At 37.8% G+C, this 144,179-nt stretch overlaps 6 protein-coding genes across 10 annotated transcripts in view; 2 read left to right on the forward strand and 4 right to left on the reverse strand.

The window, feature by feature from the left end:
* Positions 1-1,734: 1,734 nt before the first annotated feature.
* Positions 1,735-11,592, reverse strand: htra3a (HtrA serine peptidase 3a). Of its 2 annotated transcripts, XM_082164891.1 has the most exons (10): positions 10,448-11,589; positions 7,952-8,051; positions 7,437-7,659; positions 4,808-5,002; positions 4,671-4,703; positions 4,460-4,574; positions 4,138-4,197; positions 3,160-3,217; positions 2,885-2,980; positions 1,735-2,571 (listed from the first exon to the last, which is right to left on the reverse strand). In XM_082164891.1, exons 1-10 carry the CDS (start codon positions 10,863-10,865, stop codon positions 2,403-2,405), a joined length of 1,467 nt encoding a protein of 488 aa, XP_082021017.1. In that variant the 5' UTR covers positions 10,866-11,589; the 3' UTR covers positions 1,735-2,402. The 2 variants fall into 2 exon arrangements, with proteins under 2 accessions (XP_082021017.1, XP_082021018.1); XM_082164892.1 differs by lacking the exon at positions 4,138-4,197 and having other exon boundaries at positions 10,448-11,592.
* A 2,143-nt stretch (positions 11,593-13,735) lies between these two features.
* On the reverse strand, positions 13,736-16,622 carry rab33bb (RAB33B, member RAS oncogene family b). The gene is made up of 2 exons (XM_082164926.1): positions 15,704-16,622; positions 13,736-14,650 (listed from the first exon to the last, which is right to left on the reverse strand). The coding sequence occupies exons 1-2, from the start codon at positions 15,914-15,916 to the stop codon at positions 14,180-14,182; spliced, it is 684 nt and encodes a 227-aa protein (XP_082021052.1). The 5' UTR covers positions 15,917-16,622; the 3' UTR covers positions 13,736-14,179.
* Positions 16,623-16,763: 141 nt separating this feature from the next.
* On the reverse strand, positions 16,764-42,335 carry naa15b (N-alpha-acetyltransferase 15, NatA auxiliary subunit b). The gene is made up of 20 exons (XM_082164841.1): positions 42,103-42,335; positions 34,312-34,396; positions 33,897-34,001; positions 32,847-33,004; positions 31,215-31,349; positions 28,212-28,365; positions 27,889-28,008; positions 27,700-27,795; positions 27,509-27,615; positions 27,353-27,425; positions 25,374-25,543; positions 25,006-25,158; positions 24,789-24,917; positions 24,462-24,675; positions 21,240-21,433; positions 20,998-21,106; positions 20,501-20,599; positions 20,216-20,359; positions 20,027-20,124; positions 16,764-17,411 (listed from the first exon to the last, which is right to left on the reverse strand). The coding sequence occupies exons 1-20, from the start codon at positions 42,154-42,156 to the stop codon at positions 17,211-17,213; spliced, it is 2,598 nt and encodes an 865-aa protein (XP_082020967.1). The 5' UTR covers positions 42,157-42,335; the 3' UTR covers positions 16,764-17,210.
* A 1,104-nt stretch (positions 42,336-43,439) lies between these two features.
* Positions 43,440-63,790, forward strand: clgn (calmegin). The gene is made up of 15 exons (XM_082162721.1): positions 43,440-43,607; positions 44,116-44,289; positions 44,462-44,535; positions 44,879-44,937; positions 45,087-45,228; positions 45,334-45,415; positions 46,161-46,353; positions 46,667-46,856; positions 47,170-47,283; positions 57,876-58,032; positions 58,294-58,509; positions 58,604-58,720; positions 60,200-60,350; positions 60,442-60,551; positions 62,775-63,790. Exons 2-15 carry the CDS (start codon positions 44,116-44,118, stop codon positions 62,853-62,855), a joined length of 1,860 nt encoding a protein of 619 aa, XP_082018847.1. The 5' UTR covers positions 43,440-43,607; the 3' UTR covers positions 62,856-63,790.
* Positions 63,791-63,836: 46 nt separating this feature from the next.
* On the reverse strand, positions 63,837-67,778 carry scoca (short coiled-coil protein a). 4 transcript variants are annotated; one of them, XM_082162724.1, is made up of 5 exons: positions 67,725-67,778; positions 67,517-67,604; positions 65,602-65,673; positions 65,410-65,490; positions 63,837-65,206 (listed from the first exon to the last, which is right to left on the reverse strand). In XM_082162724.1, the coding sequence occupies exons 2-5, from the start codon at positions 67,578-67,580 to the stop codon at positions 65,064-65,066; spliced, it is 360 nt and encodes a 119-aa protein (XP_082018850.1). In that variant the 5' UTR covers positions 67,581-67,604; positions 67,725-67,778; the 3' UTR covers positions 63,837-65,063. The 4 variants fall into 4 exon arrangements, with proteins under 4 accessions (XP_082018850.1, XP_082018849.1, XP_082018851.1 ...); XM_082162723.1 differs by lacking the exon at positions 67,725-67,778 and having other exon boundaries at positions 67,517-67,718; XM_082162725.1 differs by lacking the exons at positions 67,517-67,604; positions 67,725-67,778 and adding an exon at positions 66,258-66,398.
* Positions 67,779-97,565: 29,787 nt separating this feature from the next.
* The window catches only part of maml3 (mastermind-like transcriptional coactivator 3), a 110,892-nt gene continuing 64,278 nt past the window's right edge, over positions 97,566-144,179 (forward strand). Inside the window, exon 1 of the mRNA XM_082164822.1 lies at positions 97,566-98,600. Within this exon, the coding sequence (XP_082020948.1) occupies positions 98,217-98,600 (384 nt within the window). The 5' untranslated portion in view covers positions 97,566-98,216. The remainder of the gene's footprint in view (positions 98,601-144,179) is intronic.

Consider the following 144,179-nt stretch of genomic DNA (forward strand, 5'->3'; position numbering starts at 1 on the left):
CTGTGATGTCGAAGTCATTAGTAAACATTGCAAGATGGCTATGGATGAACACCAGTTGTTTGAAACGGCTTTGGCCGCTACAATGAATGAGTTAGACTTGGCTTTTTATCTAAAACAGGAACAGAAGACGGCACTCTAAAATCGTTCCTTTGCAAGAAGGGTGTTTTTGCTGTTTTGCCGACCGGATACAGCAAGCAAGAGTCTAATCCATAGATATCATATAAAGGCTAGATGTCTCGTCCGCGCTGCTGGCCAATGGAGCTCGACATCCGCACACGGCGGCCATCTTAAGACAGGGAGCTCGCTCACTCATAACATGGTGCATGTACTTTTAAATAACGATAACTTGCTCAATTTTCTACCGATTTTCAAACGGTTTGGTTTGTTATAAACGTCAGAGATGTAGCTATTATACTGCATACATATGAATAATTATGTTCAAAATGTTTAAGCATTCAGAATTATAGCCACGTTAATAACGTTTGTAAGAAACCAAACCGTTTGTAAATCCGTCCAGATTTCAGCAAGATAAGAGGATTTGTGTGCGTGCTGCTCACTCACCTTAATTCACAGAGCCCTGTCCTAAGATGGCCGCCGGTGATGCCGGAAGTGACTCCGCCTTAAGACATCTAGCCTTTATATGATATCTATGGTCTAATCTACCAGTTAGCTCCGCTGGTAGTTAAGCGTATGGGGCTTGTTGTGATTGGTCGTAGTGTTATCCAATTGCGTGCAGTGAGATTTTCAAACTCATGCTTTGTGCCGCCCCTCGAGCTGGCCGATTTTCAGTAGTCGATCGATGCCAGACCATTTTCAGTAGTCGATCGATGCCAGACCATTAATCTTTCAGATTTAGGTCTGGATTTACAGGCTAATCTTCTAGCCTAATTCACACAAAACGCTTATTTGTGTAAAAACACACAAATTGAGAATTTAAATGAAAAAGTCTCGACTCTCGAATTTTGACCTTTTCAATTCTGTAGCGTTTTTAGAACGTAATGTCATACGCGAGATTCAAGAGCAATGGTCAACGTTCGTCTGACGCATGTTTACAGCAAAACAATGACAAATAAAATGAAAAAGGAACGCAGTGGAATGCAAAAATGAGTTCTTCTAAGGCCCCACATGGAGCTCTTCTGTGTTTGGCTTTTAATACAACAGTTCAATAAACAAGTTAAAATCGAGTAACTTACGTTTTAGATAATATTATGGCCAGTCTATTTTTGCTAACCGTTGTGACACACTGACCAAACAGTGGTCTTTTGTTCCTTCCTTCATGATTCAGTGTTTTTGAACACATTGAGTAAATGATTCAATGAAGAGACTGTTTTTAACGAATGTGATTAAAATTAGTCAGACTTTCACTTGTCGGTTAACTACTGACGAAACGATCTGTATAAGAGTCAATCCCCACCAGAATAACAATCGTCTTCAACGCGCCAACACAAACAATATACAATAAAAAATATAATAAGTAAATATAAAAACATACATTTATCTCTTTTTTTATTCCTCTATGTGAGTAGATATTAGATGGTAGGGGGGTGCCCATTCATATATAAATATTTGATATATTATTAATATATACTGTAAATTACAGTACATATTGTCAGACTCTAACATCAACTCATCCATCTTTTTGTTTACTACTAGCTACTCTCACAAAGTTAATTCTGCCTTTCCAGCTACAGGAGACCTGGATACACAGTGTGTGATACAAATGATTGAGTAAAATGACTGATATAATTCAATTTATTAGATGACATTCCAAAAGTCATTGTAAATGTTAAAACAGTGCTAGACACTTTACATCAGCTTTGAAAAATAATAGTTATTTAAAAGTATTCAACAGTCATTTATCAAAATACATATTCATTGTGCAAATATTTTGCATTTAAAAACTAATAAACAACATCAGCATTTGCCTTTACAAAAGCTGTGTGCAAAGACTACTCTGACTGGTGTTTTTCCTGCAAGCAATGATATCAAATCAAATGAAAATGATACACTTCATCAGGTGCCAAAAGCATTCAGTAGCGTAAATATAAAGTGTATAATTGGCAAAATGCCTTCTTTTTTTCTTTTCTAAATGATAATTGATATTTATTGTGAAGACCAAGAAAATCCATACAGAAAGACACTGTATTACTTTGGAGTTAGAATGACATTAATAAAAAATTATTTATTTATAAAAAATTATGAAAATGGTCTGAAGATCCAGTGCGCGTACAATTGTTTTTACTGCATTTGTCCTTTGAAGCCCAGATGCAATGTTAATTGTGCTTTACTTTCTTCACATTTTCATCCAGCTGTAGAAACTCAAGAACACTCCAGTCTCAACCAATCTGTTCCACTTGTCTTGTCCTTCAAATCACTCCTCTGGTTCCACATCTCTGGCATTGTCACTGCATAAGGATATGAGGTTCAATGTTAAATAGTAGATCATCATTACCACGCCGAACTTCCAGAAGGAGGGGCATGTCTCCCTGAATCGCCTCCTGTAGTTCTCCAGTGTTGACCAATGGATGGCCGTTTAGCTTCACTATAATATCACCTGTTTCAAGCCCACCCCTGTGAAGAGGAACCAATGAAAGGAGAACGTCACGTGATTAGTTTGGGATAAATAAAAATGCAGTTGATTGATGTTGCAACAACATATACTGTATGTAAGTTGTAACAGCATGCTTAATATATGATATGCTCAAAAGTATTTAGAAAAGAATCTGGGGTGAAAATAAATATATAGTTTGGCTTCAGGCCAATTTCCACTGCACCAACAGACGCAGATCAACGGCGACAGTCAACGGATTACAACACATCACAAAAACCGACGAAGTGTCTGTTGCCGTCTGTTGGTGTTGTGTGAATTGGCCTTTAGACATACTTCTGAGCTGGGGAATCCGGGACAACTTCATGGACAAGAATTCCATTGCCGATATCTGGAAAGTCTGGATTGTGCCATTTTAACTCCTGGACAATGCTGAGGAAAAAAAGAGAAATACAAGAAAATAGATGAGATCTGAGGGAAAAGGGATGCAGAAAGACATTTCTCCTTTCAGAAAGCTTACTGATTATACCCGACACTAATAAATGTGAAGGATTCAGTTTTTTTGTTTGTTTGTTTGTTTTTAAGCAATGTTGTTGATTGACATAACATACTTTTCTGTTAAAGTGACCATTTTGATTCCAATAAACCTTTTCTTGGGGCCTTTTATATCTGAAAGAGAAATTATTAGTTTTAGATATTTGTACAATTTCAATGTGAATTCAAGTCATGCCTGAAAGATTGTTTTTACGAGTTAAAAGCACATGAATTGCTCCACAAAGTAAATATGATTGGGAAATTCAGGATTTTCTTAGAGCCCTGAGTTTCTGAGTTGGGGGCATGTCAGTGAGAAAATAGGGTGAATGCCAGGGATGCAGAGTCTGGTATTGACAGTAAATTTGTGGAAATTATTGAAATAATTTTTTTACATTTACAATAAAACTATAATTGCATAATAACATAATTACAAAATATGACATTGTACTATACAATACAATATATAATGATACAGTTTACAGCACCTTCAATAATTCAATTGAAAGCAAAAAAATGTAAACCTGATGCGCATGTTCATCTTCTTTGTTCATCAAAATCTTGTAGGATTTTTCCGTAGAATTGGTACATTGGTACACATTCCCAACTCGTATATACAAACTTCCAAGGAGGACTTGAAATCACCATCAGATAACTATAGTACCCCGAGTGTTATTCACAACCATGAGTTTAGCACTGCACAAAACCGAACTGAACAAAATAATTACTGCCTTTTTGTTTGGTAGCGATTTCCGTTAAACACTGAAGCAAAGAGTTATATTGACTTGCAGTTAGCTAGTAGCAGGTTACTGGGACAAATTCATGCATTCAAGTTTTACGGTATAACAGGATAAACAGTTAACAACCTAATTCAGCATTGTGGCCTAAACATCAATGTTGCACCTTTACTTTGCCTCCTCTCACAAAGTAATTTAATGGTATGATGGACCAGTAAAATTTCAGTGGATTCTGCTATAGCTTGCATGTTTGATGTCATCAGGCCAGCAAGATGACTAGCAGATAGCTAGCAAAGTGACATTTGCTAGCAATTACCTCACCTGAGGCAGTCTTCACAACTTGAGACTGCGTGAAGTTTGTCCTGCCTACCATTTGTTTGGCTGAAATCAAAGTAAATGACACCAAGGATGTAATGGACAGGCTGTTTCATGCATAGTGTATTCATGTTTTGTAGCCATTTTGTCACAGTTGGCAGAACATAATTTAATAGGTGGGACACACAAACACCTAATTAATCCATAGAATTGAATGAAAATAAACATCCATTTGTAAATTCAGATTTCTGTGAGCTAAAATTTCTGTTGATGAATTCATTTTTGGAATTACCAAATTAATTGCATTACCTCTGTGCATGATGCTTACCTTTCTGCTGTTTATCATTGGATTCATCAAGGAACTTAATGATTCGGTCGGATGGAATGGCAAAAGAAATCCCTGCGGTAACTTTTAGTGTGTTTATTCCGATCACCTCACCATCCTAACATGACAGAAATATTATGTAAAAAGCTAGCAATATTAAATGTATCTACCCAGTGTCCTCTTAATCTAGATGTAAAACTCCATTCCCACTCACCAGATTGACAAGTGGACCTCCTGAGTTTCCATACTTCCCATTGATGATGAAAGAGAGAGTAATAGACAATCAAATTCAGGTAAAATATCTATCAAACAGTTGTTGCAGCCTGAAAACACCATTCTTGCTTGTCTTACATTGATGATAGCATCGGTCTGGATGTAGTCCATGTCAGAGTCTTGGATGCCGAGCTCTTTTCCATCTCTCTGTGTTGTGCTGACGATGCCTGTTGTGACTGTGTTCTGAAGAGCGAATGGACTGCCAATGGCAACAACAAACTCCCCAGGCCTCAGATCAGCAGACTGACCCAGTGATAACACTGGTAATTTTTTCTGGAGATAAACAAAACATTTCATGCAAATTAAATCAACTGAAATGTGATTCAGTCCATATGTTTTCAATCATCCTGTTAGTCTAAAAAGCAGCACGGCTGTGATAAAGTGCAGCCTCGTGCCTATGGCCGAATCACGGCTATCCCGGCCAGCGTGTGACACATTCAATGTTGAAATAAATGTTATTTCCTCAAGTTTTTTTACACACTTATTTTACACACTCAGAACATCGGCTGGGATGGTGATATGAACAACAACACTAATGCTCATGTAATATTGCTTAATTGCTAACACTACCTGAACAAACTGGTCTGATTTCAATCCTTGCAAAAACATTTGAACAGTCTTAAGGCCAAATGTAAAAAACAAATCAGAAATTGGGCGCAGAGTGGAGAAAGTCTAAGGCTGCAGAGCAAGAGATGGGGAAATGACATCAACTACTATAAACAGAAACAAAATATCTGCAAGCATTCCAGACTCTGGCATGGGAACATTCTTCATTTTTTGTTTCCAAAGCCATGTCTACCCTGAATAGTTTCTCTTTGATAGTCTAATTCAGAAATGGGCTACAGAAATATTGCGCTAGACGGTTTACACATCTCCATAATCAGATCCATATGCATCGGGAAACAAAACACCTCCTACAACACCTCCTAAATTCCCACACACAAATGTAGGTCAGCATGTGCTTAAAATAAGGCTACAGTTAACATGTCCCAGTGTGTCTAGATGAGGCGGAATGTGTGATATAAACCATCTGCCTTTAGAGTCATAAACATGGGATTTAAGAGTCAAAGGTGTTGCCATTTTTGGATTTGTGCTGAGTTTTTATACTTTGAATGTTTATGAAAGATGAACTCTGGACTACTGGCTAATAGGCTTTGTGTCTGGAAACTCCACTGTAAAGAAAAATGTGGTGACACTGACAGCAAGAAAGGTTGAGGATTCAACTTTTTCAGCCTCAAGGCCTTGTTCCACATTTACAACAGGAAATAATGGAGACAAGGGAAACATACTATAAAATATTAAAAATGAGGGGAAAACACTAGACATAATGGTCCTATTATTCTATTGTCCCTTAAATGCCACCCCCCTTTTTGAGCATATGTGAGAATGCACTATCCAAACTTAAATAGTTGTAATTCGTGAATGTGTTACCTACATAAGTACATAACTAAGGTTGGTCTCTTTTTTAAAGAAGACACTCAGCAGGTTATTGCTGAAGTACTGTAAAACAAATGTACTAAACTTTTTTTAAATAAAATTTTATTAAATTGCAACAACAACAAAAAGTCAAGGCCATATGTACCAAGTTGTGTTCCAAATTTGAAGTTGATATCACAAAAATTGGTTAAGCACTGTACCAAAAATAGCCACCTGGTGACACCCACATTCCATTGAATTTTTTTAATGTTTTCTCCTGTAACAAATTACAAAATTTCTGTCACAATAAAACTTATATCACAAAACAGTCACCAAATTTGGTAGGTAAAGAGTTAGTGTAAAGTATAATGTAGTTAAAGGGTTAGTTCAGCCAAAAATAAAAAATTCTGTCCCACCCTTATGTAGTTCCACACCCGTAAGACTTTCATTCATCTTCTGAACACAAATAAAGATATTTTTGATGAAATCCAAGAGATTTCAGTCCCTCCATTGGGAGCAATGCAATTTACACATTCAAGAACCAAAACGATAGGAAAGATATCAATAAAGTAACAAGTGCTTTGTTTGCGCAAAAATAATAATAATAATAAAAACATAATTTACTTCTGTATTTACAAAATAATATTATCCAAAAGCGCATTCACAGAAGAACTTCCGGTCTTGAGTCAACACAACATGCATGCGTCGTGGTGCTCCCCCTAATATATCAATATTTTCGTAAATAAAGTGGTAAATTATGGGGGGGGGGGTTGTGCAAACAAAGTACTAATTGAGGTTAAACCACTGGATTCACATGGACTACTTTAATGATGTATTTCCTATCGTTCTGGACCTTGAATATGTAAATTGCGTTGCTCCCAATGCAAGACTGAAAGCTCTCGGATTTAATAAAAAATATCTTCATTTGTGTTCCGAAGATGAACGAAGGTCTTACGGGTTTGGAACCCCATGAGGGTGAGTGATTAATGACGGAATTTTCATTTTTGGGTGAACTAACCCTTTAAAATACATTTTGTTAATGAAACATGACACCTCCCAATAGGGAGAGGATTTCCAAAGGATTTCCTTTTTCCAAAGGATTTCAAAGTACCATTTCCATGGTGATTCACTGTCCGATTTCAACGTTTTCACAGTATGATTTTTTAGTTTTTAAGCTTTCGAATGATAATGAATGATTATTACTAAAATGTGTGATAGGAAAACAAGGCAATAAAAAAACAGCGGTAAACTGACAGTTATGGGTCATTGATGCTTGTGAAATGATTCCCACCTTTGGATTAATTTTGATAGTGGCAATGTCAGACTTCTTGTCGATGTCTCTGATGGAGGCGTCATACGTCTGGCCATCGTGTAGCTGCACTCGTAGATGCTGGCGGCCCGATACTGTTGCACTACTAGCTACCACATGAGCATTGGTCACAATCAGACCTGCCTGAGTCATTATGAATCCAGAACCGCTTGACAAAGGTACATGGCGGCCAAAGAGCGGATGGCTGGACACAAACATTCAAAACAGTGGTTATCGCATGACTGAAAGGGTGAAAATATTACAATTATATTCTAGTATTGCATGAAAATAAAAGTTAATATAACAATACAACTTGCTAAATGCATAATAGTTTAATTTAAACTTGGATTAATTTAGATTACTACAGTATTGAATTATATAAAAACTCCTTCTCTTGAGAGTCTTCAATCGAGTGCAAACATGACAAATAAATATAGCTATCACCAGCTAAAACATCATCTTTTACAGTTATAGGTATAAAGAAGAGTAGAATTTACTTGAGGAAGAGCTCGACGTGTACCACAGCAGGGGCAATCTTCTCCACAACATCAGCGATGAAGTTAAACTTATACCTTGGGCTGTTCAGATGTGCAGGACCTATACTAGCAGGAAGAATCATTCACGTCAATGACATGATATGCCAGATATGAAGACTAATGACTAATATAAGCAATACTTAACAGTTTGTTTTTTGGTAAATAGCATAGGTCAGGGATAGGCATGTTTGGTCCTATAGAGCCGCTGTCCTGCAGAGTTTAGCTCCAACCATAATCAAACACACCTGAATAAGCTAATCAATGTCTTCAGGATCACTAAGGCTTCAGGTAACACTTGTAGGCAACCCTTACCTTGCCTACAGGTAAGGGTTTTTTTCAGGGTTAGAGCTACTCTGCAGGACAGCGGAGTACTAGGACTAGGACCGAACTGCCCCGTATACAAGTGTAAATGTGCACTAAATTAATATTTAAGGAAATCTTTCTCACATCATTTACATTGTATTAGCAGAATAAGTGGCAACCAAATTTTAGGGTGTAATACACTACCGATCAAAAGTATGTTTTTTAAAGAAGTCTCGTATGCTCACCAAGTGTGCATTTATTTGATCAAAAATACAATAAAAACAGTAATATTGTGAAATATTAATGCATTTTAAATAACTGTTTTCTATATTGTAAAATGTTATTTGTTCCGGTGATGGTAAAGCTGAATGTTCAAATTCACTGATTTGGTGCTCAATTCAGTTATTATTGGTTCTCAATTATTAATAATGGTTCTTCTTATTATCCATGTTGAAAAGAGTTTTTGATTCTTAATATTTTTGTGGAAACTGAAAATGTGATAATTGTTTTAATAAGTTAAAAAAGAACAGCATTTCATTGAAATGTAAATGTCTTTACTGTCATTTATGATTAATTTAATGCATCCTTGCTGAATAAAAGTATTTATTTAATTTTTACCCCAAACTTTTGAATAGTAGTGTATCACAGTTTCCACAAATTATAAGGGCATAACTGTTTTACTAATGAAAATTAATAATAATTATTATAAAGATTTTTTACTGTATTTTAATAATACTGTTTACTTATAATACTGTTTTACTCTATTTTTAATAGAGTAAATAATATAACTTATTAATAATATATTTAATAATATTACTTAATTATTCCAAACTTTTGACCGGTAGTGTGATTTTAAGTGAGAAATCACTGACAGGGGAATTTCCTCTGAATATATGCCAAGATCTATGAAATTCAAACATATTTAGGCTTCATTAATTTAATCTCCCAATATCAGCAGCCTCCGATGTGCTGCTTAGAACTAAATCTTAACTAAACCAAGTACAACTTGTTCCTGGATCAACATTCCAAACAACTATTCAGATTTGAGGGAAAATTGTATGTCAAGTTTAGACTTACAACCAATAGGTGCTTCTACATTGTAATTCACCTATTATTTCCCTCTGGTTAAAGGAATAGGTTATGGGTAAGGTTAGGTTTAGGGGTAAGGATAGGATTAGGATACATTTTTTAGACAGAATTATGTTGATCCAGGAACATGTCTTGGCAAAATCACAGTGACCAAATGTTCTATTAGATAGATGTCCCATAGAGCACATAACAGAATAGATATAGGACATCCATTGTAATAATTTGGATCACTGCTCATCTGTGACTAGGTGTGTCGCATTTAACTTCCCTCACATTCCGTGGGCTGGACCCAGATGGTTTTCGGCCTAGATTGTGTCCTCTTTTCCAAAGCTTTAGAATACAAATAGTTGCATGTTTTGATTCGCGCTTCAGTATAAAAGGGTTAAAAGCTGCTTTTAGATTTATGTTCACTGGCTCTTAGTGAAATAACTACAGACCACACTGGAATAGTAAGAGGAAGGAACTAAGAGCTGTTGACACTACATCTCACTAAACATCCAAAATCACACTGATGTTACTTAGTAGGCATTCCAAGACGTCTCAATCAGACAAATTCAGACATCACACATGAAGCCAAAATTAGAGAAGATATAGCAACAGTCCTACAAGCTGACTGAGTATTAGCCTATGCTTCACACACACACAAACACTTGCACTGTCATTTTTTTTCTCCCCCCAGTCAATAAAACAGTGGTCTAATTCACATGGATAAAGCAGCAGTCAAAATTTGAGACTGTACATTAAACATATTTGCCAAACCTTTGGAAACTATTGCAACTGCAAGACAGGAAATACTGTCAAATGCAATGCATTTATGAAATTCAAGCTGCCGTAACTGACAGTTTCATTCAAATAGACTTAGGCCTATTTAATAGACAAATAGCATGCTTAAGTGTCATGCGCAAAAGGCAATAGCGCTGATAGGCAACAAAATAGTAGTAAACATAATTACTAGTTAATATTCCAGACACACGGAACAGAACCAATTTTGATAGGAGGCTATACCTGAACAGAAACAGAAAAATCAAGAAGAAAAATAAGTAGTTGAACTTATCAGTGACTGACCTGAGCTTGATGATGCGCATGAACCCTTGTGCGTTTGGGTAATCACGGAGAGCCCTCGCTGTTGCGCTTTACGCGCGGCTGCTCTCATCTTGCACACATTACCGTAGGTCTTTCCGTCGCTGCCACACACTCTGTGAGTTGTCTTACACTGGCAAACGCCTTTGGAAAGTCGCTTACCGGCTGGAAATTTACATTCAAGCCCGTCGCCACACGGAGCATCATCCTTCCGACCGCACGATGTGCCCTCGCCCAGGCTGCACACAAGACAGCAGTTGCAGTGGTCGGGCACATACCCGCTCGGACAGCTCGGGCTCGGACATTTACTCACATCACACCTGGATGAACATTTTGTCCTCGGCTCGGCCACGGCGAGGTCCTGCGCAAAGAGCATTGTTGCTGCAAACAGAATGACCAGCATTCCCTTTTCAGTTTTCAGGTAGCCTACACTTGGAGAGAAATTCAGTCAGTGTATTCAGTCTGTTCAGTTAGCTATCTCAATTATTTGTGATATTCATTCGTGGCCTATGATGTCCAAAATACAGCAAAAAGCTCCTCTGACTTTTCCGAGAACGTCACACGATGATTGTAGCGGCGTTTAACATGAAATGTACAGTTTCATTCCCTAGATTCAAAGTTCAGTCTCGTTCTAATGCTCGTTCTTATGTTCCTTGTGCGCTATGCCGTTAAAAAATAACAGTGCTGGATAAATCTCTCAGATTTCCCGGACATGTGGCCACACACACTCCCTCCACTTCACTGCTTTTGTATATCCTACACACTCAGTGTGAGGTATGATGAAATAGGTAGGACAGTGTCATTACTAAACAATGCATTAAAGAGCGAATTTTATTAGCACATTCTGTGGAAATATCTACATTTCAAGAAGTGGATGTAAAATGCTTTCAAGCTTATATTATTAAAAAGGATCAGGCTAGAAAATATCATGATATAAACAATAAAAATGAACAGAAACTCCCCACCGTAATAGAAAAAAAAAACGTTTGGAAAAAAAATGTCTTTAACTCTACAGTATTGCTGATGTCTTTTCTGTAATATATTTCACAGTTTTACAACATGTCCGAGAGCTTCTCTCAGCTCACCGCTTTCTTCTTTACTGATATCATGCCTCCCTGTGGCGAATGCAGAAACATACTAAACATTTTGCATAGCCTACTTAAACTTAATTATGACCAGTGTTGGGGAAAGTTACTTTTAAAAGTAATAAATTACAACATTGCATTACTCCCAAAAAGTAACTAATTGCGTTACTTGGTTAAAAAGCAGTGCTTTATGTTACTTTTGCATAACTTTTTCTCACCTGGGCTGGACTGGGATTGCTTGTTAGCCTTTTAATAACAAATAAAAAAGTTATATTTTTGGCTAATGTAAAGGTTCTTTCACACCAAAAGACAAACCTTTAAGCTGTGCTGCCATTTTGGATTGAAGAAGAATAGGATGCAGAAGAAGAAAGTTCTTATTTCAGCAAAAAAAAAAGAAAAAAAAAGAAAAAAGAAAATGTAACACAAATGTGATGTTTCTCTAAAGTGATTTTTGCTGATTAGTATGGTTGAATTGGATCATTAAAGATCAACAGCAAAGTCATTGGTAAATAAAATGAGATTAAATACATAAAGTATATTTGTGTAATTTAATCATTTTTATGTAATATTCTGAGTCTGCATTTTACTGTTTTTCATTCATTTTAAAGGGATACTCCACTTTAAAATGAAAATTCTGTCATCATATACTCACCCTCATGTTGTTTCAAACCTGTATGAATTTTTCTTCTGCTGAACAGAAAGGAAGATATTTAGAAGAATGTCTGTAACCAGACAGTTTCTGGTACCATTGACTTCCATAGTAGGAAAAAAAATATATTATGGAAGTCAATGGTACCAGAAACTGTCTGGTTACAGACATTCTTCTAAATATCTTCCTTTCTGTTCAGCAGAAGAAAAATTCATACAGGTTTGAAACAACATGAGGATGAGTATGATGACAGAATTTTCATTTTAAAGTGGAGTATCCCTTTAAGGGATACTGAATCTGTTTTTGTGCGAGTGAGATTTGTTTGTTCACATTTAATGCAGAACTATAATAAGTAACATGCAAAGTTACTTATTTGAAAAAGTAACTCAGATATTTTGCTGTAAATTTAAAAGTAATCGCCTACTTTACTAGTTACTTGAAAAAAAGTAATCTGAATGCATAACTCACGTTAGTGATCTAGATTTTGCTTCACTGAGGGCTTTTAATGTTGTACACAGAATGCGCGTGTGATTTGGTTATAGTGGGCAGATTTCTGCGTGTTGTGTGCTATGAAGTGTTTACCAGAATGTCTTCAATTAAGACAAGTTAAAACAAGAATACAAGTTCTACTGTATTAGAACAGTTTGATATTACAGAAATAACCAATTTTTTTCTGTACAAGCACAATTTAATAATAATCATTTTTAAATAAATTTAATTTATAATGCACTTTATATTTAAGTAAATCCCAAAGTGCTACATGATAAAAAAAAAAAAAAAAAAAAAATAATAATTTTTTTGAGAGAGAATAATATTACTGCAATTTAAAATGCCCTACTCTTATTGTTGAAATAGCAAATAAATAAAGTTTCATCTATAAAGTTTTGTTTTATACTGGTTGAGACATGGTGCTCTTCTCTTTTCACCACGTCTGATGCCATGATCTTAAACTTAAACATTATTTAGACAGTAGGCCTATGTCTAAACAGCAAATAGAAACAAATGCACAACAAGGTAGGCAACATTCTTAAAGTAAAAACTTAAACACAATTTTTAGAATTTAAAATCTTGTACAGCAGCTATTTCTTCACAAGGCTTAGTCCCAGACAAAAATGCATGTTTGAGCTGTTTTTACTGAAAGCAACTTATATCGTTGTTAAGCAACGACATATCTTTAAAAAAAGCTACTTAAATGTCCTAATTGAACTAAAGTCTAATCCTGGCTTAATCTATGTGGTGTCTGTGAAACCAGGCAATAAACATACAAACATTATGTGTGATCTATACAGTGTACAAAAATTAAATGACTAATTGACAGCTGTAGCAAAGCTAATGTCCATAGTCCGATACCAATCAAACCAAACTGTGATAGCCAAAAAAAGTCGATTAAATCTTTTTCTTTTTTTGAATTTACGCAATTCCTCTAACAGCCACATGAGGGTGTCAATGGATAGTGTGTTCCTGCTTCAATTCCAGATGTCAAAGGATCCAAGTAGGAAATGTAAACTTTTAAAATGCTGAAAAAAGTATGAGAAAAAGTATTTTTTCTTCTTGTTTATTGAATCATAAAAATAACTTTTTTGTTAAATATATTTAAATTGAGTAATATACGGTTACATGTATAGTCAGTAAGTCAGTTAGCCTTAGACACATATATGGGATAGCACAAAGAGCAGCAAGAACAAGTAAGTGAAGATTCAGTTGTCAGAGACTACACCAACCAGTGACAACTAACCAGCTCCATTAAGCAGTTTTTGAAATCTCAAGGTTTAGAATGAAGTCATTTAATCTAGCAGTGTTACACTTGTCTGTAGAAGGTTCCATGCCGGAGAAATTCCTTCATGAATCCTCCTTTGCATAATGCATAATTTTTCTCTTTCTGACCATTGACTTGTGATTCTCAAAGGATACACTTGCTATTTACTTCTTGTCCCTGTCAGTGGATACTGAAATAATCACGCCACTCTTGTGTTCATCTGTCAGTTAGCAGATGCAGCCCCATTTATTCTTGGTCTCCTGTGCTATTGGAACTTTTGGTGTGATTTTTAAGCTCTCAGATCTGCACCCTAACACACATTCGTTCACACTCTGGCTTCTCTGGCTCTTCAGACTCTTTGCCAATGTCACAAAGATACTGTCCACCTGGTCCCCTTTGTGACCTTTGGCTGAAGTAAGATAAAAAGACATTCCATGGACTTCGGCCAAATGACGAGCCTGCTCGATTACCACAGATGTAATCGGAGTGACCAGATCGGCCTTGTTGCAAACGAGGGCCCGGGGAATATCTGGACCAAGAGAGTGCTGACGGCACTCGTCCATCCACAGAGGCAGATTGCGGAAACTAATGGGGTTAGTGACATCAAACACGAAGACAATCCCGTGCACATTGCGATAGTAGTGCTGCACCATGCTTTTACGAAAACGTTCCTGACCAGCAGTGTCCCACATCTGTACCTGAAGCGAGATGGAAGAGGACAAGATTTAGATTTTTGTTCACATATACATAATATACATTTGTACTCATGCCTTGGCATTGCTGCTGCCATGCATGACAAAACTGAGCTACTGAAAATTGAAACTTGAGTCTCCATTGGGCCTGACGGTATTTATGAAGTTCATTATTATTATTATTATTATAATTTTTTATAGCCTCAATGCATTAAGTGCTTGAATTGGACAAAAAATAGAGCCTTGGTTGAAATAGGGGTAGTAATGTAGCCTAAATGTTCATCTTTAAAGCAATTGTTATTTAATGTTTGTGGTGTAGGACTAAAGCTTCTCTTCTCAAAAGTCAAGTCCAATTCCTCATTTCAAAGCTAATTAAGAGCTCAACAACACAGTAAAATCCAGCGTTCCGTTGTTCCTCCATGGCATTCACAAGCAAAAATAAAAAATAAAGTAGTAAAGAATTTACATCTTGGTTATTGAATCTGATAAACAGATCAGGTAAATCCAAATTAGTCAGTACACAAATTATTACAAATATTTGATATAGCCTACATCAAATCTCTTTGAGGAACTCTAAAAACTCTACAGCATATGACTGTTATGGTGTAACACATTTAAACTAATTTAAAATTCTTTGTGGTTTTTGTAACCCTAATTATTGTTTATTATCGTTCATTACTGTCTTGTTTCTGTATTTATTGTTGCATACATTTTTATATATATACATATACATATCTTTGAGTCGGACCTCTTCAATGAATCAGTTCCAAAACCGGTATGTTCAGTAGACCTACTGAGCATTCGATTTAGGGGGTGAACAGTTAAAAGGGTACTAAAAAGCAAATGATGATGCAAATAAAACGTAGGCTACCGTTTATGACTTGACAATACGCCATTCCTACTCACAAAAATAGGTCTAATCGCGTTTTTACGGATGGTTTAATGCAATGCCTAAATTAGTTTTATGCATTCAGGCAACATTTTTGTAATCTGCTGCAAAATAAACGTGGTATAAAATTAATCGAAAATACAGAACAACTTAAATAATTTAACTCTTACTTTGACTTTCTCGCCTTCTATCTCAAGAAGTTTCTCACGAAAGTCCACCCCGATTGTCGCCTCCGTTCTGCTGGGAAACTGCCCGGTGCAGAAGCGGTGTGTCAGACAGGTCTTACCGACTCCGGCATCTCCGATCACAATGATCTTACAGGTACGACGGCAGCGCGTCGGGATACCGTTCGACGAGCTGGAGCTCTCCAAGGACGAATCCATTTACCGTTCCAGTGGCAAAAACTAAACCTCGAATTAGATGTTAAAAGGAAGCTAAAAGTTCAAGAGTGTTCCAGTGAGCACTCCTCACATGTCAATGACTGATGCTTACTGATTACTTCCCCTTAAATAAAAGAGAAACTTGGGACTCGTTTTTTAAGCCCCACTTTCATAAGACATCAAATCAGGTAATTAAAGAAAATTCTGCCCTTTTGCAATAATACATATGATTATTCCTTTTATTCATGAATGTAATTATGCATAAAAGGGGTAGGAACCGTTGTTAAAAGGGAAGTCTGACATCCAGCTTGGACAGAAACCAAAAACAGCCCACAGTTATTTCATATCCCTTGGCTTGCAGTATTTTTTTTTTTTTTTTTTTTTTTGTGACAAAATATACTTCAGATGTTTTTGGCCAAAACATTTTAAATACTTAGAAGATTTTTAAAGACCCTACCAATGTCAATGAGAAGGAACAGTAGATGGGCTGGTGCCAAATGTGTGCTCTTACATTTAGATTTTTTTTATTACAAAAAAAAAAAAAATCTATACCATACAACAAACTCTTCTTTGAACACTGTAACCCAATTGGACCAGACAGAGTGATAAAATGAGGTAAGCTGGAACAGAGAGCAGGAGAAAAGGGCTCTTGATAACAGTTTACTGTCATTATCAAGCCATTTTTTTTTTTTTTTGACACCTCCAAGAAATGCTATAAGGAACATCTACACATGCTGCTTCCCCATTAGGACATCACTTCCTGTCCACCCAGCCTTCCCCCAAAACCATGTCCAACTTCAGACGATTCAGCCACCTTTTCACACCAGATCTTCTGCACAAAAAGCCAATATCCTTTTTAAGCTTTTATTTTTCATATAAATTACTCTTTAAAACAGGGGAAAGATGGGTTTGAGTGTGTTTCTCTTGCTTGGTTTGTTGACTATGGGATTTGCTCTCGCCATTGCATAAAGTTTGCATTCAGACATACTGTATTTCAAAATGGGATGCATGTTTGACTAGTTTTCAGTTAGAGAGTAGTCATCAGCAAGGTTAAAAAAGTAAAATGGGCATTTTATTCTCGTCTCTCCCTCCACACCCCTCCTCTTCTTCCTCCACTCCAAAACACAGTCACTGTCTGAGTCCTAACTGCAATTTCTGGGGGTGTAGAAGATCGCAGGAAGTTCCTCATAGAACCGCAATAGTCAATGGCAACCGTCTTGGGTGTTCGACAGAGGCGGTGCCGCACCGCTTCCCATTCCTCCACCTCCTCCCTCAGTCCTTCACCCTCTTCGGATGTTCACATATCATTGGCCAGCTCCTCAGTTTCCGTGGAGACGTCTCCATTGACCGCAATCTTCATGTTTTCCTCATAGCCTGGAGGCATGAAGGCCAGCGTATAGGGGTAGATCTTATGACACTCCGCTCGGTATAACTCGGCCGTTTCTTTAGCCTCTCCAAGGCTGCCATCACGCAGGCTTTCCAAAACATCTGTACAGATCTGCAAGAAAATAAAGTAGTATGGCTATAATATAGGGTCTGATTACACCTGGTCACTTCATGTGTATTTACTGGTCGGATAGCTATCTGATTTGTTAAAACGGTTCCATTTACACTCGGCCACATAAACGGGTCTCCGCAAAACGGACATAAATACGATCTTCAATTCCCTTGCTATATGCAAATTTAACGGAGTTCACGTCAACAGAAGCAACCGATACAAGTTGCATTTTATTTATCATCAGCTAATTTCAAGATCAAAGACCGTAATAGGAGAGAATGCGGCATCAGCACTGGTAAGATCATTTAGTCACACTACTTTTAATGAAGATGATTGTGTTTTGTAGGGCTGTACTGTCCTAGTCGATTAGTCGATTAGTTGGTCGATACGTTCTGGTTCGACCAAAATTCTGATTGGTCGATTTTCTGCCGCGTTTATTTCATCAGTTTTGCCGCGCTGAGGCGCGCTCATTTCATCAGGTGGAAAGCACTAACTGCTAATGGGGGTGTTTTCAGAATACCCTTGTTTCACTGTAACAGTCTGTCTTCAAAACACCCCCCTTGTTTTCACCTTTTTTGGATTAGTCCAACCCAAGAGAGAGCGTCGAGCGTAGTAGGTTTGATGCTGAATATTATTTATTTAATTGTGAGAGCGTTTAACAGTCCTCTTCTAACATGTCAACAACAAAGAAATCGACAGTGTGGCAGCATTTTGTTAAAATTGATAACAGGAAAAAGGTCGAATGCAAAGTTTGCAAGCAACAGTTTTCCACAGCTTGACGACAAACATGACATATCATCTACTGTAAAAGTGGTAAGCTCACTTGTCTGCGTTAGCTTGCCCTGTCTGTTTTGAGTAAGCTATGAACATATCAGAATTTGCATATTTCAATGTTTTAGTGTGATAACCTAACTTTTTTATTTTTTATTTGGAGCCTAATGCGCAATTGCGCTGTGCTGTTGGTTGTTAGTTTTGAGCCTAGGATGCTTTATTTTTCAGTTATGCACTTTATTTCGTTTCTGCTCTTGATCTGGTTTGTTTAATAAATATAATTTTTTTATTAAAGTGGACGTGCCTTTTGTGTTTATTAAGAGTAAAGCTTTAAGTTAATAGTCTATTCGTGTCTCAGCTGCGAAGCTAACGTTAAGCTCATCAGCCTCGCTCGGTGCGAGGACATGCACGGTGAAATGATAGTGTCTGACTAATAATAACTTATTATTATAACATATGACAAAAATAATTGTCTAAATTATGTTGTATATTCCTCAACAGTTCTTGTGATGATATCACTAGTTGACAACATAGTACTATTTTCGGAAATCATAAGCTATGATATTGCGCAGGTGATGCAGCGCTGTCAGAGCTGACAGACTCAAGTGTCAGACTCATTTCAGTGCAAAATAATTAGGTCAAAAACGATTTAATATACTGCAAATAGCCTACTAGTTGTTTGTTTATTTATAATTCATTTAGGCGGACAACAAGGCTACCAAGTACTGCGCACAGTGCACATCTAATTAATTTAACGTTTTTTTTTCTAACGTCATTTTTAGTCGATTTTAGTCGATTTTTAGTCGAAAATTTCAGGACTTCAGTCGACCAAGATTTTCTTTGGTTGAGTACAGCCCTAGTGTTTTGAGAGTCTGCGACTTACTTTCAGTTTCATTTGCGGCAGTTTGCACATCAGCTTGCTGAAGAGAAACTCAGCTGCTCATCTGCGGCAATGCGTGTTGCAGTAGAGCTGTCATATCTGGCTATAACATGCTCTCACATGTTTATTTTTTAACATTCTGGGAGTAAAATTTATGTGGTTTCATCAACCAGATGCATTTACACAGTCTATACTAGTCCAGCTTCGTTTGGAATGACTCTCAAACCAGCTCCTGAAGTGGTCTGAGGGATCGGATTTAAATCCGAAAGCGTTTCGGAGGGCATTTACACCTGGTCAGTTCACGATTGAAGAGATATCCGATCAGAGAGAATGCATGAAGTGACCAGGAGTAAAGAGGCCCACAGTAAAGGCTGGAATACCCGACACGACTTTTACAATCGAAAAAGATTTTAAAACACTAAGCATCATACACTTAGTGACTATGTAAATGGTTACAGAGTAAAACTAAACGACTGAGGATCACACAGCAGACTTTTTTTTTTTAAAGTAGTTCCGAACTAAAATTCATGTAGAAACATGCTGCTAGGAGATGCATAGCAAATGAAAACATTTAAAATTGGCTCAAAATAATCAAACAAGTTTCATATCCTAAGACTGGACGGAATCAAAGCTAATATGAACATGCAAATCAGGGAAAATATCTGTGCTAAAGTCATGTAGTGTATGTCAGCCAACTGTGTTCTTACAACCGCCTTGTTTTGCTGAATACATAAGCTTTAATTAAAAAAGAAAGCAGAAAGCTAGTCAAATCAATAATGTGAAGAAATCGCTCTGAAATAAAAAGCCGTGCATGTTCTACAAGGGACAGTGTGGATAAACTCTTAAACTCTATCCTTTTAAAAAGTAGTTTTACAATATTTACCCAAATGTGTCCATTCTTGTCACTTGTTATACATTAATCAGCTAGTAAAATCCTCTTAAGGTCATGTAGTCTACTATGTACCTGAACACCTCTGTTGTTCAGTGATTCATCAAGTGCTATAGCCAGCTCCATTGCTTTCTTCTGTGTTGAAGGGTCTAAATAGAACATCATTTTGGCAGCTGTGAAGGAAGAAAAAAGGTGAAAATGCATTATGGAAAAGTAGTAGTTTGAAAAAAAGCTGTGTGAATATAAAGTGTTGAGCATGTGCACCTGCTACTCGGTGAGGGATGGAACTGGAGTGCTTGGTGAGGAAGGCCTGGTTGAAGCTCTTAGCATTACTTTCCCCAAACAGCCTGGAGATTTCCTGCTTGAGCACCATGCAGACCGATTCTGCTAGGTCTTTACTTTCGGACACTGTTAGCCAATCAAAATGAACACATTACTGACCAAACTTAACACATGGAGGTGAATATGGTGTCAGAAGCAACAAATAAGTCAAAAGAGTGGCCAATTGATTAAATGTAAAGAAAACAAGCACACTCTGGGTTCACTCACCTCCTTTAAAGAAGCGCACTAGACACTGGTGAAGCCAAGGGTGGTCCGGGTCTATTGCATAGGCCCTCTTCACCGACTGCAGCATTAACAGGAACTTTTCTGAGGAAATTGATGACAAAGAACGTTAAAAAATGACAAAGAACTCTTAAATTCACAATGTAACAGAAGTAGCGACAGAATTTATTTCACATTGTGATGTACATCTAAGTGAAATATAATTGGAAAAATAAAGGTAGTTGGCAAATCTGAAAGCGAGCTTTCAGTCGATTGTGAGAAAGGTGTTAACCGGAGAAGTCCGGCATACGTTAAGTTTCACCAATTATATTTGGATAAAAAAAAAGAAAGAAACATATGCATGGTTAAATTGTTCACAAAAAGATAACGCGCATTTAGAAAATAGACAAGAGGAATTTTCATTTCGTGCCGACTTAGATATTATGACTACTAGATTGTTCAAATGAAGATGAGACTGTGGTTCAGAGATGTAAAGCACATACCTTTCCTAAAGTAGATTTCAAAGGCCAGAAGGTGTGTGTCTATTTTATTCTTCACCAGGTTTTTCAAAGGAGTCAGAAACTTTACAGCTTCATCTAATGGGTTCTCCACCTGGGAAAACAAAAGAAATCTTTAAACTTCCTTCAAATTTCCCTTGGGTCCTACAAAAGACATGAATTGTGTTTTTCTTTTCTCATCAGAATTCCCCACATTCACAAACATTTATCTCAAACCAAACACACACCCTGGCCAGTTTCTCTGGTATGAGTTCCTCTTTAGGTCCGCCGATCTCTTCGTCATCATCCTCTTTTTTCTTCTTCTGGTTCTTTAACTGTTTCTCTTTCTCTGCATTCTTTTTTTCCTCCTCCAGCTGTGCTTTCTTCTGTGCTCTCCGTTGCTTATTCCTTAACTTTTTCAGTTCTTTGTCAGTCAGGTTCCCTGATTGACAAACAAGCAGCATTAAGCATACTTCCTTTTAAGAAAACACGTGAAAAATATTATCGCTGTCGGGAGGAAACCTTGTATGTCCAAAACCGCTTTTCAGGAAATGGAAAAACCACTATTTTTGTAAATAAACACTTGCCTGTTGTCAGTTAATATTGTGGTTTATATTTGGTCAGACACTTGCATGTGTCATTATATTATTAGCATTTTACCAAAATCAAGCTAAAATGGAGTTACAAAGCTTTTGGCCAGCGAATGTTTGACATACATGTTTTGTCCTTCATTAGAACGGTCGCATCTGAGGCAGTAAGTGAATCACATACAAAAATGTAAATCAACTTACAGGTTATAAAGTTTATTGTAGCTATGTGGGTGCTCAGTTTCTGTCATTTGGCCAAATTCTCATGTTATTAAAGACAAAATGATAAGCGCAGGCTATTTAAAACAGTATTGCTATGAGTTTACAACAAATGCTAGACTAAAACACTCTTCGCCGCTCATTAGCCTTCAAATGCATAGTGTTTCCAGAGTAAAGAAAAAAAAAACGTAAATAGGGGTGTGCGATATCACGATTTTTGATCATGGACGATAAAAATGTCTCCACAATCCTCTTTTGAAGAAATATCGTAGTATCGTGTTACAGTCCATTCTATCAGTTGCAGTTCTGGCTCCTCAGTCTCAACATACTGTAAAACGCGACGTACTTCACATCACGTTAACGCAGAGGTAGAGTTACACTCACGGGACACTGCAATTCACAAAAGTTCACTATTTGCATGTGCTTTAAAGTCGGTTAAACATTTCATTCGCGGGCTGATACGCTGTTCTAACATGCGCTTTTCTGAGCGTGTACACAGTACACCTGAAGCGCACAGGCATTAAAAGCCTGTCACACTGCGCCTGGTTACTAGACTAAGTTATTTTTTGAGGATTATTGAGCTAATACTGTCAAATACACACAAGGTTTACAAACACAGTTGGACATGTCTAAAGTGAAAGCAAACATTTGAGAAAATAAGGTGCGTGTCACATGCGTTTATATTAGGTGCGGTCTTGAAGTGACAGTAGCCTATAGTAAACATGCTGCCGCTTGTCCTTAAAGGGATAATTCACCCAAAATATGAAAATTCTGTCTTTATTTACTCACTCTAATGTTGTTCCAAACCTGTATTAATTAATTTCTTGTGCTGAACACAAAATAAGTTATTTTGAAGAATGTGGGTATCCAAACAGTTGCTGGTCTCCACTGACTTCCATAATAGGAAAAATATACTATGGAAGTCACTGGGGACCAGCAACTGTTTGGATACCCACATTCTTCAAAATAACTTAATTTCAACAGAAGAAAGAAACTTATTAGAGTTTAAAACAACTTGAGAGAGTAAATTATGACAATTTTCATTTTTGGAGAAACTATCCCTTTAATGTTAATAAAACAACAAAACATCGAGATAAAATCACTCACTGCTCTTGACTGAGAACTTTAATAGAAGCATTAATAAGAATCAATGTATAATTTATACAGTGAAGTCTATGTAGTATTTTATTTTTATATTTGTTCATTTAATTTCTTTCTTGAATGCTACTGTTAAATACACCAACTGTAGCTCAAAAAAATAAAGCACTGTTTATTTAATTTGTAATGTGTATCTTTGTAATTTTCTTTGTAATTAAAAATAGAAAAAAAGATTTTTATCTTCGCCACTTTGGCCTAAATGTCTGCCATTCTTTTTTCTTATATGTTGTTACCGTGTAAGGCTTTGTTTTTAAAATAGACATTAGTTTGGCTGTAATGCTCAGTCACATGAAAAAGAATCGTGAATTTTCAGATTTTTTTTTTTTTGCCATATCGCCCACCCCTAACCGTATGTGATTAGTGGATTAACTGCTAAATTTAACCATCATAGAGTGAAAGTTTATCATTTGGAAGTGTTTTGTCTTGCCAATTTACACATTCAAACAATTTTAAACGCAGAAGAGGAGAGAGAGAGAGAGAGAGAGAGAGAGAGAGAGAGAGAGAGAGAGAGAGAGAGAGAGAGAGAGAGAGAGAGAGAGAGAGAGAGAGAGAGAGAGAGAGAGAGAGAGAGAGAGAGAGAGAGAGAGAGAGAGAGAGAGAGAGAGAGAGAGGGGGGTTTCAGACAGCACGGCCAGCACTAAATGTTCTGACCGCGTTTGTGCAGGACAAAGCTCAGAGGACATTTCAGAGGTTACAGGGACTGATGGCAGCTGTACACAGGTTACACCGTAATTTAAATGCGGCAAATTTTAATGGACAGTAAAAACAAAGGCAGAGCACTGTAAAATCAGATATTACAGTACAGTATGCACAGTAACTTCATATTGACTCACGGCTAAACAAAGGCAGAGTACTGTAACTCAATTTGAGCGTTCCAAAACAAGGCCAAAGGTTTTGCCTTCTGCCTTGGTTTTTGGAAGTTACAACCCTTTATTTTCTCCTAAAAACAACGACATTGACTCAATATACTTATCCACATGATAAAGGAGGTCTTGAATGTGCCAAAAATATCAATAACTCATTTGACCAAAAACGAAGTTTCGGCCTTTGCACGGCAGTACTGTTAGACTTTGTAACTTTGTTATTTAGTATTCATCTCTGCATGTAATTTGTGTATTTGTTCTTATTTTATTACTGACTGTTCACTTGTTTTTAATAATGTTTAAACTTTATCAGTTAGGCTAGAAGGTTTTGATGTAGTATCGAAGAACTTCAAGTGAGCTTTTAGTAATAAATGAAAAGTTACCCCCCCCCCCCCCCCCCCAATATATATATATATTTTTTTTTTTTTTTTGCTGACCCGAAAAAATTACCCAATCCGTGGCTCAAAAACCGTAAATGATTGAATTTTGTGATCCGTTCCACCACTAGTAAATATTAGTAAAACCCACAGACATATGTAAAGGGTGACCAATATTATTAATTTATGAAAAAAAGGCAAAATATGGAGATACAAGGTTTCCACCCGACAGCAACGATAAGCAGGGCTTGATTCAGTCATATTACCAGTTTCAGCCTGTAGCTCCTTGCTGTCATCCGTTAGCGGGTTGTCGTGCAGGTTGAGGTAGATTTGGATGGCGGTGTGTGAGGCTTTAAAATAGAATGGGTGCATACGCAACACGTCCTCCAGTTTAAGCAGGTCCACGTAGGAACGCAGCGTCATCTTCCGCATGCAGTATGTATGGAAGTCAAATTGATCATCGGTTATCTCTACAAAGTGCTGTAAGGAACGAATGTGTGACAGAGCAAAAAACAATCAACGATTAAACAATCAAATGAGGTAAAATCAGCACACAAAAATCATCATATAAATAAAGCAGAAAAAAAACGAACCCTTTCAATCTCATGGCATTTTTTGAGTGCTTCTCCACATTTCTTCATAGATTTATAGGCCAGAGCACATTCAGTCTGGAACCACATACACTGCATCTCATTCAGATTTTCTACTGCAGACGCTCCCTCCTAAGACACACAAAACAGATACAAACATAATTACCAGAGAGAAGCCTGCTTGTGTACACAAATGAGCACGAGCGCACACTCCTCTTACCCTTGTGAATTTGGCGCACATTTCCTCAGCTTCTTTGACCAGACCTGCTTTAAGCAGGTACTTGGCGCATTTGGAGTTGATAAAACGGTCTGCTGTGTCCAGGGCCTGAGCTTCATCCATCCAGCGAGCTGCTTCCCGGATGTTCCCAGCATGCTGAGAGAGGGAAATACAAAAGAGACACAATGGAGCTGGGATATCTGACAATCAAATCGCTGAACCCACCTAATTATTCTCATTTTCATTTGATTAGTTGCACCTTTCAATGAGAGACCCAAGCCGTTGTGATGCTCGCATCAATTAGCATACTGCAGATTGAATGAAAAGCATCTTCAAAATGGTAATGGTGTATGATGTGTTTTGTATATTACCTTGTATATCTTGGCTTTAATGAGGAAGAGCTCTATCAGAGTAGGCGTGCTCTCAATGCCAGCGTTGATGTATTCGAGAGCCATGGTGTGCTGGCCGATCTGATCATAGTGCTGAGCCAGAAAATACTGCACCCAAAGTAACGTAGTGGGCGGCTCCTCTTTGCCATCATCTACATGTGACCAGCAAAAGAACCAATCAGATAAATGCTGATCCACCAAAACCAATCAGAAGGCTCACCACAGCATAAAAAGAATCATATACATTTTTAGCATTTAATTTCTCCATAATTTCCACTTGCTGGACGAGTTCGACATGCGCAGTACAGTTGCTATTCTATACTCTACAAAACAACAGAGGGCAGCACTGAGTTGTGTCATTTACAGGACATTTGCTCAGAAGGATAGTAGTAGTGGATCCGCCATTGCATATAAAGTTTAAAACAAGAACAAAAACGATGGAGAATGATATGCTGCTTTGTTTTCTTAAATCGCTCTTTCTGCACTCTTCTTCAACTACTGTCTGTACAATACATCACAACTGGGTACTGTCACCTAGTGGACTCTTCTGTCTCAACATTCACTTTGCGCATGAGCTGTTGTACACGCACACAAAGATTGGGCTGCATGCGGACAGTGTGCACAGACATCCACAGACTCTCCTGATGATGAAAATTATGTCAGGCAAACAGTTGCGAAACAGATGGCATATGTATACTTTGGGCTTAAAGGGTTAGTTCACCCAAAAATGAAAATTCTGTCAGTAATTACTCACCCTCATGTTGTTCCAACCCCGTAAGACCTTCGTTCATCTTCGGAACACAAATTAAGATATTTTTTATTAAATCTGAGTGCTGTCTCACTCCTCCATAGGCTTCTAAAACACTATAACTTGCTGGCCCAGAAAATGCATTAAAGACCAAGTCCACTACAGTGTAAAGGTCCAAGTGACTACAGTGGCTCAATCTTAAGTTTATAAAGCGACGAGAATACTTTTTGTGCGCAAAAAAATAAAGACTTTATTCCACTTTTCATTTCCTTCTCTCTGGGCCTCGAGTCTTTTCACGTAGTGTTTAAGCGTAGCGCGACTGTGTTGCACGTCACCACGTAGGCTCACTATTGGCCGACGCTGGTCATGTGTGTGATACGTGGTGATGTGCAACACAGACGCGCTGCACTTAAACACTACGTGAAAAGACTCGAGGCCCAGAGAGAAGGAAATGAAAAGTGGAATAAAGTCGGTTTTTTTCTTGTTTTTTTTCACAAAAAGTATTCTCATCGCTTTATAAACTTAAAATTGAGCCACTGGAGTCACTTGGACTATATTAACAATGTCTTTAATGCATTTTCTGGGCCAGCAAGTTATAGTGTTTTAGAAGCCTATGGAGGAGTGAGACAGCACTCAGATTTAATCAAAAATATCTTAATTTGTGTTCCGAAGATGAATGAAGGTCTTACGGGGTTGGAACAACATGAGGGTGAGTAATTATTGACAGAATTTTCATTTTTGGGTGAACTAACCCTTTAAAGGGATATGTCATTATGTGACAGGAAGCCCGCGCTCAGGGCCATTTGCCGAGGCTTTAGATTACAGGTAATAATGCTGTAAATAATGTTCAGTTTCTTGCACAAACCGATTGTTTCGCTTCATAAGACCTCAATGTATCGTCAGGAGCCACGGGTATTATTTTGTTTTGCCTGTATGTTTTTTGACTCAAGTAAATCAACAGCAAATTTTCATTTTTGGGTGAACTATCACTTTTTATCCACTTTTTTCACATAGCTGTGGGTATTCACATAACGATTGCTTTAACACCATTTTGATATGGCAAGTTTTTGTGTTCTGAAAGCTTCAATACAGATTGACTTTTTAAAAGATCAAGCAAAATTTGACTTCTTATGATAGGATCCCTATAATCAAAATAATTTAATCATGAAATGAAATCAAAAGTAAATATAAGAAATAAAGAAAAAAATCATACCATCTGGACTGAACATTCGACAGCTCCGTAATGACGTTTCAAAACCAACAACTAATTCTTCAATTATTGACACCTGCAATTAAAATAATGTGTGAAAAACCCATCTGGACGTAAACACTAGTATGAATGTTCTGTACGTGTAGTGCGTTTCCTCACCTTCTCTTTGTCCTGATAGAGAGATCTGAGTGTGGTGTAGACTGGAGGACAGCCTTTACTGAAGTTCATTCTTAAATATCTATCCAAACACTCTCGAAACTTGTCCCCTGAACAATACACAAGCATTTTATTCAACAAATCCAAAATTACGGCAGAAGCTGATGTATTAGACTAGAAGAAGAGCTGCCTACCAGACAGAAAGCTGAGCGGTAATCTGCGAGGTACGAGACCTTTAGGGTATTTCTCCCAGGCCTCCTCATAGATCTTTAGCTTCTCTTCTGCATTCACTGAAAAACACCAGACATGCTGTGTTTTGTTAAACTGTTACTCATGTGCATGCATATTGTTATAAGATGTAAGATAAAAACAATGCTGTGTACCAGGCTTGAGGGATTTCTCCAGGCCATGGTAATAAGACCAATTTTCAGGATTTCTCTCCTGCAGTCGTCTGTATACATCTGCCGCCTCCTCGAACCGTTCCAGACTCAACAGAAGCTCCCCTACACATCCACAACACAAACAGAAGGAATTAAATGAGAGAATTTTCCATAGGGCACCACAAACAGGAAGTCAATCTGCTAGACAAGCAAAATGTGAAAAGGAAAAACTGCATAATGGACAAAATATCATAAAACGCAGAAGATAAAACAGGAAACAAAGGAAAACCGTGGAAGATGGGGAAGAAAGTGGTGCACTGATGTACCTTTGGTTTCCTCCACGGCCAGTTTATCACAGATCTGTTTCTCGTAGGTGGTGAGATGCTCCAGAGCTTCTCTAAAGAGTCCCGCCTCCCTCAGGACCTGATTCTGATACAACAGCAGTTCACTGTACTCGTAATCCACTTTGTCAGGGGATGTCTGAGAAAAAAGAAAAGAAAAAGAAATCAAACAAACATTCATAAACACCATAAAACACACAGATAAAGTATCTGTTGCATTAACTAATCCCTCTAAAATAACATAAAACAGTTAGGAATTATTTATTTAGCCTGCCAACTTGTAGTTTCCTGTTGGGCTAGAAACCAATGAGAGGAAGTAAGCGTCTTATCTTGGAAGCCACAATAATCGTATGCTATTGTGTTGCCTGTTGACCTGTAGTGGCAGGTTGAAGTTTTCACAATACCTCTGCCCCTGTTCTTTCAAATCTATTCCAAATTAATAGGGATGTGAAAAGTACAGGTACTTTGGTACGCATGTTGATACTATACTATATACTTTGTCTCACTGACAGGCACCAGTTTTTGAACATTCATATGCATGCATGCTCTGAGAAGAGCGTGAATGTTTTGATACAATGCAGATGTTTGCATAAATCTTCCTCTACTTTCCAATCCAATTTCCACTGTCTCATATGACAAACAAAAAAAAAAAACAAAAAAAAAAGATATTAGTCAAACAACAATATGGAGAAAAAAAAAACTTGTAAATTTGTGTTTTATTACCTGGCTCTGTACTTAAATAATTATTGGAAAAAATATGTTATTTTTAACTAAAACTATTAAAATTCTATTTTTTTAATTGAAATATAAATTAATATAAAATAAAAAAATTATTAGATGAAAAACTTAAATTACAGTTGCTAACCAAAGCCAAATTTCAAATGTCCTTTTATGCTAAAGTTGAAGCACCAAAACTACAACAACAACAAAAAAACCGATTGAATCTTCGCAGAGGTGTTATTAAATGAGGATCATGCCATTGTGGCTATATGAGGGTGCTCAACGTAAGATTTCATATAGAACTACCGGTTTTCTTTCAATACGTTAATATACAGCCCATTATGATAATGCTGTCAATAAAAATGTGCAAAGAATTTTTACTTGCTTAATGTATGTACACAGTAGGCTACACACCTTATTAAAGGGATGGTTCGGAGTAATTTCAACCTAAGGTCCTTTGCACCATGACCTCGAGCCAAACACGCCCCAGAAGCTTTTTTTCCCTTGGTCGAACATTATTAAAGTTCGAGTTTATTTAGAGATATAGTGCAGGCGCTAATGGATCCAAGGTTGTATCTCGTAAATTACCCCACTAATAATGCCCAGAATGGTACCAAACTTCTGCAGTAGTACAAATATGTTCTGTACTCATAAAACGAGGCATTGGAAAGTTTGTAAGTACATCAAGAGTTTATTTAAATAACACTAGCCTGATGGCTTATGCTACCGCTAACCAGGACGAGGTCACTTCCGTGATTTGGGAAAAGCCCATAAAAGTCCTATTTTTTATATAAAAGTTTTAGGACATTAAGCCGTTAAACGTTTTTCACGTTAAGCGTTTTAGAATGTATTTTATCCACACACACAGTTTGAAAAGACTCAAACGGACACAGACAGAGTGAAAGACTGGAATTTTTTCTCGATCGGTTAGGGTACAAGTTATTTCAAAACATTTCAGCCGTTTCTAATTAGATTTTTGGATGCTGTGAACATGTTTAGCTAAAAAGACTGCCACTTCGTTATTTTGATCATTTCTTTTTTTTTTATTTTATTAATTGATCACTCAGGGTTATCTAATTTAACTATTTGTGGCTTGTGTTTTGAATATATGTTCCTTTGCACTTTAGGTATTTTGCACACATTTGTTCTACATTTTATGACTTATTTCTGACTTATTTTCGTTTTGTCTTTTTATTTATTAGAAATATATAGTGTTCTTCTTTAATTCTGAAAATGAATTGTTGATTATTTTTCAGTGCATCGGTGTTGCGCTGTAGGCCTAGAGCATGCTCGTACAGGCAATTTATCCGTTTCATTTGATTTGCATGTGAAACGCAAATCCTATCTACAGGGTGGCCTTTCTGCAGTTCCAGAATCCAGAATCGGTCTGTCTTCGCCGGCCAAAAGTGGTCAGCGCAGACCACAACGATCTACCCAGGTCTGTCGGTCCTGGGCGAGCCTCATCCAATTGTGTCCCAGATCTTGTCGTAGCGAGTCGCGCCATCGTGTTGCAGGGCGTCCACGTGCCCGCTTGATATCGATCGGCAACCAGACAGTGACTTCGCGGATCCATCTTTCGTACGTCCGCCGCATCAGGTGCCCGGCCCAGCGCTTCTTGGCCTTGTTGGCCAGGTCCACCGCGTTGTCCACCCTGGTCATGGCCTGCAACTGCTCATTGCGGACGTGGTCGGTCTGTTGGACCCCGATCATGCGGCGCTCGATTGCGCGTTCAGTCACGGCCAGCTTTAGCTGGTCGGCCGCCGTCATTGTCCAGGTCTCGGCCCCATAGAGCATGGCCGGCAGGACAGTGCTGTTGAATAGGGCAGCCCTGATGTCCGGGTCAATGGCTCTGTTGTTGGCCGTCTCGGCAATTGCGCCGAAGCTGACCGTTACTTATGTTATTTCTTAGTTTTCTTGATCCGAAATGTTTTTATACATTTTCTTCTATATCTTTGTGTGATGTTCTGTACATCACGGCTTTAAAATGTTAAAGCCCCGCCCCCTCCTCAACCCCACACACTATTCGACTATTAGTCGACTATAGGCAAGACTTGACGATTCAGATCCGACTATGAAAATCCTTAGTCGGGGACACCCCTACTACATACCATTATTTTAATTTTTCAAATATTTTTTTTAAATAACATTTCACAATCCATGTCGTTTTAAAGCATATTGATATATTACTATGTTCATTAGTATAGCATTTTGGTATTATGACACTACACGATAAAAAATGCTGCATCTGCCCGTCATGTCTGTATCTACCTGTTGTGTTTTTCTAAACTCCTCAATGATTTTGGCGGCCATCTCGTAGTCCTCCAAGAGGTGATACGCAATGGCGTAACCAATCCAAGACGCTCGCTGGGCTGGCCGCAACTGCAGCAGCTGATACCGGGTCTCCTATAAGAGAGTCAAAACAGTCAGAACAAAGGTGTTAGGTTTTAAAAAGCTTAAAGGGTTTAAGCTCTTGCTGAATGGAGAGGAGAAATTGGATCTTTCAAAACAATGTAACAAAGTACCATCTAAAAAGCTACTGAAAGCAACAGTGGAGCAATATTGCACAAAGCCCAAATCTGAGGCTTTCATTTCAGTGGTAAAAGCAGGTATCAGAGTAGCCTGAGGCTACGAAACATTACACAACCACTTTATCATCCCGCAGAAAACAAAGAAACAAAAAGACACAAGAGAAGAGCAGAGAGAAACAGGCTCAAGAGACAGGAAATGGACATTGCTGAGTCATGGCCCCTGTATTTAGCCCAACACACACACACACACACACACACATGCATGCATGCATCTTTTGTGTTTCACCTCAACATTGTGCACACATACGGGGCTTTTAATTAATTACATTAAAGAGCATATTTTCCTTTAAGATAATATTTCAGTGCATATTCTACAATAAATGAAATACACACTACTGTTCAAAGGTTTGGGGTCATTAAGATTTTTAAATGTTTCTTATGCTCAACAAGGCTGGAATTATTTGATCAAATTATGGCAAAAACTAAAAGAAAATATATATATTGTGAAATATGATTACAATTTTAAGTAACTCTTGACAGTGATGGCAAAGCTGAATTTTCAGCATAATTACTCCAGTCTTTGGTGTCACAAGATCCTTCAGAAATCAGCCTAAAGCTGATTTGATGCTAAATAAAGATTTTGCAGAAATAAAGATCAACGATTAATTTTGATGAATAGAAAGATCAAAAGAACAGCATTATTTTGACAGAAAACTTGTACATTTGTAAATGTCTTTACAGTCTCTCTTGGTCAATTAAATGCATCCTTGCTGAGTAAATGTATTTATTTATTTATGATTAAACATCAGCAGCAATGGCTATATTCATGTCAAACAACAGTATTTACATTTTTATAAATAATTGTGATTACAATATCACGTCAATATATCGTTTACCATAATTTAACAATTTTTTGTCTTAAAAACAATAAATAGTACAATAGTAATAATCACAATTACATCTTTCAATTTAATATATAACAGAAATTCTAAAATTCGTCCAGGAGAAACCTTTTTAAAAACGCCCATTAATACATTTTCTGAATAAAAACCTGTCTAATATCACTTAAAAATGAACATTCTATTTAAATGTGTTTTACACTCAAATTTTTACACAAAATCACAAACCGGTTTCTATTCCCCTTTCAATAAATATGAACGAGTGAGTCTTGTGTGACCAATTCGACATCATCTTGTATATACAACCTGGTCATATCTATTTTCATAATAATAATAAACTCCTTGATTTAATACTGGATTCACTTCATATAGTTTCTTTGCTGAATAAAAGTCATTTCAAAGTTCATTTCTTTCTTTAAATCATAATGACCCCAAACTTTTGAACAGTACTGTAATTGAACACACATCCTCACCCTGTAACCCTCCAGGTCTCTCATCTGGATCTGCAGCAGGGAGAGATCTCGAAGGATCTGCAAGTTGTCTTTGTCCCATTTCAGAGCGTTTCTGTAGCACTTAATAGCCTCATCGTACTTCTTGTCAGACCTCTGGAGCAGACCGTACACGTGCCAGCCTGAAAATCTCACATTAAGGAAAGCAACTAGTTTGCTAAGAGAAACAAGACTAGAGAGCTGATGACAGTCAGTGCTGTGCCCAGAATGATTACAAAAATTCACAAAGCCCAAGACAAAATATTTGCCCCCGGACACAATGAGTCGGCTATACCGGGGAAAACAAAAATGATCCGCAAATATAACAAACCCCTTGCAAGAGACCCCTTTCCTAAAATATTGTGTCTATATGTTTTCATTTATTTTGTGGGTGGTGAGAAGGTAAAGAGATAGTAGGCAAAAAAGTTATATGGACAAGTTGCAAAATAATGGCTTTGACTGTATAGGCCATTCCACATTAATAAAGTTTCAAAAAACTACCGGTACTTGGTTAAGCTGGTATTAGCTTATACTTGGTATTAAGCTGACAGTGTCTTTAGTCTATCCACTATCAAACATTTTCAATTAAATTTTGGTAAACTTGTGGTAACTGTATCTCATGTAGAAACAACCAATAAAAAAATAAAAAGTTATTATTATATTCCAAAATGTATTTTCTTTCTCCTGTAAAACATGAACCTCTAGAATGTGAAGCATTTGACCGGCAACAAGGAAACACCACACTATGTGTTTGGCTCTCCAAACAGTTCATGGTGTAACTGCACATCATTGTCAGACACAGGGCAGGAATTTTGGCTGTGCTCCACCACCCCCCACCCCCCACCGGCGACGACAGGCTTCAAATTGAGACAAATACTGGAGTGTTAATTCTGCTGCTGTGAACATGAGGAAACAAACTCATTCCATCTGCTCCAACACATGGACTATTACCATACTCCACTCTGCATGCTGGAGGTTGACGCATATAAATGTCACACTGAAATCTTTTAAACGTGTGTTTTGGTTCAAGGATACAGACGTGGCTCTTCAGGTCATTTCGGAGACCTCTGCGGACAAGTTCGTAGGCTTCTTCTTTCTTTCCCAGGCAGTTCAGGGTCAGGCCTTTCATCGCCAGCGTCTCTGCAAAGATCATAACCTTTAACTTTTCACTAATTAAGCCCTAGTAAACTTACTTGGTAAACAAATGTCTCAGCTGCAGTCTAAATCTATATAGATATGTATGTTTTATGCAGTAATAATGAGCCAGATTGATATGTGGCTATTTTGAGATTATTAATAACAGTGCCCGATTGGTCATTCTGCCCAGTCACTAAATATACTGTTTTGTCCATACATATGGACATGTTTGAGTTAATATTGTTCAGAATATGCTAATTTCAATTGTCCATGTTATTCACATTAAACTGTATAAGCTAAATATGGTTCTTACCTCCATGTTCTGAGAACTTGGGATTGGAGAGAATCTGTTTGCAGAATTTCAGTCCATTTCTGTACTGCTTGTGTTCATAACATCGCTGATGACATAAGGAGAAGAAAAAAACAACTATTAATGCAAAAAATATAAACTCATTCAGTCCTCTTCAGTTGAAGAAAACAGTTTTTCCCCACAGATGATTTTCATGATCTTTATTATTAGAGATTGACCGATATTGACTTTGAATAACTGATAGCCTACATATTATTTGCATGTTTTTGTGGCCGATAACCGGTATACCGAAATTATATAGCCTATTATTTCTGTTTTTGATAGTTATAACAGCACTGAACAAAACAGTTTTTAACACTTTTTCCTATACTGTAATTTCACTTCCTCCTTCCATACATACCAAAAATACTTCTACATCAATTAATAAAGGGGTCTGAAAGAGTGAAAACAATAAAAATAAAGTGCGCTGTTGCTTAAGTGTCTCTTTTAAATAAAAGCTTTGATCAGGTAAACAAACATGTAGCATAAACATGTAAAAATAATTCTAACAAATTCAAATAAAAACATTCTAAACAGCATTGCTACTTTAGTGCAGCTCAGTACTCCCAGTTACAATTTTTAGTTTAACTCTGGGTTCTCCTAAATAAACTGCAAGTGCAGAGCTTTGGCAATACTATCTGTATCTTCTCTTATGGTTAGTGCTTTCTAAAGACAACCCATAGCTGGCTAACCTTATGTGAGGGTGCGCTTGATAAACGCACATGCTTACGCTGTCCCCTGCAAACACTGTAAATGATGGTAATTTACTTTGAGTAGTTCTATTTAGAGCAGCTTCTGTTTCCTCTATTACACAGGCCTCTGCTCAGCTAATAGGTGGTGAGATCACTAACATCACCTCATTCTGTCAGCAAATCTGGAATCAGCTCTTCGACATTCAATACAGGACTACTGACTACTGGCATGGTTTCAAATCAATTCAGAGCATCCTACATACAACAGCCTTTCTAAATTAAAAATTGAGGCTTGAAAACTATTAAAAGGGCAGTCCCAGTAGATTTTAACAACACGATATGGACTTGAGTTGCTAATTACTTTGTGTTTGTGTAAGTACAATAGAACAATAAATGTTAAAGTACACCACCTACTCCCTTTTCCCATGAAACTGCAAACGATTTAGCTTCTCTTCACAACTGAAGTTTGTATTTAAAGTTTGTATTATATGGACTATTATAAAGTTGCAAATCATGATGCATAACACATCAGAGATTGATTTGGAAGAAAAAAAATTCAGAAGCAAAGCAAGTTGTTATATTTGGATGAAAAACTAACTTTTTTCTTTGGAACAATATGCACAGATTAATCTTTCAGAATAAGAGTTTCTGAAATTGGCGGCACCACACCCCACCGTCATTTAGATTTTTTTTAATAGTAATAAAAATCATTTAGTTTAGTTAGAGAACACACTACAATTAAAAACTTGAACGTGTCTGCTCAACGCAACATGAGCCGAACAAGAGCCGCAGCACAGACCAGCAGCAGGAGTCTTTCGGCATTTCGTTTAACATTTCGTTTTCGTTTATGTATGCTGTTTGTTTGTTTTTTTATCCCCAAAATTACATATTTAAACGTGTTTTCCTTGTGAAAGATTTATTCATGGCTTAAAATAGATTGAATGTAACTTTACACCCTTGCTCTATTTAGTATGCGCCAAGCCACTACCTTCTGGTCACTCTCTTGAATCCAACACGGAAGTGACTTAAACTAAAATTCATCGACTGGCCGCTAGAGACATGCTCCAAAAGAGAGTCAATCCCAAAGACCCAATATGTTAAAATGCTTAACTTTACAGCAGAAAAAAAGTGTGTTTACAGCCTGGTGCAAAAAGTGGTTTGTCTATATAGGTAATTTTGCCCTTCATGACAACTGAGGGGGTGACTTTTTCTATAACTCATCTGTTTAAATTTTATTAAGCCATAAAGTTCTGCATAATTAAGGGCGTGGCCACTTGAGTGACAGGTGGATTGCCGCTGCTGTCACTACTAGCCGTTTGTCTGCTGTCTGTTTAGCCGTCACGTCACCTCAGCTAATCCCGCCTCTTTGCCCATTTTCGGTTACCTGGGAATGACGCGCTGGCAAGATGGCGACGGCCGGCTCCGCCCACTTTGGGCTACAAAAATGCCCTTCAGAAACCTACGGGTGACGTCACGGACACTACGTCCATTTTTTTTTTTTTTTACAGTCCATGGTATGTGCAGAACCATGAATATGCAAATGACCCCCACCTCCACTCACTCATACAGGCTCGTTTTCAAATCGATGTATCGAATGGTCATGCGTTTTATGTATTGCTCTCAGGTAATTAATATGATTAGCCTTTTGCTTGACTACGTTATCAAACAGCTAATAATGTGTTGCTAATGTTACACAAAACACGTTCCCGTTCGTCATCTCAGTCTGCCTTCTAAAAATCAGTATCCTTAGAAATGCTTTGAACAACTTAGAACGTCAGTGGAGAAAGGCATATAGTTCATCATAACATCGGAATATACATCATATACATAATTCACCAGCTATATTGCTAAATGTACATGATTTTTCATATCAACAGAAAAATATACCGGGATAACCAGGCTTCTCTTAAGACTCCACTGCTTTGCAGCAGTTAATGATAGGCTAAAGCCCGCCCGCACATTGACATTTTTGGTTACAAGGCAGTTTGTGACGCAAGAAACACCAGCGATTTCAAAGTGTGTTTTTTAGACTGTCTTTTTTCTCTGCAGTTTTAAGGACAAAATACTCAGCAATGGTGTTGACTTGTGAATTTGCACATGGTCTGACTTAAAGCATATTAAAAACACCACATAGATATATAAATAACATTAAAAACATGAATAAAGCCGTCTTATTCGTTTCGTTAATAAAAGTTATATGTTTAATATCAGCGTGTTTGTCATTGTACTGTTTTGTTGTTGTGTTTTCATTAAGAATAATAAATTAATGAACCCACCATTCAAGCAATTGCCACCCCTGAATTTTCACCAATTCGGTTATTCATAAGCAATTTAAAAGCTAGGTGGAAAAGAGGAAAAAACATAGGCCTATATCTGTTATCGGCTTACAAATATAAAGATTTATGAAAAATGAGGCCGATGACAGATAAATCTTTATATTTGAAAGCTGATAACAGATATATTGGTCGATTCATGTAAATCCAAATTTTTATATAAATTGAGAGCTTGATTACAAAAACAAACGGCTCACCATTTAAAGCCATGTTTCAAGTACTTCAACATAAATCAAACCTATACAGTACAGTAGCCTTATTTGAACCAGTGTAAGATTCCTTAACTTTTCAAATTAATTTTACACTCCTAAGGCCAACTTAATAAAATCTTAATAAAAAATCTATTGCCCTACAAAGAAATAAAAAAACTGCCTAAAAATGCAAACAATTAATTGGACAACATTACTTAAGTACAAAAAATAAAAATGCATGTGCCATGGATAAATAAAATGGAATGCACAGACAATACATGTATTTTAATAGACCCTTGTCATTCATGTTCTCCATTTGAAAACATTAGACTGTCAATTTATTTTGCCTATTGTTAAAATTACATTTAAAAAAAAAACTGCTATGCGTTTTATTATTGTAATATGAATATAAAATTTTATAAAAACAAGTAAAATTGGTGTCGGACTGTCGGTTATAAAAAAAAAGCAATATTGGTTGGGGTGTGACGATACACTTAGCTCACGAGACGATACACAATATTGGGTTTACGAGAACGAGACGAGACAATATTTTAACACTTAAGAACATCTTTAATGGCAAAACAAAATATTTTTGTAATATTTTATAATATTAAATATTTTATTTGACTGAAAGTCACAAAAAGCAAAACAATGTGTTAATAAAAACAGACCTAAGCGAACAATAGCCTTTAAAATGACTCAAAATACATAACAATGAGGCAAAAAGCAAATATGGTTTTATTGAACAACATAAAGTAATACACTAGGCCTATATATACACAATAATCAACTTCTGTATAATAAGTTAATAACAAATGCCTACAGAGGGGGTTATTGTTATTAAACTGGTGATTGTTGTTGTCACTTTACAGCATGATCAAATCCTTGTTTAATATTAGCCTAACAGCACTTAATACAAATGTCCACTTAATCTTTAATATTTGGCCACTTCTTTACGATAGAAATGCTGCAGCCACTGTGATTTCTTGAACAAGATGACATCAAAACACGCAAACTCAGAGCCTATGTTGGTGTATGTTTATAAACGATTACATTACAAATCTGATTCAATTACGCACGTTCCCAGATGAAAGTTATAAGCAACTCAAACTCACAGCACATGCAGAGATGGAGTTGAGACGTGTAAATGATAATATATTAGAACCGCAGCGTTAGTGATTTCACAATATCACTGTTTCATAATGATTTCTAAATGGTTTTAATATATATTGTATGCACAGCCTTAGATAACGGTCTAATAATACTTTGAGTATGAATTATCATATGTAGTAAAAGACAAACTCAACTCCGAGATCTCGTCACACCCCTAATATCGGTGGATCTCTAATATTTATTTCAAAAAGTTAATCATTTTAGCACTTCAACTTTAACTTGTTAAATTTAATTTAATTACTAAGGCAACATTTCTAATTTGTGTTTGCATTTTTTTGTTTAGGTTCAGCTTTATTTAAATTAAAAATTATAATTAAATTGATTTAGATTTAGTTACGATTCTTATGTGGCTGGCAATATTAATTGTACATTTCATAATCTTACTATTGCAGATGCGTTTACTCGCTGACCGGTCACGTGTAGGGGTCGACCCAGATTTCAAAAGATCGGCATCGGCCTGAAAAAACCCATATCGGTCGACCTCTAGTCACGTGACCACTAAACAGTGCTGAGAGATCCAGTGAAGAACTGAAGCGCTTGGATTCAGTGAAGAACTTAAATGTCTCAGTGATTTAAACTAGTTTAAAGCCAAATGAGTCAGCGCTGACAAACAGTAGAAACACTGCATGCAACGATACAGTCAGAACTTAAGGCTTTTCAATCTACAAATCACCATCATTTACCATGGATTTACTGTAGTAACACTAATAGCACCATGGTTTTGTGGCAGAAATGTGGGATATTCACATATAATTTTATTATAGTATTAATGTAGACATGTAGGCTATTAAAGTCTCCCTGCAGTCAATAATTTTATCCCTTATAACTCATCTTTGATCGGATTACCAAAATGACATTTTTAAACGTTTTTATCCTGTGAATTTTTTTTTATTCATGCCTTAAAATAGCTTGAATGAAACTCTACACCCTTGCTTCATTTTGTATACACCTCCACTCACTCAGACCAGCTCAGAATACCTAATCCACTCGCTCAACCTTTTATCGTGAGATCCCACCCCCTATGGGTGGGCTGAAAACATGCAGAGCTAGCTCCTACTACCGGCTGCAGTCTCTAGCCTCTGACCAAAAAAGCCTCCGATATTTTCCCCCAGACACAATACAGAGATCTCTCGTCTCAGTCAGAATATTGAAATTTTAACATAAAACTGAGGTCGTTACAATTTTTACAGAGGTTACTGCTTTTTTTTATGAAAAAAACAAACAAACAAAAAAAACTTACATCTGCATCCCAACTCAAACTACTGTGAAATGTGCATTTCTAAGAGACAAAACATGTAATGCTATTAATATTGCAACAGCCTGCACTGCAAACTGTGCTGAACATACACGTCAAAGTCAGGCGACACAAACCTGTTTCATGACTTGTATCAACATCACCTGTTAGGATATGCAGAAACTAAGAAATTCATTTTTCAATTATAATATTTATTATGTTAAGGAAAAATGACTGGAAAAGTGTAATTAATTCATGTTCTGGCAAAGAGTAGGCCTAGTTTAAAACCACAATTAACGGTCTGGTTTCTACAACTTTCACTTAGGAGCAAAACTCTTTAAAGTTTTATTGTGATATTATCAGTATCGACTGATATGAACATTTTTATTGTGATGATTTTTTTTTTTGGGCTATATCGCTCAGCCCTAAATAGAACTGAGGGCCAAAAAGTATAAATGTAAGTGAATATAACACACAATCTAATGTGACTGTCCCTTTAATTCTCTGGCAGTAGAAAACAAATCTGTGGCTCCACGTTCAGATGATCTCGAGTCCCTCAGACAGTCCTAACCGAGGGGGTCAAGGTTTTGTTGTTTAGCATAGCCCCATTACTTGACTGTAAAAATATTCTTTTTACATTGACCATCAATGTGATTTGAGCAATTGGCACAAAACAATCAGGCAGGAGAACAGAGCGCCCAACCATGAGCAAAGGTGGTAGAACGTCCAGGTGGGGTCTGTCCTCGGGCTTCACCATCATCACAATTCTATATTTACTGTCTGCCAACATGGTATAAGAGTGTTTCTCAGACTCCAAACCAAACCAATACAACACTTCAGAGAGCAGCTGCCAGCGTAAAAGCTAGTTATACGCATGAGGTCGAAAAAAAATACAGTCATGGGGGGAAAAATAACTGATTGTCCTATAACGGTTTAAGATTCAATAATGCTTTAAAGTTGAAATAACTAACTAGTAGTCAAAGTTCTGGAAATTGTTAATATCTAATTATTTTGTAAATACTTCAGTAATTATTATAAAATATAAATACAATTTCAGAATTGTTATGCAGTACTTATCTTTAAATTAAATAGTGTGATATCTAATCATATCGGTCAAAAAAACAACAAGTCCACTACCACTACCAAGTCCGGCTAAATCAGTCAGTGGATTCATGATGACAATGTGATCAATCATGATCGACAGAGCTCACATATAGTATTTTACAAGATAAAAAGTTCACATAAAGAACTACTACTTTTGCAGATTATGAATGCAAGCCTATCATGCTGTCAGTTTCAATTCTCAAGCCATCTACTTTCCCCATATCAAATTAAAGCCCACATCCAACTCTAATAAATGTAAAGGTCTGCAGTACAAAAACCATGCAAAGCCGTTTAAATGAGTGTTATGAAACATGGATAAAACAGCCAAAAATGCAGCAAACAGAAACACATTCATTTATCAAGAGGCCTGACTGCTAAAATCTAAGTTTAATCCATTACATATTAGTGGAGCAAAAAGAATGCACGCTATGACAGTGAATTGCAGTTGTATAAACACGTCAAGTGTTTGTAGCTCTGAAGTTGAGCATCACTTAACTCTCAGGTTTTCCTTCAGTGTCCAAACAACGGAAAAACACTGCAAACATGTTGAGCTCATCCCATCTTCTCAAACAACTCTGCAAAGCTCGCAAAATCAAAACTCCACCAAAAATGTCATTTTCATAGAAATATCCTGAGGATCTTTTAAAGTGGTTTGCTGGATGAACAGGCCACGAGACTCACTTCAGCCACTGACATAGCCTCAAAGCAGAGCACGCGACTGTATAAACGTAGTAATATTGCCATTTATGATCAAATAAATGAAGACTAAACTCCCCGTACGCTTTTATTCAACCAATGACAGCCTCTTTCCATCAGCATTGTGTCTGTATGTTAAGCTACATTAGCACACTGACAGCTAGCAGCTAACAGGCTAAAAGCTAACCTCCATTTGACAGAAAGAGACTCTTTTGATAGTTCATTTTCGCACGTAGTAAAAATTAGCTTTAGCGCAAAATCACATTCATGACGGTTGCCCACAGGCTTTATTTGTCGGATGGATGTTTTTGTACTGGAGCATTAGCACTCACCAGGATCCTCTTGAACAGAGCGTTTTCTTTGGGAGGCAGAGTGACTGTCGGCATCCTTTACACTCTCTATATCAGCACATGTGAAATGAGTGCGGGTGTGTGAGGCAGCGTCTTCCCCGTTTTTTACCCCCTTGTTCTCTGAGTCCTCGCTCGGCTCGATTTAGTGCCCGTGTCAGACTTACTAACCCAGCCCTCACGTGGTGACAGAAAAGCCCCCTTTGAGCCCAAAATGGCCGATGCGGCGCTTCTCCTCCGGGTCAAGCTGCTTGACTGCCAGTCGCCTCACGGACAGCAGGGGGCGCATCATTTGTAGGTCAAACATTTTTTACTATGAATATCAATACAAACAATATCCAAATCTCTACATATTTCACAAGGAACTGTGTCATTATTTCTTATCATTGAAATTAAGGAAGAAGTAGAATGCCTTAAATTTCAGTAACTTAGAGGAATTTAAACTAGCAGATAACCCCTATTTATTTATTTATTTATTTATTTATTTATTTATTCTTCCATGACCTAGTCTTTATTTTATTTGTCTTGATTTAATATAATTGTCTGTTCTTGTTCTGTTCTGGTTCTTGCAATTTAATAATAAATTAATAAGTTAACAATAAGTTATTGCAAGTTAATAATAATGATAATTGACATTATATAATAACATACTTTTTTGAAAGTATAATTGGTTAAATTATGTAAACAACAAATAAGAAAACTCGACAATAAAATGCTGCTAGATTATAATTTCTGCAATTTTATTTTTAAATCGTGTTCTTGTCGTTACCACAGATCTCACATGAATATATTCACATCCAATAAATGTATACAAATATTATTATTATTATTAAAATAATTCGCTGTTGTTTTTAGTTCCATGGCGATCTTTATGGAGATTGGGAACATTTAATTAATAATTTCTAACATCATTACTGAAGCATGTATATAAATCCTTTAATAATATAGCCTCAACAGACAATGTTATCTCATTTTTATTTTAGCTCCTTACATATAAATTAGGAACAGAATCCTAAACCGTCTTCTTGTAAAACAGAGCGTAAGTGATGCAAATAGGTTTTATTTCGCGACAGCTGGGTGGGTGAATGGCATATAAAATGTTGGATAAATAAATTGGTTCTTTATTTTTATAGGTGATGCGGAAGTTAAATTTTTTTTTTACATTTACAGAGGAGCCAAGTGACAGCATATAAACATATAAATGACTGGGAAAAAATTAACGGGACTTTTATTTTGGCGTGAAATGTGAAAATGGATTTTATCATACAGTGCAGTGGCAAATTAATGTATGGGACTTTTATTTTGATAGGTGTTGCGGAAAGGGTTTTTATCGCAGAGGAGCGGTTGTCAGTGGCGTCCTGCGCTTCTGATAACACTGGCTATCGCTCTCATTCATAGCGGACTCTTCGCGCCGAAATACTGGATGACAAACCCATCCGCTTGCGCTACAGTTATCCGACACATTGCCAATATTAATTCAGCTGGAGGAGGTGAGTGAAAAAAGACATTTTTCTGTTAAACACTACTAACGCAGACAGGCATCATCATCATCTTCTTCATCGTCATCATCATCATCGTCATCACCCAGCTAACGGTACCGCAGCTAGCCAGAGCACGTTACTATAATATTGTTATAAATATTAAATAAATAATAAATAATATTAATAACAAAATTATGCGAATTTTATTTTGATATTGTACTATTCTGAGAAATCCATAACACCAAAGTGCGGGAAAAAATTATGATTAAATGTAAAATATGTCATTAAAGTATTTTAAAGATTAGCTGTTCATTTTATTCGTTTTTTATTATAAGTCTTACATCAAATATTGGAAAAAAAATTGCTCTTCCGATGGCATATGTGTCGATTAATATAGGGGTCAAAGTGTCATGGAATCAGACGCTCCGCCCCAAAGGAAAAAAAAAAGAAGGCGGCTTTTATCATTATTATTTTTTTGTTTTCTGTTGGTCATGCTCTATTTTGCATGTTTTTGTAGATGAAGTTGCGGTGGGGCTGGACGTGTCTCTTGTTGCTCTCCATCTCCATGGTAACATGGGCCCAGGAAGAAGACCTGGAGGATGAAGAGGAGGCTCAAGTGGAAGATGGAGATGTGGACGTGGAGACAGACAGTGGTGAAAGCATTGAAGTAGACGCCAATGTGTCTTTTCAGGTAAGATATCATACCACTAAATAAAAAAATATGCATGTCATAATGGACAGTGCTCATCTAAGAAAATGTATATAAAATGTGTATAAGAACAGTTAACACTGATTCACACTTTTTGCTTGGGCTCTAATTTTCTTCAAGTTATTTGTAAATACTCATCATATGAATTGCACAGGTAACTTACAAGACCCCAGTTCCAACAGGAGATGTGTTCTTTACTGAGACATTTGATGAAGGATCTTTGGGCAGGTTTGTGAAGCTTATCAATTTGATATTGCACAAAGAATGAAATCAAAATGACAGTTTTGTGGCTTGTAATCCATGTATGTTTGCTTTGAGATCATCTTTATTCAACTATACGCATAAATGTTGACAACATTTAAAATGTACAGCTTTTCTGTGGGCGAACCGACTAAGAATATTGATAACTAATTCTGCACTCCACAGATTGTCAAAACGATGATGATATAATGATCAAAATGTTTCACAAAATCAATCAATTTTTAATAGAACTCTATGCAAATAGCATGGCCTCTTGTTACTTATTGCTTAATTATTTGTTAGCTTTTTCATGTTTGATTATTTTCTGCAGTTGGCAGGTGTCTAAAACAATGAAAGAGGATGCTGATGAAGATATTGCGAAATATGATGGTTAGTTTTCCCAGCTGAGAGGATTTGTGATTTTGAGTGCCGCTCTTTATTATTTTGTGTTAATGAATAATACTGATAATATATTTGATCATTAACCCAACTTAAAAAAAACAACAACTGGCAAATGATTATGTCTCTTATGCCTGTAGGTAAATGGGAGGTTGAGCCCCTTAAGGAAAACAAGGTGCCTGGTGATTTGGGCTTGGTGCTGAAATCTCGTGCTAAGCATCATGCTATCGCGGCTCTGCTTAACAAACCCTTCGTGTTTGAGGACAAGCCCCTCATTGTCCAGTGAGTGCTGTTCTTACTTGCAACCTGACATCTCACAGAATACTGGATTTCTATGATACTTGTAAAATAAAGCATGTGCATTCTAATAAAATCCGATCTATGCAGGTATGAGGTCAATTTTCAGGATGGGATTGACTGTGGCGGCGCTTACATCAAGCTATTGTCAGACTCAGAAGACTTAGACCTGGTATGTTCATTAACTGATTCATATGTTTGGAATAAATTAAGGGTGTGTTGTACACACTTGGCATGTTTGGTTTGATTAAAACAAACTCTGGTGCGACTGGTCTGTTAGTGCGGTTCATTTGAATGAATGAGAACGCTGCTATCTGAACCCTGGTGCGCACCAAACAAGCGGACAGAGACCCCTGAAAAGATGGTGCAGGTCGGATAAAATATGAACGCAACACGGACCAAGGACTTCTAAACTAACCAAAAACAGGACGCGATGCCACATCACGGACAGAATGCAAACCATACCTCAAGCAAACATAGTCACGATGTTGCCCATCGCAGTTTGGTGCAGGCATTGGAAACACAGTCTCCTTGCAACAGATTGTTTGTGTGTGACGGAGGGATTCCTGCCGCTGTTTTGACTTCTTTACACATTTTATAAGCTATTCATGAGTTCTCAGCTGGTCAAAATACCATCACATGTAAAAAAGATGTTCAATCTTAAACGAACCAGGACTAAATGTATCATTTATTTTTTATTTTTTTTTGTCCAGACTAAGTGTGAAGTGAACCAAACTACAAGTGTGAACACACCCTAAAAAAACATGCCCTCGTGTTAAATCTCATTAAATATACATTTTAAAAAGACACTGGATTCGAATATGATATAAAATTGAAGGAAAATTACAATGTAAAAAAAAAAGAAAAAAGATATAATATTTATTTTTAGAGTGATGTATGCATCTTTTGTCTCACAGGAACAGTTTCACGACCGGACACCGTACAGCATCATGTTTGGGCCGGACAAATGTGGAGAGGACTATAAACTCCACTTCATCTTCAGACATAAAAACCCCCTTAATGGAGATGTAGAAGAAAAACATGCCAAACGGCCCGACGTCGATCTGAAAAAGATCTATACTGATAAAAAAACTCACCTCTACACACTTGGTGCGTACACACACTTGTGTTCTTGTAATGATAAGATTGTGAAAGCTCTGACAACCTTTTAAAAAGATTTATTATTATTATTATTATTACCATTATATGGATATAATAAATGCTATAATAAATGATTGAATTAATCAATTGTAATAATTGGAGATTAAATCTGACAAGTATTTCACCATATTACAAATGAAATGTGACATTTTTCTGTTCAATTGAAAGTAATTTTGCATGCATTGAATGATTTATATTACATTAATCAATGGTAAATTATTTATTAGTAATTATTTTTGCTCTCTTCTTTTCCTCTTCTCAGTTTTAAATCCAGACAATAGCTATGAGGTCTTTATTGACCAGTCCAGTGTTAGCAGGGGAAACATGTTGACCGATGTCGTTCCACCTGTGAACCCTCCAAAAGAGATCGACGATCCCAAAGACTCCAAGCCAGAGGACTGGGATGAAAAAGCCAAAATCCCGGACCCAGAAGCAGTCAAACCTGATGACTGGTGAGATCTATGAATATGAAGCAAAGTCAAACGCAAAGAATGTCTTTGGTGTGTTTTTTAAAGCTTGTGTTGTTGTTGTTTTTTGAATGAGTATTTTTTTTGCCAAAGCCACTTACGTACTTAATGTTAACTTAACAGTACATTGTTGTGACTACTTTCACATTTTATTTAAATTTTAAAAGTCATAGTGACAAACATGGTACTCATATGATGAACCACATAAACTTATGATGAAGTTGTGTCAAGAGAATAGCAGAAGTGGTATGTCAAGACACTATTTCTTTTATATGTATCCATCCATCTCTCTATCTAGGGATGAGGATGCCCTTGCTAAGGTGCCTGATCCTGATGCAGTGAAGCCTGATGGTTGGCTGGATGATGAGCCAGAGTTTGTGTCTGACCCCACTGCAGAAAAGCCTGAGGACTGGTGAGAACAGAAGTATTTTGTTTAATCTAGTGGATATGTCAGTGCTCAATATCAATGAGGAGCTTCACAGTAAGCAGGGCTCCAGACATTTTGCGACCCTTTTTCCTGCTGGTGCGACAAAATTTTGTTCGAGGTTGCACTGGTGCCACTATGGAAGCATTTGGTTTGCGATATTCAATTTTAAATGTAATCTACAGAATGGCAAAGTATTTCTGAATTTAAATTGACATTTTTCCTACCAAATATGCAGTATTTGGAGCAAAATGCTAAAAAAAAAAATAAATAAAATTATTACTATTTTTTACATTTTTTTTTACATAATTTAAACATATTTTAACGTTTTATAAGTTGCGAAATTAAAGTGAAATGTATTACAGAAATGACTAGATATGTTTAACATGTTCAAGCCAAAATTTTAGCAAAATGATTATTAAAATGTTATTTTTCTTAATTGCGTTTTACACTCATAGTTAAGACCCTTTCAAATGCGACTTCGTTTTCATGAAATGTCCCGCAATGAATGTAGCAAAATTCAGTGTGGAATTAAAAATGCATTGCGAGCTGATTAGCTATCAATCAATGCATCGAGGGCTAGGTGTTAGAAACATGGCGAGAACAGAGAAATGTCAATGTTCATGAGGATTATGTGTGTCTGTCAGTGATAGAACCAATACGTTATTAGAACCATAGATATTTATGGTTAGATAGCCTAAGTATCAGAATCAATTTATTTGCCACTGTAAATTTGTCAGTATCGGTGTCTGATATTTAAAAACGCGAAACTTCCAAGGACCCCAGAGTACATCACTGATGTGTCATAGTGCATCAAATCGATATATCATACACCACTGTAAATTTTCACAGGAATATGACTTCAGTGCAGAAGTACAATAAAATACTATACGCATTCTTTAAGTAGAGTTGTGCGGTATTAACAAAAATTATATCTCAATATTTTCTGAGATTTTGTCGATAATGATAAATAGACAGTGTTTTGTTGAGTGTGTTTTGTTGCTGCTACTTTGACTGGTTTAGCCTGTTGGGAACAGCTGACTCACAAAGCTTTTCATATTCTTTATATTTTATGTGGTGGTTAGTTCACAGCAGTGACATAAATTATTTTCTTTAAGAAACTCTTTTTTTTTAAGGGGCAACCTTAAATTGATTTCCAGAGGCATTTTTACTTATTAGAGGATATGCATCATCTTGTATGTCAAATTCTTAAATTCTTAGTATAGGCTGTTACCAAACAACTGAAATATGTATCAACAAAATCCATTTTTGCACTGCAAAAGTGACAATCTGCATCTAAAGCAGCATTTAGATGTATTTATACTGTACAATTGCATAAATTATGCTATAATATTGTTTTAAAAATATGAATGTTTAAATGTTATTTACACACACGCGCGCGCAAATCGTCTTTCTTCTCCCGCAGTCTGCTGTACTCTCTGCATGTCAGATGTCTCGTCCAACCTTTTCCATTTTGTCTGACTTGTCGTTGTGTTTTCTGACTTGTTAATTTGTTTTCTGATTTGTCGTTGTGTTTTCGGAAATGTTATGTAAGGGATAATGTAGTGCGAGGCGGTTGTTATAGCGAATACAACCCCGACAGGCTGATCAGGACCCCGACGCAAAGCGGAGGAGTGAAGGGGTTGTATTCGCTATAACAACCGCCTCGCCCTACATTATCCCGCTTATTACATGGCTACCTACCAAATAAATCAATAATTTGACACAAAATATTGATTTAAAAAGGAGTTTATTGATTTAAAAACGATTGTATTGCTTCCGCTAAAGAAAACAGTCCGTTCCGTCTCTACGGTTAGAATCCTGCGTGACACATGAAAAACATGAAAAACAGAGCGTTGCTATGGACGCAGGATTCCCGCTTCGCGTCGGTGTCCTGATCAGCCTGTCGGGGTTGTATTCGCTATAACAACCACCTCGCGATACATTATCCCTTACTTCTAACTTGTTCATTTGTTTTTAGTCTTTCCATTGCGTTTATAAAGCGTTTATTGTTTTCGGAATTGTGGTTTGCTTCTCGGCCACCGTAGAAAAGCCTTCATGTAAACACCTTAATCGATCCGATTGAGCTCGATCCAAACGAAATTTCGATCAGATTGAAAGGGGTGGTTTATTCCTTTTCTAATCCGATCAAGAGAACATGTAAACGCTTGATCGGATTGAAAACCGAAACTGAAAGGACTGCGCATGTGCAATGAATGATGTTGAAATAGCGTAAAGACGTATGACGTGCGGAAAGAGCTGTTTTTCCTGTTGAATAAAGTGTCGTATAAATGACTGTCCCGTCATTCTAAAATTCTCCTTTCACTCAGCGTCTGTGAAGTGGAGCAGGACAACATCCAACCAGTCCTTGTTTCAGATTTTCATCCACAGACGACTGGTTTTGGGCATTTGTACTGCGTGATATGAGCAGCACGTCACAATGGTTCATATGCTCATTGTCTCCAAATTATGACCAGAAATGGATAAATATTAAGTCTGCTGTTTAAAACAAATAAAGAACCATTGTAGGAGAATAGTTATTATGCGCAAACAGCAGGAAACTCTGTATATTCGTGCAGTGTGCACATCAAAAAATCTATTCCGATTTGAATCTTGTGACATATAAATGCGCACATCAACCCGATCACGTTTAGCGTTCATGTAAACACCACGTTCGGATTCATCAATCGGAATGAATTCAGTCTGATTGATACAAAAGTTGTGCATGTAAACGTAGCCATTGAGCCACTGAGTCATTGGGTCATCAATCATTCAACCGATTCGTTCAATCGGCTGATTCATTCAGTAACGAAACACCACTGTGTGTTACTCTGAGACACACAACGGTTCTGTTGCTGCTTTTTTGTGGGTGAAATAAGTGCCAATGTTGTGTTTATAATTTTGCTCACAATATTAACTTCTTGTTTATTGAACTGATGTAAAGAGTTAGTGTCACATTTGCAAAACTGGATAACAAAAGCTTTAAAACCATGTCGGTCTTTTGGAAATTAGTATTTGGGTATGGAATGGCATAAGGGTGAATGAATGATAACAGAATTTTCATTTTTATGTAAAATACCCCTATAACGTTTTGAGCACAGACCAGACATGGGATATCTACATGGACATATACAAACTTTGGGGTTTCTTGTCAAAAAGAGAAACTTAAAGGAATAAAGAAAAATATTTAAAGAACTAGAATTTATTGTAATGTATTTAAACTCTTTTCCAAAAATATTTTACATTTAAAGTGCCCCTATTACGCTTTTTACGCGGTTCAGAGAGACTGAATCTTCGAACGAACCATTTTCAGAATCTTTGAGAAATGAGGTGGTATGCAATGTATATTATGAGAAAATTAAAGTGTTCCCTTTAATGCATGTCAAAATATTGTAGGAGACCTCCAAAACTAAATTAAGAACCTTTAAAATAGCATGATAGGGGCACTTTAATAGGCTAAACCACATCCTATAAGTCAATGGCACACATTACCATATTCTAATGTAGGTTTGAGAACGTTAACTCTCCCAACTCCCAACACTTTTATCCATGTTTTTATTAGACAAGTGAATTTTCACAAAATGAACATTTACAATGTGCACACATTCTTAATCTTTTGTGTAATATGCTTTGCTAATGTTTGTCTTGTAACATTCATTTTGAAATCACATAACATGTATCATTTTTAATTTAAAATGCTGAATGTCGTTTATTACGTTTAGCTATATACTTATATTTTATCTCACTCTTTTACTGTTAAAACTTGAAATGTAGCGCTGAAATTCATGTTCTGCCTCTGTAAAGTAAAGTTTCTTGTCAAAAGGAGAAAATTAAAGAAATAAAGAAATGGATGAAGAAAAATAGTAAAAGAACTATAATTTACTGTCAAGTCAAGTATATTTGTATAGCGCTTTTCACAATACAGATTGTGTATTACATCACAGTATTAAATTTCAAGAGGAATTTATTGATTGATAAAATTAAATTAAATATCCCCAAAATATCCCTAATGTAATGATTTTGAACTATTTGCAAGTAATGTATTTATTTGAATAGGCTAAATGATTGTCCTAACCACAACCTATAAACACACTTGAGTCAAAGCCACACATTTTTCCATTTTCTAGCTTAAGTCTGAGGACGGTAACTCTCCCAATTTGAGTTTTATGATTTTTTTTTTTTTTGACAAGTGAATTATTTACAAAAAAATCAAAATTAAGAAAATTTTCAAATCTTGTGCCAAATATACTGAAAACGTCTCTGGTTACTTACGTAACCTATGTTCTCTGAATAGGGAACGAGACGCTGCGGATAGCGCAGTGGGATATTCTCTGAATGTGCCGATTGTCTGAAGCCCTATAGAATCACGCCAATTCATTGGCTGATGGCGCCCGCGCAGTCTGGCTCCGCCCCGACGCTCTTACGTCGCATCATTACATATTCGCGCCCGCGCCATCTGCTCCTCAGATTTCTCTGCCGAAAAGAAAACTGTCAGCAGCGCGAGGAGCTTGGCAGCTAACGCAGCGTCTCGTTCCCTATTCAGAGAACATAGGTTACGTAAGTAACCAGAGACGTTCTCTTTCATAGGTTCACTCAACGCTGCGGATAGCGCAGTGGGAACGGACTACCAAACTCGCCAAGCTAGAGCGCTTTCCATGACTGGTACATAAATGAGACAATGACCAAGATGAGTTCAAACAGAAAGAACCTGGGAACCCGGGGTCATGTCAAGATCCAAATTATAGAACCTTACAAAAGTGTGCGGAGAGGACCAGCCTGCCGCAACACAAATGTCCTCCAAAAGTGCTCCTCTAAAAAGAGCTTGAGAAGATGCCACACTTCTGGTGGAATGTGCTCTAATGCTAAGAGGTGAAGGCAAGCCACGCACCTCGTAAGCCAACGAGATAGCTTCTGTGACCCAGTGAGAAATCCTCTGCTTTGATGCAGCAAGCCCACGGCGGCCAGCACCGAAGCAAACCAGAAGCTGGTTAGATTTCCTCCAACCGCCTGAGCGGTCTACATATATCTTAAGAGAACGAACTGGGCAGAGCAAGTTAAGCTTCCTATCTTCCTCAGAAGAAAATGGAGGAGGGTGGAAAGCGTTAAGGTTAACCACCTGCGAGCGGAAAGTTGTGGAAAGAACTTTGGGGACATACCCTGGTCTCGGCCTCAAGGAAACCTTGACCAAGCCAGGAGCAAAGTCCAAGCAAGACTCGCTAACAGAAAGAGCTTGTAAGTCTCCTACCCGCTTTAATGAGGACAAGGCCAACAAAAGAGAAACCTTGAGAGTCAGAATCCGCTCCGGAGCTGACTCCAAGGGCTCAAAGGGGGCCTTCGTCAAACCCTCTAGAACAATAGAAAGGTCCCATGAGGGAACTCTAGGGGAGCGAGCCGGTTTCAGGCGCTTAACCCCACGCATGAAGGCCGAAACTAACCTTAGTTTCCCCAGGGGAATCTCGTCCGATTCCCTATGTGCTGCAATAGCTGCGACATAAACTCTGAGAGTGGTAGCAGCTGCTCCAGAAGCAAACTTCTCCTGCAGGAATTCCAGTACTGAACCAACAGGGCAGTTAACCGGGCTCCTATCGTGTGCTAAGCACCATGTCTCAAAAACCTTCCATTTAGAAGAATATAGCCTCCTTGTAGAAGGGGCTCTAGCACTCGCAATGGTCTCCTGAACGTCAGTTGGGAGATCAGAACCTAATGCTAACGGCCTCTGATCGGCCAAACATACAGCTTCCATATGTCTGGGCGAGGATGCCATATCCTGCCCTGCAGTTGGGACAGCAGGTCTTCCCTGACCGGGATCTTCCAGGGGGAAGATTCCAGCAGAGGAATTAGCTCCGAAAACCATGGCTGAGACGGCCAGAACGGAGCTACCAGGAGGAGGCGGACTCCGCTCTCTCTCACTCTGGCCAAGACCGCCTGGATCAGTTTGATGGGTGGGAAGGCATAGAGTTTCTGCGTTGGCCAAGGGTGAGCAAACGCATCTATCCCTAATGGAGCCGGGGGACTCAGGGAGAACCAAAGCGGGCATTGGGACGACTCTTGACATGCAAAGAGGTCCACTTTAGGGATGCACCGAAATGAAAATTCTTGGCCAAAACCGAAAACCGAAAAAGAGGAAACTAAGGCCGAAAACCGAAACACCGAAATAAATTATGCCAATTATTAGTACCATGGCATTTATGGCTATGCCTGTGTACTAACTTTACTATAATCAAGGCATTGCATAAATTAATATTAAAGTTTCAAAGAATAAATCAATAAAAATTTTATGCAAATATTTATTTAGCACATTGCAAAGTATAAAATTAAATGTTTAACTTGACCCCACTCATGTGTACATTAAATAATAATGTAAAAGCCTACTGGCCTGCAGAAAGGTTTAAAAATGAAATGTTCTCTCATAAAAACAAAGTGCATTTAGGTCAATACTGCCATAGCCCATAATAATATCTGCAGCTATATGCTCATGGACGTGAGTTGCAAAAACCATAAACAGCTAAGGTAAACGCACACACCTCTGATAAATGACGGCTGCTCTGCACACACACGTCTCTCGCTCCCTCTCTCTGCCGCGCGCGCGCTACGTCTGCGCGCTCATGTTCGCTCGCGATTCCGGGAGATTTAAACTAATTTGCGGGCATCAGGGAGTCGCTATCAATACGCGGGAGACTCCCGGAACTTCCGGAAGACTTGGGATGTCTGTGTTTTGAAAATCGCTGTCCGTGGGTCACTCTCAGATATATTGAAATACGTCCACACCGCAGATATGTTGCTTCCATAGGGGTTGCTTCAGACAAGCACGTGCAGGTCGCGGTATCTGCTGTTTGCGTCATCACAACATTTCGGCCGTATTGTTTCGGTGATAAAAGTCTTTCGGCCGAAAACCGAAAATGCACTTTTGGGCCATTTTCGGCCGAAAATTTTTGGTGGCCGAATATTCGGTGCATCCCTAGTCCACTTCCGCTTCTCCGAAAACCTCCCATATCAGGGCCACCGTCTGGCGGTTCAACATCCATTCTCCCGATCTGAGTTTCTGTCTCGACAGAAAATCTGCTGCGAGGTTCAGAACCCCTGGGACATGAACTGCTCTCAGAGATAGGAATCTGCTCTGAGACCACAGGAGAAGGTGACGCGCATGCCTGTCTAGGGTGCGCGACCGAGAACCCCCCTGCCGGTTCACATGAGACACCACTGCCATGTTGTCTGTTCTGACAATTACATGGTGTCCTTCCAGAAGAGGGAGAAAATGATGCAGAGCCAGAAAAACGGCTCTTAACTCCAGGCAGTTTATGTGCCAAGAGAGAGTCTCGCCAGTCCAGACCCCACACGCTGGTCTGCCCTCGAAAACTGCTCCCCAGCCGGTGAGAGAGGGATCCGTCGTAATCATTTGGCGACGAAATACCGTACCCATGCTGACCCCTTTCCGAAGAAAAAGAGGGTCCCGCCAAACTGAAAGGGTCTCATGTGGAGCAGGCCCAGCGGTAGCACGGAGGAGGCCGCGGCCATTAGGCCCAGCATCCTGCGGCAAGTGCCCACAGACACATGATGGCCTAGCGAAAAACGGGCCAAGCATGTCGTCAGACTGGAAATCCGTGCAGGAGCCAAGCGGGCCTGCATGAGAACGGAATCCATGTTCACCCCCAAGAAAACAGTGCTTTGAGCCGGAGCAAGAACACTCTTCTCCGAGTTCAACCTCAAACCGAGAGACTGGATATGACTCAGGACGATGTCTCTGTGGTGGGTCACCAGTTCCCTGGACTGGGCTAAAATGAGCCAATCGTCCAGGTAATTTAGAATACGGATGCCCTGGAGCCGCAATGGGGCCAGAGCTGCATCCATACACTTCGTGAATGTCCTCGGGGCCAGAGCGAGGCCGAAGGGAAGGACCCTGTACTGGAACGCTCTTTCTCCAAAGGCGAACCTGAGGAACTGCCTGTGTCGCCGTACAACCTGGATGTGAAAGTAAGCATCCTTTAGGTCTACTGTCACGAACCAATCCCCTGGCCGAATCTGAGATATGATAGCTTTCAGCGTCAACATCTTGAATTTTCCTTTGTAAAGGGCGAAGTTCAGTCGGCGGAGGTCCAGTACGCCCTTCTTCGGGACCAGGAAATAACGGCTGTAAAAGCCCCGTTCGGTTTTCCCTGAAGGAACCTCCTCTATTGCTCCTTTGAGAAGGAGGGATGAAATTTCCTGCTGAAGTACAGAAGCCTGAGTGGCGCTGTCCACTACAGTAGGAAAGACCCCGTTGAAACAGGGGGGATTGCGGCAAAACTGAAGAGTGTAGCCGAACCGAACTGTGCGAAGAACCCAAGACGATACCCCTGGTAAGCGCTCCCATTCTTGAAAGAAATGTGAAAGAGGAAGAGGGATGTTGTAATGTAGACGACATACCTGAGTGAGGGTGCCGTGTTGACGTTCGTGGGGTAGAGAAGTTGACTGTGCAGGAGAGCCCTTGGCGTCCTGGCACGTGATGGGAGGTATCGATGCTGGGGTCATGGTGACCAGGTCTGCCTGCTCCGGAGGAAACCGAAAAGTGCCTCAGAGGATGTGACCGGCAGTTATAGAGAGTGTCGGGGGTGAGGGGAGAAAGCAAAAAGCGTCTCCTTCCTCCCGCGCCGGGCTGAGTAGAGATGGTGAAGAATGGCCTGCACTTCGAGACACTCTGAGTGGCGAAGGTGACAGGGCAAGGAAAGGAGAGCTGGGAGGTGGGCAGAAACGCTTGCGCGGTCTGTCCCAACCTTGAGGAAGCAGAGGAGCTCTCCTTTTTCCGACCGGAGGGTCAGGAACGGCTCTGGGCCGCCGGAGCGGTCGGTTTGTCAGACCGCTTCAACTGGAGGCGCTTGTGAGGCCGTTGACGAGGAAATGGGCGACCGCGGGCTCCCCAAACCTGTGTAGGTGGGGGATGCACCGGTTCGCTCCTCCTGGAAGAGAACTCCGGTCTATGAGAGGGACGTTCTCTGGGTCGAACAGGGGAGGGAGCAGAAGGTTCCCTAACCCTCCTGGGCATGAACTGTCTGAACGCGGCCGATTGGGATTTGGAGGAGCGGAATTTCTCAACCACTGTGTTGACCGCCTCACCAAACAACCCCGTTTGAAAAATGGGGGCGTCCAAGAGGAAAACCTTCTCCTTGTCACGGATCTCCGTGAGATTAAGCCACAAGTGGCGTTCCACCGCAACGGAACCAGCCATAGAGCGACCTATGGCGCGTGCGGTATGTTTGGTGGCTCTTAAGGCTAAATCCGTAGCCTTACGAAGCTCCTTGACCGCTTCAGGGGTCACGCCGTCGCCCTCGTCCATTTCCTTCAGGACGTCCGCTTGGTAGGCCTGAAGAATGGCCATAGTGTGCAGGGTCATGCCTGCCTGCCCAGCCGCCATGTAGGATTTCCCAATGAGAGAGGAAGTAGTCCTACATGCTTTAGAGGGGAGGAGGGGGCGCGACTTCTAGGACGGCGCAGACGACGGAGCAAGATGGTCGGCTAAAGTCTCCTCAATCGCCGGAATGGCGGAATAGCCCTGTTCCACAGAACCTACTAGGTTGGTGAAATCAGCAGCTGCCGCATTAGTGAGGTGCGCAGAGAAAGGCTGCTTCCAGGATCTGGAAATCTCGTGATGCAGATCACTGAAAAATGGCAGCTTTCTCCGTTGAGGCCTAGAATTAGGGCCACTGAGAAGTCTCTCGTCGAGTTTCGACGACTGAGATTCGCGGGGCTCGTCGGGCCAATCAATAGCGAGCTTCTCCGTAGCGCGCGAAAGTACGTCAACGAGCTCCGCGTAGGCCGCAGTAGGCCGCGCTTCCTGGCCGCTCGGCGGGATAACCTCGTCGGTGAGAGAAGGCCCGAAATCCTCGGAGTCGGAAGCCTCGGTAAAAAGTACATCCTCCAGCCCGAAAGAAACCGCGTTGCGTGCTCCCGGGCTGGGGCGCAAATAATCGTGCGAAAATTCGACTGGCATGCCTCGCGCGTGCCGAGGGGAGGGAGGGAGGGAGAGAAAGAGTTAGAAATTACATTCAGTTAGAAATTACATTACATTAATCAAATCAAAATAGACAATTTTGACAATGTTGAGAAGTTTGCATCCCTGGATGTTGCTGTTGGTCGTTTTACATTTCTATTGTAACAGTTGTCAAATATGACACGTAGCTACATGCGCTTTACTCACTCTTTTACCGTTAAAATGAAAACTTTGTGCTGGAATTCATGCTTGACCTCTGTGAACAGTAAAGTCCTGCCTTCTTTAATTTGATTGGCCATCTCAATCATTATGTCACATATTGTCATTGACAAGCGGTCTTAGACTATCTTGCCGTATTGGTGTTGTGCGTGACACCCAAGTACATTATTATTAGGCAATTATTTCACACATTGTATTATACAATCACAAAAAATGCTCCCTTTGTCTGATAGAATTGGCAGACAATCATCTGTAGTAATATTACACTATGTGATACGCAATGCTGTCATTTTAGCTGTATTTCTACCTTTTATAGAACCTTGTCAGCAACTCTCTCTCTCTCTCTCTCTCTCTCTCTCTCTCTCTCTCTCTCTCTCTCTCTCTCTCTCTCTCTCAGGGATGAGGAAATGGATGGAGAATGGGAGGCTCCTCAGGTGCCAAATCCAGCATGTACAGCTGCTCCTGGATGTGGTGAATGGAAGCCACCCATGGTCAATAATCCTCAGTATAAGGGCAAATGGAAAGCTCCTCTCATAGACAACCCTAACTACCAGGTACTGACATCTGGAGTTTGGAAATGTTGCTGAAGCTCCCAGATTTTATTCAGTACAAACAAATGTGACACAAAGCCTGTTCTTGAAAATTAGGTTAAAACTATTGCATATTACTGCTTACTAATTACTCAAATATATAATTATTAGTTATTTCCCCTCACTTAAGCTGTACACTACAGTATACACTGAAAACGTGGGTGTTCACTGTTGCGCTCGGTGACCACTGAAAATGTTCATTTATCTTTGTGTATTTGTTAACAGGGTGTGTGGAGTCCACGGAAGGTTGCAAACCCTGATTACTTTGAGGATCTTCACCCGTTTAGGATGGAACCATTCAGAGCTGTAGGTCTGGAGTTGTGGTCTATGACCTCTGACATTTACTTTGACAATTTCATCGTTACCGCCGAGAAGGAAGTGGCGGACCGCTGGGCTGCAGACAGCTGGGGACTCAAAAAACTGGTGGCTAGTGCCAATGAGGTATGCCTCTGCCTTACATAAGCTTTGCTCTGATAATTATTGCTCATTGGGCTTTAGTTCGGTTCACTGTGTTGACTGTCTTTTTCTGTCGTAGCCTGGAGTGTTGAGTCAGTTGGCTCTGGCTGCAGAAGAGAGGCCCTGGCTGTGGGTGGTTTACATCCTTACCGTTGGTTTGCCTATTGGACTGGCTGTGCTCTTCTGTTGGCCAAAGGTAAGGCCTGACCCCATAGAGGAGATCCCATTGAATGCAAAAGGAAACACTTGATATAGCAGGCATAGCTATATTTAGGCTGTCAGTATTTTGCTCTGAATCATATAGGTGTGTGTGTGTGTGTGTGTGTGTGTGTGTGTGTGTGTGTGTGTGTGTGTGTGTGTGTGTGTGTGTGTGTGTGTGTGTGTGTGTGTGTGTGTACAGCATAATAACTCATTACATAACCTGTTTTGATCACAATGGCAAGATTCTGTCTCGTACTACCATAACTAAAGCAGATATCAAGAGGAGCAGAATGAAATAAACACTCATGCACAGTCAACCATACAAATACATTTTACATGTATTCATTTAGCAGACACTTTTATTCAAAGCGACTTACAAAATTAGGTCTATACAAGAGAGTCATTCTGAGGAGACAGTAAGAACTGCTGTAAAACACAGTACCAAAATGTACTGCAATGTTTCTCTGCATTTATTATTTATATGCATCTGTTTGAGTAGAATGAACATTTTTGATTTATTCTTCAAACCATTGACAACATTTCTTCCAAATGAAAACCTTTTGTCATTTAGAGCATTTATTAGCAGAAAATGACAACTGGTCAAAATAACGAAAAAAGATCCACACATTGATTGGCCTGGCTGTGTGGATTGGAACATTGTCAGAGCAGAAAGAAGCTATTTTTCTTTCAGGATAATCTTGTATGCAGCTTGAGTTATGCATCCTTCGCGAAGACGTATCTGCCCGATCCTGGCCTTACTGAAGAACCACCAGATCATCACCAATCCTCCACCAAATTATACCGTGGGTGCAAAAGACTGTAGGTTGTAGGCCTCTCTAGGCCTTGAATTGTTAACCATTAGACTAGAGGACCAGCTGAAAACTGGACTCTTCAAAGAAGATCAGAATCAGGCAGATCTGTCTTTGTGAAGGACACACGACTCAAGCCAAAGCCTTGCTTATATATATATATATATATATATATATATATATATATATATATATATATATATATATATATATATATAACAAGGCTTTAGAAAAAAGGTACTTCAAGTATAGATCATTCTGAGAAACTTGGCTCAAATCCAGTATTTGTTGTGTTTGCTATGTGACGAGATCCACATAAACGGTACGCTTGAAATATAAACAATACAGCTGATTAATCTGGTTTACTATGTTAACTCAATTGATATGTTGCTAAAGATTATAGTGTTTAGGATTAGCTTGCAAGCACCGAATCCTCTTAATGAGTATTTATCATTGGTAGCATAGTAACAGAGTATCAGTGACCTGCCCTGAAGCATTCAGGTTTGTCTCCAGATATGAACCGATATCTGTGATGACAGACAGGATGGTGCACGGCTTCCTCCTCCTTCAGTGTGACCATGGTGATAGTGCCTTTCATGGTGAAGTGGACGTGGACAACTGCTTCTTGAATATTCTTAACTTGCCCGTTTATATGTGTATTGCAGAAGTCAGATGACTATGTATACAAGAAAATCGATCAGCCCAAAGCAGAACCAGAGGAGGTAGAAGAAGACGAGGAAGAGGAGGAGGAGGAGGAGGAAAAAGAGGAGGAGAAAGGGAAAGATGAAGATGAAGCTAAAGCAGATGAAGCTAATGGTTTGTAAAATGAACCCTTTTTTCCCATTTTAAGTTATTTTCCAGTGAGGCTGTTATTCATAATTTTCTTCTTTTGTTATTCCCTTACCAGTCGATAAGAATGGGGACGGGATGGAGAAGGACATTGAAGAAGATGGAGGAGATACAGATGAAGAGGAGGAAGAGGCCGGTAAGCCAAATGGCTCAGCCTCAGAGGATGAAGTAAGCAAGTTTGCATTGTCTTTTAGTCTTCTGTAGCTAACTTTTGATCAACATGAAGTCGATTACTCCGCCCATTTAGACAAAAAGAGTAGGGTCCTATGAAAATGTGCTGTTCATTCAAGCAACAGCGTTCCATCTTTTTACTGGTAAGATGCCATTCACACATCAGTACCAAAATACAATATATATCAATCATCGGAAATGACCTTAAAACCGTTCTCTTCATCCACCTGAGTGAGCAGTAGCGCTTTGGCTTAACTATCTGTCCTCTACGTTATAATATTTTTACTTCTGAGTGACAGGCATAAGGGGATGATCACACAGAACACGGTTTTGCTTATAAAAACACGAGTCGCATAAGAGTTACTATAGTATGCAATAGTAACTGCAACGGTCAGATGTCCGTCTAGCGCATGTTTACATAGAAAAACGATTAAAAGCAGCGGAACTTAAAAAGTAAGTTCAGACTTTATACGCCTGACCTTGTACGTGCTCATACCAGTAATCCTGCCCACCATAGCGGTAATTTTCTGGTAATGTTTCAATTTCTCATACCAATTTACTGGTATTTTTTTAAAAGGTCCTGTTCACACATGATCTTTTAACAGTGCTTTACTGGTAATTTAACAGTAATGACTGTTAGGGTTGGGTATCATTTGAATTTTAGCGATTCTGGTTTTAACAAAAATACCACAGCAAAAACAACTGGACTAACTGATACAAATTTCAAACATTGTTAAAGACAAGTAAACAGTAATAAAATAAGAACAAACTAGCAATGGCACAGATAAATACAATGGAACAAAATTCAGGTACAGAAATTGACAAATAAATTTTAAATCACACTGTATAGTTTCTTTTTATAAATAAAACAATTATTAATCCTTGTTAAAGTTACAAAAATTATTCAGTCAAAATCATTGAGTTATTTTCTTTTGTTCTTTGATAAACATGCGTTTTCTTTCTCAACTTTTTATGGTCACATAACCGACTGCGTTTACGAGGAAATTTTAACTTAATTTTGTGCTTTCAAGCAAAAGAAGACGCGTACCAATTATGGAATCGATTTTTGATTCCCAACCCTAATGACTGTATGTGTGAAAGGAGCTTATGTATACTAGACAAAACTTTTATTTTTTATTTAAAAAAAAATCATTTAGCAGACGCTTTTATCCAAAGCGACTTACAAATGAGAACAATAGAAGCAGTTAAACTAACAATAGGACAACAATATGCAAGTGCTATGACCCTTCCCAGTTTAATCTAAGACGGTACATGTACTTTTTTATTTAAATTTTGTATAAATAGATCTAGAATAGAAGAGAAAATTTTAGTATTAATGGATCAAGTGTTGCCGAAAAAGATGTGTCTTCAGCCGTTTCTTGAAAATGGACACGGACTCAGCCGCTCTGGTTGAGTTAGGCAGAAACTGCGCCGCTCATTTACACAGAGACACGCAGAACATTGAGACTTTATATTTAAATAGCTGTCTTTTTGCACTTTAATATTCACAGACTCTGGCTAATCCATATCACGATTTGATTTAGTGTACAGCCTTTATTCATCCAAAATTTGCCAAATTTGTGACAGTCCTCTTTATACTGGAAATTCCATTTATATGGCTGGATTCCGCGATTCGTCTGCGTTTCCTGCAATGCGAATATCGTAGTGGGAAGAGAAGAGACTGTTTGGCTGATAACGTAAAATAATAATAATAATGTTTTTATGTGACATTTAGAAGCATGCAAATCAGAAATCGGTAACAGTTAGACCAGTTAGAAAGAACCTGCTGGAAAATGGTCACATTGATTCTATTTTACAGAAACACTGTCCTAACTCAAAGTTGCAGTCTGAAACTTATTTTGTGTTCAAACTTTACAAAAATTATATGGTGAGCGAGTACATCATGAATCCATTTTCCAAACCGTGTTTTTGTCCCATCCTGAATCACTACGGTCCACCTATAATAAGTGTTTATATTCGGACTATTTTAGACTGGTTCGGGTCGTACTGCTGCGGAGTAGCCCAGTACCTGCGTGACTCGTCATAGACATAAACAAAGAGATGTTCTTCCGCAAGTTCTGTTTATTAACCGCAAGAGCGGCAAAAGTTACAGACTGCAGCTTTAACATCAATAATCATTTTGTTTTGTTTTAAGTCGGTTTGTACTGATAATCTAGATTCACTGATTGTTGTTAGACTGACCATTTTTGGTCTTTGCAGATGAAGGACGCCATTGAGGAAATTCAGGGCTCAGGAGAAGAACCTAAAGCTGTGAGAAAGAGAAGAGTACGGAAGGACTGAAGAACCACATTTTCCTCGTTTCCTCCTCCCTTCTCTCAGTCCTTTGCCTCTTTTTGCTGCATGCTTTCGGCTTATGCCCTTTATCATGCAAAAAACTGCAAACCTAGCCGCTCTCCCTAAGAGGTCATCCTTCATCCAACTAAACCTCGCCTCGACTCTTTCAGTCTTCCGCTTAGTTCTTATCAGTTACCGTTGGGATTTGGATTTAGATACAAAAGTCAGACCTGCTGAGTTTTATCTCCACATTTTTTCCTATTTTTTTTTCTTTTTAGATTAGAGTTCAAGAAGTTTTACTGGGCCAGTCTTTTCCTACTAGTGATGGAAGTCTGAATACTGTGAAGGGAATTCAATGGATATTTTAGAGAGATTAACTAGTTTATGATCACCTCAACGTTTCAGTTTAAGTTATTAAAAAGAGGTCGGTTCTTTTGTGAGTTTTTAAGTTATGAGCTTTGATCGTATTTATTGTTTGTGTCTTGTTTGAAAATTGATGCAATTTAGGCATAGAACTTTTTAATCTCGCATTCTACTGCGTTATTGCCACAGTTGGCTGCGGAGAAGAGCTCCGTGAGACCAGGGGCCGTCTCCACCAAACATCTAGGTCAGCGGAGTGCTAGGAACGCAGATCAGTATTGCTTTTTCGCCATCGAAGAAAGTCGTTACGCACAGTTTTTCCATCACTGACACTCTCTAACCGCAGAGTCAGTCATAAGCACACTGAAAACACTCCCACTGACATCAGACTGACCGCCATCTATGAAACCATAGAGCTTTGGAAACAAACAGGTTGTTTTTCAAGTGATGAACAGTTTTTTTTTCTTTTTTTTTCTTCTGCTTTTTATAGGTCATGTGTTCAGCCTTACGAGGACAGCCTTTTGTTTACATGTTTGCGAACTGTTCATTGCTCTTGGAAATAAATATTTACTATAAACATCTGTGCACTGTTGCCATGACTTCAACCAAGAACAGTTTACTCGTCTGTGCAAAGGCAAATTATTTTATTAAAGGCATAATAGTTACAAAATAAAATGTACACTTTCAGAAAAGGCAGGTATAAATTACATAAATGAAAATTTTCACAAAAGAAATACTGAACAGAGTATGTAGTGTTGTGGCAGATCCTTCAGTGTCATGTCAATAATTCAAACGAAGTAAAATTTCACATCAGCAAACTCTGAGCAAAGAGCAGAGCATCCAGATTCATAAATGTCGCTCAAGCAGACGCTTTGGAGCAATCAGATCAATATCACTCAGCAACCTCACTGCAGTCTTTGAAAGCAGTAAAAGCTAAAATCCATCTATTTCATCCATTTTAAGTTGATCCAAAGGATGTGTGACCATGAAGAGCGAACTCTACAACACAATGCTGCCGTTTACACTGTGGTATATTGATCCTACTCAAAAAATGTCGGGTTTGTGCGCTAGTCAGATCTTTACAGATAAATCCATGCAATTCAGTGACTCAAGGTCTCTTAAAATTAAGAGGCCAATAAGAGAAGTCCTAATATTTGTATAAGTACTTAAATATGGATCAGGGACCACATTTTATATATGGCAGAATTCAAATTGCATATTTTCTGTGCCAGCTGAGCAACTGTCATGGAAATTATTGGGAATGTAGACCTTGGTTCAACAAAAAGACACTAAATGAGGGAGGACTAGTTTTGGATATCCATTCTTAGCCTTTTAAATCATGCAATTTAGTTTTGAGTTATGGGATGTCATGCACTTTCAAGGGAACATATCTGTGTACAGTCTGTGCTTGCTTTGAACTCACATTTACATAATGCATATTAAATGTAAATGTTAGTAGTGAAAGGCTAAAACGGCTCCAAAAATCTTTTCAAAAGAACTCAATGCCAGACTTTGGCTTTCTAGTACTTGAAAAGGTGAAGTCAATGAGAGGGAATGAGATTGGTTATGTACTAAGTGAATTATACAGAAGAGGTGCTATTACACCAGCTCAGTCTGTACTTATCTGATCATAAAATGCATCATGCATCCTTTTAGGTCTTGTAACACAGTTAGCTGACAGGGAGAGGCAGCAGCTCAGTCCATTCAAGTATTACCAAATCCATGCTGAAAGATGCATCAGTATAATTTTACAACAAAATAAATACAAAACAAACAGCGGCTTATGTACGGGCTAGTTGTTTGAATGTTGGGAAGAGAGGAGATGGATTAAGCTGACGTGATCCACATGGACACTTATTTTCGTTTGCTTTTGGTGTCGGTGGTCTGAAACACGCTGGAGGCGGACATGAGGTTCTCTATGTACTGCCCCAGAACCTGGTTCTCCGATTTGAGCTTAAGGTTCTCCTCTTTTACTGCATCCACACGCGCAGAGAGATCTAATGAAGACAGACAGAAAGCATTAAGAGTGCATCACTTAGCCTTAACTGGCAGAGTGCAGACCCAGACTCAGTTGAGTCTGGTTAGAGGAAAAACAGCAACATGAAGGGTGTATGTGGAGTAACAAAACAAAACTGTGACAAGAAACTACTGGGACTAGATGCATTAAAAAGTTTAAATAATTAAAAAAGTGCTTTCATACCTTCAAGTGTGTGTTGAAGCTCCAGCACTTGGTTTATGAGTCTCGACTTCTCCTCCTGCTCAACCTGATTCTCCATATCTCCTGAAAAGATACACCAACATCTGAAACTATTTAAACTGTAACGGAAAACATGCATTTTAACAACACAATATAAAATAATTATAATAAATTGCGAGTGATAGGCCTATTTACCATCAATCTCGCAGTTCATGATGCTGTACTGTTCCTCCAGTCTGAAGCGCTGCACTGTCGGTTCTCCGTCAGCTGAAAGAGATATTGTCAATGTGAAATAAAATATACTAATACAAATAAAACCATGTGCTGATATTTTTGGACATGTTGATGTTCTATAGTAATTTCATGGTATTCGTTGAATTACCTCGCGAATAATGCAAACTTAGCCGTTTCAAAGTCCCAGCGCATCAAAACAGTTGGCTAAGTTAGCTATTGGCTAACAAAACAATCCATCGCCTGACATAAATAAATATACTTCACAGAAAGCTAAGATCACTGTAATTAACATATAGCACGCTTAAAGTATAATTATATAGATATTAGTAACGTTACTCGAGAGATACCATTACTACTCTGGTTTTATAAAGTTTTAACTCATGCCACGTCCAAAACTAAGCCCCTCGTTCTCATGCATTACAGCCCGCTGCACCCTGGACTCGTGAGGGAAAACGGCTTCAAAAGGCCCCGATAACAAGTCATTTGAAATGATTAACCACAAATAAAATTGGTAAAAGGGCCTTTAGGAAATAATATACCGGTACGCTGAATCGAAATTAGCATGATCGCATGAAATAGTGAGGCGCCGAAGTAAATATACAATCACACAGTCCTACCTGATATAACACTAAACCTCTCAGCGTTATTAAAGATGATCAAAAAATAAGCAGGCCTCCAAAGCAGATGTCAATGTAACAGACCGTCCGTTACCTCATCACTTCTCTTTCACATTTACTCACTACAGATAAACACCGACAGAGGGAGACAAAAGCTCTCTGTAAAGTGTGCAACGCTAGCATGCTACTTACTGCATACTGCCATCTATTTTTTTAATAATAGAATAGTAATAGTGAACACAATAAAACCACTGCTCTCTTTAATAGTCTGTTTAATGTCAGATTCCACTGTGACAACTTACCCCCATACAGTTTGATATCATGTGCTATTGAGGTATGTTGTCACAAAAGGATAAGTGGAAATGTCTCCTTGTGTTACAGACAAAAAATAGTCATACAGGTTTGGAACAACATGAGAGTGAGAAGGCCTAAATGACAGAATTTTCTTTTTTGGGTGAACCATCATAAATTAGCACTTATGAGTCATCTGAAATACGCATCCTTTGTCCTACTAACTGCTCTGACAGTAGCTTCATTCACCGTGTTAGCCCATCTCTACACAGTCCCTATTCACATGCATACTACACAGTACACACTTAGTTACTGCCCATTATAGCAAGTGAGGTTTCTGACATGTGTTGACTCAATGCCTAGCCATTCATTCCTTTATTTGGACAAGAAAACTACATGCTGCACAGCACTAAAGCCTTTAGATGCCGAGTTATTATACTAACGTATACTGCTGCAAGAATATACTTTAAAGTATTACTTAAAAACCACAAGTTAAATCATTCTGGTCACACTTTATAATAGGTGTATTTAACCAATATGTAGGCCTGTATACTTACATCAGAAATATAAATTGTAAGGTACAATATACTTATTGTGTTCATATTGTATTGCAGAATACTTTTGCTGCTATTGATATAGAATACAGGTAAGGTTACTGACAGGTTTGGTGGTATGCACTGGTTTAAGGTTGGGTTAAGGGGTAGAATAAATAGTGTAAATATAGATGTCACTACATAAATTAATTACAGATGGAATTACATTTGTTTTTGCCATGGGTTGACTTGTATAAACATTCCACAGACAGTGCATGATGCAGAATGAACAACAAGTAAAATGTGCACCTGAGTGCTTTTTTCATGCACATCTCCCACTTCCATCACTGATTTGGTTCCTCAAAGAAAAAAAAAAAGAAAAAAAAAGGGAAAAGGGGTTTCAGATCAGCTTTTAAACAAGACATAAAGTCTTACCTGATTCATCATCTAGTGAAATGTTAGTAAAAGTCCAATTCGCTTCATCTACGTCATCCTCCATGACTTAATGTGTGCGCAAATGTGTCTGAAATTACCAACAACAATTTAATATGTTAAGCAATTTAGTTCAATGTCTCTGAAAAGGTATATTCTCTCTATCTAGTTCTCTCTCTTCCTGAAACGCTATGTGTGTGTCTGGTCGTACCCTCTCAATTATTCACCATCACCACGGTTACTAGCCAGACCTGTGTGGCAACTCAGGTGACTATACTAAAGCAGACTTAGGGCAACGCCTGAAAGATCCAAAGTTTACTCGTTCACTTTCTCAGATTACAGTGAGACGCCCCCCAAACCTTCTCACCCAGCGGCGCACTCTCGTGCCATCTGTCCTATTTTATCTGTGCTACAGTATAGTGTGACACATTAACTAAAGTGAGTTTCTGATGGCCGGCCTCACACAAACATAACCACATGGCAGTGCCTTGTTGTTTTGCACTTTGATCGATGTTGTAAAAAGCCCAGAGTATTACTTCAAGCTATACTGAAAAGGTGTGCCATCATGCATTGATTGCTCAAATGATTCAAATGATGATTCATTAAAATAAAATAAAAATATGTTGTTAGTCTAGTTTCTGATTCACATGCAGAAAATACTTTGTATGCACAGTCTGCATTTCTATAATAGCATGACCAAACAGTTTTTACTATACAAATTCAAAGATACATATCTTACTATATCTGCATAAAACAAAGCTAACAGACATTGAAAGATATTGAAGAGGATAAGCTTTAGTGAGAATGTAAATGAGTTTAAGTGCTTACAGACTGGGCAAATAAGATGAATCACACACCCAGTGCACCTGTCTGTAAATGTGCCAAATAATGAGATTAAAGACTTATAAAAACAAAACTCACATCCATATATGTCAGTAGAGAATTTTGTATTGTCCAAAGTATGCTAATTTTATTTTTGATGATATACTACAACACACTTCAATTAGCTTACCTATATTTTCTTTTGATGGTAACTTTATAAATGTTTAACAAATTTTTAGTAGCCTAAATATATTTGAGTATAGGGCAGGAACATGGATGAAAGTGTAGTGTGGAATGTTATAATATTTATATTTATTGGTAAGGATCATCTGTGCAGAATCACCTTTTCTGGGTTGGTAAAGTCTGTCTTTTGCCCCCCAAAAAGCTTTGAAAATCGTCTGACAAGTATGTGTGAAGGTATGGAGTCAATATAGGGCCATATATATCTGCAAAATAAAACAATGTTTTGCAAAAAATATATATGTTTTGCAAAAAAAAAATATGTTTTGCAAATAAAAATAGAGTATTGAGAAAAAAAATTGCTTTTTTGCAAGCAAAAAAAATATAATTGCAAAAGAAAAGTTAACCACTGAGAGAAAAAAAAAAGTTTAGCAAAGTAAAACTTCAGCAGCATTGACTTTGCAACACATATTTCCCTTTGCGCCGCTCCTTTAAATCCGCGTTTCAGTCATCCGTGCCTCTGCGGCGCAAGCTTTCCTTTGCGCTTCATTTTTCTTTGCGCCTCGCTTTGTGTCCCTGATTTGACGTGGGGGGAGGGGTCAAGAGGTTGGGGTGTGTACATGCTCTTCACTCGCTAACTTCCCTTCATCTCGTTCACTCGGATGTACGTCATTGCGAGTGCCCACTACTGGCGGAAACTGCAATGGGCTGAACTGGAACGTCCTAAGCCCTTGATCACTTGGAATCAGCTGTGGAGTTGATTTATTATTTAATTTTTTTCCCTTTAATAATTTGTTTAATGCAGTATCCAAATGTTTATAGGTGTGTTTGGGTTGTTTTAAATTTAAAATTTAATATATCATAGAGTTGTCTGTGTGGTGGTGATTAGACGAGATATGTGGTGACGTCACAATCGTACTGCATTGTGGGACATATAGGTGCCTGAAGTGTACATTTGAAGCAGACTCGCTCCCTCGGTCAAAATCGAGGGAACGAGGGTCTGTCCATATAAACTTCCCTTGTCCACTTCACGAAGTGGAACGCACTTCAAATGGCGGCAGGGATTCCCCCAAGGGGAAGTGCTTAGGGAAGTTCGCAAGTGCGTGTCTAAAAGTGGACTGGAACGCAGCACAGCATGTCTCTGCTCCGCCATTTCGATCGATCCACTCGGTCTGGGGCTCGCGCTGATGACGTTACGAGAGGGACGCGCCTTCGTCCCTTGTACACACCCCAACCTCTTGACCCCTCCCCCCACGTCAAATCAGGGACACAAAGCGAGGCGCAAAGAAAAATGATGCGCAAAGGAAAGCTTGCGCCGCAGAGGCACGGATGACTGAAACGCGGATTTAAAGGAGCGGCGCAAAGGGAAATATGTGTTGCAAAGTCAATGCTGCTGAAGTTTTACTTTGCTAAACTTAATTTTTTCTCTCAGTGGTTAACTTTTCTTTTGCAAATTTTTTTTTTTTTGCAAAAAAGCAAAAAAAATTCTCAATACTCTATTTTTATTTGCAAAACATTTTTTTTTTTTTCAAAACATTTTTTTTGTTTGCAAAACATTGTTTTATTTTGCAGATATATATGGCCCTATATTGACTCCATAGTTAGTGCCTCCTAGTGGTTAAAGCCTGTCCTAAAATAAAGGAGGAACTGACTTTGTTTCTTCATCATCTGTACTCATGAAACACAGATGTAATGCTTGTCAATAAATAAATAAACAAACATACTTATGCATCAATAAACATACTAATAATGCATCACAGCTAGACTATTACCTATTCATTAGGTGAAATGTTTGTTTGTAATTATGTCTATTAAATAATAGTCATATTTTATTTTTAATATGTATTAATTTTGGCTATTGAATGTAGTAATATTAATAAATAGATTTTGTTGGATAAACATAATTTGCATCGACTGATAATAAATCATCAGCTTGGTCAAGAAGCACTATTTGCAGCTTCACAAGAAATACTAGCAATTGCTGAAACTTCATGGTATTGATAATCCTATCAACACCAATTAATACACAATATCACTCCCATAGACTGACCTTTATAGTGATTGCAGCATCATTTTTATGAATACCAAACTAACTCATGTGGTTCAGTTGGATTGTGCCTTTGATTATATTCACGGTAATTGAACAATACGACATTCCTGCAAATGCCCCAAACTTATTCAAGCCTAAAATGGTGCTATTTCATATAATAATCTTTTTTTATTGCAAGATCTATAAAGCAGTGTATTTTCGGGGTTGGGGTTTTGGACAGGATGTTCACACTTCCGTGGAAGCCTGTGCATTCACAAGATAGTGATTACATGGCAGAGAAACACAGTTAATGCAAGATTAATGAGCCTAATCAAAACACACACGCAGACCAAGCTAAAATAGCTAAACATACAAAACTAAACAGAACAGAAGTGATCATAACAATACTTATTTGAGTAAAGTAGGAATTTCATGTCTTTCTCTTAAAGTTTAGTACACTCCAGTCCCAAAACGTTTTGCCCGAAAACTTAATGTTAGTCTACAAACCGTACCATTTAAGTAAACTAGTTGCAAGTACACTTTACCTGTTTGTAATTGAAGTATAATGTTTTCACTCAATTATTTAAATTGAATTGCTTTAAACATAATAAAAACATTTGTGTCATGAAGGAAATGACTGGACTATGTGCAGTGTTATTTTAGTATCATTCTTATATTATAGTTCTATAATAGTTATATTAAACTTAAATAATATTTTGAATTTTTTATTACTATATTTTACAATTTCATAGTTAAAGTTTTAGTAAAAAATTTTTTTTACTAACTTCAAAATAACTTGCTGAAATAAAATAAGTTTAAGTATTTTTATTTTAATTTTATTTTTTTAGTTCGTTTATTTTATTTAAAGCAACAAAAATGTTAAGTGGCGGCTGGTGAAAAATATAGGGCTGTGCCATATTCAGTCAGTTTCAATAGTTTGGTAACCATGGGAGCCATCAGGTCTTTTAGCGTTGTGTCTCCTCCTCAAGACATCTGTCAAGCATCCACCCTTCTCTCCTTCAAAAAGCTCTTAAAATTTTTTTTTTTTCTTTGAATTTTACTCTTCAGCTCACAGTCTGTAAATTATACCTTGTTATTGATACCATTTGCTTGAATTCCTCTTTGTTTGTATCTTTAACCTAACTTTGCAAGTGACCTCTGTATATTACTTTCTGCCCTTGGTATGTGTATTGCTTTTAACATCCTTCTACATACCCCCTTCTCTGCAATCACACCCCTTAAATCGATTTTTCCAGTGCATTTTTTACTTTTACAAATAACTTTATAAAATAAATAATGCTTTAAATTTAAAAATAATAAAAAATGTTCATTAGAGAAATATGCAATGATGGTAAAAGCGAAGTGATGCTTTTAAAAATTAAAGCCACAATATGTAACTTTTTTGCTTTAAAAATAGCAAAAACCACTATATCTATGTTATATATTTTTTTTAGTTGTGTACATACATTATCCCGACTGTTTCCAACAACTTTCAAACCAGGAGAAATTTGTAATTTAATTCGAGAAACGTCCCGTTTCTTTATTTCCGTTTTGTCGCCGTCAATGGCGTCATATCCGCGTTGTCCCAGGTGTCGGTACCAGGGGGGCAGGGTTTCATATTATTTTGAAGTTTCCCCGGGCGCTGCCATTGGCTAGCGGACCATCACTTGCTGTTAGCATCCCATTGACTCCCATTCATTTTGGCGTCAATTTGACAGCGAATAACTTTACATCTGAGGCGTTTAAAGACTCCATTTGTCCATTATTTATTTCTAAAGAAACACGACAATGTATAAAAGGCTCCATTACCTTGTATCTTACGTTATGGCCCCGAGGAGGCAGTTTTTGTAAAAATAGGCTAACGATTGCGTCATAACCACGCGACTCTCTGTTGTACAGTAGAGAGATTACCGTATAGACAGGAGGAGAAGCTCACGCGCAATCAGGGGGACGTGGAGGCAAAATGACAAAGTAATTAATCAGAATACTTAGCAAAAGTTTCTCCTGCTCCTAGCTCATGGACACCTCCTACTCACACTCTCCGTCTCTGCAAGTTTCGGAAGGGAATGATTCAGATTTCTCTTGATACAGCTACTAGAAGACAGACGGGTTGCTCACGTCACATCTACGTCGTCAAGCTCAGTTTGAGTCTGCGCAGTACGCTCGACCATCAGGAAGTGAGTGCTTCTAACTGACTTCACTTGTCTCCATTGAATCCAATGGGGTCGCTGTGTCCAGTTTATATACTGTCTATGGTCGGTACACGATCCGTTCCACCTACACGATCCGTTCTACGCATGCGTATAATGGGATTTTAGCAATATTGCGATTATGCTTTTTACCTCATGTAAACACAATACTTAATGTGATAAGCTCATAATCGCATCAACTATAATCGTATTAAAACAGGTGGCGTACGCCGTTTTTAACCATGTAAACACTTGAATCGCACTAACTGAAGTGCGCATGTGTTTTTGTCACGCACCTTAAGCGCGTATTCATTTTAAACTTGACATTAGGAAGTTTTCCCTGAACTCTGTCAACACGACTCACTGTCAGCAGTCTACCTTCATCCAGAAACCTCAAATAACGTGACAGCAGTGTATAAAACTGTTACAGGCACTGACATAATATTTCTGTCTTCATCACGGCACAGAATAACAAAATACGTCCATAATAACCCGTTTGTTATTGAACGCACGTAATTACGCGCATGCGTCAAACGGAACGTGTAGGTGGAACGGATCATGTACCGACACCTGGTTTCCGCTCGTACTGCCATGGCAACCAGAGCTATGAACCAGAGCCCTCTGATAGTAACCAAATCGACTGACGGTAGTTCGCAATGTCTATTTGCACGCTGTTGTTGTTTCGTTCAAACATTATGGACCATGGCAAGAAGACTTTGGATACAAAAGGAGAACTAAAACGAGAATCAATATCAGCGCGGTGTTTTCGAGATGCCTAGAGCTCCCATAGACAGTATATAAACGAGAGCTCCACGTCCGAGACTTCGACTGCTTCTACATGTACTTTATTAAACAGGTGAGGACATTTACATAAAACTAATCAATGTTATATAGCTCAACATGATGAAATGTTAGAATATGATCTGTATGTTATTCTAATGTTGATCTAGCTTACTGCTAGTCTCATACAGACAAACTAACACATACATTTCAACACATTTAAATGCAGTTTAGTGTGATAGTGTAATGTTAGACCAAGTGAAACAACGCTGCGTTACCTCACAAGTTTAATTTGTCTAATAAACTGACCTGTGACTGTGAGTAGTAATTCTGCACTCGCGTGTAACGTTAGTTCAGTAGAATGAAATGTTCATATCGCATCGCGTGTGGAGCTGATAGCTGTCTCTTAGCAATCCCGAACTGCTTCATATCACAGTCATGATAAAAGCATCGATGTATTCAGTCATCCATAAACATTATTAGATCCATAGATTAGATCGGTCGGCTTGACGTTGACGACAAGATCCATAATTCTTAGCAAATGTTGCGTCATCAAACTACGCCTTTGTTATTGTAAATAGGTTAGCGACCCCTAGTGGCGAAAAATTCCATACTGTACGTTTAAAGGAACCGTATGTAAAAGATTGTGGCCAAAACTGGTACTGCAATCACTTTCAAATTACTGTGGAGCGGTGTATGTATCCCCTCCCCCTCCCCCTGACTCGAGGTTGCCAGTTACACACACTCATATAGAACAGACCTTATTAATTACCTATTTAAAATAAATACAAGAGAGTAACCGATTTCGGACACAGTCTTTGTTCGAGAAAAAGAAAGATAAAAACAGAGCGGAACTTGAAAGTGGTAGTTGCTATAGGCTGAAAATGAGCGGGGGAATGGAAAGCTCTCAGATTTGATAAAAAATATCTTCATTTGTTTAGAATATTAACAAATTTCTTTTGGGTTTGGAACGACATGAGGGTGAGTAATTTCATTTTTTGGGTGAACTACCCCTTTAAAACTAAAACAATTCATACCAAAGTCAACAAATTTAATTTGAGATATCTGTTAACATTTATAGCATGAATGTCCCTTCAGACGAAAAGTAGAACATGAATGAATGAAAAGGAAAGAATTATAAAGAGAGGATGATGAAGGTTGAGATGGTAAGGATGAGATGAAGATAGGAAAATCAGAGAGATGCAAGGAACAAAATGATACATTGACAGGAGATAAAGAGTTTGACAGATAGACAATGGCATAGTATGTGACACAGGGGCAGACTGAAGAATAAACACTAATGGAGATGTATAGGCAATCTCTCATTCTATCTCTCATTCCTCTCAGACTGCAGAGTTAACAGATGCCCATGGCTGGCAGTGGCTCTCTTGATGCTTGTAAAGGAAGCTCAACCCATCTGCACTGTGCATAAGCACCAGCAACAATCAACCCTGTACAGACCCCAAATCAGCTTTGGGTTTAGGAACACCAGCAGAGCAAGGAGAGTTAATGTTATTTTTTGACTGGTGCAAGAATAGTTATTAACCATGTTTCTTACTAGCACATGCTGTGACGGGATCTCTCCCTGTATAGACAGAAATAATGTAATGCTATGAAAAAAGAAGTTAATATCGAGTAAGTTACATTTCAGAATAAATCAGGTAATCACAGCCATGCAATTTAGAACAACAGCAACAATGTGATATTGCTTTTACAGCAGTTCAGTAAACAAGAAGGTAATATTGACTAACTTACAATGTTGACACAATATTGCCCGTTAGTTTGTATATTACAAACTCCGCTATTGAAAATAGTTCCAAATGAAGTCATAGCAGAATGTCTATAATACCAAGAAGATGGTAAGCATAGATGGGTAGTACTGAATTACATTTACTTTGTTACATTTACTTTACAATTTTTTGGAGAATTTGTACTTTTAAGAGCAGATTCAAATGTGGTTACTTTTACTTTCACTCTGAAAAAACCCCTGTACTTTTACTATACGCTGGGCGACATTCCGTACGTATAGTAAGTAGTTTTTCATTACTGAATCACTGTATTGAACAAATCAGTTGCTTGAATGATTCAATGACTCACTAATACAGTTACTTAGCTGCATTCAAATATGTGTAGGCTTACCTAATATATTCTTTGCTAAAAATAATTTGTGAAAAAAGAGTAGTAAGTCTGAATTCACAAAAAGTACACCCAGATGACCTACTACTTTGGCAAGACTCAAAAGTGCACATCAAATGGACCCTTTACTCTCCCATGAAGCCACGGGAGAGGATTTGGGAATGGCCGTGAGACGCAGATGAGGGTGGTAGATCCATAGATATCATATACAAACGCTAGATGTCTCGTGCGCGCTGCTGGCCAATGAAGGTCGACGTCCGCACGTGGCGGCCATCTTACCACAGGGTGCTCGCTCACTCGTTTAATGGTGCATGTACTTTTAAATAACCATAACTTGCTCAATTTTCTACCGATTTTCAAACGGTTTGGTATGTTATAAACGTCAGAGATGTAGTTATGACACTGCATACATATGAATAATTATAACATACATGTTCAAGCATTCGGAATTATAGCCACGTTAATAACGTTTGTAAGAAACCAAACCGTTTGTAAATCCGTCAAGATTTCAGCAAGATAAGAGGATTTGTGTGCGTGCTGATCACTCACTTTACATTAAAGGTCCCATGACATGAAATGTTCACTTTCTGAGGTTTTTTAACATTAATATGAGTTCCCCTAGCCTGTATATGGTCCCCAAGTTTCTAAAAATTTAAATCGGTGTAAATCGAGCTTTTGCTATCTTTCTCTGCCTTTGAGAAAATGGAGGCTCATATGGGTTTTTTTTTTTTTTTTGAGGCTCATAGGCGCTGATCTTGAATCTCCTCCTTATGACGTCATAAGGAGGAAATGTTACCTCCCCTGTCTCTGCTTTGCCCGCCCAGAGAATATTTTCCGCCCATGAGAAAATGGCCAAGGAAGTAGGAACGCGCGCGCGCGCGATTTTAGTTTGTCCACGAGAGATCATGGCTTTTGAGCGAGCGAACCATAACAATTGCTCAATAATTGGATGAACAAATGAACACCGAAGGGTCAATACAGAGCTGGGCTTGCTGAACGTCTGAAACTAAAGTCTGGATCAGTACCAACTCTCTTTGGCTCAGCTACACACCTCGGACAAGTAAGTCAACTAATGAAGTGTGTTGCTTTACTGTTTACGCCGCCTTCACACTGGCAGTTGAAATCAGCCAGGTCCGAACGAGTGCGGTGCGAAAAAAATCGTGTCCGTTGGTCATCCGGATGCGTTCAAAAAATTTAACTCTTGCGAAAGGCTACGGACGGTTCCTATCCGACAATTAACCTTTCGCCGGCCCCTCCCCCAAAACGGCCATTGTCCAATCACACATCATAGCAACCGTTACTATGTGAGCAGGTCCGACAAACATTAGCAAGATTGTGAAGCGTGCGCTCATGGCGTTTGTAAATCGGACACATACCCCGAGAGATTGTCTGGAGGAGTTGTGTTCTTTCCATTCCCAAAGCCGAAAACACAACGTGAGCGGTGCCTACAATGGATAAAACAGTGTGGACGGCCCCACTCCCAGTTAAATGTGTCGAACATTACGAAGCATAAATACGTGTGCTGGCTGTGGTATCGATGGCTACTTAAAGGTTTTTTTGTTTTGTTTTTCTGATCTGAAAAACGATCCTATCTGTAACTCAAAAAACATAATATTGTCTGAACCGCGAGTTTTATGATCCGTTGCCCCACTAATAAATATTATGGTCTCAACCGCGATTTTTGTGATCTGTTGTCCCCCTAATAAATATTATGGTAAGTGAATTATGAAAGACAATCAATGAAAGTTATTTAACGTTAGATGCAAATTAAGGCTATATCTGGTTAAACAGTTATTGTGTGATTTCGTTTATTGTGCTTTGTCAACTTGAAGCATGAATTTGAGAAAGAAAATAATTTTTGGAAGAAAATGCACCACATACTTTTGTCAATGATATAGGCCTAAGTTATAGCTAAAAGATTGTAAAAGCTTTCAGTTCACCTGCCTAATTGTAGTTGAAAAGTCAAATTAAGCTTGATTAATGATATACTGTGACTGATCAAATAAACTACAGCATCGGGAATATAACTCCCATGTGTTTTGCAGCATTTAAAATTTTAGTCGTGTTATGCGAAAAAACACACATGTATAAGAAATTATTGCTGACAGCACTTTTATTTTCAGAGACAGTTTTTTCTTTCACACAAAAACACAACAGTAGCCTAAGTGTCTTACAATGCTTTTAAACACTTGTTTCCTTGTTCTTTGTCATAATCACAAATGATGTGTATGAACACCGGTAAGCATTAGCCTCGATAGAGACGTAGGCTAGATAGTAGTCGTGTCTCCTTCATTGCGTATTTTTATATTATAATATATCCCTCCACTGCATACTGTAACCCTTTTTGCCTCAATCTGGAAGATATCGCGGAGGTATTGCTCCAAAAAAGGTCACTGACACGCACGGGTATACCTTTTTCCGTCATGGCAATCTGTCGCGCTGATCGTGTTTGACCATTTGTTTGTCGGACGTAGCAACAGTAACTAAGGGGGGCGGGGCTCGGCGAAAGGTCAATTCCAGGCGGAAGTTAGCGTTGCTATGGTACTGATAAACAAACCTGAATTCTCAACTTTTAATAAAATAAATAAGGATTTTATAACGATAAGTTGTCATGTCATTTTTTTATTTTCATGATTTTCTAACGTTATTAGGGCAGTTAATACAATTAAAAGCCCTATCACTATATCACATTTAGCCGACCTGACATATCAACGTCCTGGGGAACTTTCCTCCACGCAGCAGCCTTCCGATTAATGTCTCTATAGCCCTCATCAGAGAGATCATACAGAATTGTACATTCTGACACTGACAAAATCAACCGTTAATCTCTCCGCCATTTTTGTTCTACTCGCTTCCGAAGCTTTTCAACGGTGTAGTACGACGTCCGCTGGGGGCGTATTGCGTATTACGGAGCTGATTTCAACTGCCAGTGTGAAGGCGGCGTTATGGTCACCTAGATTTTACACGTAGAATGTGGCTGTAACATTAGCTATGCAGTTTATGTGTGTGAATACACACACTGTAACGCGAGTGTTGTACATTTCTTTGTTATTTGGATAACCGTTTTCCTGTTGGTTATATGGCGCGCGCGATATCCGCATTTCAAGATCGCAGAGCTTGATGTAATTGTAATAAGATAAATACAGACGTTACAGATCTCTCATGAAAAGGCAACAGTAGGTTCGCGTTAGCTACATGATAATAACTGTAAACCATCCGAATAAAGTACCGTATCCAGACATAATATTTTAAACTCGGTTTAAAGTTTAATGCTAATGCTAATGTTTCATTCGGAAACGTCCTGCTGGAGCCGCTGAGGTGCAACTTCTTCATCCGTTGCTTCTCCATCTGGATCAGATTCTGGGTCAAACTGAAATGCTTGAAAGACTGCGTGTCTTCGTGCCATTTCTATATCCAACGTAAACATGCACGCCACGTTACCGTTGCGCAAGATGGTCAAGGCCACACCCACCCTCCACCTCGCGCCGCCTTTCTCCTCCTCATTAGTATTTAAAGCTACAGACACCGAAACGGCCCGTCTGAAGGAAGCTCATTCTGGGACTGGCTAGTAGTGGCTATAATTCTGCACCGAGGCCGAGCCTATATTAAAGCCTACAAAAAGTAGCATGTCATGGGACCTTTAAGCCTGCCTGTGACAAATTGGCCGAACTGTGATGCCGGAAGTGACTGCGCCATAAGACATCTAGCGTTTATATATGATATCTATGGGTAGATCACATGACAATGACAACTTGACGAATGTAGTACGTCCAGATTACACACATTCATACTATATAAAACATACTTTTTTTAAAGGAGAACTCTGTAACTCTAGCGAACTCTAGTCACTTCTTCGCTGATTTTCCCTTTTGTTGTCGCATGTTTTCCCCACGAGCTCCCCCTACAGCTGTGGGGGGGCGTATATTTCACAACACAGTCGTAAAAAACTCACTTGCGGCGGCCTCCTCCCCCTCTCTACCGCTGCTCATGTGCGTTTGTTTTGATCGGAGCAAGCCAACTGTATCGCGTGGAGCTATGTCTACCGAGGTGAGAAATCTGGTAATACATCATACATGCGTGTGTGTTTATGTCGAATTGCCGTAAAGCAATTTGTGTTTCGCGCTCGTTCTCGTTCTAGTTCTCGCTTCTCACGAGACTTCCAATTTCACTTTGCCGGGACGGCAGTGCGCAAGTTGCAAGGTTGGTTTTCCGCCTGGGAACGCTGGGGGGAGCGGGGAAAGTCACCAATATCACCAGAACAGGTTGTTTAACCATCCAAATGATTTCTAGACAGTTTTATTAAGTTAAAAAAGTTACCAAGTTCTCCTTTAATGGTGGCAAAGTAAGAGCCTGTTCAAAAGAAGCACCTGCTCAGAGAACATGCGATATCAGATGTATCCAATCAGTTTAATTCCTGAATGAGTCAGTGTTAAAAAAAAATTGAGTGTAATTCAAAACAGTCACTTGTCGCCACCTACTGGCAGAACGATGTACACATGCAAAAAAAAGTCACTAAAAACTATCTCCAACCACACTAAAAAATAACAGCTGTATAATATATTAGGCCTATTTGCTATTTTAATATTATGCAGTACAGCCAGTATACACACCTGCATGTGGTGTAACAGTTTTCTGTTTTTCAAACCAATTCTATCTTCCTCTTTTTACACTAGGCATGCAGAACTGTCCTCTCTATCAATGAAAATCACATTCCTGTCCACCGTTCAAATGATGATTTGCTAACATAGTGTGTCCAGACCGTAGGACACACCAGGGAGTGAAGGTGCCCCTGTGCCCACGTTTTGGTCAGCCAAGCCAGGGGAAGAGGAGGCGGCACTGAACCTGGCTCCAGTGCTTTGAGGCGTGACATCCAGCCGAGGTTCAATCTGCCTGCACTGCAAAATAATGCAGTAAAACTGAACCCCAGACCCAGAAGGCATGTTTCAAATCAATTCCCTTCTGTGTAGAGCACAACATCCCTAAAGATACCTAACAAGACCTCAAGAAAGACAAAAATGGTCTTGCTTTTTATGCAATGACACAGACATGAAACAAAACAAAGCTATAAAAGCACTACTAAAGTCAAAAGATTGGAAGAAATGCTCACCAAGGCTAAATTTGTTTTATTAAAAGTACAGAAAAAACAATAAAATTGCAAGACTTATTTTTAGGTACCAGTTCCACTGTAGAAATGCAGCACTCAGCAGCAATTCCATGAGCAGAAGTGTATGATAATAGGGGTATTCTGAGATATTTAATAGTATTTGACTGGACATGTGATTTGAACATGTCAACCATGATAAAATTAAGAAATGTTTCTTAAAGGAGTCATATAATGGTACATGCACTTTTACAAGTTGATTGTACTGAAATGTGTGTTGGCAGTGCCTGTACACAACCATCATAAAATGCTAAAAATCCATCCAGTGTTTTTTTTTATTTTTTTTTATCTTCTTATATGTTTTCCCCCATCTTAAATCAAGCCGTTCAATTTTGTGACGTCACAAACTCGACGCCCCTCCCACGATTGTTGATTGACAGCAGCGTTTTTCAACACAGACCCGCCCTCGCTCGTGAGCGAGCTGTCAATCATAGTCCGCGTGGTCATTGTTGAAACGCTGGAGCACTGTCTATGAGCAGAATGGCGTCTAAGCGGTTGTGGTGTTCTGTTCTTGGGTGTAATAAGGAACACAGCAGTCATTTTGATGTTCCTAAATCCAAACCGCTGAAGACGCAGAGGCTGAGTTTTGTTTTCGAAGGGAATATTCCCCACGATCAACGTCAATGCTTTCATGTTTGCGCGAATCATTTCACCAGACTGCTTTACAAACGAGGTCAGTATAAAGCTGGTTTTGCTAAGAAGCTGCTCCTGAAAAAAGGATCAGTACCAACTATTCGTGTTCCTGCTGAACCTCCAGAAGAAGAAGTGAGTGTAATGTTTTATCAACCTTTATATTAATATTTATATTAATCTTTGCAAATCACTAGCACGCTTCACGGTGAATGCGGCTAAGGTTTACCCTCAGGGTACATTACGGCATGTTTTCTATGTACGATGTTCTCAATATAATTCATAATCCCACGTTTATAATGAACAACGCGTTATGGTTATTGTGTTATTGTGTTAACAAACGGTGTACGCACAGAACAGAGGGGCGGGGTGAGCAAAGCTCATTATCATTTAAAGACACATGCACTTAAACGGCGTGCTGAAAACAGAGCTGTTTTTGACCAGGTTAAATGAGTGTTTTCTTACAATACTAATGAGAATTTTTAATTAAAGTATATTACAAACTTTTTATTTAGACCCTAAAGAATCATATTAGCTTGTACAAAAATGGCATTATATGACCCCTTTAAGCTCCAAATCAGCATATCAGACATATCAGCATTTCTGTATCACGTGACACTGAAAGCATCACCTAATTTCCAGTATATAATGTACTGATGTGTTGTCTGAAAATGTTTACGTGCTCATGCTGAGAATATGATATGGAGAGTTGGTCCTGGAGAGGCTTCAGGAAGGGGAGTACGAGGCGTTGTTGCGGCGGCACAACAGGAAGAAGCTGTTATCGTGGTGGAGTGCCAGGGCCATCTCTGCAGAATGATGGTCTCTATGACATTATGACGTCATCTTCCTCTCCTGACAGAACCTCCACCCATAAATTCACATGCAATGCAAGTAAATAACACACTCTTTTGTTTTTTTAGATCCAGTGGACTCGTGGTCAGTATTATTATCCACAGTTTGCACTTTCAAATTCTCATTCTGAAACATCAGCTATCACAGACTATTAAATGCTATGCAGCCCAACATGTGGAAAACCCAACATGTGTGGCCCATGTTGGTTTTGGTTATTCTGTTATGGTCAATATTGGGCTTCACTGCTATTGGACAAGAACGAGGTGGTTCTCAACCATGGGGCCAGAACCCACTAGGGGGCATTAGCAAACTTCCAAGGGGCCTCAAGATAACTTATTTCCCCTGTAGTCAATAATTCTTTGATCACCAAAATTACATATTTAAAAGTTTTTTCCTGTGACAATTTTTTTTTAATTCATGCCTTAAAAATAGCTTTAATGTAACTCTACACCCTTGCTTCGTTTAGTATACGCGGATGCGGATCTATGAATATACTAATTAGCACTGTCTCCACTCATTCACATACGGTGGCCCAGTAGTGCACAACACAATGAAATTTAAAAAGCAAACATAAGTTCACAACACAACGAAATAAAGCCGCAACACAACGGAAATGCTCCCGACCACTAGAGGGCTCTCGGAGCGCGGTAAAGTTAGTTTTCCTTGCCACTGTTCAGTCATATATCAATACCACGTAAAATCAATACCATTTTAACAGTATGTAACCACTGTATATCGACATAAGATACACTTTAAAATCACCTGAATTATAGCTGCATATTTATACTGGAGAATGCTTTGACGCGCACAGCGCATGATCCCTAATGGAACGTCTGGCAATTCCACCAAGTGGTTAAAACCTATAATTTATTATAGCCTAATATAATTTGATAAATAAAATAAAAAAAACATTTGGTGAATTGCAGAATTACAGGAAGCAATTGGCACAATTTCACCTGTAATAAGGCAGTCTGGTCACTAGGAACCTATCACAAGCTTTGGGACATGATAAAAGAAAAAAAAAACTTTTATTATATTACAGAAATTTCCTAAAAAATAATTGTTTTCTGTAAATACATGAAGGGAGGTATTGGAAAAAAAGTCACCTGTAGTAAGTCAGTCTACTACCAATACAATCATGCTTTGGATTTGGAACATGTCTGTTTTTGAATGTTAAAAGTAATTTTAATTAATACAAATTATAAGTTTTAACAACTTGAAGGAATTGGCGGACCTTAGGAACCTTAGGGATCATGCGCTGGTACCGCGTCAAACCATTATAGAGTATAAATGCAGCTATAATGCACTTAGGTGATTCTGAATTAATAAATGTCGATATACAATGGTTAGCTACATACTGTTAAAACTAATCGTTGTGTTGATATATTTGTTAGACTGCTGACCAGGGGGGCAGGGTTTCATAAAATATTGAAGCTTAACCGGGCGCCGCCATTGATTAGCGGACCATCACCTGCTGTTAGCATTCCATTGACTCCCATTCATTTTGGCGTCACTTTTTGGCGTTTAAAGACTCCATTTGTCCAATATTTATTTCTAAAGAAACACGACAATGTATAAAAGGCTCCATTACCTTGTATCTTATGTTATGGCCCCGTAGATGCAGTTTTTGTAAAAATAGGCTAACGATTGCGTCATAACCACGCGACTCTCTGTTGCACAGTAGAGAGATTACCGTATAGACAGGAGGAGAAGCTCGCGGGCAATCAGGGGGACGTGGAGGCAAAATGACAAAGTAATTAATCAGAATACTTAGCAAAAGTTTCTCATGCTCCTAGCTCATGGACACCTCCTACTCACACTCTCCGTCTCTGCAAGTTTCGGAAGGGAATGATTCAGATTTCTCTTGGCACAGCTACTAGAAGACAGACGGGTTGCTCACGTCACATCTACGTCATCAAGCTCAGTTTGAGTCTGCGCAGTACGCTCAGCCATCAGGAAGTGAGTGCTTCTAACTGACTTCACTTGTCTCCGATGAATCCAATGGGGTCGCTGTGTCCAGTTTATATACTGTCTATGCTGCTGACTCTATAGAACAGTGACATGGAAAACTAACTTTATCGCACTCCGAAAGCCCTCTAGTGGTCGGGAGCATTTCTTTTGTGTTGCGGCTTTATTTTGTTGTGTTGTACATTTTCCGTTGTGTTGTGGCTCATTTCCGTTGTGTTGTGGATTAATTTTGTTGTGTTGTGAACTTATGTTTAATTTCGTAGTGTTGTGCACTACTGGACAACCGTATTCACACCAGCTCAGAGATCCACTCGCTCAACTTTACTGAGGTAAACACTGCACAATGGTATCGCTCTTTACAATGTCGGACACATAACGATAATTAATATGAGTAGCCTTTTGTTTGTCTATGTTATCAAACAACTAATAGTGTGTTGCTAATGTTACATGGGCCATGTTGCCGTTCGCCACCTCAAAGTCAGACCGCTGCCTTCTAACAATCAGTATCCTTACAAACGCTTTGAACAACTCAGAACGTCAGTGGAGAAAGGCATATAGTTCATCATAACATCATAATACACCTGCTATATTGCTAAATCTACACGATTTTTCACATCAACAGAAAAATATACTGGGATAACCTGGCTTCTCTTGAGACTTCACTGCTTCAGAGCGGTCATATAGTTAATGATATGCTAAAGCTCGTTGACGTGATTGGTTACAAGGTAGTTTGTGACGTCAGAAACACCAGCGATTTCGAACCGCGTTTTTGAGACTGTCTTTGGTTCACTGCAGTTTTAAGGAGAAAATACTCAGCAATGGTGTTGACTTATGAATTTGCACATGGTTTGTCTTAAATCATATTAAATACACCACATAGACATTTAACAACATTAAAAGCTTGATTTTCACCACAGGGGGACTTTAAAATGATTTAAAATAAGACAAAACAAACATTTATAAAACAAAAAATCAAGATATTTCTTATTTTGATTTAACTGTTTATTTATTTTTGTTTAAAGAACTAGGGTTCCCACTGTCTTGAAAACTTATATAAGAAGGTTATTAAAAGTGTGATTTTTAGACCTGGAAAAGTAGTGTAAATGTAGCCTAGTCATTTTAATAATGAATATACAGTTTACTGGCTCTAAAATTGCAAGTAAAAACAATTTTTTAATCCTCATCCAGTAAATTATGAAGAAACATTATAGGAAACATTACTAGAAAAATTATAGGGCCTTTGAATATTGTTGTGGACAATAGAGGACCATTAAAGCAAAAAGCTTAAAGGGATAGTTCACCCAAATTTTTTTATTCTGTCATCATTTACTCACCCTCAGGTTGTTCCAACCCTGTATAAGTTTCTTTCTGCTGCTGAACACAAAATAAAATATTTTGAATAAAATAAAATATTTTAAAGATTGTTGGTAACCAAAGAGTTGACGGTATATAATATGAGTACGATGAGTAAATTATGAAAATATTTCTTATTTTATATTATAAAATTTTTGCTCCTGTGGACCCCTAGTGGTATTACCCTACCTTTTACCCTACATGGACAACATAGGATTGGCTTACAAATACAATATACATTTCAAAATGTATTTATTTGAATAACAATTAACAATACAGTTAATTAATATTTATTAATTACAGTTGAAGTGTTTTAGGAGTGTCCAGATGACAAAAACAAAGAAAAAAGAACACCTAATGATAAAGTTGATAATCCCATAAGTCTGTATAAATAGCTTCAGAGAAGCCTCGCTCACACCCTCCACATACAGTGCATGGAAGAGAACGAGGAGAAAAATTCAACAGAAACACTCTGACAGAATTACAAATAAAAAGAATAAAAGAGTCAGGATGCTTCTTTGAGCAGAGTATAGTAGAACAGGTGAAGGTTGAACGAACCCCTGCTCTAAATGACCAGAAACAGGTCTATTAACATTCTGATTGTCATTCTCCCTTCTATGTTCTCTCCCCACATTTTTAAGAGTGGATCAACATATGAGAGCAGTTTAACAACCCACTTTCTTAACATCCCACCCTCTAATCAGTCAAGGAAGCTTCAGTGAACACTCTAAATTACCTTCTTGGAAGTTTACCTTTCCTCAATCTGCAACCTGTAGTTTCACATTCCATAGTTCAGCTCGACTCAGTCCTCTTCATGTTTCGCTCTTCCACACTACCAGCTCACACAACTGTAATCATTCTGCTCACCTCTACACTCAAGTTCAACCATATTTCTGTTTAAAGTCCCAGTTTCTCCAGCTGACCCGGTCTCTCATTCCATCCTATATTTTAAATGTGCAAATGCATTTATGTGGCTGGTTAGCATGACTCAGTTAGCTAAAAGCATCATTGCCAGTCACAACAGCAAAACATTATAGTATCCGAACAGTAGCGGCCTTTGCTATGTCCGCTTGTACTCGAAAAAGAGCACCCCACCACCAAGAAGCGGACACACACCAGGGTGGGAAATAAACACATTTCCGGGCGTGGGGCAAAAATGCCATCAAAATTAATAAAAGTGCTTAGAAAAATCCAGATATGGTGCAAAAAAAAAACTCTCCATATAAATTATTGTTTTTAATATATAGGCAATATCACACAAGCAAAAGTTTACACAGTTTCAGTTTTGTGAAATTTCAGCTCAAAATCCCCCCCAGATAATTTATTATAGCTTGTCAAATAGGCCCGCTAAAAAACGCTCTGTTTTTGTGTGTGTGGTGTACCTTTAAATGCAAATGAGCTGCTGTTCCTTCAGAAGAGGGCCAATCCTTTACATGAGCTTCGGATACATTCGGCAATAACAAAACAAGCGAAATTTCACTCATCCAAAATCTCAGAAATAATCAGTAGCGGAGTGCAGCCTTACGGAGAGACCCAGGAAGGAGTTCTAACTTTTAGACATCACCTGGACGTTTCTGAATGGTTAGTGTTGTGGAGTTACATTGATTAATCGGTTTCTAGGGGATTTCCGTTGAAAATAAAATGAATCCACTGCTCTCCTCTCATCTGAGGCTGGGACTCAAAATAGTGTTCTGTGCTCGTCTGTGCAGCCAAAGACAAATAAGTTTGCTTGCTTTGCTCGAACTTTTGCCATTGCATTACAACTGGTTACACTGTTGTTGCTTGCGAAATCCAAATGGCGGCGCCGTGGGTGGAAAAGTGCAGATTAAGGGGCGGTAAAATTATAATAACATTCCCTTCCTACGTTAGAAGGGGAGCGAAGTCTGATCTGCTATTTTTTTTGACATGCTTGCAGAGAAAGGCTGACCAAAACATAGTTACTGGGTTGTCACTTTTCACATTTTCAGGGTTGGTAGATGCACCGGGGACCCGATTATACCACTTAGACACGGAAAAAATCTGGTTTTCATGATATGTCCCCTTTAAGATTATGAGGGCACATGAATAATAAAATAAAAGATGCACAGATAAACCATTTAGTAGTCTAAACACTGCAATATATCATTAACAAATTATTTCATGGTGACTTTAAATGTGAACAAGTCTACTTTAAGTGGGATAATTTAATCTGAGCTGTGTGTGCATGTGTCGGTGTCACCGCATGTGTGGAGTCCTGACTGCAACTTTTCATGTCCTCAAATGATCAGCTAATCACCAGGGTTTTCCCTACCATTCAGTAGTCTGTCTTGGCACAGACTCACTTTAGTGTTTTTGTGTGTGAGTACATGAATACATGAATGTTTGTGTGTCTTTCTTATTGTTCCTGCGCAATTCATTTGACTAATCTCATTTAATCTAAGTTTGTGCATGTGACAGTGCAGGTGTGTATCTATTGTGGGATCAGTTACATTTTGATCTGTGGACGTGCTTGAGTTTGAATACATGGTTTATTAAAGCTGTACACTTCTCTCCTGGGATAGACACACATACACATCTGATGTGTATAGGAGTTAAAATGTGAGTCCTACTTACCTGCTGTGACTCCATTTCATGTTTTAGAAAGAACTGTAAAAGTGCTACAGTGTTATATTATGAGTTTCACAAAAAGTCACCTTTCTCTCACTCTTTCCCTTTTTTCACTTTGTCAATTTACATGGTCAACATGATGAACTTCTTTGTCTATTAAACTGACCTCTGTATTTTCTGAGTGTATTAATAAAGTAGACTACACAACATTTGTACACGTATTAGGCACAAAATCCACTTTTGTGAGAATTATATTTAAATAAACTATTACCTCACATAAAAGGAACTTATCATGAAAAGCTGCTAATTTTATGTCAACCCTCAACCCTCAATTTTTTTGTGATTTTGACGTCCCTGAACAATTAAACCATACACCGGTCATAATTTTGATAATCTTTTGAAATTATATTCAGTTGATATTTAATATTTGATATTTTAATTGATACATTTAGTTTCATGATTTTACCCCATAAAAAAACAAAAAACGTATATATTTTTCAAAGGTGCAACTACGTATGTGTCATCATTTAAACCATTTCATGCCTTGAAGACAATTAAATAATCGCATTCAATTTTTAATTTTTATTTACAAATATTGTTATGCTTACTGCATTCGTCAACCATTCAGATATGTTACCTTATTGTAAGAATAAATAATCAAACAGAAATTTATTTTATATGTATTTATCAACTGCAAGGCCAATTTGTTCCCAAATTTGCTAGTCCCATTTGATTGAGCTTTATTCAGGTACATTTTTCGTAATAAAATTATATTTGAGAGTTTATATATTTGACTTTAATATTTATCAATTATAAAATCACACAAATCATGTTTTTAAACTTCAAGTCCCATATTTTGCTAGGAGTATACATATAACTTCATAAATAGAGATTAAAACATCTCATATAATATTTAGCTTGACCTAATGTTAAACATCACCATTTTCTGAAGGTTAATCACTTCCATTCACTGCTCATCTGTTCTTTTATTAAGAATTCAGGCCTTGTCTTGTATTCACTAAAATATGCGTAGTCATTGGGTAGCCCATAGACAGTCCAGGAGTCCAAGTAGTCATCTCTCAGCATGACTAGTCAAATGTGGAAAACACTAATCTGTAGGATTGAGCAGGTAAACAAAAAATGAGGTCATGCTCTTATTTGACACTGTTGGCCGCATAGGTCATCAACTAATGCCATCAACTCAGACACTATCTCTGTGAGCACCTATAGTGTGCTGAGAACACCTGGTCACTACATAACAATGCTAATTGCACCAAACCAACCAAACTGCTATTAGTGGTTTGGACAGTCATCATTGCAGCCGTGACTGTGGTATGTATGTGAAAACAAAGTTGTCAAAACAAAATTTTGTTTTCGAAAATAGGTTTTCTGTAACCCCCATTAAAGGAATAGTTCACCAAAAAATGAAAATGTTGTCATCCATGGAACGTAAAAGTAGACATATTGAAGAAAATGGTGTCACTCTTTTTCACGCTATTACAGTGAACGGGGCTAAAACTTTCAAGCTTTAAAAATGATGCAAAACTATCACAAAAGCATGCAAAACAATCATAAAAGGAAGAAAGAAATGCGTGAATGGTATTTATGAGCATACAGTAGGTTGCATACTTGGCACAGATCTGAACTAGCTTTTTTTGGTAATCTAAACTTGTTATGACTATTCCATCAAAGAATTTTAAAGAGACATTTAATGCATGTAGGAGTTTGCAGCAATTAAATTTGCATGTGGACAGTTGAATCGTGGGAAATGTTCCATGCATCTCATTTTCTTTAATTAGAATAATTAGCACAATCACGCCTGAGTTCTTTTGTCAAGATGACAAAAGATGCATAAATCTGTTCTTTTGGGAAAAAAGAATGTCTCTGTTTGAGTGTTCCGGGGAAAGGTTGTCTTTCCAGTGTAATCAAACCATGGCAAATACACTAGACAGATCTCAGAGCTCAGTCTCATGTGAGCTGTCGGTCTTATGTTGTTGCCACTTATGCTGTACCTCTTTTTCCTGCTGTAGATGACAACTGTACGAGAGCTGCGAGCTAGATCATAAAGAGCTATAGTAGGAATATAAAAATAGTTTCTTCTCTGCTTCAGACAAATATTGTAAGTCACTGTATTTGTATTGTGTTTTGGGGGTTTGGGAAGAGTAAATGCAACATTTCTTATGAAAGCCTTTTTGCAAGAGTATAAATGTTATGTGATTAATTCTATTTAAACAGTATGGCCTGATATTTTCAAAATATTTTTAATCAATGGCCTATCCATGTGACTTTTCAATGGGTGTGGAGTCCAAACATGATTTCAGGATGAATTATTATTATTATTATTTAAATTTTTGGAGAAATAAACTTGTCTTTTTGTTGTTTGTTTTCCTATAAAAATGAAAAAAAGAGGAAAAAGGCAGCAAACAAGAGCGTGGTTGAAAGCACAGGCCAAACGTTTGCTCGCCTCTGCTGTCTGCTGCAGTCTGCTGTTCTGCCATTGATTCTTCAGCCAAGATCCTGGAGCGATGTGCATTTCCACACAGGTCAGAGAGTATATGTGCAACACATGTTGTCTTTACTTCACTGTAAACATGCTTTGGCTGTGGCAAGAAGTGACAGTGTAAAACAGATTTACTGGAACACCAGCTGCAGGAAATAGATGAGAAAAAAAATATATAAATATATACAGTGATACAACTGCTCTGGTTGGTAATGCTTCTTTTTTATGGTTAACATGCTGTAAGAAGATACAGTTTTGTGCACGTTTTTGCGCTAATTTTTAAATGTGATAGATAGATAGATAGATAGATAGATAGATAGATAGATAGATAGATAGATAGATAGATAGATAGATAGATAGATAGATTGATTTGCGTTGGCATTATGCTTCATGGCATGATGCGTACACAGTATCCAAGTCCAAGACAACTGATATATCAGCCAATTGCCAACATAAAGAAAAAATGACAGAGTGAGCCTTTGCAAATATAAACAGCACTCGTATCTTTGTGGATTTGAAGACCTGTGTAAAGTGTCATGATTTAAGGCAGAGCAGACAACGTGCAGTCATGACTGTGCAGAAACTAGGACACCCACACACCTCCCACCCTCTGTATGTTAAGTGACTGCATGTTCGATGCGTGACTGGGAGCATTTCCACGGATCCACGGCACACACCACACACTGCCAGCTCACCTGCCATGGCTTCTCTTCTCTCTTTCTTCTCATAATTCCTCTCCTCAGTTGTCTCCCCTGTGCACATGCCTTTCCCTTTTGTCCTCCAACCTCTTGTCCTAAAAACTCTCATTAATTCTTTTTCTTGAGAGATCCGATTCTTTTTTTGAATACCGAGGGAATGAGTCAGAGATCCCCCTCACTCCTAACACACACACTGACACACTCACACGAATGTCAGTTACTACACACAGGAAGTCACGTATTGAGCACAGAGCTGCCTGCAAAAATCGCACACACACACACACCAGTGGAGTCATGTGTTCAGATTTACCTATCTCGTGTCACACTGTTTTTCTAAACTCCCTGGCTTTTCCTCACCAACGCTTAAACATATTCAAAAGAGTCCCTCTGAAATTAAACATTTAACCCCTCACTCATAACATTATCTAGTATTATTATTCCTGTAGATTCTAAAAAGCGAGAGAGCATAGCAGTGAAATAACTGCTAAAATGCTCCCGTTTATCGTCTCTTGTGTTTTCTCTCTCCATGGATAGTCAATCTATCAGCTCCATTGATTCTGTTTATCAGCACTCTAATGGATGGGTGACCACATTAAATATTTACGTCTCCCAACATCACAGAAAACGCGGACCATACCACTCCTTTCTTCTTCTGATTCAATGCTTGTCCCACATTTTATGTATTGCAAAAAATGAATAATTTCCGTTATGCTTTCTGAAAATTGTTTCTATTTTTTTTCACCCCCTTGGCAAATAGTTTTTTATACCTCATTCATTTTCATTACAGCATAGATTTTATGTCATTTTGCTTCCAATTTAAATGTCTCTTGTTTTATTTTGAAATATACCAGAAAACAATCCTTTTTTTTACTGTAAATAACTGTTTTAAATACATTTTTTAATATTATTTACTCCTGTGATGGCAAAGCTGAATTTTCATTACTCCGGTCTTCAGTGTCACATGATCCTACAGAAACCATTCTAACATTTTATTATTATTATATTAATATTATTATCAATGTTGAAAACAGTTTATATTTTTTCTTGTGATATTCTTTGATGAATAGAAAGTTCGAAAGAAATCTATTTTTGTAACATTATAATGTCTTTATGGTTACTTTTGAGTAATTTAATGCATCCCTGCTGAATAAAATTTATTTACCCAGGTGAATAAGGTAAAAACAAATTACTATATGACCATACTTCCCCAGATGATTAAGAATTGCAAAACAATATAAAAAAAAATTATTAGAAGTTTTCTGAAATTTTATGTTTAAACATGCAAATGAGGCATTATCTAATTAAACATGCACTAATTTGCAACAATTTCTTGAACATAAACCTCAATGTTCAGGTTTATGTTCAAGAAATTGTTGCAAATTAATGCATGTTTAATTAGATAATGCCTCATTTGCATGTTGATTAAGCCAGGTAAAAAAAACTTCTTTCGTTTTGTTGATAAATTAGTGTTGAAAGTTTTTACAGAGGGGATTTTGGATTTCTCTTTTTTTATTACTCCATTAATTAGAAAATAGTGCCATCAGTCAGCAAAATAAATACATTTTCACCATTTTTTAAAGAATAAGATGTTGTATAAAATCAGGCAAATTATATGAACAAATCCCTCTGTAAAAACCTTCAGAATATAGGAATAAAACAGTTTGGTGTGTAAGTGCTATGGAAATAGAGATTTCTGACTCATTTTGAGAAAACGACCTTTAAAGATAGGCTATGTACTGTAATCGAAATCTACAGACACAAATAGATAAAGTGCTATATAAAAGATACACTTAAAAGTGTATTTTGGATGTTTTCTTTCTATTAGTCTAAAAAAAGCACTTTATCAAAAGCCATGCAAAAAGCCCCAAATCTCAAAATATAGATGCACGAATAAACAGTGTTTTTGCCTGTAGTGTCTCACCTTAAAAAAATCTTACTGATTTGACTTATTAACCCAAAACTTTGAATGATAGTGTAGTCAAAGTAATCAAATTCAGATTCTACATAGATTCAAGAATAGAGAAATAGATTAAGAGTAAAATGAGTTCCTGATGAACAAAATTATTGCAGGAGAAGAAAAGTTTTAGGGTCACATGGGTGATTCATAAATGTTTCATTATAGAGGTTCTGAACATGTATGCCTTAAAACAAAAACATCACATCACTGCGCTTTTGTTTTGTTGCTTTCAGTGTTTATATTCAAAGCAAATTTCTGGTGATCAAACAGCTCTACTTCAACAGTTACAGTACATACTGTAACTCTTTGTTACTCTGTAAATGTTACATAAAAGTAATTGTTGGTAATTAATTGTTTGTACGTGCTACAAGTAACAACCTTGCTTTAATAACAAACTTTAGGGAAAATGCATGAAGTTAAACGGTCCTCTGACTATTATTCTGCGCAGTGGTGTAAAGAGCGTTTCAGATAACGTGAACTGTTTGACACACCTGTTTGTTTATAGATCTGATTGAGTTCTGTAGCTGTTAAACCAAGTGAAAGAACCAGACGTAAAACAAACCAATATCTCAAACACTAAAGTGCAGTTTAACACCAACAACTAGTGTCAGTATCAACCATTACAGAAAGTACAGAGAGTCCCAAACCTGGGTGGATGTATTGTTTATATTCCTAGAACTTTGGAAGTATAATAGCCCTACTGCTTTTTTCCAAGAATTGCACTGTGAGGTTGAGATTTACACTGAAAACATTTCGCTCACTCGTTTCCTTGATGGACACAAGAGGGCAAATAAACATTCGGTTCCTGGGCTATCACATATATTATTCTTCACCAACAAGAAGTATACACAAAATCTTAGAACTACCCACACACATAAACACGGTTCCTCTTGTCTAGAATTTATTTTCAATGCACAATGTATCAATTCTCTTTGCTTTTCTTTAACACTACAACAGCAAAACTGTTCAGAACGTGTTGTGTTGTTTTGTTTGTCCAACAAGTAAGAGTGAGACCTTGTTACTTGAGACCTTGGTTTTAATTGTGATACCATATTTAGAATGACTAACAATTAAAAAACTTAAAGGGGTGGTTGATTATGATTTGACTTTTCTAACTTTAGTTAGTGTGTAATGTTGCTGTTTGAGCATAAACAACATCTGCAAAGTTACGACGCTCAAAGTTCAAAGTAAAGGGAGATATTTGCTTTTAAATAAATTGCTTTTTAAGGACTACAAACGGCTGGTAGGAACTACACGACATTCCTCCCGGGTTAGTGACATCACTAACCCTAAAATTTACATAAACCCCACCCCCGGGAACGCGATTAATAGATTATCATGACAGAATATGCTAATCAATGACTAGAAGATAACTACACATAAGCTACATAAATTCATCAACTAACCATTCAGAAACGTCCTGTTGCATTCTACATGTTGTCACTTCTTCTTGAGTCTCTCCATCATTGTCTGAATCCGGTTTGAACATAAAAGGCTAAAAGTTTTTGAAATATTCAGTGCGTGTCTGTGTGAGGTAAAAGGACACGAGCTGTTGAAGCTCCGCCCTCTGCGCCGGGAGCAGCAGCTCATTTGCATTTAAACGGACACACAAACGGAGCGTTTTTGCTCACCCTCAAAAAGTGACAATTTTAACATGCTAAATACAAATATCTGTGGGGTATTTTGAGCTAAAACTTCACATACACACTCTGGGGACATCAAAGACTTATTTACATCTTGTGAAAAGGGCATTATACCACCCCTTTAACTTGCATGGTAAATTATGCATCAATATTTAGCCAATTCACATGTTCAGTAAACATCCTCAGATCATTGTTCTTGTCTGAGACTGAGTTTTTAAAATATATGAAGATCTTAGCATACCTGCTAATTTGATCAAAGATAATTGCAAAAAATTAAAAAAGACAGCCTGTCTGGCACACTTTATTATATACAATTAAAACAGGAGAAAGGCTGATCTTGATGGCCCAGAGAAACAGGTCCAGAATAGTCCCACTAAAATATAGGTTGTTCGCAAACTTTTGGCCTTGACTATATCTGTATATCAGAGAGAGAGAGAGAGAGAGAGAGAGAGAGAGAGGGAGAGACAGGGAGAGAGAGAATGAATGTGTTTACAATTTGTTTTAGCCCTACTCAGCAAACTAGACTGGGCAGCAGCACTTTTTCACAATTACTCACCCCCAACCCCCACACCACACACACACACTATATTTTTCAAGTATATTGATGTAGTAATAAGTATATAGACATGTACTAGTATACTTGGAAGTGTACTATTTGCGACTAAATTCGCCCATGTTTTAGTGTATAAAAAAAGTATAGGCCTAAGTGTAACAGTAGTAAACATTGAGTACACAACTAGTTTACAACTACAAGCGAACTTATAGGTATAGTTTACTAGTCAAATACTTGTAGTACATTTTTTAGTTTATGAAAGTGCAGTTTGAAGTACTCAGTAAACTATAGTTATAGTTTTATACTGCAGGACTTGTTACTTTTCTTTTAATCGAACTTAACATCATACTTATGTCCAGTTTCACAGACACGGCTTAGGCCGTGTCCCAGACTAAAATGCATGTTTGAGCTGTTTTAACTGAACACAACTTGCACTGCATCTTAAAAGATGTCAGTGCCATTGTTTTGTCTTTAATGTTTTGTTTTTTTAAACCTACTTAAAATTCCTAATTGAACTAAGGCCTATACCTGGCTTAATCTAAGCACTGTCTGTGAAACCATGCCATAGTTTACTAGTTATATATTAATTTTGCACTTTAAGTATATTGCTATGTTCCTATTTAGTTTAGTTTTTTTATATTTGTAATATACTTTTAATTACTTTAACTCTTTCCCCGCCAGCGTTTTTTTTTTTAAGTTGCCAGTCAGCGGCATATTTTTAAAAAAAAATAATTTTCACGAAACTCCCAGAATTTTGTTGTATGATTATCTGAACATGCAATATATCTTTTTTTTTTTTTATTCGATTTTTTTTATTTGTGTAATAGCGCCCCCTACTACCGTACGATAACAGTGAAAATTCCGTCAATGGCGGGGAAATTCCTATGTACACTACCAGTGGACTAAGCAATAATTCACATACTGAGAATTAGAAACATATGTTTTCTTCAGAAAATCTAAATATTCAAATTATTTAAGTAAATAAGAGAATACTTTTAAGTATATCTTGATCAAAAGATTGAGTAGCCTACAAGAATAGGCCAAATACTTTTTTTTTTGTCAGTATAAGTCAAGTTACGCGTATTTTTAAGTATATTTCTGAGAAGTACATAAAATATTTCTGTCCGTGTATATCTCAGTCCGTGAAAATAAAGCTATTGCAAACAAGCACATGTGTAAGATCCTCACAAACACATTTCCTGTATCAGCAATAAGCACATGCACTTTTTTATAGTTTAAGAAAGGAAAAAGGATTCATCATATCAAATTGTGATACAATTTTCTTTGACTTCAATTGACTTTTCTTCCCCAATGTGACGTATATCCGAGCTAAACGACTTTTTGAACAAGAAAATATGTACGGCACTTAATTTTGAGAATTGATTGGATGGTTGTGGTTTGCAATTGCTGGGATCTTATAAGTGACAGTTTTCCCACCATTGCACCAGTAAACATTTAATAAGAGAAAAAAAAGAGATGTTGCTGTAAGATGGAGAGAAAGTTATTTTGATTAAATGTTATGACAGTAGAAATAAAAATAATAATGAAGTGCACAGATAAATCTTTTAGAATAAATACTGAAATATTCCATAAAAAAAAACCAAGACTGGTCAATTTCATGGTGACTTTAAAGAACACAGAAACCAATACAATGATCAGAAGAAAGTACAATGTAACTTTTAAACTCTGAAGAACCACATAGTTGCTGAACCTAAAAACTATACTGAAGAACCTTATTTTTTAGGTATTCTTTTTTGACCTTTCCTCTTTGAGCCTATAGGTATGTAGGCTATATAAATATATTATTATTAATAAATTTACATTTTTATATGTTTTTCCTTTTGTAATATATTTTATTTTAAATGTATGGTATGATAATAGGTTACCCCGTAATACATCACAGTCCTAGTATAGTGCTTTGTACTCTCACGAACTCAGAGTATCAGATCATTCAGGTGCAGTACCACAACCCGCCAGTAAAGCATTACACCGCTCTATCGTTCACCTCCTCTGAAGTCAATATACGGACTCCGCGTCCAGCGCACTAGATTCCGCGCCGTGTTTTCCGCGGAGCTGACGTGCTGCTCGCAGGCTGGTGGCTGCTCTTCGCTCGGCTGTTGTCCTGATATCACTCCGCTAGCATGGAGGAGGGGAGCGCTTGATTATTGTGATGGTGGCAGCTGCTGTACACATTGGCGACTGTAGGATTTCCTCTCCAGCCATCGGGACTTTTAGAAACTGCACACCTTGTTCGCGCTCGTGGAGGGTTTCGCCGACCAAACTAATGCAATGCAAGTTCACGAAACAACTCCGGAGCCTGTTCTCAGCAGACGGCAAAACTTTTTTCAAAAGGACAGCACAATAAAACGACGGGCTCGAAGCAGCGGTGCTTATGCGTGATGGTTGCGAGTAACATCCGGATGTTTGATGGAGCTCCAGTAGAGGCGAGAGAGTAACAGACCCGCTCCTCCACGGTCCCGCACTGTTGTCTATTGAATGGTTGACACGGCGATCCTCCCGGAGGAGGGATTTACACTCATTTAAACGCTTATTTCCTCCCAATTTCACTGTATCTGCCTCCCTGGCGAAGCGGACTTCTGCTCCGCTTCGGAGAGGGGAGAGAGAGAGAGTCAGGGGGGCTTGACAAAGTTCTTCCCGAATCACAGATGATGGGGGATTTTGCCAGCCCCGCTGCCGTACCGACCGGCGGCGGCATTTGCATTAATAACAGTAACTTAAACTCTGCCATTAATGCAGCCAACAACAGCACCGGCGGCGGCGGTAACGTGGGCATACCGAAGCACAGCACGGTGGTGGAGCGGCTCCGGCAGCGGATCGAGGGCTGCCGGCGGCACCACGTTAACTGCGAGAGCCGCTACCAGCAAGCGCACGCCGAGCAGCTGGAGCTGGAGCGCCGGGAGACGGTGAATCTGCACCAGCGGACTTTAGAGCTGCGGGCCAAGAAATCCAGCAACAGCAAACAGCAGAGCAAGCAACAAGAGCCCGATTCAACCGCGACCATCGAGCAGAGGAACAACACTCTGATCGCGGTGAGTAGGTTACTGTGTGCGTGACTCTTCTTTTATAGGTGTTTGGAATGAACACAGTGCTGTTTGGTTGCAGTGCTAAACTTTCGCTCTGGCGTCTCTGTGCTTTTTACACTTGTCGAAACTGAAAACTCCGGCGACGACGGGACAATCACAACAACTTCAATCTATTTACGGACTATTTCTCGTGCTTAGAGCTCCGAGTAACTTTGGAGGCGTTTAGATACTTTGCAGAGCAACCCGTATAAAGTTATAGTAGTTGATGATGTCATTTGATCTCCTCCTCCTTACTACTTGTAGTTCAGGCGTGTTTAGAAAACATGATGGGAATTGAAAATCAACATCAGCTTGCTAATAATTAAAGTAGGCTACGTGAATGTGTATTTACGTGTATTGTTAGCCTACTCAATTAGCACTGGTTTAAATGTAAAAATTCTATTCAAATTCAACTCCACTAGTTTCAGCTTCTATATGGGGGAGCTGTTTAAAAGAATGCCACTACAGTAGCCTGTTTTTACTTTATTTTCGTAGACATTTGTCTCTCTGTGATGTATCTCAATGCAATACAACCCATCAGCGCGATAATATGGACGTCTTTTGACAAAAAAAAGGAAGCATAACGGTGGTGGGGAAACAAATACACCGCATGAGCATTTATCAGTATGTTACACTCCCGGTTCGGATGCAGCCACAGAAAAGTTACGGTGTTAAAAATCAGTTACTTGAACCTCAACCCATTGCGGAGGAGCATCGTGTCGTTGCCTTTTGTGTCAAGGCGGTGGATTCCTCTTTGATATGCTAAGTGACTCTAATTTCGGAGGGTGACACAGGTAGTTCTCGAAGCGTTAATGGCCGGTGTCGTCGACCTCCCCCTCTGCGATGTGGACATTACTGTGTGTGAGCCGGTATATAGGCAACAAACGCTTCACATCGAAGCGATTTAAAGAGACCGCAGCCTCATTGCTTTTCTCTTTTCTCCACATAAGCACTGTGCTGCAGCTAGGTGGCTGTATCAAGTCGAGTTTTAGGGTCTTATGTGTGCGTCTGGGTTCAGACCCCACACAATGGCTGTGTGTCAAAACCTAGCGAGCTGCCTATGTAGACAGCATTTGTGTGTGGAAATTGCTGCACGTGCATGCAAGCTTTCTAGGTACAGCCAGTATTCTCCATCAGGCTTAACTAGATAGTCTAAAATACACTCTTTAGTGTTAATTGATTTGAAATGGATGGATATAGAATGTATTAGGCTAACACCAGTAGGCCTACATGTTTTTGAGATATTAGCTGTGGCTTTGTCATATTCTGTTCATGCATTATGGAATGAATAGTTATACTTTTTAGGCCTAGTATATGTCAAAAGGATGTTTGTTTATGAAGTCAGTTCTCAAGGAAAAAAATGTGTCGTTTGTGTCATGTCTTTGCGAGTTGTGTGTCATCATGGCAGTACAGTTTGATGAAGTGAAATTTTAACTTAACCATAAGAAGTAAAGGAGGTAGCCTTCAGTCTTGAGGTTCAGGAATCTGGTAGTATCTCTCATAGGCCTCGTTTGCACCTGGAATTAAGATCGGTCTCGGCTGATCCAATCACAATGGTCATTTGAAAGATGGTATGTTTACACTTGGTACTAATGTGCGTCGTCTTCGACCACTTATTAGTCTCATTCGTCAAAGCGAGGGTCTCTTGATGTCGTTACTGCATCATGAGTAATTTAGTTGTTTTTGTCCTTTTTAGTAGTTTTTGCAAATATTTCTATTTAGCTTTATTTCATTTTTATTTCCGTTTCGGTTTATATTTGTAGTAATATTAGTTCTTCAACTTAATTTATTTGCGTTAGTTGTCAGAGCAACATTTTTAATGTTTCATCTAATATTTACATTTTATTTTATTTTAGCTTTTATTTCAATTAATGAAAACCAGTTTTTAATAGTTTTAGTCAACAATAACAATGACCTGTTACTGTGGTTTGCACTTTTCAAAGGAAAGATAGCACAGAAAAGTTAGCACATATACTCTGTCCCAAATAGGCAACGCTTCCCTTTTGGACTAAACTCACAGCTGTATTATGTGATTTTAATACCACATGTACACAAGGCCCTTGACTACTGTATAAACACTGAAAGCAACACCAAAAGTCAGAAAACTGCAGGATGAATTGCTTCATGTTAATCTTGTGGATACTTGAGACTTAAGATCTTTCTCTGAAAGTTTGGTGTTCAGTACAAACTCACCTCTGGACCAAATTGCAGTTTTTAAAGTTCACAATATGTTTCTTCTTGTGTGTTTAATGCATGTCTGTGCACATTTCTATCACTTCTGAAGTCGTGTCCAGCAGCAGTGTCTCCAGCTAAAGCAGTGCTTGTGGTATCACATTGTTTTGCAGTGTCTGGGACCAGTGCCCAAGATCTAAATTTAACTCCTGAGTTGGCAGGGTTACACGAGGTTTGTGACGTCAGACACTCCAAGAGCATAGTTACCACTGTGTAAGTTTCTCGTCTTCTGTATGTGTTTGCGATGAGGTCTGCGAGACTGGTAGTGCAGGTACAACTGTGTGCAATGCGTCTCACTGTGCCTGTCTGCATGTAAGCATTTTAGCGGTCAGGAAAAACCACAGTCGTTCATAAAAATAATTTATTTGCCTGCAGGAGTTGTTTACGTCAAGAACGTAGGATACCTAAAAACTTTGCTGATCAAGTTTCTGACAATGATTCTTTTTACGCTCCGTTTTACTTTTTTGCAAACTTGAAAACCCATACATAATCTGCCTTTATTGAAGTAATTGTCCATTTTGAAAGAATTTTGGAGAAAAAAGGAGTTCCTCTCACTGTGATATGAAGGCCATTTGATAATTTAGTAGAAAATCAGTGTTCTGCTGTGTTTGATCCATAGAGTACACATTTTATTTGCTCATTACGTCTAAGTAATCATAAAAGAATATGTACGTTTTTCACCCAGAAATGAAAAATATAATTTTCTCGCCCTGATGTTGTTCCAGACTTTTATTCTGTTGTTTTGTTTTTCTGTAAAGCACAATAATGTTACGCAGCCAAGTCTTATCATACGATGACAGTTCATTGTGACCATGGGATGCCAAGTCCCAAAAATGTTAAAAATTCTATAAGACTTGTGGGTCATTGTGTTTACTATTGAACTTCACCTCTGCCGACGCTCACATCAAGCTCAGTTCCATATCTTGATTCAGAAATGGCAAATCAATATTGTTGATGCCATTGTATTTATATATATATATATATATAAATTTTTTTTTTTTTTTTTTTTACACGAACGTGGGCTAGAAGTGAACTCCCAGCAAGGGCAAGATGATAGGTGAAATTTAGTCTCAAAGCTGTATGCCTTTTCAAAGCCAGACAGCCCCTAATCACTATTAACTATCATTGTATGAGAATGCATAACAATTTATCAACTTATTTTGGTGTTCCACAAAAATAACTGCATATGAATATGATGAGAATGACTAAAATAATGACAAGATGTTTGGGTGGATGAAGAATCCATTACTTACTAGCTATCTGTACCAGCTATTTGCTCAATGAGTGATAAAGAGAAACTTACCCAAGAGCACTATACGGGAAGTAGCCTAATATTACTGGAGTCAGTTACTGGAATCCTCACCTATTTTCTGTCAGAATGTAAAGGAGAAAATATGAATGTAATTTCTTAAATTACACAATTTACAGTTTTCCTCTTCTGAACACGTTTCAGGTACATCCGTATAGTTTTTCAATTATTTGTATTATTTATATACTACTAGGCCATAGTTTCAATTCATTAATATTTTGAATTGGCTTTTGTTTTTTATTTCTCTACCAAAGGCATTGTTGTACTGTTACTGGTAGTACTATGATCTCCCTAATCGCACTTCATGCTCTCTGCTGTGTTATCGTTGCAGCGCACACTTTTATGCTGATATGCATGTACACATGTTCTACTGGAATGTAGTACAAGGTGTATGTCAACACTGCAGCACATAGTCCATGCAGTTCAATCAATATAGCTGCGAGTGTGATTTTTACCATCTCTTTTACACACCACAAAAATATTTCACTAGAGATGATATCATATATGACTTCCTTTGGCGGTATATCCTTTGGCCGTTTTTAATTTTGAGGCTTATTGGATCGGCATTCTGCTGTGCATTCACACACAAACATGCACATACTGCTGATGCTTGTGCATATGTCCACACGTTCACTCACTCACGCACGCAAGGGCTCAGTGTCAGGAAACCCACCGCTTTCTCAGAGAGAACCGAAACGAAGTCCGCCTCAGCATCACTGTGCATGAGAGAAGACTCTTTTTTTTTTTTTTTTTTTTGCACTTGCAACTGGTCTTCTCATGGGATAATCAAACTAAGAGACATTATTAGTGAATATGTAACTGAACGGAGGAGAGTCAAACCTCTACAGACTCAAAGGTTTGATAACTTTTCAAGAAAACTGTTAAAAGCATGCATCATTTATTTTGCCCAAAGCACAATCAATATGTTTCGCAAGAAGTAAGCAGGTTTTCCCCTCCTTTTTTGTTGATGCTGACCTGAATATTTTGAAATGAACATCTGAAACTTTTCCGAATTTTAATGTTTGTTTATGTCCGTTTGTTTAGTTGTTTTTTTGCAATAGAACGCTGCTTCTGATATTGTGTATTTAAGCCTCAGTAGGTTTCATGAGTTCCATGCACTCATCATAGCCTACTAAGCAGACTAGGCCCTATATAGTGATATTTGGGAAGAAAAGCTTATAAATAAATACATTGGAAAAAAATATATGCCATTAACAATTTCTGGCCATTTGGCATCGATTTTCCCTTTGAAGCTGTTTGATTTAGGATTTATCCAATTTGTAGCACTTGCACTTAACCCAGGCTTTGCACGGCTCAACGCTAAGGATTTTTTTTCTACTGGCCCGGTTGAGCCAGTGGTTGAAAGGTTTACTTGCCCTGCCAAAATTTTCACTGGCCCCAACACAAAAAAGTTATAAATAAATGAAATAAAATAAAATAAAATTGGCTTAGTTATTGTTTTAGTTGTTTTTGATCCATGTAACCTTAATAAATAAGGTTATGACGTCAAAAACTACTAGCCCAACTCATACATTTTAAATATTGTTAAAGCAACACTAAAGATATTTTTTTACCTTAAAATAATGTTTCCAAAATCATTTCAGTGGTTCATCAAGTCGTAACAGGGTGAACGGCACTTCTGCGTTCGCTTTTGCGGCCCTATATCTGCTACAACCGCACTATGCAAGTTTGCCAGATCGGGTAGTGTTTCTGTAGTTCGAATGAGACATAAGAAACTACAAATTTGACTTGCTTTACGGCAAGCGTTACAATAGTCATTATTTTGTTTTTCTTCGTTTCTGATGTCGCAATACATAATACTTTCATAAAATCATGCAACATACTCTATCTTGTCTGTGGAAATCGTTCATTCCACAGCCGGTGCTGGATAAACAGCGAGTGTGCGTGTGACAGTAGGCTGCTGTAGGCTAAATTATTTACGACAGCGGTAATGGACAATTCCGATTCCAACCTGTAGGGGGACCGAAGAGGAAAAGTTATTTGGTGTTGCTTTAAAGACAGTCAGTATTAATAAGAACAAATTACAAATAGTATATTATGTGCAAAAATGGGTTAAAATCACATTACATTCTAACATTGTAACTTTACAATCTAAAAAGAAAATGATTTTATTTTTAAATTCACTAAACTAAAGATTTAAATAAATACAAACAAAAGCACAGACTAATTAACCTACATTTGATTAGGTCTACCCCATTACAATTGTCACTTTACAGTTACCGCTATCATAAAAAATACACTTATTGGTTTAAAATTCTACATTGTTTATCAAATTCTATATTGTTTAATTACCACTTTATTGTTCAACAAAAAATATTTTAGCAATCTGTATATTTTAGTCAGAATTATTGCGCTCCGTCTGTTTTTCGCGCATGTGCGTGGCGGCGCTCGTTCACGGAAATCTGTGGAGTTTGGCGGAAATTCACATAGATGGTATATAAAATGGGCACAGCGACCCCATTGGATTCAACGGAGACAAGTGAAGTCAATTAGAAGCTCTCACTTCTGGGGGTCGAGCGTACTGCGCAGACTCAAACTGAGCTTGACGACGTAGATGTGACGTGACGTGAGCAACCCGTCTGTCTTCTAGTAGCTGTGCCAAGAGAAATCTGAATCATTCCCTTCCGAAACTTGCAGAGACGGAGAGTGTGAGTAGGAGGTGTCCATGAGCTAGGAGCAGGAAAAACTTTTGCTAAGTATTCTGATTAATTACTTTGTCATTTTGCCTCCACGTCCCCCTGATTGCCCGCGAGCTTCTCCTCCTGTCTATACGGTAATTCTCTACTGTGCAACAGAGAGTCGCGTGGTTATGACGCAATCGTTAGCCTATTTTTACAAAAACTGCATCTACGGGGCCATAACGTAAGATATAAGGTAATGGAGCATTTTATACATTTTCGTGTTTCTTTAGAAATAAATAATGGACAAATGGAGTCTTTAAACGCCTCCGATGTAAAGTTATTCGCTGTCAAAGTGACGCCAAAATGAATGGGAGTCAATGGAATGCTAACAGCAGGTGATGGTCCGCTAATCAATGGCGGTGCCCGGGGAAGCTTCAATATTTTATGAAACCCTGTCCCCCTGGAAATTCACTCCTGACCGCAAAGTGGAACGAGTTTCTAACATTTACAGATGGAGAATATACCTGTGAAATCGAAGTTATGTATAGTGGAAAGCACAACTTCTCAAACACATTACACAGAAGCGCAAGTAGGCTATCTATCTGTCAGCACAACTGTCAGAGTAGGCTATCTGACGGGGCAAGCCGCTTTAAACGAACGGTAAACGTGTAGTTGTTGTTGTTGAAGGAGGTGGGAACATTTACCAGTGAACATTTAATAATAAAAACAAACACAAAACGAAAGTAAAGGCGGAAGCCCCTCATGGACGACTGCCGCACTCATAAACAACACAACACATAACTGTTTAAGCTGAGACGCGGCACTCTGTATTTGTGTTGCTGCGCACACAAAACGTAGCCTATCACACATCGCGCGAGTACCAATCTGAGAGACGCGCTTGAATAACGCAAATGATCAACTTCCGTGAAGATGCAGCACTGGTCCGACTCCGAACGGGGGCAAGTAACGCTTCCGGTCAACTGGCCCGAATGTCTTTCACGCTGAAGTTTAGAAGTTTAGTTTTGTGTCAAAATGTAACATGCTTAAGCTTTGCAAAACACTTCAGACACTTAAGTTATACATAATGACAAAATACTTTATTTTATTTTATTTCTTACAGGCACTAAACAACAATAACAACCACACTAATACATCTTATAAACATACAGTAATAAAAAAATTTCATTATTAGGCTATATAATATCATTAACAATCATTATGTAATGCTTAATAGATCAGTAGTTCAGAAGCGTGAATGTGTGAAACATGATTTCCTCCAAAAAAGATGCATTACAAGGTTTTCTGGTGGGATTTTGTACAAGTTCACGAGTTTTGATAAGGTCTTTCGCTCCAGCAAAGCCAAGCCATTTTTCACATTTGCAACACCCTGGTGTTTGGTCAGCGCTAATATTAGACTTATTGCTATTACTTCCCGATATTGTGACTTTTGTACAGTGCAACGACAGCATCAACATTCACAATTACTATTGGATTCTCATGCTTTGCATGTGTATTGGCTGTTAAAGGGATAGTTCACCCCCCAAAAAAACAATTCTGTCATCATATACTTTATACATCTACAAACCTTTATACATTTCTTTCTTCTGCTGAACACAAAAGAAGATATTTTGAAGAATATGGGAACTAAACAGTTGATGGACCACATTGACTCTATGAAAATAATGAAAATAATACTATGGAAGTCAAATGTTTGCTTACCGTCATTCTTCAGAATATCTTTTTTTGTGTTCAGCAGAAGAAAGAAATTCATTAAGGTTTAGAACAACTTAAGAGTGAGTAAATGATGGCAAAATATTCATTTTCCTTATCCCTTTAAGGAAGGTCTAAGCACTGTTGTAGCTACGTTGCATGAATGTCCTTACGCATCATGTAAATTCACATCTGGTGAGTGGGGATCCTGACAGAAGTGTTAATACGTGTCTGTGAAAGTTGCGAGAAAGTTCTCAGTGGCTGTCAGATTTGCGATTATGCTTGAGGTTAGAGAGAGAGAAATGGAGAAAGAATGAGAGGAGTGAATACTACACTGAAAAAAATATTTAGGCCTTCATTTAAAATCAATGTGTTTGAATTCCATATACATTTTCCATCCATTACACAGTTTTAACATGAACAAAAGAAAATTGAGTGCAGAAATCTTACCTTTTTGCAAACTGTTTCATTTATGTATAGCTGATAAATATACATCACATTAAGTTTATTAGTTTGTTGTTAAAACTGTGTAATCCAAATGGATGGAAATTGTATATGCTATTCAAATACATAAATCTGTAATGTGTAAATTCCAGATGTTCCACCAGTACCAATATGATAATTTCCATCATCATCACACTGGTCACTGATCATTTCAGCACTTCAGATGCATAGACTGATCCAGAAACAGTGAAGTCTCCTGTAAGGATTGTTCTAGGAAAACAAGTGATTCATGGCCCATTTGATCATCTTCTCACCATCTCTCTTGAGCATCTCATGTGACTGTCGTCTGTCATATTGGGACTTTGAGTACTGATGATGCATCATCTGTTCAGTGTCCATTCTTTGAGCAACTATAAGGTCAAGTGACGTTGAATTTTTTTGTTGCATTTTTTTTTTCTCTGTGTTATAGACAAATGGAACAAAGGCTGAAGAAGATACTTCTTGTTCAAAGACCCATTTGCTCAGACTGATTGCCATTTCCTGCAAAAAAGAGAATATTTTTTACTATATGTGAAGTTTAATAGTCGATCTTTGAAGATAATATAAAGCTAAATTACCTGTGGAGCATCTAATCGGGTTTGTGTGTGTGTGTGTTTGTTTGAAGACAAACTGCAAACTGCTTCATTATTGATTAGAAAGATGCCTGGAAGTCAGTCTCTGCCTTTGCCTTTCTTTCATACCATATGAGAGAGCCAGTTAAATATAGATGAGTGTCATCAGACACACACACACACACACACACACACACACACACACACACACACACACACACTCATGCAGCTCCTCCGTGGCAAGGTTTCCCACTGCTTTGGCCTTGAGTCACACAGAAACTGGTGCAGAGACACAACACACACATGTTCAAGGCACACAAATAGATCCTTGTCCTCATTGTCTGTGGAGTTGACCAGGGCCAAACACTCATCAGGAGTCATCGGATGAATGATCAGATAGTGTCGAACACAGCCTTGATCTTTCACTCCGAATGCTATGATACTGACACTACTGCATTTGCATTAAAGGAACCACCTTTTTTTGGTGATTTTTAATAGGTACACTGTTTTTAAGCTGGGAAAATGGTGCAGGAAATGTATACAGTAGTTAACTGATGAACATGCTTCTCTTCCCAGCCGAAAAAGGCCAACTTTTGACTGGAAATACTCACCCACAAAAGGCATATTTACTCTTTGAAAAGATTGTTTACACATTTTTTTTTTTTTTATGTCTCTGGCATTTACATGAGAACACTAAATTCACCACATGCTAATCCGTGTCCAGTCTGTATGCGCACTGTAGTGCTGTCATAATCCCAGTGTTAGAATCCGGTCTTGGTCAAAAGCCATCTTATAACACCCTCGCTGTGATGCTGTCACTCACTTTATCCATGTTCAGATTAAGGACTGAGGTGGAGAAATATGTATACTCTACTGTTCAAAAGTTTGCTGGTCGTTAAGATGTTTTTGACTTGAGGCCTATTCGCACCAAGGATGATAACTATAACGATAACAATCATCCACGCCACCACTACAACAATAACGGTACTGAGGGACGATATAATTGGAATAACTTTCAAAATCATTGTTTGTTTTTTTCTAGCTGATGAACAATAATATCATTGAGAGGCAATCAGAATCCATCCTGCTTTAGAGAGCTCGAGCATTTAAAGTTACAGACTACATAAATGCAGTGTGTGCCTATAATAAACAATGTTATTGACTTATTGTGCATTAGTGTGTGGACGCTAATATAGTTATGCTCACCAAGGCTGCTGCATTTATTGGTTTAAAAATACAGTAAAGACAGTATTATTCTGAAATGCTATTGCAATTTAAAATAGCTGTTTTCAAGTTTAATATATTTTAAAATGTAATTTATTCTAGTCTTCAGTGACACATGATCTTTCAGAAATCATTCTAATATGCTGATTTTGTGCTCAAGAAACAGTTGAAAAGTTCAAAAAGCTGCATTTATTTGAAATATAAATCTTTTGTAATAATACAAATGTCTCGTTAATGCATCCTTGATTAATTTCTTTAAAAAAAAAATGCACATGCAAACTGTCGGCTATTGTAAGAACCATTTGCACTTAAATTGTGCAAGCACCATATAAGACGAGCAAAGCAGCATCAACCCTCTTAAAATGAACTTTTGCACTGACAGGATTATCTGTCATATGCGATCTACACAAAATGAGCTTAGTCCTTGTCTTAGCATTTCACTTCTGCTTATATCGGATAAACAAGCTTTTACATGCAGGACACTACAAAATCAGTTTTGATGTAGTAGCCGTATTACTTGATTCAGTCTGTGTAAAAGTCTTATGATTGTCTTTTTTTAAATTACATTTGATTAGGAACTTTGGCCCCGTATTGGTAATCTTTCATTATTCATATAATAAGAGAACATGTAATGTGTATGTTCTGTTACAAAATGGACATTTGTTTCTTAACTCGTTTCCTTCCTCTTGGGCCTCTTCCTCATTTTAGCAACCTGAATCAGAAACCGAATACAATAGGTCTGTCTGCACCAGTACAGTAACTCTCACACTGCAGCTTGTCATTTTACATAAGTACGTCGCAACAACAAACAGCATTTATTTAAAAATGCAAATGGGGACTTCCTTGAACATTTTTTAGTAATGACACAAAAAAAAATTTGAATCCACTGAATCAAAGGATCATTTGAACTGATTCACAGAAATGATCCAAATGCACTAACTCTAATGCCTTTGTTATAGGCTAATTGTCATGTATGACGAATCCAAAGCCCTCACAAGTTAATAAACACAGATGCACACAAACGGATCAACATGTGCCGTGGATATTTTCTGGAAGATACTTTTGAAAGTGTTTGTTTCTCAGAAACTTAATGGACCATTGATTGACTCCTTACCCCTGTGCCACCTGGGCCTAATTATCGAATAATTGTAGATGTACGTGTGTGCACGCATGCTATTTTTAACGTGAAATTTTGATGGATATTGTCCAGATCTGCAGCCATTACAACGCAGGTCTGTTTAGTTGGTCGGGATCAGGCTTTACTGGGGTTTTTGATTTGAATCCTTTCCTCTTTCTTCTTCTTATAATTATTGAGCTTCATAAGACAGACTCTTACAAGAACGAAAAATAAACCGTCATATCTGCAGCTTAGAGTAATTCACAAATGTACATGTGCTTTTATTCAGCAAGGATGCATTAAATTGATCAGAAGTGGCAGTAAAAACATTTACAATGTTACAAAAGATTTCTATCGGAATACATTATTTTTATATTAAGTTTAAATTTTTTCAACATTGACAATAATCAGAAATGTTTCTTGAGCAGCAAATCAGCATATTCAAATGATTTCTGAAGAATCATGTGACACTGAAGACTGGAATAATGATGTTGCAAATTCAGCTTTGCCATCACAGGAATAAATTACATTTTAGATAAAATAAAAATAGAAAAAAGTTATTTTAAATTGTAATAATATTACTGTGGAATACTGTCCACATAATGCCTGCATACAATACTGTATCCATACGCAGCAATGCAAGATTTAGATGAATTTGATACAAATGCAAAATAACTTATTTTATAATTGAAAATTGGTCTCTAGTGCATTAGGCCATGTGACACAGGGTTCGAGGTGCTTAAAGTACTTGAATTTGACTTTTGGAAATTTAAGTCCTGGAAAACTGCCATATTTCTGAAGAGCTACTTGAAAAGTGCTTTAATTTCATGTCAATATGTCAATAATTTGTGTTTCATAAAAAATAAAAAATAATACAATCTTTTCATTCATAATGTATTATTTGTTGTCCTTGAAATCCAGAAAAGTAGTGCTTGAAGTCCTGTAATTTAATTTTACAGAATCTGTACGAACCCTGCAAACAGAATAGCATAAAACTGCTTTAAATGTTTGTTGCGTAATGTCTTTTTCGAATACTCTTTCAAAAAACAGAAGGTAGCGTACTGTGTTAACTTATGTTAGCGTGTCTTTTGTGTGTCTGTGCATTGTCTCAATATGATTAACTTCCTTGTTTAACAGACTGGTTAAGAAAACAACCAGATAACAAATGCAAAAATGGAAAACCTCCTCCTCATAACCTTCCCTTACTTTGACTGATTTTCAATGTCCTTTTATACTTGGTCTTTATAATTGGTGCAGCCTCAGCTTTTATTGACCTGTTATGACACAACAGAATCAAACTCTAACCAGCATTTCTAGAATGAACTCTTCTTCATTCTAAGAGCAAACTGTAATAAGTGTCCTGCGGGCTGTGTCGTGTTGAATCTTTGCACAAGGTATTGACCTCAATGATGCAGGTTACGCAGCACTTGCGGTGCCATGCTGGAGGTTTGCTCTTCAGGGAATAAAGCTGCTTTTCAAGTACGCAGAAATGAGAAAAGTGAAACTGAGCTCTCTGAGCACTCACACTCATGCATATTTCAAAACAGATGCTCCCTTAGAGAGAAGCAGAGAGAGAGAGAGAATACTACGCTCCTCCCTCTTTCTCTCACGTTGCCAGGATACAGTTGAGTCACACGCACTCGTTCACACACATGTACGCATGTGTATGCACAAGCAAATATACATTTTGAAGTAGTTCACTGTAACTAAATACAGTATATTTATTTGAATTATGTGTGTAATTTCTGCCCCAGTAGTGCCACCAAATGAAAAGGCAAAAAGAGTTATTTTTAAAACAGCAATTTTCAGTCTTTTTCTGTACAAATTACAGATATTTCTTTTGACAGTGATAGCACCACAGAGCCAGTGTGTACACCTTTTGAAAGGTGAAAGTAAACAAATGTTTTACTTGTAATTATCTCTGTATATTTAGCCCTGATAGAAAACATATTTTGACATCCAAATTAATTACACACTTCACCATTATAAGCTGGTGGGGTTTTGTTTTGTTTTATCTCAAATATGGATGTCAATTTACATAAATTCCCATAATCAATCGTTGTTTAAATCATTAAACCTTACCTCTTAAATCTGAAGTGGTGGGCACCACTAAGGCCACGTTTAAATGAATGGGCTTTTTCAGATTTTTCGATCTAATAGATTAAATGAGCTCACGCCATTTACATATGAACGCGCACAGAGATGATGGGAAAACACACGGAGAGCAGCAGCGATCGTTTCTGCTCTGATATCCACAAGACGACGCCGAACGCTGTGAGTGTGTGTTAGTTGTGCTTGGTAATTTTTTATAATTTTTTTGTCTTCAAACCAAAACTGGATCTTCAGCCAACAAAGTTTAAATCCTGTCTGGCTAGCGCGCTTCCCTTAATGTTTTAGGTCAGCAGGCAGAGAGTATTTTGTGGCTGTTCAAATGCTTCCGACCACATGAGCGTTTACACTATGAAAGCAATCCGGTCAAATGCGTTTCCGACTACCTCTGGACAAAAGTGGACAAGCTCAAATCGTTTTAGACCCTGTTTAGACCTGTATTAAGCGTCGTCCACTTGTGACCCGATTGACCAAAACACATCTTAATACCAGGTGTAAACAGGGCATAAGTTATCACTAGGGATGCACCGAAATTTCGGCCGGCGAAAATATGAGCCGCTCAGGTTTCACGCTCGCTCCAGCCGTTATCACTGCGCGGTGTGTTGCTCCGCTCAATATTCTGCTCTATGTTAGGGGTTAAACGGATCTTAGGTGATCAATGATCCGTACAGACCAGGCTCCACACGTGTTTTGTGGATTAATTGCTAAGTTTCACCATTAATTCGGTAGTCGCGCACTGTTATCTGTGCACACAGCACAGCTGCACACACCTGAAAGGCATACACACAGATTAGTTTGGCGCGCACAATTGATTCCTCTTTTGCATCTCCATGCTTGAACTGACCACACACACACACACACACACACACACACACACACACACACACACACACACACACACACACACACACACACACACACACACACACACACACACACACAATTATATCAAAATGGTATTTTGGCAAGTATTCTTGTAAACACAGTTGGTTATGTCTGTGTATGTAAAGAGTTGAGAAAGAAATCGGATGTGTGTCATTAAATTGGATCAATTTAAATTGACAGCAACCTATAAATACCTGCTGTTAAGTCATTATTGTTAATCAAAAAACAAAACACAGCTTTAACAAAAATGTATATAAATTTAATTTATACAGTGAAAACTATAGTGTTATTTTACATTTTGGGCTAATTATTACATGTCTCTACCTGAATACCCTAAAGTTAGACCTTACTTTATTTGTAAGTTTGTTACTGTGTTTATCTATGCTTGTAATTATTGTTTTTGATCTTATATATAAGATCAAATCTATATCTATATCTATCTATATCTATCTATATATCTATATATCTATATATATATATATATATATATATATATATATATATATATATATATATATATATATATATATATATATAATCTCTATCATTAAAATGATTGAATTCCATTAAAAAGTATAATATTAATACAATTATAGAAAAATAAACTAATATTAGACAAATAAACATATTTGGTTTTGGTTTCTGGCCAAGAGCATTAAGAATTTCTGATTTTGGTTTCGGCCCAGAATTTCGGGGCATCCCTACTAGTTTATTACATTACCAGCCACTTGCTTAACCAACACACCGATCAACGATTAATCGTTGATATCCCTAATCTCAAACCATATCTCAGTTGTTATACTAAATTAAACTTGATGAATTTGAATGTGATGACTGTTCAGTTTTCTTTAGTGCGTTTGTTTACGTTGGGCTCAGTGAAAGCTTCTTTTGACTGCTAATGTAACCTTTTGCTCATGATGGAGACCTTGCATCCTGTTTTTGGTCTAGCTTATCAGGTGTTCAGTGTTAGCCTTTCCCTTACTCTTTCTCTCTCGTTTTCTCTTTCTGTCTCTGGGAGTTGTCATGGTGACAGTGATGCAGACAGCCGGGAACAGCCTGGCTGTCATCTTGGATCTGTCAGTGTGTGTTTGTGTGTTTGTGCGAAAAGACTAGACTGTGCTCATTTCAGAGAGAAAATTATGTAATGTTCTCTCTAAAAACAGAGAGAGGCAGAGAGTAAGCGCTTACTCATAATTATAAAGCAAGTGGCCGCTGTAGAGATTATACAGTCATCTGTAGCATTAGGAAGCAGCTTGAGTTGTTCGTGGTTATCAGTCAGGTACTGTTTGATAGATTATATATTCAAATAAGATGTACAGAAATTGCTGATTAATTTTTTTTTTTTTTTACAAAATATTTGCTTAAAATTTGTCAAATGTAAGATATATCTGTAAAAAAGTAGCACTTAAACCTATTCCATTTTTATTTGCCCTATTATGCTTTTTTTTGTTGTTGTATTTTCAACTTTCTTTAGTGTGTAATGTTGCTGTTTGAGCATGAAAAAGGTATGCAAAGTTATAAAGCACAAAGTCCAATCTAAAGGGAGATATTCTCCATATCATTAACCACTGTTTCTGACCTCCCTAAAAGGCCTCGATTTCCTGAGTTTATTTCCGGGAACGTACACGTCACAATAATCATCATTTAAATAATTCCTGCCCAAGGTATATGCAAAAAACTAGGGGTGAGGCCTTGAGTTGCGTTGGTATTGTTTTGAAACCCGAGGTTATTGGTTAGGGACTTGACATTTCTGAAGCACGCTCAAAGTGGTTGACCAATCACACCACACTGGGCCAGCCGACCAATCAGAGCACATTGTGTTTTTCAGAAGGAGGGGCTTCATATAGACTAGAACTAAACAGAACGTTACTGACAGACTGGAAAGAGAGGTGCTGCAACAATGTAAAATGTATGAAAGGTTTGTTTTTTTGAACATTCAAGAAGGAAAACCTATTCTAGTAGACCCCAAAAACAAAATCAAGATTTTGAAAAAGGACTTAATAGGTCCCTAAAACTTTTTAATTCTCTAAATGCTCTATAGTGTATATTTAAAATCTGTATTATTTGTACTCTTCTTATTTAACTCCTGTAACAAGACATTTAGCTTGTTTTATTTACTTTTAGCCTAACCGAGACCTTGCCTTGCCTAGCCTCTCTCTCAGGTCTTAAATGTTCAATTTGGGGTGGGCAGTAGTAAGCAGAGCCCCTGTGACGTGTGTGGGGATGTGTGGGTGTGTGTAGGAGGGGGTGTGCTATTGGATAACACGGTCTAAAAATACTTGGCTAATCTGCAAGCATGAGGCTAAAAATACATCCTCGACTAGCTTACGCTCTCACATGTGTAATGAGGGCGGGCCATCCTGAAGGAAAGAGAGGGAGGGAGAGATAGGGTGGGCAGAAAGTAGTTAGTGAAAGTAGGAATTTTCCTTCAAAGACATTTCTAATATTATTTGGTATCTTTCTTTGTTCAGTAGTGCTTTTTTATTTGAATGTTGGGTCTGTTAGTCAGGTTTTAATAGTAAAACATTTCATAGGTTTTTTAGGATCATTTTACACTAAAAATGTCAAAAGAAGAGAGTATATTTTTACACGCTGTAAGTTTTGGTTAAATAATTATAAATTAATTATTTTTGCTTCATACATTTTATTTGCATTTATAATTAATTACAATTAATTTTGTATCAATAATTTATTGTATTTTATTGTAATTTATGTAATTTCTTAGAAAGTATCAGCAACAGGATTGACATATCCTTGTGAAAGCATTTGTTTAGCTACGTAGATGTCACAATGTTTGCTCATGCACAGGGTCAGTGAGTTTCGATATTGATTTAGTTGAATATGAGGAGAGGTATTTGATCTCATGGAAAGAGAATGCAGTTTCAAAAGTCTTGTTTTTTTTTTTAATTTATATATTTTTTGGCATGCTAAAATTCCTCATTAATTCCTCATTAAGCTCAAGGATAAGAGAGTAATAGCAGAAAAGAGAGGAGAGAGATTTTCAACTGTATCGTTTTATAAAAGTGTTCCCTTCAGAAAACCAGTCTAGACAGTTGTAGATTTGTATTGGTTTAAGGTTATTGTAGCATACACACTTCAGCAATTCAGCTTTGGAAGTTCAGCTGGACGTTAAAAGTTCCAGATACGTTAAGTGTTTTGCTTGTTTGTTTGCTGCTTCATGCTGTGCTTTGTACAGTTATCTCTTGTGAAGAGTGGGTGAGAAGACATAGTTTTCACGAGTTGTGTGCTTCCACCATCTCCTCTAATTACTGCGACACCGTTAGAGCCAGAGCAGGAGGCCGAAGTGAGCGACAGAAAGTGGCTCCAGGGAAACCTACCTCTGTGTTTGGCTTGTATTGATCTTGAACTGTGGTCAAGCTCTGTTTAGGTGCTGTCTCCTTTCCAGCAGTATTTGCAAACTTCTGTGTGAATACTGGATATGTTCAACATTTAAACTGACAAAATGTGTGATTTAGTCTGCAGGGTGAGCCAGAAAGGTAATGGGGCAGGAGAAATGGCAGACAGTCATATTTATATATTGAAAAAAAAAAAAAAAGAAGAAAAAAAAAAAGTCTGGCCTCCCAGATGTAGCAAAGAAGACTATATTTCTGTTCAGAGCTGCTCAAGTTATAACACACACACACACACACACACACACACACACACACACACACACACACACACACACACCTCTAAATGATTTGGCGGCAACAGGATTGTGATAACCAGTGTTGTTATTGGGTAATTGAAATAAAGCTAAACTAAAATAAGATGAAAATTACTAACTGAAATAAGTTGCATTTATTATACATACAGTATTAAAGTCCAAATGAAATCAAAATTGAAGGCTTTTTGAAAACTGATTGGCTTTTAGTATGAATGTTATTAGTCTTTACTGTTATCTATAAGCTAGTGTTCTCCAAAACAATGACAAAATTTGCATTTAGACAATATAAGCATTCAAAACTTTGTCTCTCACTTCCGCCAATATGGATAGATTTTGAAGACATCACTCTGCACTTTAGCTTCTCATCTGATTTTCTGTCCAATCAAATGCTCTCTAGAATCTAAAGCATCCAGGCCCCTATATTATAAATAGATGCTGACACTGCGGCTGAAATCGGTCACTTGTTCACACAATTACTATTTTCTACATGGTGACTGGCACATAGTGCACTATATAGGGGATAGGGAATGATTCAGACAGTGTAAATATGCTTTCCATTAGGATGAATGAAAACTGGTTTCACGTTAGTGTCACATGAACTTCCTCACCACGCACACAGTCTGCTCCTGTCCAGAGACACGATAGCACAGGGCGGATCATATGAGCAAGTCGGCGCAGACAAGAAAACGTATCGGACCCATTTGAATTCTGCACAGAATGCTATATTTGAAAGTGATATGGAGGAGAAATGGTTAGAGATTAGGAGCAAACTGTGCCTTTACCATAAACTAAACTCTATTGGCTATATTAACAAAAGGGGAGGAGCTGTTCGATATCTACCCGCCCAATCTTCCTGTTTCAGTGGAAATTACATCCACACATTGAATAATGCTGTGTGTTTTAAGGCACTTTAGTGGGCCTTTAACTATTTAGTTTGAGTGCTGGATTATGGTATTCTGCGGTAAGATACTTTTGTATAATGACCACTAAACTCTTTACCACTGTGACGCTTTTATGTGTCTTGGATCACCCTATGTTGTCTGTCTTCTCACATGATAAAATTATTTCAACTCAAATCAATTTTGTATTTGATAAGTAGCCAAAAGCCATTTAATAAGTAGGATAATATACCCTGGTAATTTTTATTTTGTGATGATTATTTTGTCATTTTTCCCTTACTTGGATTAACTGTAGGTAATTTTATACATTTATTTTGACAAATATAGAGGGTATTAAAACGGCTTCAAACTTGATTTCATGCTTAGATTTCTGAGTCAGAACTATCTGTTTCATAAAATACACCTGAGTGTATCAAATCTACTTTTCACTGCTTAGTCAAGATGTGTTTTGGCCTATTTTAGTGTTTACACAGCTTGCTTTTCTGTGAGACCCTAATGCTTTCTTTAAGTATACATGTTGTCTGCAAATTGAGATTACTCACAGGTGAATGATGAAACGTAGATGAAGTTTAAGTTTTTATTTACTCAACCGCATCTGCTCTCATTTTGTAGCTGCATTTGTTCAACAGTGAAAAGATAATTCTTAGGCATTACGTGATGGTAAAATCAGTCGATACACTTATTTGCCAAATACCCAAGAGAACCATGAAAAACAAGCGTGTAACCAAAAATTGGCCAAATACCCAAATAGAACCATGAAATAGAAGTGTGTAACCAGAAATGTGGCATACCACAGCGTCATGTCTCACCATAAAGAGCTGAAAGCTGTCATGTAAAGTTTTCTCTGCAAATTCTTCTTACTACATCCACACACTTTCTCAGTTTCAGTCAAGTTGCCCTTTTTTTCCAACATCTGACAAACATAGCCGAAATAATCGCCCCAGACGGTTGACATAAAGGTGAACATAGTTATGTTTCAAAATGCCGGCTTTGTCGTCTTGCTGAACAATAAAGTTCTGTTTAACAAGACTGATGTTTTCAGTGCTCAAGCGAGAGGGAAGGATCCATCTGATTATCACCAGCTCAGACGAGCCGAGGACACTCGAGGGCAGTTCTGTTCACGGTTGTTCTCGGGATTCAGTCTTTAATGGTGCTTTGACCCGAGTGGTCTCTCGTAAGAGCGAACAATCATCAGCACTTGCTCACTTGAAAATATGAGTAACTGAACAAAACAGTCATGGAAGACATCGAAAACCAAAACTGTTTTTGACTGAAATGCCAATGTATTGCTGACATAACAATTAAGAGACACACTTTTTGTGTCCATCCTTTGTATCCAGTGAGATTCTGATTGAAATCTAGTATTTTCCTTCATGAAGACGGTTTATTTCACTATGAATGTGGTTTGATGCTAAACCACCTGTGAAACTGTGTTGACCTCAAATTCAGTACAAAAGAAACTTTAGACCCCTCGCAGATAAGCTTACATCCCCCAGCAGAAACGCTCAAGTCAATATAGTGCACGCATAGGATGATGAATGTGGAACTCTCTCTCTCAGACTGTAAACAGCCAGTGCAAGACTTCTCATTTCAAGAACCAAATCATGTAATTGAAAAGTGGAAAGGAATGTAAAACCTTTGCTTGTGTCTTTATTTAGAGGGATGTTTCATGTTGTTGAAGCTTTGAACATGAAATGTGGTGAAAAGAGGGAAGGGATTTATGCAAGGAAGAAAAGCAGACTCTAAAAGCCCGTTCACATCAAGAACGATAACTATAAAGATAGCTATATTAGCGTCCATACCAGCGAGCGATATCATTGTTTATTCTAAGCGTGTGCTTGTCTGTCACTTTAAATGCTCGAGTTTGTTACAGCAGGATGGATTCTGATTGGCATTCAATGTTTTTATCGTTCATCAGCTAAATCAAATCGTTGAATAAAATTCCAATGATATCGTTCCTCTCTGCCGTTATTGTTATAGCTGTGGTGTGAATTCTGCTATTCTTTAATATTAAGAACGATTTTTAGAACTATATCTTTATTGTTATCGTTATAGTTATCACACTTTGTGTGAACGTGCCTTAACTCACATAATTTGAATATGACTGCTGCTCAACCAGGTTTTTATTTTTCATTTGTGACTTTTATTTGAGATTATTACTTATAATTTTTAATCCAGATCTGTAATGGGCAACAATTTTACTCAAACTCTGTGAAGTACTATAACTTAGTCCTGTAAACCTTTGGGAAACTGTAAACATTGCAATTTGTTTTTAAAATAAACTTTCTAAGTTGGCTTTTTTTGGGGGGGAATTTGCTCAAAGCTTTTGGATAAATATTTTGGTATTTTTTTTTAGTTTTTAATAATTAATACAGACCCTCCCCCTTAATTGTTTACAAATAAGCTTTCACATATTTCATATTTTCATTTATGCATTCATATGTTAGTACCATATGAGTTATTGGTCAGTACTGGATGTATATTGGTTGATACTGAATTTCATTTTGCATACTCATTTCCCTTATTTTTATGTTAAGATTACCTACTCATTTAATAGAGACTTAAAATGAGTATTTCAAAATGGTAATTTAATAATGCTGTTAAATATAATCTTTAGCAAATCATTAAAAGTTAATATACATTTTTCCTACTGAATATTATAAAATTGTGGTGCCTAAATTCACTTTATTGATTTTAGTTGTGTGTTTTATTTTTTAATTTACGAGTAAATAGAATAGATTTAACATTAAATAGAAATTTTGCTGCATTCCCATTTTCAGATCGGGCATTTGTATAATTTGTCAAGTTATGTGTAATGTAATGTTCAACTGATTATGGAGACAGACGCTCAGGGCAGACAGAGACGTGTACTAAAGAGGAAGTAAGGACACTGACAGCGACTTTTGAATTCAAGTGTGCACATCTATCCTGAATGAGTGTATGCGAGAGGTCATGGTAAGGCATGGCTTGTCTGTTGCTGTTTGGTGTGTATGTATTAGCAGTTATATAATGGCAGCAGTGAGCTCGCACCCATAGACAGTAAGAAGATTACACTGCATGTGCCTCAGACACAGGTCCACTGCTGCAAACCCCCTACACCAACATACTTCAACTCTTACTGTATATGCAGTCTTAACTCTAGCGCACTGATGCGTCAAATCTCTCTCTCTCTCTCTCTCTTTCTCTTTTGGACAGCCGCTAACACACATGCGCACACACAAAGTCTGTGTTTATGTAACTCACAATCCGAGGGATCTCTCATCTCCTCACCTTTGCAGAGCTTTCAACCCACCAAACACTCTCTCTTGTCTTGATCTCTCTTATGCCTCAAATCTTTTGCTTTTCCACTTCTCTTTTTCCCCACCCCTTGCACCCTCTGTCTTGTTTGTTCTGTACGTTTTCAGTATTATTGAACGTAGCGCTGCACACTTTCATGTGTCGAGTGCTACTACATTCTGATTTTCAGGGCACCCGTGTGAAATAAACTCACAGTGAACTTGAAATAATAGTACATTCCAAATATTACACTTAATATACTGTATGACTGGTGCATTTTATATCTGGTGCTTTTCAGGCTATATTATTTTGCACAACAGAAGAGGAATGTGACGCAGAGTTTTTAAATGCATGAACTTAAAAATGGAGTAATACGTTTTATGCTAACTAATTTGGAAAGATGCTAATGCAAATAAACACAAATTATGTCAAAAGTATGTACTTTACCATCCCTAGTGAAGTATGTACTTGTATAGTGCTTAGTATCATTGTCATTATAGTCATCTAAAACTAAAAATGTTGTTACTTGAAATACATTTTAACTGAAATAAAATAAAATATAAAGAATTAAACATTTCATTTCAGCAATGTTTATTGCTTAACCTGATATTCTACAATGACTAAAATATAACAATATATAGACATATATATTTTTTAAACTAAGAAATATTAAAAACTAATAAAAATGACAAAATGCAACAAAAGTAGTTTTTTTTTCTACTGCAATGAAAATGGAATAACTAAAATAACTAGTGTCTCAATGATACTAAAATCACAGACTGTGTGAGTATATTGTATACAGCCTACTTTTTCCTGCTGCCTACTTGTTTTCTTTCTAAAATATTAATATAGATAAGATAAACATCAGTATGCCACACTGTCATGACCTCATTACACTCATGTTAATTCGTTGAATAGTGTGATCTTGGTGGTTTTTTATTTAATGCATGTTTTTGTAAAAATGTTTGCATATTGTCAGTATGATCAAAATAAGTCAAGAACAAACTGTTAAAAATGGGGAAATGGAAGGTCAAGTCAAAAACATGTTAAACTGATTCAAGTCCTTGTCAATCAAAATATAAATAAATACATACAAGAAGTCCATGTTGATTAGTTGGTGCAGGAGATCAGTGAGCTCAGTGAGCGTGTGACTGGAACAGAAAGATTGTGTTAGTGGCCCCTAATGGCCTGGAGGATTGGTGCAAAGATGTGATGTGGTTTCTCTTTTGTATGTGCATCCGTCTCTCATTGCGGTGTTGTGGGCGCGACATCCTTTCTGTTTTTCTGTGTGTGTGTTTAAGTGCAGTGGAGTAAATGCTTATCTACAGTATGTGTGTATTTAACAGTACTTTTTGTTAATGTGATGTTTGTTTCTAGAAAAAGAATGGATGAGTGAATAAATAAATGTAATAAATACAATTAAATGTATCAAATTAATTTTGATTTATCTCCTTTTTCCCCCCTCTCCATGTTATTCCTGGCACTGTCCTGCTCTGCTTCATTATGGGTACAGGTAAGATTTATTTTGGTTTTACATGTTTATTTGAAACTAGAAGCTCCACCATCTTTTAATTTCATGTTATTTGACTGAGACTTGATTTCCAGCATTGTGAGAATGTGGTGAAATGCTACTGTTTGTTACGAGAGCATTTGATCAGTTTCCACTGTGAAGAAATTAGTTTATTCTGGGCAGTTGTCAGTGTACTGAAATTATTCAAGCCTTTATAAATGAATTTACTGTCACTTTTGATCAATTTAATGTTACAAAAGATTTATATTACAATTAAAATCCAGTTCTTTTGAACTTTATTTAAAATGTAGCCTATCACTTTTTCCACAAAAATATTAAGCAGCACAACTGTTTGCAACATAAATACTATGATAATCAGAGAGGTTTCTTGATCATGTGACACTGAAGACTAGAGTAATGGCTGCTGAAATTTTTAATGGTAATGGTAGCAAATACAGTTTTTTCAAAGCTCAGCCTTGCAAGCATGTTTAGCTAGCTAGTGCTATTTTACCACGTACAACTCCAACGTCCAAACATTTCTGATTAATATTAGCAACCTGAGAAGGTTGGAGGGAAGTTCTTTGTTTTACCTGTGCACATTTTTGTACCATACACAAATCTAGCAAAGTGGAAGTTGTAGTGTGTAATGCAGATACTTTTTGATGATACTTCGTTTTAAAGTGACAAAACCGAACCAATCCAGTCAGGCTTTGTTGGTACCATTGATCCCGAGTTCATGATTAACTATGGAGTGAGTGCACATGAAAATGTGACATCAGTAGTGAACAGCCAATCACTACTGCGATTCACTCATCAAGAGTGATCATCTCTCTTCTGCCGAAGATTAAAGGGATAGTTCACCCAAAAAGAAAAAAAATATTAAGAATTTACTCACCCTCAAGTTGTTCCAAACCTGTATGAGTTTCTTTCTTCTGTTGAACACAAAAGAAGATATTTTAAAGAAGGTTGGTAATCAAACAGTTGACGGTAGCCATTGACTTCCATAGTAGGAAAAATATACTATAGAATATAGTAATATAAAAATACTATAGTCAATGGGTGCCGTCAAGTGTTCTTTAAGAGATTTGAAAAATATAAAAAAAAGTGACTCATTTACACAGCTAGAAGAAAATATTTCTCCATGAAAGAGGACAGCTAACAAAACATCTTGCTATACCAATTTAAGTGCAAGTTGTGAAGTTAGTTTATATAGTTGATATATATTTAGGTATACAGAGACTTCACATTTAACAGCATTGTTAAAGCTTTATCTATTGGTTCTAAAGCTTATTTATATTTCATTAGCCCCCGGTTTCACAGACAAGGCTTAAGCCTATAGTCCCAGACTAAAATGCATGTTTGAGCTGTTTTAACTCAAAGCAACTTGCACTGGCATATCTTAAAAATATGTCAGCGCCATTGTTTTGTCTAAAGATACACACTGTACACCAGTAATGTTTTTATTTGTATTTTTATAAAAGCTACGTAAATGTCCTAATTGAACTAAGGCCTATTTGTGGCTTAATCTGGATTAAAAAAGCACTGTCTGTGAAACCAGGCCATTGTCTGTATATATTTATAATCATTTAAGCTATGAGCTTAATAATAATTGTTCAATTAAAATTGCACATTTTGTAATAGATTTAAAAACAATTTTGTCTTAATTTGTTTTTACTATGTAGTGACCTTTTCATTTGAAATGAGAGAAACTGAGGGAGTGACTATATTGTGTGAGAAATTTAACTTTTCTTACAACTGATTGGTTCAATTTCAGTATGAGATCTCTTACCCACAACAAATCTGTTCTGGAGCAGGATAGCCACTTTTCGAAACTGACTAAATAGCCTTGCATTTTGCCTTGATTTGGTTCACTTGTGAAAACCAGGTGTTAACCGGTTCTCAATGTCGTCTTCAGTTTGTGTGAGTGTCAGATTTGTGTTACCATACTTGGTTATTTATGCATGAATATGTAGAGCTTGCATGATGATAACAGTAATCATTTTATTATGACACACACACACTCACACACACACACATTGCTATTACTTCTCATACTACATTCTCAGTTTTGTTCGCCTTGCTGCATGTTTGAGGTGTAACATTCATCTGTTTGTGTGAGCTTAAACCCCAAAGTATCCTTGTATTTTTTTTAACGTGCACACTAGCGTATGCCTACAGTCTAACACGCAACGCAGCCTTTCAAAGCATCCATTTGATAGCGTGCACAGTCTAAAAAGTTTCATCTGTGCTATTTTTCTCCAGAATTTATGACCGATAAAAATGTCTTCGTATTAGTTTTAACTAAAGTTGGGGCTATCTCATAACCCCCTCACACAAGCGCTTGTCAATACAGGTGGCTGTTGTTGTTGCGGTCTCTTGTATTTTGTTGTTGTCGTCTCTTTAGTTTTGTTTTTCTACTGTGAAACAACGGTCCGGCCCAGTTTTGCCACCTTGTGGAACAACTGATTAGTGCTAAACCAATTCAATGTACATGTGTGACCTATGCGTACAGTATGTGTATACTATATGATGGCGAAACTTGCGTCATGCGCACTGTACGGGGACCCTCGCGTACACGTAACAACCCAAGTATACTTTGTTTTGACTTTGGCTTTGTCATGAAACATGATCTTGGGTTTCCTGGGATTATTCCACTTATAGCTACTGTACATTTGCATTAAACGCCAGTAGCATGATGGTTGTCAAGTGGTGTGCTCAGGTCTTTGAAAATGGTCTGAATTCAAAAATATTGGCAAACCGATTGAAAATGTTCCAAGGTGAGAAAACTATGCTGATCGATGAGTCAAAAGAGATGTTTCACGCCGTATTGAACTCAGCAGTGCAGTTGATAACATGGTTAGACTGCTTTTTGACACCAAGAAATGTCAAGAATTTAAGCCCTGTCTACAGTCTATTACCACAGCATTCAATTGTAGGCTATCTCTTGGTTTGTAAAAATAAATAGGCAAATCATTTTAACAGACTGGCAAACAAACACCTACAATGGAAGGTTACGGGCAAAGTATCCCATATTGCCTCATAGACTGCCATTATAAGTGGATTCCATCTGTTTGTCAATTTTATTGTAAAAATAAATAAATAATTTGTTTGGCAAATCAAATCATTTTTTCTGGTGAAGGAAAACATTCTTTAGTTGTTCTACAAGTTATATTTAACCTGGCACCCATTATGTGTAAGTATATGCTGGTTGATCTGTATTTGAAGTAACTATCGACCATACTGTTTATGTTTAAAGAATGTATAGTCTGCAAAGTTAATTTCCTGGACAACATAGCTATTTGATCCAGCTGTCTGAGCATTTGAGTTATTTTGAAGTTCCCAGTTTCACCTGCTCAGACAGTAGCATTACTTCAGAAGTGAAGAGCCTAATGAAACATTATTTGACTTCAGGTGTAGCCTTACATATTGAAATGATTGGTTGTTGATATCATGTAAACTGTTTAGCATCTCTCCTCACCACAGTTCTGGAAAACTTCTGGATGAAAATTCTGTCATCAACTATCCATTTATCAACTTTGACCAGATCATTGAATCAGTGAGGTGAATGTGATAACTAGATCAGTTCAATTCACACTTCAGACATTATTACTTCTCTCATAAACATGTCAAGTGGAACTAGGGCTTACATCCTAATTTTCACTGAATTCTGCTGGGTTGATGAAGCGATAATGATTTTTAAATCCCAAGACCAATCTTTTAGTCTTCTGTTTATTTGTTGATGCACAAACAAAACTTCAGTAAACATTATTTGTAGCATTCCTCCCATTCAATATAGCAAAAGGCTTTGTTACTTTTGATATGAAACAATGTCTCAGCTTTTAAATTCTGTCAATTTTTATCACAAAATTCAAACAATAAATGTCACTTTACTGTAATATATCTGTTTCTGAGCTTGTTTTGAAGCTCACTTCACCAAAGCTACTCAACACTAATGGTATACGTTGATTTGTTGATGTACCTATTCATGTGACACTATCATACCAGACCAAGTGTCTAACATTAAAGTGATTGCAAGTCTTGAGAATATTGAAATATGTTTTGAAATGGGAGAAAATGTCAGTGTAGAGATCGTTATGTAGAGTTTTTGTTCTGTCGTCTTTCTCTTTTTTTTTAAAGCTTTTTTTTCTATAAACTTCTTGACACATGGTCCTCTCTTTTCAGCTCATTCTTTGTTGCCACACACACACACACACACACACACACACACACACACACACACACACACACACACACACACACACACACACACACACACACACACACACACACACACACACACACACACACACACACACACACACACACACAGAGAGCGCCCTATGCAGCCACAGGAATGTGTGGAGGAAGAACTGGCAGGAGAACTGCCCTGAACTTGTTTCATCCAGTACTCTCTCAATCTCTCTTGCCCTCTCATGTGCTCTCTCTTTCTCTCCCTTCATATTCTTTCTCATTTTCTGTTTATTTATTTTTCAATTCTCTCATATAGAAGAGAACGTATAGGAGGAGATGATCCACTTGTTTAAAAAAACAAAAACAACAAAACAAAAAAAACGCTCAATATATGCGTTTCGGGTAATTTTTTTTGTTTTTGTTTTGTAAGCAAACATACAAGACAGAATGTTTTTGCCACATTTAAAGATGCACAGCTTTTCTGTCTTTTTCTGTAAGTACGATCAATAAATTCATTCTTAAATGATTCTTCACAATGTCAATAAACATCACAGAGGAAGGGCTTGCAGACGTTCTGTCCGATTCTTGCTGCTCTCTCTTGTTTGTGTGTGTGATTTGAGCAAAAGAAGCAACATTATGATACTGTTGTTGTCTGATTATATTTCTGATTTTAAATATACGTTATTGAAATCAAGCAGAGAGGAGCTGTCCTTAACCTGCCCAGTACCTATGTAAAAACAGCTTCCTGGGGGCATTACCAAGATGGCTGACAAGTGAACTGATTTGTCCTAAAGAGACTTTGTGATAGCCTCTCCCCCCCGTCTTTCGAAGACAAAGGACATGTGAATGACAGGGAGTAAGAGGAAGCCAGCAGACCCCCAGGGAGCGGAAGGGGGGGTTTACAAGATGAGGTGTTTGCTGTGCTTTGTGTGTGTGTGTGCATGTGTGTGTGTAACCCCAGCCTTCCTCGGGCTCAGTGTTTTGCTTTAGACGTGTGGCTGGGAGGTGTTCATGCTCAATAACGGAAGGGGTCAGAGAGGGTGTGCGTGTGGCGTGTGAATGCGTGCATCTCTCCCTGTCACGATAAGTAGCCCCCCCCCCCCCCCCTAACGGCACAGCGCTCATTGACACGGCTTCTGTAATCGAACCCACTCCTGCCTTCTCTCCTCTCATTGGCTGAGACTCTTGTCTCTCTGGCAGATGACTGTCCTAATTGGAAGCGGGCATTATTTTTGTACCGACGATGCCCTGTGTGTGGTGACGTGGTTACCAAATGCCCTCAAGCAGCATCTCAAATGCCAAGCGGAGCAGAGAGAGAGAGAGAGATCTTTTTCCTGGCACAGAGGATGGCTTGATGCACATGAGTGTGTTTGTTTGAACATCCTACTTGGGCGCATTTATTACCTTCTTAAATGAACTGTTTTTCTTCTAGAAAAATGAAAAAGTTGTGCTAAAATTACACGTTTCTGGAAGTACACGTTTAGTGTGTATTCAGAAGCGATTGCAAAAAATGTGTGCTGTGACTTTAAGAGAGTCTGTAGAGACCAGGAAGTCAGAGGCACATTAGCATCTGATTGGCTGCAGGAGGCAGCCAGGGAAAGTGCAGTTACACACTGTGTGTGTGTGTGTGTCTCAGTGTTTGTGAAGGGCTGGAACATCACTGCTGATGGTTCTGTTAAGAGCCCAAAGCCAGATGGGCTGTAGTCTGTCATCTCGCCACATTGGAACAATCAACTTTACACACAGACGCCTCCAGTCTGCAGTAAACACACAGGTGAAACGCTTCTCAAGCGGAGCCAGTGCGCAAACGACGTCTTTGACGCTCTTCTAATCATTAATGCATCAGATTGACCGCTTGTCACAGTAGATCCAGACACAGATGTGTGTGTGTGTGTGTGTGTGTGTGTCTCTACCCCCCAGTCAAGACCTACCAGCCCCCATCACATTTACCCACTTCAGAGTGAGAACGAGAGCACATGAAAAGGATGGATGGGAGTGTGTTAGAGGAGAGAGATTGTAGCGCAGGATATGAGATGGAAGAGCGAGTGTGACATAGAAAAGAGATAAAGAGCAGGAAGAGAGGTGAAGAGGACAATTGCTGTGCGCGCCTGCTGGTTTGGCGAACCTGAACATCCAATTCTCTTTCTAATTATGATTATTTTATGAACAAATTTGACATGGTTATCTTTGACTACAAAAAAAAAGAAAAAAATTTAAATAATTTATTATTATTGTGTGTGTGTGTGTGTCTGTTAGAGCTGGCTGTGTGTGTGTGTATTCATATTATGTGTATATGACCTTATATACATACACACACATACATGTATATGAAAATGACACCTTTTTGCATTGCCATTTTTGTTCTTTTTACTGTAATGAGAAATAACTTAATATTTACTTATATTATTTAATAATTATATTATTTAAGTTGTAAAATATATTAGCATTTTTCACTGCTTTTAATTTAGGCTTATTTAAATTTTAAAAAAATGAAGTTTTTATAATACTGTTATTTATAAGTTTACAATATTATTTTATTTATTTAATATATTTAACAAATGATTACAGTATTTAGATTTTTTTTTATAATACAATACAAATTATTCTATGACAATCTAATTAGAATAATCATTTGCTTAATTGTTATGAAAGTAATGTCACCATGTAAAACCAATTTATTCCTAAAAAGCCTTCTAATATTTATTTACTTCTGCTTTTGGGGCGAATGTGACCTGAACTTGTTTTCGTGTGATTCATCTTGTGTACGATTTTGCTGCAGTCGACTGTCTTTTGTGTCTGTGCGAACACACACACACACACACACACACACACACACACACACACAGCCTTTCTGACTGTGTGTTGAGTGTCACAGTCGTGGTTAATATTGTAAGACCTCACGCTGCAATCAGATCCGTCTGACATGCTTTCCCCTCCTTTCCTCTGTTACGACCCCCTTCATAAACACACACGCTTCTGCTAGATCATTTATTGTTTAAACCCACAGTATTAATCACTGTTGCCAGCCTGCTAATTACATCAAACAATCAGCAAACGAGTGAATGATCATTTATGCTAATCAATGGGAAAGCAGAGAGGATTGACCTTTCGTCATACATAATTGATACTAACGTTTCCGACGACTCCTTGCCTTAAAAATCCCTTTAATTCTCTTCCGCTCTTGAGACGACCTCTTTGTTTCTGCTAAGGGACTGTTACGATGAGCGATAATAACTACCCCTTTAAGGGTCCCGGCTGTAATGCCCACCCCCTTAAAGAGGACCTGCCCTCCGTGCCAATTACGCCACGTCAATCAAAGAGGTCTCCATGGTTATGGCTACAACACCGGTTGTGAGAAGGCGAGAGCGTGTTTTATATAGGGAGAGAGAGAGAGAGCGAGCTCATGAATAAGTGATGGAGGAGGGAGCATAGGAGGATGGAGAGATCGCATGCAACAGCGGAGGGAAAGACAGATGGGTTGGTTAGGTGAGAGCGAAACGGAGAGGGATAGTTTAGGAGCAGAGAGTTTGGGGAGGAAGATGATTGGCTCAGAGGAAATGGGTGGTATTCAGAGCGTGCGGGTATGGTTGTGGAGAGAAAGAGTGAACTCAAGCTTGAGTGCGCAAGTGAGTAAACAGCCCTTACAGCTCTGGAACAAAGCCACACACACACACACACACGCGCGCGCTTCTCTCTGTGCGGCCAGGCTCTGTGACGTGTGGCGGGCTTGATGCCCGGAGGCGCTCTGAGGGAGAGAGGAAAAAGCGAGGGAACAGACACACAAAGCTGAAGGAAACACGGAAGAGGACAGGCTTCAGGCAACAGCTTCACTCCTTTTGTTGCCTTCACGCTCTTTTTCTTTTCAGACCGGCTCAGTCTAAAAGCTTTTTTTTTTTCATAACTGAAATAATACTATGTGCTGGAAGCCGTTTCTGTTGGTCACTCGACTGAGACCGGTAGTGTTTCTCATTCGTAATTTGAATGTATAAAAATTGTCCTCAGATTAGTATGAGACACGGTTTTGCAGACTGTTAATAATACAGTGGGATGGTTATACAAAAATACATTTATATTTACTCGCCCTCATGCCGTTACAAACTGTAAAGTGAAAAAAGTTTTGTAAAATGCCTTTACAATGAACCTGGAGCTTTCAAGCTTCTAAAAAAATGCAGAAGAACCATAAACATATCAAAGTGGCCCTACAAGGGTCCTACAAGACGTATGATGGCTTTGTGTGATGAGCAGACCAAATCTTCCCCTCCAGTGAGCTGTTAAAGGAAAAGTTTACCCAGAAAAATTGACATTTTGTCATCAACTATCCATTTATCAACTTTGACCAGATCATTGAATCAGTGAGTTGAATGTGATAACTAGATCAGTTAAATTCACACTTCAGACATTATTACTTCTCTCATAAACATGTCAAGTGGAACTAGGGCTTACATCCTAATTTTCACTGAATTCTGCTGGGTTGATGAAGCGATAATGATTTTTAAATCCCAAGACCAATCTTTTAGTCTTCTGTTTATTTGTTGATGCACGAACAAAACTTCAGTAAACATTATTTGTAGCATTCCTCCCATTCAATATAGCAAAAAGCTTTGTGCTTTGTTACTTTTGATATGAAACAATGTCTCAGCTTTCAAATTCTGTCAATTTGTATCACAAAATTCAAACAATAAATGTCACTTTACTGTAATATATCTACAGATTTATGTAGCCACCTCAGTTCAAACGGCAGCACAGAGCGCAAGAGAACCTATCTCTACTACTAGTTATAGCCAGAAATAAACCTGAATGAACATTAGAGGCTATGTAGAAAGAAACTGTACAACTTACTGAAATACATGATGTGTCAATCATGAAAGAATTAAATAAAATAGCTTTTAAAGAATGTCACACAATGTTACATTTACCTCAATGTCCATCACTCTAGAGAGGAGCGTTGTGTGACTTGTGACATATCTATTATAGTTTTATTTAACCTGTTATTGACGTCTTATTTATAATATCTGTCGTGAAAACCAGTTTTTATTACAGCCACTGTTTAAATGTTTATATTTAAATATTTATACAAAAATGAACTGGAGTAAAAACATAATTATATCATTAAGGACTTTTAATACTGCCATTTAAATATTTGTATGCCACTTTAATTGCTTATATAACTGTTAATCATTTTATCTAAAAAATAAATAGCAATTGAATTTAGTAGTTTGGTCACTGTTGTTCATTTTAACCATCATTTCCATTATAGTAATGTAAAACTGAGGGTTCCCTATGTAGTTTACAGCATTAGACAAAAAAAAAAAAAAAACATTCCTTAAGAAAATATGACATGTACTGTACTGATATTTAACCAAATGAATCCATATTGAAACAAGAGCTTGTGAATTGTAATCGAATAGGGTTGGGTATCGTTTAAATTTCAGCTATTCCGATTCTTATTATTGATTCCACGTCCAAACATATTTATTCTGTCTTTTTGCGAAATATTTCGTTGCAGCGGAATACCATGAACAAACATCAGCAGCCTAAAGAACGACTAACTAACAAACTAGACAAACAAGTATGAATTTAATGAATTATTAAAATATACAGTCAGTAATACAATACGTACAAATAAACAAATTAGCAATAGCGCAAATATACAACTAAACAAATTTCAGAAATCAAAATTGAGTGTAAAATGACATTGCATTGTTTTCTGTTTAGAAATAAAATATAGCTTAAGATCAGTGAGTGATTTTTCTTTTGTTCTTTGATTAACAGTAATGACAGAGACCACAGCAGGTTTATTAGACTGCGGTCACTTTAAGACCGAATATACTGATCCAATATACTGTTACACATGCGTTTTCTTTTTCCAACTGTTTACGTTCATTTAGGAGTATTTCGAAAATTTTGTGTGTGTTTGTCCGTTCAAGTGCAAAAAAATATGTGAAAGAACTCAATTCAGTATTTGTGCACTATATGTTAGGAGGTTTTTTGTGCGCGCGCTCTGAATGTGCCCAGCAGAGAAAATAGCGCATGAGTGCCTAAAGCTGCGTTCACACTACAAGCGACTATGTCGCCAGTGGCTGTCGGTGAGGTCGCTAGTGGGCGTTCCCACTACTGGTTGCCTAGTAATGTTTGTGAGTGACATTCACGGAACACGGATGTTACTCCATGCTGTAGACAACAAATCTGTTTTCTTGCCACTACAAGCTTACATTTTGGAAGGAAAAGTCTAAATATAAATGGAATCAGTACATAAAATGCATAATATTAAAGATGAATGAGAAACAGCGAGTGCTCTTTGCTATTGTGGCTATTTAACTGCAGCAAATGGGCAAATACTGGTCTTTCTGAGTTCACGAAACCATTCAGGCTCGGAGTCAGCACGGCGAGTACCACTGTATGTACAATGAGACATATCATAAATTATTGGACAGTTTCTGACTGCTAAAATAAACTTCTCATTCAGGTCGGACTCGGCACTGAAGAGTGACGGATCACGCGCGCCCTACTGACTTCACTCCTATTGGTTGTCGCTCCCGAAAGTCGCTCTTCATTTGCATAAAGTTGAACAGATCTCAACTTTGTCGCGTCGCTGGACACGCCCCATCCAGTAGCCAACGGTCACTGTCGTGCGTGTCACCGGAAATCGCCCGCTCCCCATTGAAATGAATGGTATGGTGTTGCTTGTAGTGTGAACGGGGCTTAAGTGAGTTGTTTCTCGTCTTCTTGCGCTTGAATAGTTTAAAACCACATTAAAATGTGCACACAGGAATCAGTAAGTCGAATTAAAATGTTCATTTGATGACAAGTATCGAATTCCTGACCTTAATTATCGAATTTTCGATTCCCAACCCGAATCGAATAATATCAGTAAAAATACCAACTTAAGTTGTGTTCTGTTTCTAACACAAAGCTATTATACGACTTCAAAACACTTGGAATGTAGCACAAGAGTCTTCACTTTTATTGTTCGTTCTGTTTATTCTAATATTTTTAATATCGAAAATATTGAGCAAGATGTTCCTAAATTTAAAAGAACGAACATCATACAGGTTTGGAATAACAGGGACCCTGAGTAAACGATGACAGAATGTCTTTTTTAGGCTGAACTATTCCTTTAAAGCAACAACAACGCTGCTTTCTACAGCATCTGCTGAAACAGACACGACACCCAATCCTTTTCCTGTCTCAGGGGCAATCTGGACATGCTGTTTCCTGTCTAAGCCAGTCTCGCTCCTGACACACTCTGAGCGGGAGGGAGCATGTGTGTGGCTGGGTGTGTTTTAAGTGACATGACGATTGTGACATTGGGACAATCAATGCAGTGAGCCATCACACGCACACAGCACCCACACGCTCCGTCAGTAAACAAGACCATGCACACACGCCCTTGCCCGTGCTATGGCCGTCACATTTTGACGAAAATATACAGTCGTGTGTGTGTGTGTGTCACTGGCACTAACCACACATTAGCAGATGTGTTTGGTAGGAAGTAATTTATATGTTAATGTTGTCATTTGCCATCGTAATACATTCACTCAAGCCTGCCATTACTCCTCTACCCAACCAAATGTAGCTTCGGAGACACCGCTTGGCAGTGTGGGCGACCACCTGAGTACAGTCCCTGTCATCCATCCAGACCAGAGGTGTGTGCTCGTGTGTACCCCTGGAATTGAGTTTTTTTTGTACTCGTAAATGAGATGGATTTATTTTCGGACGATATGATAGGTTGTTTATCGGAGCCCATGGGGCACTATTTGTCATTATCAGACGCGGTGGAGCTGTGTGTGTGCGCCGACGCTCAACTCCGCTTCACCACAGCAACAATTTGCATTGCTTTAAAAAGGGAGAAAATCATTATTTCTCTCACTCTTGCTTCCCTCTCCTCCCCCTTTCTCAGGGCTCAGGTGTACTTGCTTGTGTGGAGAGCGTTGCGATTCACCCTCTCAGATGAGAATGTTCTTTTCTGTGTGTCTGTGAGGAACTCGCTTCAACCCTCCAGTGTTTTCTGCTGCTCATCTAGACTTTTTACACCCTTCAAAAAGATGTAGAGAGGCTTTTCAGAGCTCTGCAAGAGCTCCCTGAGCTTTACTTATTGGGGGTTGAGTCAGGTCATGGTTGGGACTTGTGGCCAGAGCATCCCTAAGGGATTCAAGACAAAATTTTAATGGTTTGGCCCCCTCTCTCTTGGGGCCAATGAGAGGCTAAACCATAGAGGACCTTTGTGGGACCAGGACAATGTTTCCAGTTATCGTTCTCTGACGACGACCCTGGTTGTAGTTAATCTACAACCAAATATTATTGGTTGACCATTTATTTAATTATTTGTTCAAATACAGTAACACTGTAAACTACATTAGCTACATTACTTAGCACAAACTAACAATGAACACCACTTCTACAGCATTTATTAATCTTAGCTAATGTTAATCTCAACATTTACTAATACATTTTTAAGATCAACATTTGTATCTGTTTACATTAGTTAAATCACTATGAACTTGCATGAATATGATTTTTATTTTATTTTAATAAATGCCATAAAAACGCTAATTTGTTAGGTCATGTTAGTTAATGCAGTAACTAATGTTAACAAATAAGACCTTATTGTAAAGTGTTATTGAAAACACAAATAGATAAGTCACATCAGTGTATAACATCACATTTTATTATTAAAATAAAATAAACTACAAAACAAAATGTTAAAAGATTGTAAACACTATAAACAAGTATTTTAGTTCCCCTCACTACGACAAATCCGTTCAATTTAGTATTCAGAACAGAACGAGAATTCAAATGTAATAAAACAAACATAAATTATAGTGGCATTTATTATAAATAACATTTATCATAAACACCAAGCCTAAACAAATTTATTTAAAGTGAAACTGAAACTGAGCATGTGGGAAATGCACTGTACAAATAAACTTGGGCTCACGTAAATCCCTCATTAAGCACGAATACAAATGATGTTTTGCGTGCTAGACGTTAATTGCATTACATAAGTCACTTTGGAATTTAATTTGCAGCACATTTCAGATTATTAAAGAAACAAAGAAATGTTGTAGCATGAAATATTTAAGACTTCATTTAAGACAACTCTGCCTGATCTCACCTGATCCTGGAAGCCAAGCAAGGTGTGGCTTGGTTGGTACGATTACTTGAAGTTAAATGGTAGCAAATAAGATATACACAAAATTTATAAATTGAATGATTTTACATATTTACTTAATTGGACATTGTTTTATATTTTAAGAGTTTGAAATATTGTTTCTGAAAACAGAAAATGGCCATTTATCCATTGGGTGGAATGACCACTTCTGATTTAAATCCCAAAATAGCCAAATAATGTCCAGGGTATCTGCCTTTCACTAGCAGTAATTTGGATTATGCTCTGGAAGACTTCAGGTTGTGCTTGTGTGGGTGTACAATCACGCCTTTTACCTTTCAACACAGTCACCAGTGCAGTGATAACTGCGATTTGTGCAGATTACAGACTGGGGTGTATTTGAAGCTTACACAAACGCACACAAACACACACTCAGGAGTGTGAATCAATACTATCATGCTGACTTAAGAAGAGTTCGCCCAACATATTAAAAGAAACTCTGTTCTTTTTATTCTCTCTTCTCCTCTGAGCGGCATTAAATATATTGCCGCCTGACTTTTAGTGGTGTTTAGGCCTTATTGCTCACTTCTATCTGTGACAACAGAGTTCTCTCTCTCAAAGTCTGTCTAATTCAACATATTCAGCTGCAGTCTAATTACTTTGTTCTATTTGTGGCACAGTTGATGAATAGTAGTGCTGTTAGCTATTGCGCTTCTCTTACACAGCTTCCTTGCATTTGTGTGTGTGTGTGTGTGTTTGTGGTTGAATGTGTATGTCATTGTCATTTAATAAAAGAGCATCTGTGTTTTTCCCTCAGAGAAAAGGTGTGAAATAGAGGAGCTTTTACTTGCAGTTTAACTACATGCTGGTGGAGTCGCCCGCTTAAATGGTTGAAATGTTCATGACTAAAGTTTATTGAAACATCACTACCCCCAGTTAGGGGGTTCAGCCTGTAACTCATCCCACACGTTTATGCTATGGACATGAATGATACCTCAAATCATGAAGAGAGGAGTGCTATTACTTTTCTGTAGTGCCTGGTCGGCCATAGACTTGCTTTGAAGAAGGGTCTTGAGCTGTATTTAAGGACCAGAATATCACTTGACTGAATATCAATATTGACTGTTCGTGGGCAACCACAGACAACACCCTAGCATGGATAAGCCATGCTTGCATTTTCTTCAGAAAGTATTAAATGAAATCTTAGTATTAAATCTGCTTTTAACCCCCCTTTTAAGAAAGAAACGGTAAATGCATGAATGAGTTGACATGATTCATGAACTTATTTATCAAATACAGGTGTTTTGATCACATAGGGTCCATTCATGTGTGTGCTCTCTTTTCTCTCCGTGTGTGTGTGTGTGTGTGTGTGTGTGTGTGTGTGTGTGTGTAAACAGCAGCTGGGACCTCCTCTGTGATTAGATTAGGTTCTCTTAGCGCTCCCTAATTGGTCCAACAAACAGAGAGGCTGTCTGGGATACAGCTCCATCCTTTTATCTCCCCTGTACACACACACACACACACACACACACACACACACACACACACACACACACACACACACACACACACACACACACACACACACACACACACACACAGACAGATGAGTCATCAGTACGTAGCCCTTCTGTCCTCCTCTTACACTTGCTCATTTCATTTGATCACTTTCTGTCTCGCTTGCGTTAGAAAGTACGTTAATCAGGAGGTTATTTTTGCACATTGATGCTTTCCCTCAAAGACCTTTTAAACTTTCCTCAGGATGTTTATTTCACTGTAGCTTTTATTGTCCTTGGTGCATGCAAGAAAATATAAAGTTGAGCAGTGGAATCAAACGTCTTTTTAACTCCACGTGTTAGGTCCACAAGTCATGATGTCTTGAAGAAACCAAAGCTCCCAACAGACTATAGAGGTTCATGCTTGATATTCCTGAACTCACCGCTTTGCTGCTACTTCTGATTAACTGATTCACACCAAGAGTGACATGAAAAAGCACTGTGAATCACTGACAAAACTTGCAAGCAATGATCAACTAAAGCAAGTCACAACAAATGTTACATAAGTTTTCATCAGAATCTGAGAACAGTTTACTTACCTGAACAAAAGCAAAACATACTCTGGTTATTCTTGCGCTTCATCGCAAAATGAAAACTTTTACCAACATGCGGCTGATTTCTTGTCAATGTAGTGTAATTGGACACGGTGTTATGCGTGCACAAGCCCTCTTTTAGTTAAGATTTTGTATCGACTTGAGATTTAGGAGAGTTTAAGAACGCATTTATATTTCATAGCATCGCTGTCTGGCAGAAACCTTGCAAATATTTAACCAATGAAAAATAATAAAAAGAGCTTGACTAAACCGGGTAACTCCATTAGATCCTCAAACTGTCGGTAAGACCTCATAACACCTCAATCTTGAATGAAGTGTCGCACAAATACAGTTCAGTGTTTTCTTTACTCAGGAAAGTCAAAAACCTTGTAACTCCATTTGACCTTAATCTAAAATGTTAATATTAATAATATGACTCATCCAAGGGTCTGACCATATATAAACCACAATATCAACTTTAACAAAACAGTGTTTCATTATTGAAAAAGTTTATTTTTGTTTATTTATTTCCTGAAAAGTAGCAGTTTTGTACATAAGGTTTCCACACTAGAGCGATGATATATAACATTGCTTATGCCTTCACAGTGATGTGCACTAAACATGTTTTATTTGAATCATTAGTAAGACTTTGAATGAATGCTATTACTATTTTATAACAGTGTAATAGAGGCTTTATAACGTGTAATAACATGTTTGACGGGAGAACAAAGGCAGGAAAGAGGGCAGGTCTCGCATTGAATCTATGATCTGCACGCATGGATATTAGTTTAGGAGCGTTCACGTGAGCGGCAGGGCCGTGCACGTTTATCCGCACCACTGAACAGGAAAATAGTTACTGTACCATCCACATGTGCATTAACACATGCACATACATTCTCTGGGAAAGAGAGACCCCTCAACGAAGTCCAAATGCTGCTTGGCAGGAAATGAAAAATGGATTAATGTTGCACTTCCTTGACACACACAGATGCACAGAGTCTCTTGGTATGTCTGATGCAGCTTTCTAGTTCCTTACACAGAAGCACATGAGTTAGGGAGATGTGATTGTTCTTTACCAGGGCTACGGCTAAAATGAAACTTTTATGATTGTATGTTATATCTTGCCCAGTGCTCTCTTGATTAGTCTCTTTTTAACATGTGCTATAAGTTATGTACAAAATCTTTATCAATTGTAAATGTCACAAAACAGGCAGAAACCTTTAAATAATTTATATATATATATATATATATATATATATATATATATATATATATATATATATATTAGTTCAGCAAAATTACAGTACATGTTATTATTCATATGATTATAATTAATGCAAATAGGATGTCAAGTGTCAATTATTGTTAATTTGATGACATTTAAATATTGTTTGAGCTATTGATTTAGGGATGCATGATATGATATTTACCAGTTATTGGCCAATATTATTATTATTTATTTTTTATTTATTGGTTGATATTTAATTGTTTATGCTCATTTAGTCAGACAGTTAGAAGATGGCAAAGTATTTTTTATATTATTGTTAAATCTCTGCTAAATTAATGTGTAAATGTCTAAATTTACTTCAGTGTTTGAAACAAGTGGTAGTTTTTTATTTCTAATTTATTTGTATAAAATAGTATACAAATTTAATATTGTGTATCCTGACATCTGCATGCTCTTAAGAATTTGAAGTTTAATGTCGACAATATTTAATATATTTATGTGCTGTTCTTAAGAATATAGCATAAACATGCTGCAAGTTTTGCCATATAACGTGTTTTTTACTTTAAAGGGATAGTTCACTTTGAAATTAATTTTTGGTATGTTTTAGCTTACCTCAAAGGCATCCAAGATGTAGGTGTCTTTTTTTCCGGAGTAGTTTCAATTTTGACATTTTTAGGTCAAACCGTTCTTGTCTGTCAGTCATATAATGCAGGTCTATGGTCACTGTCTCAAAACAGCATGCACAAAGTCCAAATTAAACAATTCCCCATCGTCCAAATTAAACAATTCCCCGTCGTAAGTACACATTGATGGCTTAAGACACGAAACGAGCGGTTTGTGTGAGAAAACGAACAGTATTTATATAGTTTTTGTCCTCTTGTAAACACACACACCCAAATGATCAGAGGACGCGGGTGCTTCGGTCTGCGCAAGCGCCGGAAAGCGCCGGAAAAGGTCAGAGGGCGCGGGCGCTTCGATCTGCGCAAGCGCCGGAAATAATCTCTCGCGCGTGTACGTCACTCATTGTTTACACAGAACAGAGATTGTAGGTAAGACGGCTAATCGAAATGGTTCTAATTTGCGCTTATCCAGGATGTTTAAACCGACGTAAAAGAAAACAATTTCGTATGCTCGCGCAAACTCATCCGGGAGTGGTGAGTTTTCACGAATTCCCAATTTATAATCCTTCCCTCTTGAAGTTATGGTTGATCGCTCTTCGGCTGGATATCAACACATCCATAAACGTACTAAAGTTGAGGAGGGTCTGCAGCGATCATTTTTCCCCTGATGATTTTATAAACCAAGGAGAGGATCGCATAGTACTGACATCATCAGCTGTGCCTATGGTGTTTTCTCATCCAACGGAGGTATGTGAACAACGTCTTTGTATGTGTCCTTTGTATTTGTAAAGCTGGCATTACATGAAATGAGCAATAAAATGTATTTCTGCACCATATATTTGGTAAGAATGGTTTTACATGAGAGAGTTATAAGATATGTTATAAGAAGAGAAGATATGTGTAGCCTATAGCCTACTAAGCAGCTGCTAGTCAAACCAATTTGAAACTATGTGTACTACTCATAAGGGTGCAGTCAATGATACTACTACTACTACTACTAGCCTAATAATAATAATAATAGTAATAGACAGTGTGGATTCACGAGAGATAATTTCCGGCGCTTGCGCAGATCGAAGCGCCCGCGCCCTCTGACCTTTTCCGGCGCTTTCCGGCGCTTGCGCAGACCGAAGCACCCGCGTCCTCTGATCATTTGGGTGTGTGTGTTTACAAGAGGACAAAAACTATATAAATACTGTTCGTTTTCTCACACAAACCGCTCGTTTCGTGTCTTAAGCCATCAATGTGTACTTACGATGGGGAATTGTTTAATTTGGACGATGGGGAATTGTTTAATTTGGACTTTGTGCATGCTGTTTTGAGACAGTGACCATAGACCTGCATTATATGACTGACAGACAAGAACGGTTTGACCTAAAAATATCAAAATTGAAACTACTCCGAAAAAAAAGACACCTACATCTTGGATGCCTTTGAGGTAAGCTAAAACATACCAAAAATTAATTTCAAAGTGAACTATCCCTTTAAAGTGCCATTACTCGCGTCAAAGACCTGAAATCACTAATGAAATTTGTTGCAGATTATTTTCGTAAATTTTTTTCCAATTGATTTTTATCAGTTAGTTATCAGCCCTATTATTTTCCATCTTTTCTCTTCCTCCAGCTCGTTTTTTGAGTATACTTAGTCGTTCAATAATATTTAAATTGCCATCCACCCTAGAACCTACACTGGGGCCAATTACAAGAGAGCAGCTCCCTCCGTGTGTCTGCGCACTCACTCCTACAGTCTGGCTCTCTTGAAAACCTTTGTTCATAGAATCCTGAATAACACAGCACATCCTCTGTTGCTCCTCATACCATAACACACACAAACATCTCTCTCTCTCAAAGTGAGGCCAGTGGGACACAGTTATTGCCTCGCCAGTGCGCCATCAGGGATGCTCATATCTGTGATGTGCTTTGTTTCCATGGTAGCCTCTCTGTCTCTCCTCCAACCAAACCCCCCACCACCCCGGAGAAAATTGAAAAATGGAACATTTAAAAGAAGAAAGTAGCTAGAGTGAAAAATATGTCAGTGATGCTTGATGGCACCAAAGTATCTGCATCTCTTTTTAAGAAATTCTCTGTTTTTCTCTCTTTCTCTCTTACTTTCTCTCTGTCTCTCAGATGCTTGATTGGCTCATCTGTACTCAGCCATCCGCTGTCTGTGAGCCAGTTAGGGAAGACAGACTGCCGTACACACACACACACACGCTCAGACTGAATCATGGACAGGTGCACACACTCATCCGCTTATTCAGACACAAATACACACACTCCAGACTTAATACTGAGCAGCAGCAGGTGTCTTACTCTTCATTCAATATGAAAAGATGACCATGTTGTGTCCATTTGAATGCGTTTTTAAAAGAAGGGGATTTATGAGAATGTGATGAGGTCACACTCTCTACTTTCTTTTGTCTTTGAACGCATCTGGAAAAACAAACTCCTTCCTGCATTCTGTATTGTCGCTGTTTTCTGCTTTCCCTCTTTCTCAACTCTTTATTGTACATGGATTTGTGTAAGCATGGCCATATAATAGGCGCACTTACCAGGGCTTATCGATGAGGATTGTTTTCAGATCTTTTTTGTCAACATGTTTTTCAGGAATATGAATTATTTTTAATTGGAGGAAAAAACGAAATATCGCAAAGTCAGTATTTGCCAATATCGTGTAGCCTTAATCAGAGTAAAACTTACTCCCACTGGTAAGTGCACCTATTATAATCAGATAAATACAATAGAATAAAGATACAAATGAAATAGTGTTTTGTTTTTCAGGTAAGTCTAACATGGAACAGACATTAAATAATCAAATGCAAAATAAAACTGCATAGTCTTCACTATATAAATTAAATATAATTAATCTTTGTTACAGCTACAAAAGTTATTTTCTCTTTGTATTTTGTTGTTTGATTGACGTACAGCATCAGGAAAATTAGGCTGCTGTCACTTTAAGACCAAATGCATGGATCCAATATAATGATACAAATCAGTTTTCTTTCTCAATTGTTTGTTCACGTAAGCCATAAGCGACTGTGTTTACGAGGATACTCGTCGAGATGAGCATTTTGACATAATTTTGCATGTATGTATTCAAGCACAGATAGACCCAAAAGAGAACGGAATTTTGTGTCTTGCACTCAAATGGTTTAAAATCGCTTGAATGATTAAACTGACAGGACCTAAAATACATGCAAATGATTAACTTTCAATAACTATGAATGTTATACTTTGCAATTAATCCGAGAATCACATGCGTTTCGAACCATGGTGCCTGGTCCAACTACGATCCCTGTACTTAACATCGTACATCCTGCGATGCGACTCATTTCTAATTTAATTTCTAAATAATTTAAATAAATAAAAGATATTTTAACTAAAAACTAATTTAATTTACAATAATTGTTGATTTACAATATTGTCTGGAAATAATGCAACTATAGTATTAGTTAATATAGTGTAAAATATAATTAATATAAGATCAATAATATATGTCAAGCTTTGCATTCATGCACATGCACTACTAAAGATTTGTCATCTGACCCCAGAAATCTCTTTTACAGTGGCCATCCATATTATTGAGCCTTGATTAAGCCATGTTTTTTTATTTTTTATTATTCACCGGAAAAAGCCGGCTTCCGAGACACTCTCCGTAATGCAGCATCGACCCCATAGGGTAGGTGACAGTCTGTCAACTGGCCTGAAACACATTCACACTGGCACCAGTCCAGCAGAACATCCTTATTGTTGAGTCCTCTACATATGCATATAACAAATTATTGTTCTCTGAATAGACAGAGATGTTTATGGAAACATAAAGAGACTACATGTATAACACAGAAGGGCATTGTGCATATGCACACACACACATACACACACACACTCCAGTATCAAAGCACCTCATGGCGGGGACAACGCAGTCGTGGTGACCAGACCATCTGGCTGGCGAGCTGAGGAGGGACACCCTCCTTTCTCTTGCTCTCTCTCTCTCTCTCTCTCTCTCTCTCTCTCTCTCTCTCTCCCTTTGCCCCTGGCTGAAATGGCACCAAGTCAAAGCCACCCCATCCCACCCTGAGGGTGCAAACCCAGATACCACCCTCAAATAAGCCCCATCTGCAGTTGATACATCTTAAAGCCAATTTAAACATGATAGTTATACAGTGTTTTGAACTGTGGTGAAACGCAACAATCCAAATGAGAGAGGTATGCTATGTGAGCCCAAATTTATTTGTAGTGCATTTGCCACACAGTGGTAGTTTCAATTTCACTTTAAATAAATTCATTTAGACTTTACGTTTATAAAAAAAAATTGGTTTATAATGAATGCCACTATAATTTGTTTGTTTTATACTTATATTTTTCATTCCTGTTCTTTTCTGAAAACATTTGTTGTGGAGTGAGAGGAACTTAAATGCTTGTTTAAAGTGTTTATAATGTTTGTAAATGTTTCATTTTATTTACTGGTATTTTACATTTATTTCAGAATGTTTAGTATTGAATCAGCTGCTATACATCTTTTCAGTTTGTGTGTTTCTTGGAAATGTAACTAATGACCTTGATGTTGCTAGCACCGTCCTCTACCAGTTAGGCTACAGAAAAACCTCTGTTTACCTGCTGACTTGTTTAGCCATGGTAGTACCAGCATCGGGTATGATCCTCATCATCTTCTAGATTC

Source organism: Leuciscus leuciscus (assembly GCF_965113295.1).
Source record: "Leuciscus leuciscus genome assembly, chromosome: 3".
NCBI classification, from domain to species: Eukaryota; Metazoa; Chordata; class Actinopteri; order Cypriniformes; family Leuciscidae; genus Leuciscus; species Leuciscus leuciscus.

Bases quoted from the DNA above. Each gene is read 5' to 3' on its own strand.
- htra3a (XM_082164891.1), bottom strand. From the start codon at position 10,865: ATGCTGGTCATTCTGTTTGCAGCAACAATGCTCTTTGCGCAGGACCTC. The intron at 5,003-7,436 runs GTGGGAATCATT...GTTTATCTCCAG, and splicing joins CTATCAAAATTAATCCAAAG to AAAAAATTACCAGTGTTATC. The intron at 3,218-4,137 runs GTGAGGTAATTG...TTTCTCTTTCAG, and splicing joins AGTTGTGAAGACTGCCTCAG to ATATAAAAGGCCCCAAGAAA.
- rab33bb (XM_082164926.1), bottom strand. From the start codon at position 15,916: ATGGATTCGTCCTTGGAGAGCTCCAGCTCGTCGAACGGTATCCCGACG. The intron at 14,651-15,703 runs GTAAGAGTTAAA...ATCTCGCTTCAG, and splicing joins TAGAAGGCGAGAAAGTCAAA to GTACAGATGTGGGACACTGC.
- naa15b (XM_082164841.1), bottom strand. From the start codon at position 42,156: ATGCCGACAGTCACTCTGCCTCCCAAAGAAAACGCTCTGTTCAAGAGG. The intron at 28,009-28,211 runs GTACATCAGTGC...GTGGATGTGTAG, and splicing joins GGCCGTGGAGGAAACCAAAG to GGGAGCTTCTGTTGAGTCTG. The intron at 21,107-21,239 runs GTGTGTGTTTGG...TTGTTTTCCCAG, and splicing joins TACCAGAGAAACTGGCCAGG to GTGGAGAACCCATTAGATGA.
- clgn (XM_082162721.1), top strand. From the start codon at position 44,116: ATGAAGTTGCGGTGGGGCTGGACGTGTCTCTTGTTGCTCTCCATCTCC. The intron at 44,290-44,461 runs GTAAGATATCAT...TGAATTGCACAG, and splicing joins ACGCCAATGTGTCTTTTCAG to GTAACTTACAAGACCCCAGT. The intron at 46,354-46,666 runs GTGCGTACACAC...TCCTCTTCTCAG, and splicing joins AACTCACCTCTACACACTTG to TTTTAAATCCAGACAATAGC.
- scoca (XM_082162724.1), bottom strand. From the start codon at position 67,580: ATGGAGGATGACGTAGATGAAGCGAATTGGACTTTTACTAACATTTCA. The intron at 65,674-67,516 runs GTAAGACTTTAT...TATCTCTTTCAG, and splicing joins TTCACTAGATGATGAATCAG to CTGACGGAGAACCGACAGTG. The intron at 65,491-65,601 runs GTAAATAGGCCT...GTATCTTTTCAG, and splicing joins CATGAACTGCGAGATTGATG to GAGATATGGAGAATCAGGTT.